Source organism: Podarcis melisellensis (assembly GCF_964234715.1).
Source record: "Podarcis melisellensis genome assembly, chromosome: 2".
Taxonomy (NCBI): domain Eukaryota; kingdom Metazoa; phylum Chordata; class Lepidosauria; order Squamata; family Lacertidae; genus Podarcis; species Podarcis melisellensis.
In genome coordinates, this window is record NC_138529.1 from 54,505,743 (window position 1) to 54,614,577 (window position 108,835).

Here is a 108,835-nt window from a genome sequence, read left to right on the forward strand (position 1 = left end):
TTGCACCCTGGTGCCGCATCTGCTAAAGATGGCCCTGCTTCTCCTTTTGATGTAAACCACTGTGTAAGTGACTAATCTGGTCCCATAAGAAAAAGCCTCACAGAAACCTCTTCAACAGATCTTCCTTTTGTAGTAGTGAAGACAGGGCTTATTTTAAAAACAATTCTCCCTGTCTGCATCTTCCATCTCCCAAACTGAATTGTATCTGATTTCCAAACCCTGAATTCTGATTTTCTTAATTGCTTTTAGAGATGAGTGCCACATCTCTGGTCTTGCTCACTTGAAAATTATAAGGACAGTAAGTATCCAGAAAAGATTAGTGCATGATCTTGCATAGCCTCTAACACTCAATCATAGTGCATAATAGGTCTTTCTTTGCTATTATTGCAAGAAAGGAGAATGGTTATGACATGAGTATTGAAGGAACATCAGTGCCAACTTCTGCCCTGCCTAACAGAGTCATCTGCACACACAAACACAACCCATCATACGGAAGGGGGTTTAGCCAAACCTGCCTGGCTTAGCTGGTGAGGAGCACTGCAAATGTACCTCCTCAAATGGAAGCCACTGCTGGTGGCATCCCCACTGGAAATGGAGAGGGTGAGAGCAGAGCTGGCTCCTGAGCCAGCCCTCCTCTCATCATGTGACAGCAACAGGCCCAATCATCACTGAACCAGCCTGGAATCTGACACAGCAAGGAGTGTCGTTGCCCCCCCCCCCCCGCCACACCCCACCTTTCACCCTGGCTGGTGTGAGCAGTGGTGCTGAGGTGCAGACAGTGGCTTTGCCCATGCTGGTTTGGATTGCAGCAAGTCCAGGAAAGTGAAGTGTCCTGTAGTATCAAAAGAAAACCATTCACAGCCATTGGAATGTAGCCTAAGGTTTACTTGCGGGTACAAAAATTAAGTGGAGAGAAAAATACCCTCTTCATTTATGTGAACAAGTGAATGTTATTACATTATACATTTATTTATACCCTGCCTTTCTCCCTGACAGGGACTCAGGCAGCTTGAACATGGTAACAGGTTATATACTCTGTGATATCTGGCCTGTTTTTTGGTGTTCATCTTCAAGTCTGGAGGAGAGGAGAGGTTTGGTAGGATTCATCCATTACTAGTGGATGAGCACTTTTAGGGGTTTTGTTTTATTGTGTTTTTATTCAGTGCATTTTGGTTTTGAATATGAAGGTGTTTTGGTTTTCATGGATTTGTAAGTGCTTTGAGACATCTTCTTGTGAGAAGATTGATGAACAGTATAAATAACTCTCTTACATTCAAAGTAGATTTTGTATTTGACAAAACGGTATCTAATCTCATCTTCAAAGGGGAAGACGTGAACAAGCTCACAGTGTATGGCTCTCATCTCTCAACTGGACAAAGGATTAGGCCAGGCCAGGCCTGCTTTGTTAGGATATTAATACCAGCTTGCTCTTAATCTGCTTGCTTAGGATTTGCTAGTTTTGTGATTGTACTGGAAAGGTATTGGTTTTATTTTAAATTTTGCCACTGCGTTGTAACACCACTTTATTATTTTTTAAAGTGTGGAGTGACATAAAAACAACATTTAAATGCTTATATTTGAGGCACTCCAAGCAGCAGCAAAGAAGATGCTGATCACAATATCTATTGCTTGATTAAATGTTTTTGCTTCCCCCCAAGTTACCACTTGGGCTGGCTCTGGAAAGAAAGCCGTTTGAGACCCAGATGGAAACAGGCCTCCCATGCAGTCTTCATGAAGTGCTTCCCCACCCCAACACCTGTGGGACCTATAACAGGCATATTGTTCAGCACAAACTTATTGTGATCAGAATAGTAGGATGGGCATTCCTATGAGCCCACAGAACTTTTGAATACTTGGTGCAACATAGTGGCTAACAATAAGTGGAGTTGTGCGACTGTTGCAAATAAGTCAACAAATGGGAACGCCCTTGACTGAAAACTTCCAATCGCTCTCAAAGGCTGCCCTCTTATTCCAAATGAGCCCCCTTTAATTCATTGGGGCTTCCTTCAGGGGCGGACTTTGGCAATCTTTGATAATATGGTGCCCTGAGAGACCCCAAAATATGGCACCCCCAAAATGGATCTTCTCAATTTTGCACCCCCTCAGCTCAGCACCTGGTGCAGGGGAGTGATAAATCCAGTGTTGCTTTCTTCCTAGGAAACATCATATGTTTTGCGCTCCAAGTGACCCTCCAAGATGATTTGGTTCTCCACTTTCCACCAGTCTCAGCCAACATGGCCAATGCTGATGGGAGCCGTGATTTAACAAGATCTAAAGGACATCTGGTTGGAGTGGATGGTGTTGGGGTTATAGACAAGCCACTCTTCGCCTCCCAGCAAGGTAGAGAAAGGAGCATAATATTTTATGCGTCTCTTTCTTTATTGCCTCTGTAGCCCACCTTTTCTTCCAAGGAGCTCAAGGCGGCGTACATTATTAGTAGTATTGTTTATTGAATATATATACCTATACCGGGGGGGGGGTCTCATGCTTCCCGCTCTCCCCGTGCTACCCCAACAACAATCCTGTGAGGTAGGTTAGGCGGCAGCGATCTCTGCGCTGATACCTGGGAAGCGCTTGGAAGCAAAGCTCTCTCTCGACGCTGCGCAGCTTCTCTCCAGCCTCGCCGAATTCCGCCCGAAAAACGCAGCGACCCAATCAAGCCCCGGACTACAACTCCCGGCATCCTTCTCCGGACCGCGCACGCCGGGCAGCTGCGGTTCGCCGCCGCCGCCGCCTTCCCCCTTGCCACTCGCGGGGCGTTCTCCTGCCGGACGGGCTGGGCGTCGAGGCTCCGTGGGACGAGCGGGCTCCCCGGTTCCGCCAGCTCCTCGCCGCCCCGCGGCGCCCCGGGCGAGGGCGGCGTCCCGCGTCCTCCCCAGCCGGAGAAGGGAGAGTTTCCAGGAAGTGGCCATATTGGATTCATTCAGTTGCCTCAGCCCAGGGAGGAGGAGCAGGAGGAGAGGAGCAGGTTCCCGGCAAGACGGCTTCCTAGAGCCCCAGGAGCAGGAACCCCTTCGCCCTTCGGCCCCCGGATCTCCCTGCCATGGCTGCCACGGAGCTGGAGCGCTTCTCTGTGAGTAGCAGCCGCAGCCGCAGCCGCAGCAGCAGCCTGGTCTCTAGCCAGGAGGGCAGGGGCGCCGCGCGCACGCCGCTCCCTCCAAGAGCTTAGAGACCCCGGCTGGCGGGGGCTGCGCCGTGGGAAAGGGTTCGCCGTGGGGGAGTTTAGGGACGGGACTCCGGGCCGCGCGGGGGCTGCCTGTCTGAATTGGGCTGAGCTTGGGGCATCAGGGATCTCCCGGGAAAGGGAGTCGCCGCCTTCTGCAGAAGAGGCTGCGCGTCTCGGCGCACTCTCCAGCAGGCAGGCGTGTTGTCACTTACCCGATTGCCAGCCCCGCCACGAAACACGCGTTTGGCGCGCGCGCGGGGGGGGGCTTGTGCCTTTCTGCCAGGATAGATGGCGATGGTGGGACTGGAGTGGGGGCGACCTGTAGTCCTCAGTGAGCGCGACTCTGGGAACGTGGGGGCTAAGGCTGCGTTTCCCACCCCGCCGAATTCAGTGGGGCTTATTTCTGGGTAGGGTTGCAGCCTCCCGGGGGGGGGGATCCTCCATGGGTTTTGTACAGCTGCACCAGGCGCCAAGGCTGCCGCCGCCGCCGCGTTTTAATACATGTGGCCTGCACCCAAGGAGTGGACTGTCGTAGGTAGTCGGATAAGACCCACCAGCCGAATTTCTCCTTCCGAGTTGTCGGGGATCTTCCCATTCCGATGGACTTTTTGCCCTGCCCTGCAGTATTTGTTTGGGCTCTGCGGCAGGAGATGGGCAGCTGGCCTTCAGGAATGGAAACAGCAGCTACAGTTCAAAAAAGCGTCCTTGCAGCTGGATCCTGTGCGTGTCTGCATGGACTCGACTCCCACTGCTCACCTCTGAGCAAGTCGCACTGAAAACAAGGGCTGTTTCTTGTGGATGTTGTGTGCAGGATCTCAAAGAGATGAGCCTCTTTCATTCCGAACCAGCTGTCGCCCAAAGGGGATTCTTCTCGGTGCATTTAATCTTAATGGAGTGGGAAACCTTTGGCCCTCCAGATATGCTTTTTAAAAAACAAAAAACCCTGCTATGGTGGCTCATGATCAGGGCTCATGGGAGTTGGAGTCAGGAGGACCACAGGTTCCCTGTCCTTAATTTAATAATTCCTGGGCGGGGAAGTTAGATGCTCAGCAGAAGTATTACCCACATAGTTGGCTGCCAATATATTGCTGCGGTTACTTACGCAACTCGAAACTTGCAGTGCATAACAGAGAGAAGCAAAAGTGAGCTTTTCTGTTTGCTAGTGGCTTTTACTCTGTGTTAGAAACTGGGAGAGAAAAGCTAGGAGCCAAATGGCTTCTGGGTTGTGGACGCCAAAACAGAACGTCTAGTTGCCGTTCAGCAACACTTTTTATTTATTATTGTATAAGCACGAACTAATATGCAATTCACATAAGTGACATATTGTTAATATCACATTTCTAACATAAATTACTAATGCACGTTTAATTTGGTGCTTACAATAAAAATACTGGTACATATTTCAGTTTTCAAAACACACTACTGTACTCTTAACATATTGTCTGTCCTTAACATATACTTTGGGGCTTCAGGGCACATACATTTCAGTAATCCTTGAGTGTCAGCCAGGTGCAAAAAAATGGCACCCAGACTTTTTGAGCTGCTCGCAAATGGAGAATCTTTATGCGTGAAATGCACCTGGCTCCCTGCTAATTTCGAACCCTGCTTTTACTCCAGTCATGATGAGCAGCTGTAATTATGAGCCCGAACCTACCATTTCTACTGAGGCTAAATAGTGTCTTCGAATTGACATAAGTTGATTATAGAAATGTGAAGTGTCTGTTGGAAGTCCCATATGTGATTTTGACACTGCACATATATATATATCACATTATCTTGGACGTGAGAGTATGCAAACACAGTTCAGCTAATAGTCCAACCCTCTATCAGCCTTGAATTCCTCAAGTCTGTGATATGCATTCGCGCAACATGCATGAATGAAATTTCATGTTCATTATGCATTTAACCATTCTGTGCTGTCTCTTTCAGACACTTTTTATCTAGCTCTGTGAAAGAATGAGAGATCTCCTTTCCCATAAAACCCTGGGATATACTAGTTTTATGTATGCCTTAGTATGCTTACTAAAACAAACAACATTTTTTTCTTTCAGAATAATTTCTTTTTTGAAGGCTGATTGTCAAACCTCTGTGTGTGCCATTATCCTGTCTAGAACACAGCCAATGTTTTGTTTGAGTTGCCAGATGTCTCTGGCCATTGCAAATCCTTAATTGTGTAAATGTTGGCATCTAAACAAGACAGAAGCCAAGGAATGGCTTTCTAAGCCAACACTGTGGGTGTCTCTGAATGGCAACATCATTTAAATGCACATTTATGAGGCACAAACTAAGACTGTGCCTTGTAGTGTGTTTGAAATGTCAGATGGAAAGTTTGGGAAGTGTTTTGTATATTTATGTTGGGTCTGCAGGAACCTCCTGTTAAGAAGAAATGAAACAATTACAAAATGTACAGCTGCTCTTATATATACATTGTGTACATATAACTGTATACATTGTATAATCTCATTGCACTCTATGAAAGGCACAGGTTAGTTAAAACGATCTGATACTGCCTTGCATCTATGGGTTTCTAACTGCTCATTTGAACAATTATATTGTTTCCTTCCTGGCTTTTAGCTTGTGCTAATTCACACAAGCATTTTCTCTGGCCTTCTGGAGGTTTATTTATTGTGTTGCAGCCTATGGCGAAAGTCAAGTGGAACTCTGCGTTATGAAAGGAACCAACTCAGGGTTGGCTAACTCCTGCACTGGGATTTTCTGAAGATGCAAATTCTTTAAATGAATGCAGGGTAATATTCAGAGGTGTATTTCTGCTGGCATAGCAGCCAACCCATTAGCCGGAACCCTTGTTAATAGGGTTGTCAGTGGAACATTCAAAACCGATGGATGGTGTGCGGCGACATTTGCATGTGCAAAATATATGGGGCAACTGCGGCTGTTCTATATGACAGTTGAGCTTGTGCACTGCTGCTGGCACTGTTAAGGGTTAAGTTTGTTAGGAGTTTCTGGGAATTGTAACTCTGTGAAGGGCAAACTCCTGTGCCCAGAAATCTTTGAGGGCAAGAATGTGCTTTAAAGGTACGGTGTGTACACAGCCTGATAGTTGATGCCTCATAGGGGGAAATCAAAAAGGGGGGAGAGGCATTGTAATGGGTGCTAGAGTGAAATTTATTTATTTATTTATTTATTACACATCTATACTGCCCTTCATCGGAGGATCACAGGGTGGGTTATATAATGTAAAAACACAAAAATACACAACATAGTAACAAACAGAAACCATAAAACCACGCATGCACACACAGTTTAAAAGACCATAGGTTGTTTAATTAACCAAAGGCCTGAGAGAACAGGAATGTTTTTGCCTGGTGCCTAAAGATATGTCACAAAAGCGCCCGGCGAGCCTCCCTGGGGAGAGCACTCCGCATGTGGAATGATGGAAATTGTGTTCATACCCAAGAGACAAACACTCCAGTCCAGTAAGCTGAGCTAAATGGTGGTGCCTATAAATGCCAGAGGACAAGAGGTATATCGGGATCTTCCGTGGAGTTTTAGTGTGGGGGCAAATCAAAGTGGGGGAGTTGAGATTAAAGCAAGGGCACAGTTAATGTGATGCGTAAAGCAGCCTGAATCAACAGGGCTTGCAGCATTTCCTCCTGAATGGAAAGCTCTTCCATGTGGGGGGGGGGGAGGAGTATCATGTGATGATCACATGTCCGCTTCACTGATTGCATTCACACATGTACGGAAACTGTACTTGCCCATGTGTGTGCAATGAAATGCACGTGTACATACCACACTGTTGGTTGCAGTCTGCATGCAGTTCGCAAAAGAGAGAGTTTGAAACAGTCCACAGAGGAGGACAATCCACAGTGAGAATGAAAGCATGCAGTTATGCGCAGGAGCATAAACTGCCGTTCTTGGGTACATCATGGCAGGAGGGCAAAACTTGATACTGGAACAGGCACTGTGGGATTAATGGGATTTCCTCTGTCTATGCACACAGCCAAATTGCGCATCTTGAAGTGCCTGCAACGTGGACCCCCTCCCCAGTCCATCATAACGATGGAATTTCACTAGTTATAGCATAAATGCCAAATAATTGTAATGGCAATTTTTTTGAGGGGAGGAATAACTTAAAAGTTCTGCTGTTTGTTGTTAGTGTTGAAAGCACATCCATATAGGCATTGATACAATGGGAATAAAAATAAACCGAGTTGAGGCTTTTGCTAAAACAGCAAGCTCAAGTCATTTGTATTCCCTTCCAGCGCCAGTGCCTTGAAACCTTGCCAGAAACTTGCTCTCAGTGGTTACTTGTGTTTCTATTGAGAGTAATTAGCTTGGAGGAAAATTGTTCCCGTGATAATGTTTGAACCACTCAGAATGCAAAACAAAGCGCAAAAGTAAGCGCTGCTCAGGTTTTTGCTTTTGTGTGGTGTCAAGAAATCGAAAACGTTGTTTCTATTAGGTGAATGGTGCAGGTAGTATATGCTGTATACAGTAATTGCTACCAGAAGCCAAGCTGGATGGGATTTGTGTAGGTTTAAAGCTGCCATTGGCGGTGTTCAAAAGCTTATATGTTACTGTAGAGTTATTCAGGAGGAATTACAGTGATGACCAACACCTTTCATTTTCATGTATCGGGACTAGCTTAACTTCCCAAGCTCAAGTTGTCGTAGTTTGAGCTAACATAATATATAGAAATTCTTTTCTCTCCATGGTTTGAGTGCATCCCTCCTGTAACATCTCCTCCTTCCCTTCTCAGATCTCTGAACAAAAATGTTGAGCATTCTGCATTAGTTTCAAGCCCTTATGCAGTTCTGGCTATGGGGAGAAAGTAACACATGAAATGAACTGGGCTGTGACCCATTTATCTGAGTGCTGCACAATCTATCCTTGGAAAACATTTTTTTGATTCAAAACTGCGTGTCTGGTGATACTGGATTCAGCAACCTGGCTTCCACTCCCACCCCCCTCCATTACTTTTTCCAAGGACCAATACTAGTTTGAACATCAAGCGCCATTCCCCTGTACCTTAGGAAGGCCCTCTGTCAAGCAAGAGGAGCTTGGTGTTTAGTTATTATGAAATATATTGTGGGAATTGTTCTGCATGTTGAAAATTAAATTTAAAATATTGTTCAAAACGGTTTGTTTTTCACTATCATAAATTTTGGGTTTGTTTGTGTAAGACAATGGAATGTGAATACTGTACCACCCCCACCCCCTGCCAGCCCCAGTTGTTATGTAAGATTTTGCAGGAGCATCAGTGTGTTCTGTCTGCCTGTGACCTTAATGATGGCCTCTGGAAGGGCAGATCAATCCTAATTTAATTAGAGATGTAGCCAAACTGAACATCCATCCCTGCACAACCATGAAGCTTGCTAGGTGGCCCTGAGCAAGTCACGATCTCTCAACTTAATCCATACTACAGGCTTTTGTTGAGAGGATAAAATATAAATCTCTGCCCAATAGTGGCACAGACATGGATTCTTTAGTTTTGTTACATTCTCAGGGCTGATAACCGATATCTGCTGGGTAACTTGGTGCCCCTGAAGATATACAATATACACTAAATGAAATCTAAGGCTGCATTCCTGTGCATACTTGGAAGCAAGGTCTAAGGACCTCCATGGAAGTCAATAGAAAGTTAGCATCCATACATACAGTTTGGCTGCCCATTGCGTTGGCCAACTTTGATTTAGGTGCTGAATCACTTTCCTATCCTGTGATGCCAAAAGGGAGGGCAAAGAGTTGATTTGGTGCTCATAAAACATGGTTGAATAGCTACTTCACAACTGCACACCTGCTCTGACCCTACGGGAATTACAGTGCAAGCCTACATTTCTATACAGAAGTAAGCTCCATTGAATTCAGTGGGACTTGCTCTAAGTTAAGTGTGTGTAGGACTGCAGACTTAGGATTTCACATTTTGAATGTTTTCATCTTCATTGCAATAGCTGGTTTAAAACTCTGTCTAGCTCTGAAACCAGGTAACCATAGTTTCCCAGTCTGGATGGAATGAGAAGGTATGGTTAGTTGAAAACTTCCCAGCTTACTGCAGTGTATGCCAAGGAGTGAAAAGGTGGCAAAATGACAGAGAGCATGAGCAAAGGGCTTGTGCATATATTGCCTTGTTTAAGCTGAGAAATGATTGTCAGAACCAGGCCATTATGTTACTTCTATGGGGGAGTTCTGAGCTTCCTTTTTAAATACCAGTAGTGATCATTGAATCCAAAGCTGTGGTTGGAATAACATTTGATTCTCAATACTTCCAGCACTCTCACAGAAACCCTGCATGACCTAAAAGCCAATGTCATATGGAATCCTGATGAATAAGGACTCCATCTCACACAAACACCCAGTAGTTAAGGTCTCATTATTAAGCCATTATTCATGGTTGCAGAACTGGAAGTGTGGAATGCATCTATTAAACATAATTGTAATTTAAGTGTGATATGAAGAGTGTATCTCTGCTGCTTCTCTGCAACTCATCTTGGTCCCTTTCTCCTTACAGCTTGATGGGAGCAACTTGGAGCATATTTTTTTCCCCTTGAGCCAGCAGCTTGTGTTTAAGCTCTGCCCTGAAGGGCTATAGTTGGGCTTCGGGATATTTAGCGACCCTTCTGAGCACGTGTGATGCGCCTTCTTGGTGCTTCTTTCATAGTTCACATTGGGGATTTTGTTCTGGGTTTGTGTGTTCTGGGTTGTTCACTTTGAGATGGCTATATTGTGTGCCTGATGCCCTTAATACACACAACAGATGTTCGTTGAATTGGACACCCTTATGAAGCATGTCACTCTTCCTTGTCAACTGTTGACATTTCTAAACCTTTGTCCCACATTAGATTGTATGGGTTTGGGGTTTGTTTTTCATTTTTCTTTGGGAAGCTGCCTTCACTTCCCACACTATGTTTAAAACAAGCCAGCCCCTCTCCTCTCTCTAACCCCCTCACCACCACGTTGCTAAATGCAAAGTGCGATGGAAGGAACTATTATAAGAAGCTGACAACTGATGTGGCACAATCTGGGGAGCTGGGCTTGTTCTGCTGGGCTCCCCCTCCCCCCTGTGCTAATGGTTTTATGCTTCACCCTCAGCTGCTGAGGTTTGATGTAAAGCTCTTGAGATGATAGGGTGTTCTTGGCAAATAAAGGAGTTAGAAAAACATTTCAGAAATGTTACCAATAGCTGAGGCAACAGTGTGAGAAGAGGTCATGTGTCTCTCTCTCTCATTTCATAACAGACCACAACTGTGAAATGTTCTGTGGAGGACTGCTGTGGGAAAGTTGATGGCTGTGATTTCCCTTTTGAATTGAAGCCTTGGAGCTGGCTTGGGATGCTTCCTACCTCACAAAAGGATATAGGGCAAATAATTCCTTTGCGGGAAAGGGAGTTGAGCCAGAGCTGTGTTCTTAGATTTCCCACCACCACCACCGTGGAATTGGGATGACATGAGCCTCCCTAGATATTCTCTAGGAAAGGTGCCATATGTCATGTCCCCAAAGTGCCTGTTCTCCAATCACCATCCAGCTAATTTAATTTGTTGGGCCGACAGCTTTCCTGAATGGATCTGCATGCATAGGCTGGTCCCTTAGCCAGATTAAAATCCATGGTTGCTGGGACCCTGTACTTCTCCTACAAAGGGTACAGGTCTTGTCTTGTCTCTGATGCCCCTTAGTGCATCCTCCCAAGGGCAGCATGAGGGCAGGGATGGGGTTGTGTTGGCAGGGACAGATGGGAATTGTAGATCATGGTATCTGGGTATCACTAGGATGGTGAAGGCTGTTCTACCCTCTTCTTGAGCAGGGAGTTGGAGCACAGACATGGATCATCCCTACAGTTGCACAGCACTTTCCAGGTTGTCATCATCATAATCATTTATTATTTGTACCCCGCCCATCTGGCTGGGTTTCCCCAGCCACTCTGGCCGGCTTCAAACAAAGATTAAAAATACATTAAAATGTCACACATTAAAAGCTTCCCTAAACAGGGCTGCCTTCAGATGTCTTCTAAAAGTCTGGTAGTTGTTTTTCTCTTTGACATCTGGTGGGAGGGCGTTCCACAGGGTGGATGCCACTACTGAGAAGGTCCTCTGCCTGGTTCCCTGTAGCTTTGCTTCTCACAGTGAGGGAACCACCAGAAGGCCCTTGGCGCTGGACCTCAGTGTCTGGGCAGAATGATGGGGATGGAGATGCTCCTTGAGGTATACCGGCCCGAGGCCGTTTAGGGCTTTAAAGGTCAGCACCAGCACTTTGAATTGTGCTCGGAAATGTACTGGGAGCCAATGTAGGTCTTTCAGGACCAATGTTATATGGTCTTGGCAGCCGCTCCCAGTCCTAGAACCTTAGAACTGCAGTGTGACTGATGCAATGCAGCTTGCAAGCCCTTTCAACTGCTCCTTTCCTATCTCTAAACTTAGGGTGGGGAGAAGAGAGATGAGACTGGCACGCATCATGTTTACCACTGCATGAGTGAATTTATGGATTCATGGCCCCTTTTTTCCGCTGCTTGGCCCTCCGGATTTAAGGCACTCATCACCTACATCTGAATAACTATGTTTTATTTAATTTATTCATTTAATATATTTATATCCAAGGTGTGTTAACTCCAAAGATTTTTCAGAACTGCTTATGAAACAGACATTGAGATTAAAAGGGAAAACGCCAGAATATCAGCAACACAGGTAGTTATTAAATCCACATTAGCCATGTTCAGGGCGGCTTACTGCTAAGGAACTTGGTATATGATTGCAGCCTTAGCCTACATAATTGATACAGAGTACATACAGAACCTTTGTCTTAGGCTGCAACAGGAGATATTTATTTATATTCTAGTGCAGACTTGTCTAAACCTGTGCCTGGGAGAGAACTTGAGTGAACAGGAGATGAAGGGCAGGACCACTCTTCCGCATTTGCACCAGTGATAAGTGGATAGTTTAGTCTTGGACCCGAGTCCCCACTTGAACACAGTGCTTACCTTGGGCTGCTGCTTTTCTCCGACCTGCCCTACAGTTCTGCATGGATAAACCCTCTCTCACCTTGAATGTCTTGGAATGGTGGGCCTTGCGCAAAAATGTCTAAATTTCCAAGGATTTGTCTTAAGAGTTTTGAATGAACAACTGCTTAAGGATTTGAAGTATTTAGATTTCAAATGTGTATCCTTGTGTTATTCTGTTGCTGAAGAGCTTTGAGACTGGTGGCGAAGGGTGCTTTTAGCTCCTCTGAAAGTGCGGCTGAGCAGGGGCTTGCTAACAGAACTGACTGTGGCCTTTCGTTTTCCAAACCAGACGCTGTTTATCTTTTCCAGCATGTACTCATTTGGGGAATGGAATTCTTGTTCTGCTGAAATCATGAACTTTCTCATCCTTAAGGTCATTCTGGAGGAAATGTCTTTCATTTTTTTGTTTCATGGTTTCCCTCTGTTTTTTTGCTGACTTCTCCAAGGTCCAACTTACGTTTGCAGGAGTGTGTTCTGTGCAGCAGTGATAAGAGGCCCAGTTAATTTGGTATAACCGTGTCTGGCCTATGCCACTTGAGGCCGTAGATGGGAGGGCCCCCAGATTTCTCCGCTCCTCCAAATAAAAACAAAAACAAATCTCTGAACATGACAGGGGGAATAGTGCTGGTATAACCTTCTTCCTTGTACGGTATTTTTCGAAGAACTGTAAAAAGATAAGTAAATAAATAAAGAGCCTGCCTGCTGAAGTGGCCCAGGTCCAAGACAGGTTTACCACTTTAGTGAGAACTAGACCAGAGCAAACCCTAATTTTGTTCCCTTGTGCTCTCGCAACATTAGGCTGCCTTGTATAAATACAGCAACAGATTGGAAAAACCTGATTAAGTGCAACATTCTTTCACTTTGTGTAGGGTGGGGGAGCATCATTCCTGAAGCCTTACCCATCTATACAAATACTTGGATGGCTATTCTTGCAGTGTGCACACATTGACGGGGGTTAGAGTTTTGACCTGATCTGTTTATCTTTGGCTTATTTGCCTGGTCTAGAGAAGGGAAGATGTACCATAACTCTGATCTATAGATGTCTGTCAGGTTTTACCATGAATGCTTTTAGAAAACATTGGAGAGGATTCTGGGGGGGGGGGCAGTGTAGAGATATTTGACTGCTGTAATAATGTGATTCAGGCAAGAGAACTTCTAGAGATATTACTTAGCACCTCTTGCAATTTGTGCTAGGGGGAACAAAGGCCAGGGTTAAAAGAGACCTGCATAAATGTCAATATATACACACAGGGAGTTTCATATTTCCCCTGCTCCCATTTAATTCCTCTGCACTGTGTTGCTGTTCTCCTCTGGAGGGGTTTCCCTGGCACCTTCTTGAGGATCACATGGGGCTGTAGTGAGAAGGGGGGCACAAAAAACTTCTACATGAACAAAATCCCATGCATAGCCTTTTAGATCCCATTAAAACTCTCCTCCCCAAATTTGGAGGAACTTGGAGTCTATCCTTTGTTTAGGTACGGAAAATATTATAATGCAAAATTCCAAAGGGTTTTTTAACTACTTAAGGCATAATGTAATCCAAGCATGGCCAGTTAGAAATATGAGTTTGTATTTTGGTGTTGTATTGATGTGTACAATACTGTCCTCTTCTTTTATAGTCAAATACAAGTGTGTTTTTTTACTTTGCATTCATGCCTGCTATTGAAATTAAAAGCTCACCAAATGTCCTGTTTGTCAGTGTGGGAAAGAGAGAGCAGCTCTCTGCTGTCATGAATGGGATGGGCAACTGGGTGAGCATGTGTTTCTGGACTGAGCAGCTATTTCTTTCACAACGTAAGTTTTTAATACCTTGATCATCCTTCAGCTATGCTTAGCAATGAAGAAGTTGGAGATTGAGCAATCCAGCACATACCTAAGCAAAGATAAGTGACATATTGTTTGCTTTTTAAGGTGAGTCCAGAAACAGCATTTAGATAAAGAGGCTCAAATGTAAGATCAGCTTGCTTGGTAAGAGCCCCAGCCCATTGAATTGCCTTCCATAAATATGCTGGGACTGTTGAGGAGAAGCCGTTTTTGCCTTCCAGAGAACCCCATTTTGTCAGCATCAGAGAAGTGCTTCTAAAAGCTCTTGCTTTGCTGAGCAGAAGCAAAGATTTTCCTCTGAATGTTTGCTGTTCTAATGGGTACAGCAGAATATGAGGATGGGTTTTTTGTTTTTGATCCCTTAAAGGAAAATGAAACAGCAAAGTAATGGGTTGGAACTTGTGAGCTTGGTGTATCAACAAAGAGGTTGATTATCTTCACATTCCTAGTGAACTTTTTGCAACATTCAGTGTGCATTTAAAACACATGACTTCCCCCAAGGAATTGTGGGAATGGGAGTTTTTTCCTCACAGAACATAGTTACCAGCATCCTTAACAAGCTACATCCCAGGATTCTTTGGTGAAAACCAACTAATCCAGAATGCGGCAGCTAGACTGGTGACTGGGAGCGGCCGCCGAGACCATATAACACCGGTCTTGAAAGACCTACATTGGCTCCCAGTATGTTTCCGAGCACAATTCAAAGTGTTGGTGCTGACCTTTAAAGCCCTAAATGGCCTTGGTCCAGTATACCTGAAGGAGCGTCTCCACCCCCATCATTCTGCCCGGACGCTGAGGTCCAGCGCCGAGGGTCTTCTGGCGGTTCCCTCATTGCGAGAAGCAAAGCTACAGGGAACCAGGCAGAGGGCCTTCTCGGTAGTGGCGCCCACCCTGTGGAACGCCCTTCCAGCAGATGTCAAAGCGATAAACAACTACCTGACATTCAGAAGACATCTTAAGGCAGCCCTGTTCAGGGAAGTTTTTAACGTGTGATATTTTATTGTATTTTTGGTTTTTATGGAAGCCGCCCAGAGTGGCTGGGGAGGCCCAGCCAGATGGGCGGGGTATAAATAATAAATTATTATTATTATTATTATTATTATTATTATTATTATTATTATTATTATTATTATTGTTATTATTATTATTATTATTATGTGCTTTAAATGTGCCTCAAGTGTGCTTAAAAAGTGTGGTGTGGATCTGCCCACAGATGCCTGTAGTTAAAGGTACAAGAGGAGTATGAAATTTCTGTTGATACATTGACTGGAGAAGGGTGGTGGGAGAATCAGATAAGTCAATAAACATCCTACTCTGAAGTGGTTTACCTAGAGGGAGACCTTGGTCTTTCACTTTTCAGTGGCACATCCTGAGAGGCCAAAAGTCGTCTCCCCCGGCGTCACTCCTTCCTTTCTGCTCATTTCACTACATCATAGTCATGGCACCCTGCAGCGCCCCCTAGGCTCAGTACCCAGTACGGCGGAACCAGTCACGCTGCCCAAAACCCACCTCTGGTTTACCCATTTGGAAAGTTGTACAGTTTGTTACAGAAGCTTGAGACAAAGCTTGAAAGGTTTGGTTGCTGTGCACTCCAGATCAACAGAAGCAGCATCCCAACAAAGTTGTTCGGAAGATTCTCCCTCCTTCATTCCTGGTCTGCATTCTGGGATTGTACTGCAGCTTGCAAATGAAGGAGCTGAAGAGAATGTTACCCTTCCTGTGTGTCCCCCCCCCATCTGCTCAAGTTGGCTACGAGTGTTGCTTAGCACAGATGCAGTCTGGGTTTTGGATGCTTGAAAGCGTTTGTTCCTGAATGGTGAATGAACTGATTCTTAAACAGCTTCATCATCATCACCAAATGGCTGATACCTACTTAGTTTCTGACAACAAGAGTTCTGCTGTACAAAATGAATGGAACTTTGGATTTCACTGAACAAGCTGCTGTAATAACTTTAGAGGGCCATTGAACGGCCTACCAATATAAAGGTCACATTTGACAATTCATTGTGGGCCAGAGGACCAGAGCTAATTAGCATACATAGCTGCATGTAATTAATATAAACCATTGCCTCTAGGCCACCCAAATTCCTCAGTAGCTGCATGCAACAGTCCTTCTTATGAGATATATTTCTGCTCTGCTTACCCACACCCTGCTTTGTGAAACAGTTCTCAAACTATTCTTCCTCCCCACCACCCCCTCTCTCTCTCTCTCTCTCTCTCTCTCTCTCTCTCTCTCTCTCTCTCTGTGTGTGTGTGTGTGTGTCTCTGTTTCTGTCTCTCAACTCCTGGCTTGGATTATGATGTGACTGCTTAACCAGTGACAATATCTTTTGCCCAATTACTGTACAAAATACCCAATTTATCCTAATCCTGTACTCTTTTTTTTATCAGGGTCTGTATTATCCCACTGAGCCACAGGATGGGATAGTTTGCTAAGCTGTTAAAACCTTTCATTCAGGAAGCAAAGAAGTCCTATTTAAATCAATGCCATTCCTTTGGAACAGAATCAGAGTGTTTTGAGGCATGTGCCACAGAAGGAAATGCAGAATGACTGAAGTAGTTTCTCTCCTGCTTTGCAGATGTTGTGGGACTGGAGGAGATCCTTAATTTCCCACTGAGCATATAGTTTTTCCAGTGCCTTAGTCCAATGTCTGGAAGTGGTGCTCAGACTCTTTGCTCATAGGCGCAGTCTTTGCAGCCTTTTTTCATATTGAAAGGCAGAAACAGGCTTCCCCCCTTGTGTCCTTAGCTGGTATGACAGAAGCCTTTCCCCTTTGTAGGCGCTCAGGCAACTGTGCATGAGGTTTGTTCTGAAAAATATTTATAATGCAAACCTGGTGGTATATTAAGGTAGGGGTTGGCACACAACAGATTGGGATCTACTGGTGTATTTCCAGGGGGTTGCATTAGATCAGCAAGGGTTTTTCCTTACTCCCAGCTGTTCAAACATTAGCAACAACTAAACAATTCCCCTCCATCTAAATTAGGCTGTTGAAAGTAGAAAAATAACCAGGAATAGATATTTGTGTGAAAGGACTGTGCCCTCAGTTCAGTTCAGTTCTGATATTGAAAACAAATTTCCTACGCTTGGAATGCTAAGTCAGAGGCACCCTGTTTTTTAAAAAAATTAACCATGTGGCTTTTGCTGGTAGTTCTAATAGAAAAAAAAGTTGATTTGACAACCATGAAGGCCTCCTACCCCTGCATAAAGGCATTCTTGACACCTCTATAAAAGCTTGACAACAGTAAATGCACTTGCTTCACAATCAGTTCTGAACATCATATATTTAATGATGCCGGCAGGTTTCTTAAAATAAAAAATTGTGTGTGTTGCACATGCTCACCCCAATGTAGCCTAGCAAGTCCATGATTCTTGAGTAGGGCCAAGGCAACCCACCCTTCCTCCACGAGTTCCCTCACCTCATGAACTGGGGGGGGGGCAGTGGAAGCAGCCTTTCTGCTGCTGTAGCAAGCCTTTCAGTTCAAGAACTACTGTATATCATACCCTGTTTTTGAGACTGTATTCTGATGGGTCCTTGATTGCACTCTGCTGAAAGTACAGTCGTACCTTGGATCCCGAAGGCCTTGCGAGGCGGATGTTTTGGCTCCCGTACGCCGCAAACCTAGAAGTGGGTGTTCCGGTTTGCGAACGTTCTTTGGAACCCGAATGTCCGAAGCGGCTTCCACAGCTTTCCATTGGCTGCAGGAGCTTGCTGCAGCCAATCAGAAGCCGCACCTTGGTTTCCAAATGTTTTGGAAGTCAGACGGACTTCTGGAACGGATTCCATTTGACTTCCGAGGTACCACTGTATGTTTCATTTTTATTTATTTATTAAATTTATAAACCACCCTTCACCCAAAGGCCGCAGAGCAGTTTACAACATAAAAATGCAAATAGAAAACACAAAATACATAATATAATAGCAAAAAACCCAAATAGCCTAATAGCTCCCCCTCCCACAAACATATTTAAAAGACCATAGATTGTTTAACCAGCCAAAGGCTTGCTTGAAGAGGAACATTTTCCCCTGGTACCATGGACGGGAGATGCCTCCCCCTTCAAAACTGAGGATATGAGAATGTGGCTATAGAGCATGCAAGTTCAGCTGTAATAGAAGACATGTCACAATGCTCTAGATCTCGGGACTGCAGCCTGCCCTGACAATTCATGCCAAGAGTTTAGTGGTCTGAATATTCTGACCTGCAGCTGTGCTCTAATTGGGCACCCTGGGTGACATTAACCGAGTCACAGATTTCCCTACCAGTAAAGTAATCAATGGATCCTATAGAGTGCCCTATATCTCAGAAATAGTTACAGTAGGCCAACAAGCCTAGCTGTTCTTTATAAAAATGAATGAACATCACACTGTGTGGAATGTTCCATCTTCGCAAGTGTATCAGCTTGCCAGCAGAACAATGTCTCCCCCTCTCCTGCACGCTGCTCTGGGGTTCTCCTGACCCCCAAGGATGGCCCAATACATCTGGGCACCAGGGACAAACCAGAAAATGGTGCCTCCTGCCAGAGAAGAAGAAGGAGTGAAGATTTCCATCAGGAACAAGGGGGAGAGTGAAGACCAACATCGGGAACAAATGAAGGAATCAAATCAACCTTACCTGGTGGTTGAAGTGGGAATCAAAATCTCTCATGGTGCTGGGGGGAAAGAGCCCTCTCTGAATCACACTGGGCAGGTGGAGACCCCAGAGGGCAGCCCCTGCCATTTCCTGCCCAGGCATGGGAAGAGACCAGCAGTGCCTCCTGTCACTATAGATGTGGCATTGGATGTGCTGCTGAGGAGGTGGCAGATCTGACCTCCAAGGAGCACATTGCACCTGGCAATGCATTCCTTGAAGGCTGGATCCTCTGCCCCAATGGATCCTGCTGCCTGAGGCAGTAGCCTCACTTTGCCTCATGGGTGTGCTGGCCCTGTCTGATGCACACCCCTGGCTCCTTTTGACCATTCAGAACCTATGCCACATGGGCAGGTAACTAGTGTGAACACCTGGCCAGGAGTTTGGAAGACCCAAGACACCCTCTGAGGCAGAAATAGGCAGTTGATAGAAATGGCAAGCAGGATTCCCCAAATTTTCCTGCCAGGAAGAACCTTTCCTGTGGATTCTGGAGATGATGATTTCACTCAAGGGAAATGGAGGCACGAGGAACCAGTCTTTTTCTTCACATTGACAACATGGGCATGTGGCAGTTTCCTGTGTGTTAGGCATAAAGCTTTGCCTAGAGAGCTTGCTTACTTGCTCTGGCACACCTTTTTAGAATTAAAGGCCCTACATGGGGTCAAATGAGAGGACACTTAAATGTCAGCTGTTGTTATTGTTGTTGTCGTTTCGTCGTGTCCGACGCTTCGTGACCCCATGGACCAGAGCATGCCAGGCACTCCTGTCTTCCACTGCCTCCAGCAGTTTGGTCAAACTCATATTTGTAGCTTTGAGAACACTGTCCAGCCATCTCGTCCTCTGTTGCTCCCTTCTCCTTGTGCCCTCCATCTTTCCCAACATCAGGTTCTTTTACAGGGAGTCTTCTCTTCTCTTCTCATGAGGTGGCCAAAGTATTGGAGTTTCAGCTTCAGGATTTGTCCTTCTAGTAGGAGACTAGATTTTTATTGGGCAGTGAGTAAAAGGCTGGAGAATCAAGGGCTTAATAACTAAAGGCTCTTTAGAGCACAATCAACAAACTAATTAGGTGGGTCTGGTCTTGCTGAGGCAGCACATCTAAAGTAGCTTATAAACAAAAGGCCAGTCAGCTGATTATAGTCTTAGTAAAGATTCAAACACATTTCTCCCTTTTGTGTGGTTTAGTTCCTTTGTGCAGTGTGTCAAAGACTATCATTTTCAGTTCCAAGCCCTCCTTGATTAGTTCATGTGCTGCAGCATTTCAGATATGTTGTCTTGTTTTTTTCCTGCCCAAGGTGTGTAAGGTTTGTCTATCTTATTTATTTGTTTCATTTGTATCCTGCCTTTCCACCAAATGGTGCTCAAGGCTGCTAACAGCAGTGGCAAATGTTGCAAGTATTGTGTTTCTTGGTATCCACCATAGGAGTCAACTCCTGGGGTCTGATGTCCCTTCGCCCTGCCTCCCATTGAAATATTTGAAGGGGCCGACACACACACACCCCAGAGTTGATGGGCTCTGGCATTCAAATGGTGTTCGTGTGCTGGGTCTTGTGATTGATTATAGTGACAGACTGTTCCTGACTCATCCTAAGAGATGTCCATGCAAGAACTGGAGTGGGGTTTCTATTGCCAGATGTGACTGGCTCTCCCACGTGCAGGAGTTGATCCACCTGAATAAGTCTGTGGATTGCTGGACCAAGGCCATTGATTGAGCTTTTATTGACAACTGATTCTTCTGTTCTTTCTACTTCAGTCACAAGAATTGTTTGTTTGGAATAGGATGGAAAACTACAACAGTAAGGCCACCGTTGACTTTCTCGGTGGTTTTACAGTATTAATTTTTGAGAAATGGGCTGAGTAATGCAGTCTCCTTTTTGGCTGCTACTCAGAAGCAACTGTGAACATATTAGAAGAGGAGGGGAAGCATAAAATAACTCCCAAAGCACATATTATCTTTTCATCTTCCCGTTTTTGGATTGTCTTGGTTTTGCGATTTGGCTTGTCTGAGACAGAGCTTTCTTATAAACTCATAATACTGATTCTGGCTGTTGCCTAGGAACATGTCTCTGGTCTTTCGGGGCATTCATATTCTAATCATAGCTCTCTGGCAAAACCTTGTTTACTTCCTTTCCAGGCAGTGTCAATGACACAGCCTTCAAAGGTTTTGGTTTTATGTTTATAACTTGTCTTTCATTTATGCTTTAGAGAGGGTGGGTGTGAGGAACATATCAGCCCTAGGCAATTTTCATTAAGAATACAGACTGCCAGCTGAAGTGATTGGATAGTCCTTAATTCACATTTTGTATTTCGATAGCAAAAGCAGGCTTGTAATAAGTCACTCACCTGGCTTCCTTTGGTGAGGAGGAACAGACTTCAGATGACCGTGAAGAGAAGCTTCTGTAAAATGGAAAAGATCTAGTTCTTTTCTCCCCACCTCCAGCACAAATGAATTAAGGGCCAAACTAAGTTCCTAGGAAGCTGTCTTGTATCCAGTCGGACTACTAGCCTATCCAGCTCAGTACTGTATGCACTGAATGGAAATAGCTCCCTAGGGTTTCAGACAGGGAGCCTTTACCTGGAGAGGCCAGGGATTGAACCTGGGACCTTTTGCATGCAAAGCTGATGCTCTACCACTGAGCTACATGGCACAAGCATGTGATAGTGCATTTTTAAAAAGTTATTATTTTGTACATCTCAGCTTTCTTCCCTTTTAGAGCACTGGGTAGCTAATGACACACTGTCAATAAAAGCAGCATAAAGCAGAACATAAATTATAATGGCTAACTTACAAAAAGACAGTAGCAATACATATCTATAGAATACATCAGCTGCTGAAGAGGAGTAAAATTGTGACTGCAGCATATAGGAAGGAGGATTTAATTTTTTTTCCTGTGTGTTGCAGTCCGGCTAAAAACCTCTGCCACCATCCTTCCATCCCTCAAGCTGAAATTGGCCTTGGAACAGAAACTTCCAATCGTGCCAGCAGTGAGTTTTGAGTGTGTGGCTTACATCAGGGCGGTTGTGGTTGGGGAATGGTTAGACACCCCCTTGCTGTGCAATATTTTCTCCCTGCCTGATGTCATTTTCTTGCTCTCCCCTCTCCATCCCCTCCTTGAGATTTAAAGATATCTTTTTTTAAATGATACTGTAGTCAGCGGTGTCTAAACTTTTCTCAAAGAGGGCCAGATTTGCTGAAAGTTATTGACCTTTTTTAAAGGATTGAAGTTGTTGAGCTTTTTTTAAGGATTTTACCCCAGAAATAAACTTCCACAACTAACTGGATTAGGCCCCTGAAACAGACTTTGGACAGGCCTGCCTTAGATGTTCACATTCATTTAATATTTGAGCCTACCATACGTATGTGGAGCAGGTTTTCAGGCTACCCAGTTTTTCTGGGCTAGTAACCTTTGTGAACACACTTGCACTGTGCATCAGCCCCACTTGCCATGTATTCGCTGAACCCCTATATTATGTCCACTAAGTCATGCTGGCCACATGACCCGGAAGCTGTATGCCGGCTCCCTCGGCCAATAAAGTGAGATGAGCGCTGCAACCCCAGAGTCAGCCATGATATTATGTCCACACAAAGAAATCCTATGTACAAGTGTGTGTGCACATACCCATTGGCCCAGGATCCGTCTTCACATTGAAGAGCTCTGCTTAGGGAGAAGGGAGCTTAACTGCAACTTCCAGCTTGGGTGGCGTGCTAAGTGATACCATAACGTGGCTTACTGTGTTACACAAACAGGGAGTCCTGAAGTGATTTACTGGAACAGCATCATACAAAATATACAGCTTTGAGTGATGGCTTCAATTTCTGCTGACAAATGCAGTAGGTGTAGATGAGTTTTTAAAATGTTGATGGTGATAGTGGAGTAAACTGTTGTGGTCAGCCAGGGCTGTCTTAAGCATATGTGGCGCTGGGGTGCAAAGATCCACTCGGCGCCCCCCCCAGTTGCCCAGTCCCAGGTGCGTAGGAGGGCGGAGCCGGCTGCCTACCTCAGCGTCTCACTGGCTTGGTCACCCCCGAACTCACGGCACAGAGCCGCCTGCACAGAAGAGCCCGCTGCAGCGCTCTGACTGACGAGCGGGCTCTTCCCCGGTCTCTTGGGCCCCGGACTCTAGGCCTGACGCCCCTGAGAGCCCAGCGCCCAGGTGTCCTTCATTCCTAGCGCCTATGGGAAAGACGGCCCTGTGGTCAGGATATTTCTCTATCCTGAAATCCTGTCTGGAGACTCTTTGTGCTGTTCTTCATTTGGTGGTGGAAAAGGGAGCGGGAGCACAAATGTCTATCAATATGTTCCGTAAAAAAAGATGAGATCATTTCAGAAAGAGAGCTTGAATAGCAGAGTTCTGTCACAGCCAAGAAAGTTGTTTTTGGTGTTTCTTCTCTTGCCTTTTAAAATAAAGGGAGTGTGTGCTTAGTCTTTTGAAAGAGGACATTAAAATGCTTGAGCTGATCTTAAGTTGAACAACAAGTTAATCTTTTGTTTAGTAATCTTGGAGAGAAGTCTCAAGGCTTCAAGTCCTCCACTGGAATAAAATTTAAAATTGGCAGCCAGTGAAGGTTTTCATAAACACTTAGCTTCTGTAGACTGTTCTGCCTGATGGAACATCAAGACAGGATTTATGCGGGTGGGAACGGAGAAACTCAATCCAGAAGCATCAGTGTTTGTACATTTCCTACTCTCAGTTAACCTCCATATAGTTTTGAGGGATTAGAAGCCTTCCTCAGTTTTCACATAAGTAGACCCACAGGGTAGTCCTTCTGGGACAGTTCTACAAACTGTTACCTGTGGAGCTACCAAACCACTGCGATCCTGATAATAAAATTATCATTAAATGAAAGGTGTTTGTAGAGAAGTGGGTAGACAACTTTTAAAATAATAGATGAGGGAAGTTCCTCTTTTGACTTCAGAGGGGAGTTGAAGTTCAACAACATCTGGAAGGCCACCCCTGGTTTAATGTTACAGATAACGCCTGTGTTGATTCAGAGGACAAGAACTCAAACATGTACAATCGGGGTTACCAACTGGGTGCCTGCAACTTCTTTGCTAATGCGACAGTATGTGGAGATTTGTTTTGGGGTGAGGAACCCATTTCATCCCATTTTTTATAGTGCAAAAAAAAATCTGACTTTTGTGAAAGATCTGGAATGGATATACTTGATATTTTCAGTAGTGTGGCATGGGTACAAACGCCATCTCACTTTTTGTGGAGTAGGGATGGTTTAGGTGACGGTCTCTTTCAAGGCCACTTCTCTTTGACCAGAGAAGGCAGATAGCGACAGCAGCAGAGAGTCAAAGTACTGCCCAGGATAGCGATCCTTATCCTCAGACAAAATTTCCTCACGGTAGCCAGGTTCACTATAGCTCAGGCAGACATATAGGTCCTCTTCTAATCCTCTATTCTCCCTCCAGATCAGTACTCCAAAATACTAGGCATTAAATAAATAGCATCTGCCCTCATGCACATGCTTATAACTCCATTTACTGGCTGGAGGAGCGCAAGGTGGTGTTAGGGGTGTGACCTACAGCCATGGAACTTTTCTCAACTTGGTCATTACCTGCCTTTGGTGTAGAAAGGAAAACCTCACCCTCTAATAGTGACATATAAGCAAAGGTGCAGAGAGTCAGCTACCAAACCCACTCTTTAAACCACCGGCTCAAACAGTAACTATCCCACTATAAATGGAAAGTGTGGAAAGACCCCCAAGATACTAACGTAACAAGAAAACCTGGTGTGGTTGCAGATGGCGAGGTGAGTGATGTGCAGCCCCCACCACCTTCGCCCACCCCTTCAGGAGTGCGGGTGAACAAAGCTGCTTATGGCAGATTCAAAGGAAACAGATCAAGGGCTCCCAAAGCTGCTCCCCTTGGCTAACACGATTTAGATGCAGGAGACTTTAGAAAATGAAAGGATTAAGAAGTAATAAATAAAACATGCGAATTTGCCTCTTCCCTCCCCCGCCACTCCTTTGCACAGTGAAAGCCGCCGGATCCAATTGTGTGTTGGTTTTCCTTTTGAAACGGCTTCACAGTTGAAGCCTCCTGTCTCTTTAAGACGATTCCTTGTTAGATCAGGGAGAGTTTCTCTCTCTCCTCTCCCCCCCCTTCTTTTTCTGATGCTTGACTATAATTACCAGTATGTCTGGAATGTGGCATATAAAAACATAATAAACCTCTGTGTGGGCAGTGCTAGGATTGCTTCTGTGACTAGGGAGTCTGCTTGGCTTCAAGGGAAATGGTAGTGTGTTTATGGCTTTTATATTCTTCACCCAGTCTCCAGTTTCTGCTAACTTCCTTTTAGAAAACCCCTGCTAAATAATAGCATTCTCTTTTTCTCCCCCCCTGCAGAATGAAGAGAAACGGAATCTCGCTCTGGGAGGCCATGTTGGATTTGACAGTCTTCCTGATCAGCTTGTCAGCAAATCTGTAGCGCAAGGCTTCAGCTTCAACATCCTCTGTGTGGGTGAGTAAAGTGTGCACTGCAAACGAGAAAAGCACTTGGACAAAAACAACACGTAGAAGAAACCAACTTGTTAGAAGCCTGGGGGAGCCGGTTGCTTAGTGGAGGAACACGTGCTCTGTATGCACACAAGGTCCCAGGCTCAATCCCTGGTGTCTCCAGTTAAAAGGGTCAGGAGAGATCTCAGCCTCATCTACTCTGACAGTAGCTCTCCTAGGCTAGATGGACAAAGAATTTGACCTGGTGTTTTTCAGGCACTGTTTTCAAACCACAGCCTTCTGCCCATGGTGGCAGGTGCCCATTGGGACTGGACTGGTGGGGTTGAAAGCAGGGAGCCCTAGCAGTAGGTGGAGTCAGAGCCAATGACAGGCTGAGCTACCCTTCTTCCTGGTCTGGTCGTAAGTAAGCAGGCAGGCAGGCAGGGGCTGAATGAGGGCAGGCTGAGTTTGGTGGGTCGCTTCCCCATTGCCTTAATAGAGCAGTCCCAACACCTTATACCATGGCTGATGCGCAGAGCTGAATCTCACAAATTTGAGATATAATGTACTTTGTTGAGGCAAGGCTAAAACTACTAATACGATTTCAACACCATTCACCCTTTTTTCTTTTTAGTGGGGTAAGGGCTTTGCTTGCTTTCTATATGAATGGGTTTCATGTGATATTGATGAAGGCCATGACTTATACATTGCTTTCACAACTGTGAAAAAGTCACGTTAAGTAGCTGGATTTTCAAGTAGCTTGCATTTCTAATGGCTGGACCTGCTCCTACGAGATTCAACCATTTGTTAGAATAAAACTCGGTGAATACAGGATTGGGTGGCCTGCACCATATGTTGTTGCTGAAGCTGCTGGCTTGCTTACTTGCCTTCTCCTCCATAGTTTGATAGAGTTGTCTCCCCTATCTTATGACTTTCACAGGGAGCATTAAAGTTACGGTGGTTAGATTGGAATCGGATAGGAATAATTTGCTTCTGGCAATGATAATTGGGGCCTTTGATCTTTGTTTTAATTTTTGAAACATGCATATGATTGCTGGGGAACAGGTTTTGGTCTCCAGAAGGCGACCTACAAGGCCAAATTCTTGCTTTTCTTTTTGCAGATTTAGTTGCAGCAAAAATTCCATAAATGCTTATTGTGCTAATTATAATTTTTCCCAGTCCAATCTGGCAAGTATTGGAAAATACTTTTAAATACTTTGTTCTATGTGCTCATGGTTTCTGCTTAGTAAAATAGCTCAGGAGAGAGTTTAATATACTCCAGGTCTCTGCTGAGAGCTATAGGTGTGTACAAAAACTTCTGTGTGATTTTGTCGCACTCATTGGTATATTTCCCCTTCCCCTTGTTTTTCACATCACATCTTTCTAATCAGCTAAGTTATTTAACCAGGGAAGCATCATTTATTTTCTGTACTAGAACAAATGGGGAGTAAATGATCATAATTGTGGTGGGACTTAAAGAAACAGAGCGATGGAATTGGGATATTTGACCATGACCTTGATATTTGACCTAGATTTTAAGAAAACCCCCAATAATGCTGAATTCCTTTCTCTGTTCTCCATTCACCGCAGATTAATGTAACAAAATAAAGATGATCGATGTTGATTCTGACAGGAAGACTAAGCATATACTGTAGTTGCGTAGGCAGCAGTATGGGCAAGCAGGAAGGATTAAGGTTAAAGGCCATAAATCAAAAGAAATATATAAAGACCCTTTCTGTGACTTGGAATGTCTTGATAGAATCTCAGTTACTAATGGGACTGGGCCAGCCTCGAAAGCTTTCTGTTAACTCATGTTTCAAAATATACCCACACTTCATTGCCTCTCTGACAAAACAGCTCCACTATTTCACAAGCTTGGGTAGCCGCCAGCCATAGCCAGGAGCAAGTATTCCCTGATTCACTTCCCATTTGCTCTGCCAGCTCTCCTTGCAACATGTCCTTGCATCATACACCAGCCCAGGGGTTTCTGGTGCTCTGCCATCTGTCAAATATCCAGACTAGATTGAAATTATTACACTATTCCACACTGATTCATGATCTCTCAAGGGGAGTTTGCCCATAATTAGAACATTGGAAGTTTCCTATAGGGTTGCGGAGAGATCGTGTTGACATTCTGTAAACCTTTCCCTTATTAGTCTTCACATCTCGCTGCTCTTTTCAGTCTTATGTCTGGAAAAGCAATGCTAGCCCGTGGCTGCTTAGCAGCACAGAGGATCGAACTGAAAAGAAAGTGGCATGTTTATAGAAAGGATATTGCCTCATGCTATTAATACTGCCTTTTGCTCCTAAAACAAAAGGAAGTGGGTGGGAGGTGGGAGACACCATCTGTGTTTTAACAGAGATTCAGGAGTTGCACATACTGAAGGTTTGTTTTGTTTGTTAGAAGCCTTTGGGGAGAAAGCTGTAGACAAATCAAAGGGTCTTTATTGCGAACTCCCTGAAATCCATTTGTTCTGAAATCATGAGAAATATTTAGCGGGGGGGAAAGACAATGATGCATCTCCTTATTTCTGGAATTTCTCAGGTGAAACTGGCATTGGGAAGTCAACGTTGATGAACACTCTCTTCAATACAACATTTGAGACTGAAGAAGCCAGTCACTATGAGCACGCTGTTCGCTTGCGGCCACGGACTTACGACTTGCAGGAAAGCAACGTCCACCTGAAATTAACCATTGTAGATGCTGTGGGGTTTGGGGATCAGATCAATAAAGATGAAAGGCAAGTCACTTTCCAATTTGGTGCAGAAAAGCCTGCAGTGCTTTGACGTGTAAAGGAATGTAATGTCTTGGGAATATGCTGGGCCTCACATGAGAGTGGCCATGCATAATGTGATCAGCTGCTTTGGGCGGCCTTCGCCAACCTGGTTCCCTCAAGATGTTTTAGACTACAACTCCCATCAACCTCAGCCAGCACAGTCATTTTGGACTGCAAATCCCATCACTCGCTGGGGCCAATGGGAGTTGCGGCCCACAACATCTGGAGGGCACCAGGTTAACAATGGGCAGCTTAGGACACAATGATTTACTCAGCTTACAGTTGGGCTTGGTAGGACATTATGTACATACTGAATGTTGACCCTGAACCTCTGGCCTTTGGACATACCGGCTGTATTGATTATTGATTACTCAACTCGGTGGGTTACACCGAGGTTGACACTTGAGGTGCTGTTCCTCTCTTCCATTAACTGCTTCTGCCTATCCTCCCATTGCGCTAAACAGTAAGCTAATTGGTTCTTAAGTTTTGCCCTGACTCATTTGCAAAATGGCGGCTGCTGTGCCTCCTCCAGAGTGAGGGAAATAACAATTTGGAGGAAGGAATCCTAGGTCCATAATGGTACTGAGCATCAACAGGAGAGGGCCTTTCAGTCATGCTTGTGGGCTTCCCAGAAGCATCTGGTTGTTCACTGTGGGAAACAGGATGCTGAACTAGACGGACCTTTTAACCTGCTCCAACAGGGCTGCTCTTCTCTTCTGGGGCAGATGATAAACAACCAGTGCTTTCTCTGTTCCTTTGTGACCCTATCACTTTGCATGTAGCCCCCACCCTTCTCTGGCTTCCATTCTTAGAAACAAGTAGATGAGGACAGTTGATGTCTGAGTAAAAGATGCATAATGTAATGCAGACTTGGACCCCCCTCCCATGCTCTTTTTCTTCTCCCACACTTTTTTTTAAAACCCCGATAATCTTTTTTAGGCTGTGTAACGGAAAACACTTGTTTAAAACTTCAACGTTTTAGTTTATAAGGATCAAATCTCTTACCGATTTTTTACTTTTCAGGGCAGCTCGTGGTTTTCCTCAGCCATGAGGAAAACTAGTTGCAAAAAATAAATAAATACCCACCAGTTAGGACCTTATGGTGAAGGGTGGGTAATGAATTGAGTAAATGCCTCTCAAATATTTATTGTATTATACATTAATTATGTATTTCTTAGTTATATTTGTATCCTGACCTTCATCCGGGGAGTGTGGAACAGTATTTTAGCCTTGCAACCACTCTGTACGGTTGGTTCAGCTGACAGATGGTGACTAACCCAACTAACTCTGTGAACTCCGTAAATGAGCTGCCATTGGATGCTCACTTGACATATGAACAGTGTGAACATCCTTGGTTATAACTCAAGTGTGTAGTGAGTAACTGTGGTTTCATGTTATCACTTCTGCTTTATAACAAAATTATCAAGTTCAGCTCATCAGCATAACACCCCTCCCCCCAGAAGTGCTTTTGGCCTTATTTCCAGTTTCACTTCTTGTGTGTGCACCACCTTCTGCCTAATTTTAGCTTTACCTCATGAGGTAACCTGTCATCAGTTAGCACTAAAAGTTTTTAACATCTCTTGCACTGAATTCTTATCAAAGCTTGGCAGATGGAGGAGATTTGGCCATTTCTTTCACAGCATCCTTGAAAGTACCCAGTCATCCTTTGTTAACTTTAGCATTCAGGTTGCTAATGGAATTCGTTTTTAGTTACAGGCCGATAGTAGATTACATTGACACGCAGTTTGAAAACTACTTACAAGAAGAGCTCAAAATCCGGCGTTCCCTTTTTAATTATCATGATACAAGAATCCATGTCTGCCTTTATTTCATCACTCCAACTGGTCACTCGCTGAAGTCCTTGGATCTGGTAACCATGAAAAAGCTGGATAGTAAGGTATGTGCTTTACCTCACACGTCCTACGAGCATTGACTTTCAATTAAGTACAAGCTTTGGTTGGCACCTTCAACCACCAATCACTGTATAATTTAATTTATTTGCTTCAGTTTTCTGTACGCCACTTAGAGATTGTTTTACAATATTAATAGGCATAGAAATTGTCTAAATCAGTAAATATAAATGTTTATTCACTTCTTCTGCCAAGGAGGTAAAAGACTCCCTGTTCTCAGCAGTTGCCTCAGACACTATCCTTCCCACTTCATTACACTCATTCTAGGCCACTTCAGCGTTATAAAATTTGTTGTTGTGAATGTCTCTCTTTGAGCAATCCAGAGTGCATCAACAGTGCTGAGATATGCATGGATTGGGGAAATAGGTTTGGGGAAGGAAATCCTGTAGGCTTATGGAATTTACGTATCACTGTTCTGATTAAAGTAAGACAGCCTTGACTATTGTGTGTGGGAAACAACTTAACAGAAGTTATAAGAAGATGGTCAATGCCGTAAATCAGTTTGTGTTAACGGCAGTTGTTCTGATGCAGTAGTCATTGGGATGCATTGTTCTGGTGAGTTCAATAAGGCAGCAACCATTTGTGGCTGTAGCCAGATGTAGACCATCTTAGCAATGCTGATAATTGCTTCCATGCAGCATGTGCTCAGCCAGCCAACTCTCCTCCTAGCTGATGACTAGGTGTGTGATGTTCAAAGTGAAAAAGCAAGTCTTCTGAAGTCCATGCTGTGAGGAGAGCTTGAGGCAGAGGGCAAAGGTTATTCACGTGAAAGGATTCATGTTCAAAACAAAAAAGTTCACATTTTTATTGGGTGACCTTTTTAACTTTAAGAACGTAAAACATTTTAAATGACCAAATGATATACTTTGCTAAGGATTAATTGGAACACCGCATCTGCTGAGGAATAGAGATGAGTCACTTATATATTTCAGCTCCATCAGCTTGACTCCTGAGCTTCATATGCTGAGCTTTGCCCACTACTTTTGTGTGTTGCTGTTTGGAGGCTATACTATATCCCCACCCCACCCCCCAGCAACCACTTCTGACACTGGCAGAATCCTTAATCTTGCATGCATAGATATTTAATCAGATTCATATGTGTATAATGCTCAATGCATATGTAATAGAAAGAGAGAGAGAGAGAGAGAGAGAGAGAGAGAGAGAGAGAGAGAGAGAGAATCAATCCCAAGTAAACATTAAGGTCTGGTTGATAGCTCCAGTTTAGTCTTTGTTGGCATATGAAGTGAGTATTTTAAGATATCAAGATTGTGTGCTTCCATTACAGAACTTTGTCATGTTTTGCTCTGTTTCATTACGGCTCACAGGAAGTTCTTTACAGGGACATAAATATTAATATAATAATAAACAGTAAGTTTCTGGTGGCCAGAGAGGTATCATAATTTTTCAGAATGGAGTGCCTTGGTAAAGAAAATGTTATGATTAAGTGTAATCTGAACCTCAGAACCCAGGTCTGTGGGATACGTAGGAAATAATGCTCTTAATTTCCAACTTGCTCTTTGTCCCTTTCCGAGAGCTGCTCCTGATTCAGATGTGGCTTGGATACTACATTGGCTTGAGATCAAACATCTGCTTAGCAAAGATGTAGGCATCTGAACTGGCTATGCATTGATGGGGAGGGGGGCAGCTGTTCAACAACTCTGCAGTGTCAGCATGGTGATGTCAGACACTGGGTAGACTGTCTGGGTTTCCTGTGATATTAATGTATCTGGTTCATCCAAATGACTTCACCAGGCTTTTCCAGGGTGGAGGATCATTCTCCGAAGTTCTCTCTCCCATCATGCACTGGGGTGCAGCTGAAGTCATAACCAAAGGATCTGTTGCCTACTTTATCTGATTACTTCCAGACAGCCAAAAATGGTCTTCAAAGCTGAATTACTACATTAAATAATAGATGGCTGAGATTGCACCATGTCTAGCCGTTCATATCTCGACGCTCACAAGTTAAAAGTATCCAACCCTATCTCATTTACCACTTTATCTTAACTCAGCATACATTTTGGCGCAGTAAAATACAGCTCTGTTTTGGAAAACCACCTGTTTCTAAAAGGGCTTTTATGATACATGTATGTTTTATTATGTTGGCTTCAATATTTAGCATGCTGATGTTGCATATCTTTAATCTCGCTCCATGCTTGTTCTTTCCTGGTGGTGGCTTCACCTGATAATTCAGAAGAGAGATTCTGGCTTTGTTTCCAGCTCTGGAAATGGAGTGAAGGTCAAGAAGATGCAATTTTGGATGCAGTTTTGCGAGTACAGATTGATTACCTGTGGGGATATTTTAAGAGAAATCCCAAGATAATGAAAAGTTGTCCAGCTTGCTGTATAATTCACAATATAGTGATGGGAGATGGTGGCTGGGCTCCAAAGAACTGAGTGGGCTTGTACAATTGGCTTGGGTCAGCCAAGTGGCATATTTTACTCTTTTCAGCAGCTGACTCTCAAGCTAGATCACAAACTGCTTTTACAACTCTTTCTTTTCCAAAGCAGTTTGCACTGAAGGTGTGAGAGAAGCTGCTGTTTAAGGAAAAACAAGCCTAAAGCCTCCTTTGGGTGAACAGACTAGTTTTGCAGTTATTTTAATCCAGGCCAGCTGGATTAAAAGACAACTGTCTTTTCGATGACCCTGACAGTGCTTTGTTGCAGCAAAAGAGCAGTAAGCCATGCCACCTGCCAATTCAATGCAAATAGAATTTGTGGGAATTTTGTTCTGTAGGCAGACATGGAAAAGCCATTGTCACTCAAGTACCTGTGTGTTGGTGGGCCACCAGGTATTCAACTTTAAGCTCAATTTCCCTGAAGTTGCCTGGCTTGCTTTTTCATGCTGCTTTTTTAGAGCGTGCTTCTCTGTTCTTTTTGGAACACATCCATGCTCTCCCCCCCCCATAAATTCACCTTTTTTAAAAAATCAGCACCTCTGCATTTCTTCAAGCTAATTGCTGGAATCAGTGAATGCATGGTTTAGCAATTAGGTTTAAGAAATAACAACATTTTAATTGGCTGCCAGCTGCTTATAAATTCCATTTGTTCACAAAGCCTGCCAGGAAATTAAAGCAAGGGGAGGCTTAGATCTAAAGCACAACATGCTGTTTTCCAACAGTAGCATCCAATACCTACAACCTGTGTAGTCTTACCTGAGGCAGGGAGCTCCCAGAGTTGCACCCAAGAGGTTCAAGGGGCTGCCATGGAATGGAAGTATTATTCACACACATCGTGTGTTTTCTGTTTGTATGGAGGGGGTTATGAATCCCAGCCAAAATCTCTTTTCATTTGCCTCTTGAAAGCAAACTACTGTTATCAGACAGGATTAGAGCAGATCAAAGTAGATCTCTGCTTTACTTTATACCCATGGTACAGTCTTGTTCATCCAGATGTTTTGGACTACAACTCCAAGCTAGTTGACTTACTGCAAGGCCTCAGAAAAAAATAGATTTTTTGTGTGATAGAAAGTCAATTTTTTGACACTGGTTACGGTTAATTGTATCACATTGACTTCACTCAGAATAGTTCTCCCCCCTTGCTTTAATGTAAATTTCCTTGGATATCTGAATGCAAGAGAATACACTGTGGCCAAGGGTGGCTAAATGCTCAATGCTTGAGTGGCAACACTTGCTAGTTCAACTGTTTGATGTGACAGACTTGCATTCACAATGCTAAGCAACATTCTGCTCTCAGCCGGTGCTCCAGGCAGCTTGTATTCCGCTAACTTTTACTCAAGAGTAGACCTATTGAAATTAATGAACAGAGCTAACTTAATTTCAACTATACACACTACTAGGAGGTTTTAAAAACATTCTGGGTGAATTGGTGGCAACGGGATATTAAAGAAGAGCAGAGACCTAATTTAATGTGCTTATACAAGTGAGGTTGGGGGAGCCCAGTATCCCTAACACAGTGCAATTAATGACAGGCCTCCAAAACTCTTTCGGGGGGTAAATACTTCCATTGGTTTTATTTCTTTTGCAGGTGAACATTATCCCTATAATTGCCAAAGCTGACACCATTTCCAAGAGCGAGTTGCACAAGTTTAAGATTAAGATCATGAGCGAACTGGTTAGCAATGGAGTCCAGATCTATCAGTTCCCCACGGATGATGATGCTGTGGCTGAGATTAACTCTGTGATGAATGTGAGTAATGTGCTTACTGCAACAAGTTTTTACAGTTTTGTATTGATAGCAGTGACATATCCAAACTGAAGATTGTGTGAACTGGTAGACTATTTGTAGTAGTGCTTTGGTGCTATTCCTCCCATTTCTCAGTGGAGCACTCCTTGTTGTATAAGGAAGCAGTGGGGTCTTGTTGGGTTGGCTATTGCGATGGCGCGATGGCCCTTTTTCTCCTGGCGCTGTTGGGGCGCACACACTTAAAAATAGAGTGCGCCCACCTCACAGAACACCACTTCCACAAATTCCCTCAAACTACCTCAGATTATCTTGTGGGGGACTTGCGTGAGGTAGAACGTAATAATTAGGAGTCTCAGGCAGGATTTGTTCAAATAAACAATAACAATTTTATTTAACAAGGAAGTTTATGACACGAGTGGATAAAACTTAAGATACTTCTGTTTACACTGTTATTTTACTTCAAGGTTTTCTCAGTTGTTTCACACTTAATATTTTGGTTCGTAACTTAATACTTTGGTTCTTAACTTAATACTTTGGTTCTTAACTTAATACTTTGGTTCTTAACAAGGTGGTACTTTCTGTCAGTTACACACCCCTTAGACAACCCTACTCCTGAGGTACTCCAAGTAATAGACCCAAGGTTTCACTGGTTTGGGAGTCTTCTCTTACTAAAAGAATCTCTCCCCTCCTGACTGGAATGAGACCTAAGTAATTTGTCTCTTTACAGCCTCTACTTTTCCTGTCTCAGCCTCCCAGTTAATTCCTGGCCTAATTACTCGTACACACACTTTCCTTCACACTAAGCTCAGAGACTCCTTTCTTTAGCTTGTGATATTTTCCTCAGAGTGGATGCTTCTACCCAGAACCAACTCTCACTCCCTCTCTTCCTGCCTCTCCTCCCACTCTCAATCCCAACCTACTCCAAAACCTCCTCCCTCTCTCCAAATCCTCTCCTTTTCAATTCCCTACCCTGAACGGCCAATCAGAGGCTGTCATACATTAACCCTTTTTTGGTATGGGGAAAAGAAAAAGAAAATACTTGGGGACCCAACCTGCCCTTGCAAAAAGAAACTTTTTTGTCACAGCTATCATCATATACAATAAATACTCATGGGTATTACCAAAATTACTTAGTACTTTCCCATTAAATAGAATGCTAAAATGTGGTACACAAATAGTCCTACACCAACCCAGTTACATGAACTGGACACTCTTTTTAAAATGCCTCTTGCTTAAGCTTGCACTATGGTCAACTTCAAAACAGCAGACAGTGCCAGACAGAGAAGAGATATGGAACATCCCTTTCACACTCCTCTTTGAAATTGGGAGTGAATTTGCAATGCTATCTCTAAACATACTGTGTATGTGACAGGATCTACAAGTTGCCTCTTCCCATACCTGACTAAGCTGTGGATTGTAGAAGCTGAGTGAGTAGGAATACCAGACGTCCAGAGTACCTTCCTTCCTTCCTTCCTTCCTTCCTTCCTTCCTTCCTTCCTTCCTTCCTTTCTTTCTTTCTTTCTTTCTTTCTTTCTTTCTTTCACCTTGAGTTGCATCCATATAAAGACCCTGTTGGGTAGATCAATATGATTACTCTTATATCTCAGATATAAGAGGTCATTGAGGCAAAACCTGTTGCTTGGGCAGTAGCTTGCCTACAGTTATTTAATGGTAAGGATTCACCCCGTGAGTCCCATCTGTGGAAGCCCTGAGCAAGCAACGTGATAGTATACATCTGAGCAATGAAGAGTCAGGTGGGATATGGAATATATAATCTACCCAAAAGCATTCTTTTTGGCAAAGGTTGTTCGTGGAGAAAGGGACTGTGTGAAATCTTCAGTTCTTGGTTTATAGTTGAAAATGCTAGGGTCCCCCCCCCCCTTTGTCTTGTTTTAGTGTAACAGCAGAAGATTTTTCAGAATAAGTTTCTTTCTGCTGTCAGCAAAAATGCCAATACCACAGATGTGGGAAATGTGATTCTGTGCTAGGAGTTGAACTGAGGCTGAGGGCGCAAATGACATTTTATATTTTGCACTGAATTCCATGGTTATGTGTCATTTTAGGCTCATCTGCCGTTTGCTGTTGTAGGAAGCACAGAAGAGGTAAAGGTTGGAAATAAAATGGTGAGGGCTCGCCAATATCCTTGGGGTGTGGTACAAGGTAAGTCGGAAGCCAAGCCTCTTGACAGTGTTGTGTAAACTTTCCTTGATTGTTTCCTGCTCTTGTAGCTGTATGGGCTGTAGTCATCATTATTCGTACTCGGAGTAAAGCATTGAAATGAATGGACATGACTAATGGACCATTAATTCCAGTAGACCTACCCAGAGTATGACTAGCCCAATGGGTTTACTAACTTTCAGTTTTATGCCAAAGTCAGCTTGCCCTCAGCTCCAGGAAATGTCACAGTCCTCTTTCATAAGGAACATTCCTGTCATGTCACCTTTAGATGACAATTAGTTTTTTTTTCCTACTTGTGCTTGGCACCATCTAATTTTTAGCACCTGGCAGTTTATTTTGATGGCTGTTCTCTGTTTTCATTGCTAGGCTGGTATTTTATTGTGTCATTATACATTTTTTATTTTTACTGATTATTTGTCAGTTGCAGTATCTGTGGAAATGTTCCCAAGGGGATGGGGGGGCTTTAAAAGCACACACACAAAAAATATGCATGCTGATCTGGCAAGGCTCTGTGGTGTTTTATTTTACATTTGTTTTTGTAAGCTGATTTTCCAACAACAAAGTTGAGCTGAAAATTGTTCCCAAAGATAGCAAAGTGTATTAAAAACGGATGCTGTTGCTATTTTTCCATTTATTAATTGCTTCCTATGAAGAATCCCAAAGTGATTTTACCATACAATTAATACATTTATAAAACCATTGCATATATACATTAAAAATAAATTATATATAAATACAAAAACAATTAAACAATACTTCAGGTGATCTATTAATATAAATCAAAAGCAGATAGTAATAATGCAATAAATACATCAATACACAATTAAAATACAGTTGAATACAAGGATACAAAAACACCCTCATGGTCGCCACAAATTCATGCTACATGCTCACTAAGCTGCTCCTTAAACCAAGGCTTTCAAGCATAGTGGCACCAGTAGTTTTAGAAGACTGTTCCTGATTAAATTAGACAGGCTCTTAAAATTCTGGTGTTTATCTGTTAAAAACATTTTTGTTTCATCAGGTATTTTTAGAAAGTTTATTCAGTTCTCTGTTGGTTCTGTATTTTTTATTTTATGATATTTTGATGATTTTATATTACTTTTTTGGTGTGTACCACCACAATATTTTCGTTAGAAGCTAGTGGTATATAAATACCATAATAAAGAAATGAAAAACATTTTTTTAAAAAACCGGTTTCACTCAAATAAGTACCAGACACAATCATTTCCTGCTTCCAAATAAACAAGCCTAAAACAATAAATCACCATAACAATAATATGGATGATATCCTGCATTCCATATTTATTTATACAGAGGCAGCAATCCGAAATGCAATTGCTAAAGAGTAAGCCCCTTTTGTACCCAAGGGTTATCTCTGAGTAAATTTTGCATAGGATTGCTAATCGGACAGCACGAAGCTGTCCTTCTCTTAACAGAGGAAACACTCCTTCAATTCTGCTTAGAATGTTACACCAACAAAGGAAACCCCCAGGAATTTGGGTCAAGTTGGTGTGTATAAACCATTGGTAGGCAAACTTAGGCCTGGGGGCCGGATCCAGCCCAATCACCTTCTAAATCCGGCCTGCGGACGGTCTCGGAATCAGCGTGTTTTTACATGAGTAGAATGTGTCCTTTTATTTAAAATGCATCTCTGGGTTATTTGTGGGTCATAGGAATTTGTTCATTCCCCCCCCCCAAAAAAATATAGTCCGGCCCCCCACAAGGTCTGAGGAACAGTGGACCAGCCCCTTGCTGAAAAAGTTTGCTGACCCCTGGTATAAATCATTCATTTTTTTCACAATGGCTATGCTCCTTCTCTTCATTTGCTCAGTTGAGAATGAAAGCCACTGTGACTTTGTAAAGCTGCGAGAGATGCTGATCCGTGTCAACATGGAAGATCTGCGGGAGCAAACTCACACTCGCCACTACGAGCTTTACAGGCGGTGTAAGCTAGAAGAAATGGGCTTCAAAGATACTGATCCTGACAGCCAGCCATTCAGGTGAGAGAGCATCATCCTCTCCATTCTTGCTTTCCGCTGGAATACCTGCACAGGTGTGTAAAGGCTGCAAGTTCTGTCAGAATCTGGGGCACTCTCGTAAGCAGGATGACAGTAATGTGTCATGTCCTTACTGCCTCACTGCCTCCCTCTTTGACACATGCATGCGCAACACATGTACGTAGCTGCTTATTGTCTTCTGTTGTTTTTCATCACCTTTTAACGTCTAAGTGATTTGAGGTTTGTGTGTCTTTTGTGTCTTAACCAGCCTTCAAGAAACCTATGAGACCAAGAGAAAAGAATTCCTCTGTGAGTTGCAGAAGAAAGAGGAAGAAATGAGGCAAATGTTTGTGAACAAGGTCAAGGAAACAGAGTTGGAACTGAAAGAAAAGGAGAGAGAAGTGAGTGGCAGAGAATGGAATCTGGGCCACAGATTCATATGGCCATAAGTAATGGGTGGTGGGTGGGGGTGAGTGTGAGTGTGTATACCTATGACACTACAATTGCAATATTCCAACACTGAGAAGCAAAGAAAATGAGAACTTCCTTGCTGGATCCAACAGAGGCCTGTCAAATCCAGCATTCTGTCTCCATTGATAAGAGCAGCCAGATCCTTCTGGGAGTATTAAAGGGACATTCATCCTGTGGGGAATTCATTAGAGGGTTAGGATTGCTCCCTAATTTGTTTAATCCACTTTTAAAGGCCATCTAATCTATTGCTGTTGACTACCTTGTGGTAGTATATACCTTACTTTTTGTGTGTGAGAAACTACTGCCAGTTTATTTCATAGGCTGGCTCAAACTTTTATTTTATATGAAGGTTGTGGAGGAAAGTCTTAAAACTTCTGAATTGTTGTATTTGAATTTATTAAGATAAAGGTTTATTGCTCCAGGGCTTTCAGTATCTAAAACCTAGATGAAACAATCCCAAAAAGACTGCATCCATGTCATACCTCCAGCATTATCTTACCCTAGCTATGAGCTGCTTCATTTTTTGTAAAAGAAACCTTTCAACTACAGTGGCACCTCGTGTTACGTACCATCCCCCTAACGAATGCTGTGAGTTATGCGCTGCACTAACCTGGAAGTAGATGCCCCTTGTTGCGACCTTTACCCCGGGATGCGAGCGGAAGTTGCGCTCCGGCGGCACAGCAGCAGTGGGAGGCGCCATTAGAGAAAGCGCGCCTCATGTTATGAGCAGTTTGCTGTTACAAACGGACCTCCAGAACGGATTAAGTACGTAACACGAGGCCCCACTGTAATCATGAAGGCATGTTGCTATCCTTCAGGAGCGCAGGGGACTAATCTGACACATGAAGGTCAGGCAAGTGGGTGCCAAATAATTGTAAACCTTTGTTCTTCAGCTGGAACTAAGGGCTAGGCCATATATTAATGGAGGAATTGCTGTTTTCACTATAGTGGTCCCTCCACTGATGTCTGTGGAAAGAACCTGCACAAGTCAGGCTGATTATTCTTCCCATGGTGGTATGCAGGTGTATTGAGAAGCAGAATTAGTCCCACATGGATCCATTACGTAGATGTTAATCAGAGCAGTGCTGGATCCAGAAGGGACACCTGTGTTTCTCATTAGGGTTTAACTCTGCCCTCTGTGGTGACCTGTAGGACACACTTGCTTGGATGGGAGTACCCTGCTGTAGGTAAGGATTGGGTTCTACTTCCTGCTAGTGGAGGCAGCGCTGACTGGGTTTTTTACTCCCCTCCTTTGGCCAGCTGCATGAGAAGTTTGAACATCTAAAAAGAATGCATCAGGAAGAGAAGAGGAAAGTGGAGGAGAAGAGAAGAGAGCTGGAGGAGGAGATGAACGCCTTCAACAGGAGGAAAGTGGCAGTTGAAACCCTGCAGTGTCAGTCTCTGCAAGCCACTTCACAGCAGCCACTGAAGAAAGACAAAGACAAGAAAAAGTAAGCAGTTTGACATGAAAGTCACTTTGTTTCCATCCTTTCCCAAGACATTCACACCCAAGTCAAGTCATCTAAAAATATTGCAACGGATGAGTTATTATTATTATTATTTTAAAAAGTAGTGGGAAGGAATGAGGAGGGGCTCAAGATGTGGTTTAGACAATTTCCAGAATTATAAAGAAGCCCCAATTTCCCATTCTAACAGAATAAGCCAAGGAAATGTTGTATAAATTTTAGCCGTAGTTTTGCAACCATACCAGAGATTTGAGGAGGGAAAAGACCTCCATCTTAGACTAATGAAGATTGATCCAGTAAATGCTGCTTCTGGCCCCAGGATAGTCTTGTCACTTTTTCTTGAAGTGCATTAGCAATGAAAACAAGCATAAAACAATTTCATACAAAAACAAGTTCACACACACACACACACACACACACACACACACACATATACACATATACACACAACTAGTATTAATTCTTTGTCTACTGGCCACCATGAAAGGGAAATAAGAGAGTTCTATATAAATAGATCAGTATTGTTTTATGTAGTGTTGACATTAAGCATTCTTGTTCCATGGGATCTTGAAATGCAGTTGATTTCATTTTGGGTTAGAGTAGGTTCTGTTCTCCATGTAGGTCTACTCATTATATTGGACAAATTTAATGTTCAGGCTGCATATTGTGTCATACCTCCGCATGAACGTGTGCAGTTGCCTTGATACAGAGTCAGACCATTAGCCAATCCAGCCCATTATGCTGAGAAGCAGTGGCTGCCCAGAGTCTCAGGCAGAGATCTTTCCTACACTGCTGTGTGAGATCCTGCTAACTGATAAAACTGGGAGCCTTCCCTGAGGCAAAGCATATTCTGTACCACTGAGTCATGTTTCATCCCTCCAGATAAACTGGTACATGGGACCCTAGCAATTACCATGTTGGAGCAGATCAAAGGACTTCTAGTCAAACAGGGGCCAGCCATGTTTCTGGGAAGTTTAGAAAAGAGCATATTGTGGAGATACCACTTTTGATCTTTGTCTCCAGTGTCTGTTAACTGGCGGACTAAAACAGGACTTCCGTATTCAAAATATATTTGTTGTATCTCATTGTAAAGCTGTCTAAGCCAGTGACCACACTGCATCTTGTGATACTGAATTCCACAAACGAGTTTTCAATATCCGAATAAGCACATTTTTGTTTTGAATCAGCTGCTAAAAGTGTTTCTCCGATGTACTCTTCCGGCAGGTTATCACCTCTTTATAGCTGCTACTCGTAGTTGAGCCAGCTGCAGTACAAAATGGGGATAAACAGGGATAAAAACCATACTACTACTTTGCTACACCTGGTATTTTATACTTATTAAAATATTGAAGTTCATGGAGGTCCAGGCCTTGTTTTTGGTAACCATGCATCATAATGATAATGAAGGTGAGAATACAAGGCAAGGATTAGCTCAGTTCAAGTTTTAATTTAAGTACAGTTTCCTGCTACCTGTGCGAGATTGTTTGAAGACCATGAAATCCCTCCACTGCAAATTAATAATTTTCCTGCTTAGAATGTACTGAAACTTCTGTGGCATATTTATTTTTCTTCTTCTTGCTAATACTTCTTTTTCTTGCTAATACTATGGAGGACGCCTGCCTCTCATCTTTAGCATCTCTTCTACTTGATCTAGGATCCAAGAGCTATAGCTTGTTTTATGAGATATACTCTGATTCACGTCCGACGGTTTTCAGTGATCTGCTGTAATGCAGTCTTTGTTTCAAAGTATTTCCATGTGTGATACGGTTGCATGTCCAGCCTTTGAGATTAAAGGTGCCCTTTACTTAAAAAGGCGAGGATAACGCTGAAACATCTTCCTCAACCTATGCTTGCCTATGAATACTTGCCAGCATTCATATGCATACCTGGCCAACCAGCTGTAGATGTTGTGCGTATCTTCTCCTTCTGGTCCATTCAAGGACTAGTACGACAGTTTTGATGCTTTGTTAACTCTAGAGAATGTAACATGCATTCTAGTCTCTGCTGTGGTCTGTAGCTTCCCCAGACCTCTGCCCCTGGTTTTTCTACCCTCAGTTCAGTCAGAGGCAACTCACCTGTTCAGGTATTCAGAACCACACAGCAATAAGCCTGTGAGGGAAGAGAGCAGGACTGTCACACTGTGCTGGTTCCTCCTGCCCCACACCGCCACCACTTCCCAATGCTGTCTGTGCATGTTTGCTGCGGGTTCTGGCTCACAGGTAAAGCCCACGTGTCCATCAGGCTCCTGCATTGCAGACATGCCCCCAACACAGAGACAGAATTGGAGAGAGGCTAGCATGGATGTAGAGGCAGGGCAAGGGTGCGCAGTCCTATTTTTCTTCACCGTGCAATTATAGTCATGGTTGTGAAGGCCTTTGTAGACCTGAAGTTGCTTAGCGCATACGTTGATATCCTCATGCTGTTGTTAGAGGTCAGGGTCCCAGACGATGCTCAGCTCATGCTAGCTGCCAGCTTTTCCAGATTCTTATTCCCAAGAGTGGGCTCACGTGTTACCTTTGTAGCATGAAAGCCACTTCTGCTTGGACCCAGGGCACTGCCAGATTAGTGACATCTGTAAAGAAGGAACTTGCCTGTGTTAGGATCATGGTGGGGATCCTTCTTTCCTACTGTTGTCAGGAAGTGGTGGTGACATCACTCTACCATGTGAATGAATCCTCCAATGATAATATTGTCATTGGACAATATAATCCGCCTTGGATCCGTGATCTCTGTTAGTTGCTTATTACTGCCCAGATCCAATGCACGCAGCTTGGGCCCTAGGAGTAATAATGCAGGTTTTATAAGAGATTTTTAATGATCTGTGTAATACAAGAACTGTTGTCCTTGCAGTTACAGTGTAAAAGAGAGGAATGGATGACATTCTGCAAGTGGCATATAGTGTACCAGAGCTGAGGAGGGTGCAAAAAATGGTGTAGGCAAGGTTGAGGGGGGAAACTCGCCTGAAGCAAGTTGATGTGAACTTGACAGCCAATGACTTTCTGAGCTAATGTGTGTTACAAAATTCTAGCAAGTTGCTTTGCCTCAGAATGTTAGTAGTTTTGCATTAACTATTTAACTTCAAGGAAAGAACCCTAGTGTTTTTATGTGATTTATATTCTTTATCTTTTTTTAAAAAAACGATATGCTTCTGTGACTAAGCTACAGAACTGATCAACAACTACATAGTCTCAGATGATGTAATATTTGCTGTGTAATACACAGTGCAATCTATTTTTTCCATGCATACTTACCCTAGGTAAGTGGATGGTGGCGATTGTAAGATAAATTGCCCATCTCTTACTAGTAGTTCAAACTAAAATGTCTAGCACAAGTTGTAGTAAAGTTACAGAATTGGGCTGTAAGATTGCTGTAGGGGCTTCTGTCTCATATACAAGTGGCTTCTTTGTTCTTTACTCATGCTAAATTTCAGCCTCTTGTCTTCCATGAATTAAGAATGTTGGTGATGATTTGTGCTTGTGTTAAGCTTAATATGATGTCGTATCCTCTTGACAGATGCCTGGTTATCCTGATTAGTTCTATCTAACATTACTAGTGCCTATTTCTTTTTCTTTTTTAAAAAAATTCAGCAGTTTTGGTGAACAGTCTATTTATATTTCTGTATGAATCTTATGGAGCAGCACTGTAACTATCCTATTTAGCATGAGCAAGATGACTTACAATATGATGAGCTAAAGTGAGTCACAATAGCCTGTCTAGAACACCAGTGTCAGCCACCGCCAATCCAGGATCTTGAACAGACCCAAGTCCTTCTAACAGAGATCTTAAAAACAGAAATGCCTAAGACTGAACTAGATGACTCATAAGTTTAAAACCTGTGGTCTGTTATTCAGGTAAACTGATTAATCTTCTCTCTAGTGCAATTAATTAGATTTTTTTGTTTTGTCTTTTTTTAAAAAGTAAGGCGAGAATGATTTGATTTTGATCATGGAGTGGTCTGGTTTACATAGAACATTAAACCATGGTTTAATGTTATGTGGCCAAACCTTCGCAAGCCCAAGCAAAGAGTCAGACTCACTCACATCACTTTCCTCCTTCTCCAGCCAGGAGTGTGACTTCTGCTGAGCTTAGTTTAACTTGCAAATTAACTCAGCTTAGCATTACATATGTACCAGCAATCCTGGTTGGAAACTAGTAATGGTTAGTGAAACAAGCCAGCTTCATAATCCATAGTTTGAGGTTGGCTTGTTTGGAAACTAACCATGGATTGATTTAAACCAGGATACCGGGTTCATGTGTAATGCTAAGCCAATATTTTCTGGAATCGAAACTACACTCAGCAGAAGTTCTGTTGGCTGCACAACAGAGGAAGGGAAGAGAATACTTGCCTGATGAATATTTGCACAGGCTTGGGGAGGCTTATTCACACAACACTAGACCTTGGTTTAGTGTGGCATGTAAGTCCCAAAGGATCACATTGCGTTTTTGCCACTAACATTGTGTTTGATATTGCTTTACGTTTTCGTTATGTTTGATTTTCTATCGTTTAATTTTTGCTTTTTATGTTTTCGTTTCAGTTGATCTCACACACAGACTTGTATGCCAGGAGCGGACTCTGTGCATTCATATGTTTTAGTTGCTTGCTTTCCCACCTTGTGAATCCTTCTGTCATACCATTGTGCAAGTGAAACAGCATGAAAGACAAATTGACCATCTGGTGCGTTTTTCAGTGACTGGATTGTGACTATGCAGGATGTTAACGTTTTTAAGAAAACATTTGCCTTGTCTTTGCAGATTCCCTGTGGAAAATACTCGTATTGCTCGTTCTGAAATGTCAGGGGTTTAATTTGTTTTAAACCCAATGAATTACTATCTATTTATAAAATGGCCCTAACTATATCTAATACATTTTTAAAAATGCTATCTTGATGAAAGAGTTCCGTATAAAAGTTTCTGTTGGGAACCTGTTTATTTTCATTTTTCAAATTTATTTTAGGTTAAATATCACCAATATTTTATTTTTAACAAAAATTGCAAACTGAATGCATTACGAGTTTGAAGTGACACTTTAAATTTATTATTTGAAGAAAGCAGTTTCTACTTCATAACGTGCACACTAGTGTGCAGTTTAAATAAGACAAACATCTTGTATATTGTTCTGCTATTTATATTATGTTGCTGAAGTGCAACTCCTTATTAAACAGTAGTTCCTTTTCTTTCACTAGTATATGCTCCTGTCTGAGTAGATGTTCATCCTCAAACTTATTATTTTTAATAAGAAATAAAATAAATTGCAACTCCATAATCAAAAGTAGAACCTAGAAAATTGCAGTTAATGTTTATAAATCATTCTCTGCATCCATCTCCACTCTGGATGCTACTTCTGCCTTTAATGCTGCTCCCATTTTTTAAACCTGTTGATTTTGACTATCCTAAAATGTCTGTAAAAAAACCCAAGATTTGGATATTTCAGTAGCTGGAAGGAGATGTTCTCCTTTTTATGGTGGCGGTGAAACAATCAGTAAAAATGGCTATGATAGAAAGAATTCCCTGTACTTCTTGAACTGAAGGCAGCTATCAATTAAAGTAATCCTGCAAACACCTAGATGTGAATATTTTTAAGGCAATGTCTTTGTGCAGATTTACATTCTTTAGCCAAGCTCACGCACATGAGTTGACCAAATCCAAAAAAGCCCCTTTAGACTCTTTAGACAAAATTAAGACGGCTCCTTAACATGATTTGCTTTTCCAAATGTATCATGCCTTTTTGCCACATGCTTTGTGGAAGGATGCATTTGAGACAAGGCCTTGTGAAATGACTGCAACTTTTAAGGGCATCTCAGCCTGCCCGACAGGCAACCCTGAGATCCAGCAGGGTTGCCTGCTGTGAGTGGGGATGCAAATATATGTTGGACACCTTCATGAATTAAAAGTGAAAATGGCAAAGTTCCATGTCCAGCAGATCTCCCTGTAGTGAGGAAAAATGAGTTGCATGGCCCACTTAACACTAATTGGGCTGCAGGGCAACGATTTCTCAGGTCATCTATGAACTTCCACAATGTTGTTGAACATCACATTTTATTCTTTTCCATAAGCTTTGGTGAGAAAACCCATATTCACGGCTAGCTGTAAGAGCTTGTTTGTGTAGAGAAGTACAGATGGGAGGATGGAAGACTTACTAAGGCTTGTGTACACACTCCTGTTTCCTCTGCATTCAGTGGGCTCCCACCACTGGTTTGGGAAGCCATGGATGACAAAGTTAGCTGCAGCCTGTAGCTCCTTGTGGAAGACTGCATTTTTATTTCTGCCCACCCCAGCCCCCCCAAGCCAGCTTCAATCTGAGCTGAGAACTGCTCATTGGGTAAAAGTATCCCTTTCCTGTCTCCAACCTCAGGTGGGAACATTCAGGTAGGAACAGTATACCAAGCCATGCTGATGTGTACAACAGCATGCAAATGCAGTTTTGAAACACAGTGAAAAAGAACAACCACCTTGCGTTTTAAGCCAATACAGTAATGTGTACACAGCCTCAGAGTCTCCTGCCAGTTCTTTTCGCTGTATTGTGCAAACCTGGGATGCACCTGTCACCCACAGGGAGACATGGACAAGCCAGGGGTCACACAGTTCCCCACTACCATCTCCCCCTGTCTCTGTGTAATGTTAAGTGACAGTTCACATCTCTTTTTTGCTATGGTATTAATTTAACCTTCCACTTCAGTTCTCTTGAGTGCTGTAGCATAGCCCGTTTTTAATTTTTAAAAGAGCAAAAGGCATCTTTTCTTGCTTGTCTCAAAGTAGCATTTAACTATAGTCCGGGTCTAAGGTTCCTCATCTTTTCCCACAGAAGCCCATTACACATACTCAGATACTGAAACCCTGTCTTTTGTTTGTTTGGTTGTTTGTTTTTCTCTTAAAAGGACAATGTCTGAATATATTGAAAAATATGTTACAGTATTACTTGATAATTGTAAAAAAAACCTCATGAAAAAATTATACTGGTACTGTTTAATAGCAGACCCACCTAATGGTGGTATAGTGGATAGTTAACCATTTTTTAGGCGTTTGTAGTAATCTGAATTTAATAAATAAAAAGGCTGTGCCTCTATTAAGCTAAATATATTTTCTAAAATATTAGCTTTCAAAATAGTAGGGAAGGGGGAATAGTTGTGCACAAGATCAAATATGCTGCATTATGTACACAGTGACAATCCTGACACATGATCGGTTAAAGTTGCAAAAGCAAACCATGCTTGTGTGAAAAACAAGATTTCACATGAGCCTGGAAATTAATTAATATGAACAAGGCTGCAGGGTTGTGGAATAAAGGTGTGGTTTTTAAAATCAGATATGCAAACTAATATAGCATGGTAAGTTTTCCAGCAGTTGCATAAGGCAGCAAGATCATCTATGCAAATATTTTCTTTCTGATTGGCTTTCTGGCAATCACTTTGTTTCAGCCCTATTTGAAAGTTTATGAAAAAGTGGTAGCAATAATGAAAAGATAAAACATGTAGACACATGGCCATAATGGCAATATATTTCTGATGAAGACATTCAGAATGTATGTAACAATATATTAAATACAATTATATATATAATATGTATGTATGTTTGTGTGTTTGTACCTTTATGTTGTGCTGACCATTTTGTCATTTTTAGTGAAATACTGGCCTCAACGTTTGCTGGCCTCAGTCTCTTTGTTAAACTTTCTGCAATAGTCTTCCTCAGTAGAAACCAGTATCATTTTTCTCAGCTGGGATAGTACTTGACTTTGCATTTTTTGTATGAGACCAAATTGCATATAGTAGGTTCTATATGTTACTTCTTATTTAATAAGTTCCTGGTTATTACAATGTGACACTAATCTTAAATTAATTCTTAAAACTAAGCTTGAAGATTCACCTCTTATGTGTGAGGTAAGAGAAACAGGAAGACAACAATCTGTTCAAATCTCTCCGTTCTGTATGTAGTTTGACGAATGGAAAGACCACTTTCCAGTGAACATGCATATTTTTCTGTTTTCAAGCTTGCATATTTTAGATGACTATTCATTTTGTAGTTTGCATATTTTGATTGGAGCAAAGCAGTTATTTCCACCTGGAAGATCGTACTGAATGAAACTTACAAGGAGGCAACAGGAAAACCTATGGAACTGATTTCATGAATTGCTAACATGTCACTCTCATTTTTGTTTTACAAGTTTTTTTAAGCTTTCACTTTTTCAGTTTCCTTTGTACTTTCTTTTTATTAAATGTTACATTTTATTTTGAGTTCTGGTCTTTTTATTTTGATATATATATTCCTTTCAACCTATATCAATTAGATCAGTATAATGGGGGGGGGAATAATTTAAGAAATCCAATTTGCATGTAAAGCTCTGCTCTATCATCTCCTTAAGCTGATGGGATGAAACCATAATTTCCACTGATCTCGGTGGGTCCAGACCATTTTACATACACAAACACTTGGAATTAGGGTTTGTCTGGGTTTTTAAATAGTTGCATTGGGTGATATTACAGACTTATATATCATTTTGCTCCTAAGGGTGGAGCAAGTTCACACATTTGTTACCCTGCTCTGGTATACATCAAAGGCTATCTTGCTCTTTACAGAATTGTCAAGATGGCACAGCATAATGCTATAAGGCCAAACTTGCTCAAAAGAAACACGAGGCTTCACTTCTGGTCAAATCTAAGGGAGATTATGTTTGGCTTGGACATGAGGCAAAGTGCCTAATGTGCATGGCGTGTGCAAGGAATAATCTGGTTAGAAGTTTAAGGAAGTTGCATTGTCATGTATTATCAGCATTGACTTCCCATGATAATAGTTCTAACTCTGAATTATGGAATGTATTGGCAACATAAAGGTGCCAAGGTAGAGAATCTGAAGAGGCCTTTCCTTTACAGGTAAAAGGAACTAAAGTAGTAGAATTTCAAATTTGCAGTTGTTGGGGCAGAACAAGTAAGGGTGCTTGCATGAAATCTGCTTCTTCACAATGAGCCAGCTAATAAAAATGTGACCAACAGGGGATGAAAATACTGTACCTGGAAACTAGGGAATCCAACATATAGTCCACCAGATGGTGTTTCCTTCTTTCACTTTAAAAGGGCCTGAGCTGTACGCAGGGCAGGCCCACTCAAATGGATGCTGAGTAGTGACAATCTGTTTTCTATCAAGTGCTTCAAGTTATAGTGGGAGATGCATGCACTTTGTACAGGTCCAAGAGATTTCACACTTCATTCACAACACCTGAAAAATACATCTCTAGAACAGGCATAGAAGTTTTCTTAAGTAATGTCTTTTTACAATGATAGCATGAGTAACTGAACTTTGAATGGCTTCTGAAGCATCACAGTTGCTACAGGTATTGCAATTCAGTATAAGGAATACACATTTGGGGGGTGGGGAAGAAAGGGCAAGCATGTTAACTTTGCCCCCTCCTCAACCATGAAGGAGGATGGTGTGAAGCAGGTTCCCTTCCGTATCCGTGGCAGCTTCCTGCGTGTGTAGGAACCTTGATCTCATAGGGTTCCAAAATGCACAGTGCGCCTCCCCACACTTGTCACCTTTTGCTTATTTTTACAATGTAATGTCTCAAGAGTTTAGCTATGGGGCTTGCCTTCTTAAGTCTTACCATGGTGTCTTAAATATTGGAGTGACTTTCGCATGGCTTGATCTTCTTTTAAGAGGCAGGAACATCTTGAGGCGAATGAGGACAAAAACACGCAGAAAGGTCAAATAGTTGGTTACAGTCTGATAAAGTTATCCATCAGGCCATGGATCCTTCCATCTTTAATGGAAACAGTAAAAGCAAATTAAGAGTTTTGCATATAGACTTTGTATGTGTAGTTAGGCGAGGAGAAATAAATGAGCCAGTTGGCTTCTTTTGGAATCTCCTTATGCTATATTCCAACGAGTGACAAGAACTGGGGGAAGGGCAGATGAGCAATAAGCTTCGCAGGTTGAAACCAGATCATGGCCAAATGTGTCCATCAAGGGTTCAACAGAGTTGCTCAAGGCTGCTTCCAGATTTGGGGGGCAAAGTGCATTCTGATATCATGCCTATTATACTGATGAACCCCTCAGGCTTTCTTGGCTGTGGTGGCGGCGGTAGTGACAGTAGCAGCAGCTGCCATTTTAATTTCCCAGAGTGCCCAGTGCTGTATCATGTTGGGAAATTAAAATGGAGGCTTACACACCTAGCTGCCTGATGGGGCACTGACAGCCCAGAGGCTGACCTAGGATTCCGGGTGGCAATATTGATCCGCAAGCTTTATTTAGGTTCTTTAGTTGTATTTGCTGTCTGTCCTCTTCTTTCTTTTTAAGTCTGTTTGAATCATTGGGAGCAGGTTACTTATGAAAGTATTTTTTTGCATTTGAAAGTTGCTAAGTGTGGGATGCAGTATGGCTTAGCTGTTGCTGTACTATCAAACTTCAATATATCTAGCTGCGTACACTTTTCTTTTATATTTTATCTGTCTAGAATGATAGTGACTACATATCTCTCTTAAAAGTTCAGCAGCAGGGTTAAATAGCCTTCTTCTTTAAACAAGACGGTAGAAATTTCCATGCATATAACTGGACTTCTGTATTTCCTTGAGTTGCAACCATGTGGTTTCATGCTATACACTTGATGTAACTGAGTGAACCTGCAAGCTAAACACTGATTCTCTCTTGTTCTTTCTGTAGCTTCTTTAGTCTTCCCAGTTCGCGCTCCATAACATCAGGAAGATATGTAAATTAGAAGATTTATTAAGGCCAAAACACCTCATGCAGAAGAAATTTAATTGGTGCTTCTACTTTTTTTATGCTTGCAATGTATTGCACAGAAGAGATTCCAAAGCGAGAAGTGATTTGGACAACATTGCCTTGACCAGGTTTCTTGATTAAGTAGACCTCTGATAATTCAACCATAAATTGTTAATTCCAGCTAAATGCATGGCATGCACTAAAACCAAAGAACTAATCTTCTTACATGATGGGTGAAAGAACCCCAAACAAAAGTTTTCCAGTGGCAGACTGAACACACTTGGCATGTGTTCAGCATGAAATAGATGCTGCTTTAAACTGCCGTTGTAAATGGGAGCTTGATATGTTTGTCTATAAATTTGGCTTTGGGTCTGTAAAGTAACAGTGTGTCCTAATTATGCTTCATAGACAAAAGTCCCACTCCTTATAACTTCCTTTTGTGGGACTAATAATAACAGCCCAATGTATTTCAAATTGGGGCTTAAAATACCAAATTTTAACTATCCCTAACCTTCCCGTGGAATTTTAGAATCTTTTAGCGCTAACTATTTTGCAGAGGTTTCCCCTATATAAAATGTATTGTCAAGGTATTTTCTATGGAAGGAAAGTCACTCACTAGTTTCCTAAAAGGTGCCTAATTTGATAGAGGGAGGCTCCTCCTTGACCCATTTTCTTCTCCCTCCTTACTTCTGTATTTACATCTGTTTATTGTTACAGGAAATGGCTGGGGTGCCCCCCAATCTTTTCCTATCTGCAAATAATAAATTGAACTGGATTCTGAAACCATTTTAAAAGGACAACTGATTGGGGAGGGGAAGAGGAGCCAGGAAGCATGTGGAAAGGGATTGCCATAGTGGAACTGAGAGGGTTGTGTTGTTGCCCATGCTCTCCTTTTAGCAAACAGGGTTTATTTTGTAAATCAAAGGCCTAAATTCCTGCCCTGTTCAGAGATAAGATCTAAAAAGACAAGTACAACATCTAGGAAGCAAAATAATGTTAAACATTCCATTAACAAGCTGTTACTTGGCTATCTCATTGTGTTAAGACAGAAAGCTATGTGGATAGGGACCGAAATGGGCTTTGGTGCATTTTGTAATTTATTTATATTTTTAGCAAAATAAGTGAAACCCATAAATAAAATCGACAAGTATTGGAAAGGCAAAATGTGAGAACAATTGCTGTAAAGTTGGTGCTCTAAAGTATTCCTAAAATGCAGCAGTTTGCTCAATTTTCTCCAAATTTAGCAGTTCTCTGGGGGGTCATTCACAGCGTGAACTGGCCACTCTTCCCCATTCTTCCTGACTACGGGTGGGAGTTCCCACCAGTAATTCCATAGAGAAATTCCTGTTAATGGCCAACAGCACCCAGTGTCTCAATAGCTGCTTACTTTCTTAATCTCAGCCACCTTTCTTGGTATCGCCCCAAAATGTCGGAGAGATGCAAGCTCTATGACTGTATAGCAACTGTTTCCAGAGTTTCCTGTGCCCTTAGATCTTGATGAGCACAAATTCAAGGGGAGATGTTGTTTTGTGTCGTGAAGGCTACGAGTAAGGCACCAGAAGATGGAGGCAGTAGCTGCTGCAGTGTTTTACAAATAAGAAACAGCCTGAATTCTGTTAGGTAGGTGACAGAAAGTGGTGTAAACATGGGGTGCATAGCTCTGGTTGTTTCTCCCGGCCCAGGCTGGTGCTTCAAGAGGGTATTTTTGCAAAACCCTACTGCTCATGCTGATCAGGCAGGACAGGGGAACGTGTCTCTTTGCAGTGCCAGCTTCCAGTCTAGCAAGACCAAGAGGCCCAGATCAGTTCTGTTGCCCTCACTTGACAGCAGCACTGTCCCCACAGGATCCTGCACTGGGCCGCCCTCAATTTTGCCAGAGATGCTAACCCAAGTGCAATTTTGGGAAGCACACTGGTGCTCATTGACGGGGCTCCCCCAAGGAACAGCAGAGCTCCTCAGGCCGGAGCCCCAATGTAGGGCCACCTCCACTCCATCTGAACAAGTTCCATAACGGCGGATCAGGATCAGGGGTTGCTCTCCCCATAACTCAGTTGGTAGAGCACAAGACTCTTAATACCATGTGTTTGAGTCCCATGTTAGGCAAAAATAAATCCTGCATTGCAAGGGGTTGGACTAGATGACCCTTGGGGTCCCTTCCAACTCCACGAATATACTGCATATATTCCTATTATATAGTATTCCCATTATTTAATACAGTAAATATAAACAATCAACAGAGTTCAGTACCATTGCCATTCTATGATCAGACTGAAAGAAACTGCAGAGATGTGATTCCGGGAAAGAAGAAAAAACACAGAAACAATATTTCAAGTACATTTTTATATAACGAAAAGGGAGGGGTCACCCACATTAAAAACAAAAAAAAAATTTTTTTTCTATATTAAAAATATAAACAGTCATGTCACAGTTTGTGATCAAAGAAAAGGACAGTGCTTTTGGTCCCATAAAAAGAAAAGAAAGACCAAGGACGTTTTGTTCCAAGCTTTCCCTGAATAACTAGACTAGAGAAACTCCAACCGATTTTGCAGTTTAACATGCTGCATAATTAAATTCCTCGGTTCTTAGCTTATTTCCTATGTATCGGCACCACTCCTATGCTGCCATGCTGGCAAGGTACTGCTTTAGAGTTCTTAAGCACTAAGCATAACATTCACAGTTTGGAGGGTTTTTTTGGTAGCTTTCATGTGCTTTCCTGACGTATTCCAACACTTGCTGCAATGCACACCTGCCAGGTGTGTTTCAGGGCCTCTTCACACAACCATCAGCCATGTGGAAAAGTTTCTGAGAAAGCCACAGGAAAAGTTTCTGAGAGAGCCGTGTGAGCAAGCTGAATGGAAGCAGGCACACTGTGGCAGAAACACGGACTGCTAACATAATGCAGATTTTGTCTCTTGAGCAGCTGCAGTGTTGTACCCACATCCATCTGGTGATAGGTTGGGAAGCAGAATATCACCTGTGGTTTTCCCATAGCTACTGTGTTCCACAGCAGCTGTGCAAAAGATCCCTTATTCACATTCGATCTTCACATTGATGTGACTTTTTGCTGAGTCTTTAAAAAGACTTTATGCATATATTGCACTATTGATCCTTCTGTCCCTTGCCATTAGGTAGGGAGCACCTCAGCAAGCACACTTTGGGGGGCCATGAGCAGAGAGAGCAAAAATAGTCAATAATGAAGCTGACTGTGACATTTTTACTATGTGCGAAGGGGAATCATTTGGTGCCAAAGTGTGTGTCTGGGGCCATCTTCACCTACACATCATTCTTTAAAGGTAGGCCCAATGCGGTTGCACAAACGGCTTTTAAGGATTTGGGGCTAAGACATTTAAGGGCTGCCCCTCTTAATGCGTTTAACTTGAGAAACAGTTTTTCCAAAATGCTAAAGACAATTGGCATAAGCACATGCACATGTGATAAATGCACCTCTGCTGCAGCATTGATCAGGTGTGGGATTCTTGCTGCAGAGTTATTTATTGATTGTTACGCCAAGTGGGACCAGGGACAGACTGCTCATCTAGCAATACTGGACCTGCAGTAAGTATCTGTACCTATTCCCTTCTCTCTCCTTTCAACTGCTTGCTGCAGACTAGAGCTGCCAATGTGACATTGATCTACAGTCTCCTTGTGGTATCCAATCACAATTGAACTATTTTTGCTCCACTGTACCCTTCAGCATTATAGAATCTGAGCCTATTTCTGTGCACAGCTCAGCACTGTGCTATTGTACATCTTCCTGCTGAAACAAGGCTTTGAGCTTTCATAGACAGGGCTCTGTATGCTTTTTAACATTAAAGAAACATGCTCAATATGAATGCCGCATCAAGAAAAGCTAAAATCTGTGAGACACTTGAAAATGAAGCGTTATCACGGCTTATTTTGCACAACTTACTTCTGCTTTTGTGGGAGGGCAATAGGCGATCCAGCTGCCTGAAATCCTCCTCTGCATCACTAGAAAGCCTGCTTAGCTTCTGAGGAAATTTGTGTTCAGATTCCCACTTAGAGTTAGTGGCCTTGGGTTGCAACATTCTCTCAGCCTAACCTATAGGATTGTCCCAAGTATAAAAACAGAAAGAACTATGTGGGCTGCTTTGAGCTCTCTGAACGAAGCACAGGATAACTGATTTTATCATTAAAAGACAGGGAAGATATCTGTATAAATAAAAATCTAATAGAACTACAGTGGTACCTCTACTTACGTTCACCACTGGTTACGTATCCTTCGGGAGACGTACGCGGCAAACCTGGAAGTATTTTTCTGGGTTTCACCGCATGCACAGAAGCAATCTGGTCTACCGCCAAACGTGCATGCACAGAAGCGGTCCCTCCAGTTGCAGAAACCTTGGGATCCGACTGGAGCTCCGAAACAGATCCCATCCGCAACCGGAGGTACCACTGTATTGTCTATATCAGTCCTGAACTACATGGCCCATCAAACCAAATACAGATCACCAGAGATGGTGTCCCTCCACAACAACAACAATTTTAATTGCCTGCCAGTGACTATAATTGTAAAAGCAATGAGAACTATTTGGTAAGCTACAATACATGGCTGGGGGTACTATGTGCAACTGTGTGAGTCACAAGTTGTGTGGGCATATTTTATGTCCTTTCATAGGGCTAGAAACTTATTTTAATTTTTTTAATGAAAAAGATTCTGGGATGGTGAATTCTATGGCATAATTGTGGAAATGTGGCTATAGCATCTGTTATGTACTGAGGTTCTCACCCTGGGCCAGCAGGGGGATACTGTAGATAGTTTTCACTCAGGTCCACATATGCAAATAAGGGATTGAAAGTGATGTTCAGTGATTGGATAGTTACAGAAATTTGTTACAGTTGTGTTCTAGTTGTGGGTGAATATATCAGACGACACAGCGATTCTTCAACAGTTCTTGTTTATTCACAGGCCAGAACAGATCTGAACTGAAGGGTTCAGCCAGCCTGCTTATATAGAGCTCCACTACAACGCAACTGTAACAAATTTCTGTAACTATCCAATCACTGAACGTCACTTTCAATCCCTTATTTGCATATGTGGACCTGAGTGAAAACTATCTACAGTATCCCCCTGCTGGCCCAGGGTGAGAACCTCAGTACATAACACCATCCTTCTCCAATGCTATGTGCAGAAATGATTGCCCCCCCCCTTCCCATAGATATGATAAGAGTGCCAGAAGCCAACATTTTGTTGCTCATCCAACCTCATTAGCAAGCGTATTTCACCTGCACCAACACAGGCCTGCCCATTTAGGAATAAGGCACCAAGTACTGGAGGACTTCACAATTATCTACCCAGATGAACTTTGCATGATGCTTGCAGTATTCATTCAGAGCTGGATTGCATGACCAGATACAGCTTCAGCTGAGCATGTCATTGTAAAATAAACCTAATACAGGATGGTGATGGTGTGTATACTAATGGTTAGCTCACTTGAATTTGAGCTGCCAGCCCTGACAACTGGAAAGGGAAGCTTGCTCCATACATAGTTTTAAAAATGAATAATTTTAAATGCTGCCCCCCTTCCCTTTTTGCGAAATGTGACCCTTGAATAGCTTTCCTGCAATCTCTCTAAGGACAACTTCCTATGAACTTGTCGAAAAGACCTCATGGCAAAGAAGCCAGAGACACAGTGTGAAGAAAAGTTCCAATGTTTTAAGAATTGTTCCATAGTCCAGTAGGGTTGAAATCTGATGAGCACTCCAGTTGTCTTTGATTTCAGAGTCAGTCAGCAGGGAGAAAAGTTTCAATTGTTCAGCAAGGGTAAACTCTTCTTGTAGCACAATTTCACTAAGGTTGAAGCCCAGCTCACACACCTTCATCCAAGTGGTGTTCTATTTTATCAACGCAGGGAAAATGTCTTCATGCCGGCCCCTATCTAAGCTTAGTCTGAGCCTAGCTGCATGTCATTAGTCTACTCATCCCTACAACTAATTTTCAGGACTCATTCACGGCTCAGTAATGACGTACAATAGATTAGCTTGTGCAGGGGACCACAATTAGTGTCTGAATAAAAACAAACTATCCTACTGTGTACACAGAAGAAAGAAGAACCTAGGAAGCTCCCACTCCTTCCTGGAATAAGGCTTGATCTGTATTTCTAAGCATAGCACATAGCCCAGTCTGCTGAATGCTGATCCCTGAAGTTGTGTATTTCAGCTGCTTGTAGATCAGGGTTTTTTGTGTGGTTTTGTTTTTAGTTTTCAGTCTCTCTTAGTGTGGCCATATCAAAACAAAGGTAAGAGCTGTTTGACAGTGGAGCGGTCTCCCTTGGGAGGTTGTGGACTCTCTTTCCTTGGAGGTTTTTAAAGCAGAGGTTGGGTGGCCATCAGTCATGGATGCTTTGGCTGAGATTCCTGCATTCCCTTGTTGGGGTCCCTTCCAACTCTATGGAAAAAGGCATGCAGGGTTGCAGAAAGCATTTTAAAAGGGAGAGAGTTAAAGGTTTCAAAAATAGGCAGTGCTTCTTATTAACAGCTCTACTAACCTTTGGAACGAACTGGTCCCATGGTGCTACACAGAAATCAGTCAATCTGAGGAACAGGCTGTAATGGTGGACAAGTGTTGTTGCTTTCTTCTTGCCTCTGATTATCACTGCCACCCATACTGCTGGTCTGCCCAGCTTCTGGGATCTCATCTTCACTGTACAGGTATTTGAATCCATCATAGAATTCATCAGGCTGCATGTCATCTTCATGGGTTTTGGCTCTGAGAAGTATGAAAGCTGGTGGGCCTGGCCAGCTCCCTCTGGCTCCTGAGTTAATCTGTGGTGTTTGCTTCACTGTGGAATAACAGCAGGGTAACCTTTTGTCCGAGTGAGTTTGGATGTTTTGGTTTGCAGGGTTGAATATATAAACAGTATTGGATGGTTGGAAGCCCAGGAGGTGCTGATCAACAAGCTCTTTACAGTGGATGAATTGGGTGCTGTCGATCTGTAATGCAATATATAACACAACTGTTTTTTTTCTCAACTTCTGAAATTATTAGCTGTCATCAATTTTCAGTTCCAGTATCTCCAGCTGTACTAAACTAATGAAGTCAAAGTCTATTTCAGGGGATATGCATAACATGTACTAGTTTCCGTTGCATATAGCAAATGTGGAGTCTGTGTATATCCTGGCTGGGTTCAAACACAACAAAAAACTATAATTTGTTTTGTTGTCAGCCTAACACAAACCATGGCTTGTTTGGTGCCCATAAACCAGGATCTGAAGCTTCAGTTTGAAGCTGGTTTGCAAACCATAGCTGCATTAACTGTGGCTTGCTGTTTCTGAATTCACAGGCCATTGACAAAAGCACAAAGAGCCATTGCTCTAGGCTGATGCACCACAGACTGAAGTGCACTTATGAAGCAAGTCCTGAGCAGATGGGAAAACAAACGCAGACAAGCTGCTCAAAACCACTCTTTGCTCAAACTATAGTGGAAGTTCAGCCATTGATTAATGCTGTGTTTGAACCCAGTATGCGACTTACTGCTGCACAGGAACCTACCAAATGGCATTGTGCCAGTGGAGAAAAAGAGTCACATGGTAACTCCACTCAGATCATTGAAATTCAACTCTTGCACAGAAATATCCCCTAATACTTACTATAGAGCTTGGAGGGGGCAGGGAGAAGTTGCTATGGCAGAAAAGCCAGAGTTACACCTGGTCTCTCCCCTAAAGATTAGTACGGTAGGACAAGGAACTGGAGAGTAAAGCAAGGCTCAAAGTTCTACGCTGTACTGTTCCTCTCCTACCCCAAGGTGGTTTTATAGTGCTTTCATTCAGAACACTTGGGACTACTCTGCCCCCCTTCTTCACAGCAGGATTGCATTGGTGCCTAGTGCCAAACCTAATTACTCTTGAATTCTCTAGGTCCTCATTTAGAGCTTGGCTTGGGGAACTGGAGATAATAATAATAATGATGATTTTATTATTTATATGCCACTCATTTGACTGGGTTGCCCCAGCCACTCTGGAAAGCTTCCAACAAAGTATTAGAACCTCAAACATTTTTTAAAAACCTACATGTACAGGGCTGGCTTCAGATGTCTTCCAAAAGTCAGACAGATGTTTATTTCTTTGACATCTGGTGAGAGGGCATTCCACAAGGCAGGCACCGCTACTGAGAAGGCCCTCTGCCTGGTTCCCTGTAACCTCACTTCTTGCAATGCGGGAACCACCAGAAGGCCCTCGGATCTGGATCTCACTATCTGGGCTGAACGACAGGGGTAGAGACGCTCCTTCAGGTATAATGGGCCAACCAACATGAGGCCATGAGAGTTTTTAAAGTTTGGGGTGTGACAAATTGTCAGAATGAAAACAGTGGTGGTGCTCTATTGTTTAGAATAGAGCATCTCTTGAAAGTGTGACCCAAATTAAGCACATTGCATAACCCAATAATGGACTTGGAATGGCTGCCCTTCATGCGGACCCTAACTTTCATTACACTAACATGGAATTTTGCATCCAGCGGTGGAAAAAATGCATCCTAACAAAAGACACACCAGCACTCCTGAGAAGTACATGAAAAAACGTACATTAAATGGCTTTAAAGTATTTGTGAAGTTTTTCCATTTTTCCTTTTTCAGTCTTTGTGCTGGCCTCAGGTTTGTGCCGCAGAGGCAGTTTGACTCCTACCTGTGCTTTTTTTAGCAGATCAGTAATTACAGGAAACCAGTCAGGAGTCAGCCTCTCCAACTCTAAGGTGATGATCACCAAAGCCAATGTGGAGCCCTTAAACTGCAATACTTGGTGGCATGCCATACAGTGCTGTAGCTGCTTGGTCAAGAATGCGGCATGGCGGGAAGGATTCCTCTGAGGCAGCCCATTTAGTAGATGGGGCCACTTGGACATCACCATGGCATGGAACTGGAGAGAAGAGAAAACATTTATATCACACACACACACATATATATATTTAAGCACACACGCACATTTATTTATATTTATTTATATATATACACGTATATATATATATATATAAAAAACAGAACTGAGGTCAACTGTGAACTTTGTACGTTTTCATATGTCATTGACCAGAAGTGCAAACTAATCCTTATTCATGGCAGGAAACCTCTTATAAAGTTTTGTTATTATTTTTTTGTCCTGCTGTTACCATTTGTGTCGTATTTGCCAAATATTGAAATGTTGAAGCTTCTACTGAATGTAACTTAATTCTGAATTCGTTGCATTGTTCGCAATTGTCAATTCAGAAGGTTTTGACTTCTCGTTTGTATAACTGAGTAACGGTGATAATTCAAGCCAGCAAACAGGAGAGAGAGAGAGAGAGAGAGAGAGAACAACTGATGATGCTTGGAAGCAGAACTGATACAATCTCATCATCCTGGTTCTGATCAGACATTTCCCCCCAACCAATCCTAATGCCAGGATGACCCAGGAATCCACCCTTTGCTATAAAGCAGGGATGGGGACTCTGCAGCTCTCCGGATACTGCTGGACTGTAACTCCTGTCACTTCTGACCACTGGCCAGGTTGGATGGGGTTGATGGGAGCTGGGGTCCAGCCACATTAAGAGAGTCACAGGTCACCCACCCATGCTGTGAAGAGATGAACTCTGAGAGACATTATCACACGACTTTTGCCTTACTATAGCACATGGTAACTTCTTAACGGGGAGTTTTCTTCCGGAAAACGTTTAGCAAATAAGATGTGACTTAAGTGCCAGATCAGAATGATCTAATTTGCCTAAAAATGAGGGTCAAAGTTTTTATGCAGGGTGAGGAGTAAAGAAAAGCTGATCTGAGATGCCCCATTTGTGAAATGTAGCAAAAACTCTGAAAGCTTTTTATGTACAGTATTGAGAGTGCAGATAGTTAGAAATATTTTTGCAGTGTATATTTAAAACAAACGGAACAAATCTCTAGTGGTACAGTATGAGCTCTTTTTAAAAGTCAATTATTAGTTGTCCTTTCAAAATGGGAGTCTACATTGTTTGTAAATAAAACTTATGGAATAGTTGGGTGTTCAAATGATATTTCAATATCTTGAACAGTAATTCACTTCAAAAGATTTGCAGATAGTTAAGAATGAGTGGTCTGCGAGGCTAACTAGAAGGGAATGTATGTGAACCATTGCTGTTTTCTAGTCTTATTTGGTAAAAACAACAACCCTAGTTTAGCCTTTTGCAAAAAAGAAAAAGAAAAAATGTCTAGTGCTTACAATGTTTAAGAAATCGATTGATGTTGCTGTGTAAAGATCCCAGTGAAGTTTATTGAGTATAATTCTTTCCATTCTCACAATCTCAGCTGGAGAACATTTACAACCACTCTGCACTGCAAGCTTCTTTACCGATGGTATTATCTGTTTTAAAACAAAAGGAAAAATAATAATAATAAAAGAAGCCCAAATTCCTATGAAATTTTGTATGGTGTGGTGTGTGCACTACTATCACATAAATGAAATGCAGCCTACTCAACTATCCTCTTTGGGGTAAAAACCAAGAGGTCCTTGAAATAATCCCAATAATCATTACAGCACCATGTTCTCAGATTTTAATAAAAGTAATTCCCCACCCTTGTGAATTCCCTTATGTATGTATAAGACTAATTCCACTGGTCATGCATCTTGAGGATGTATGAAAACAACTTGCCTTCAACTTTTTTTGTGTTCTGAAACAATGGCTGGATTCTCCGAGGTTTTTTCCCCTTGCGATTTGGCTATCTTTATTGCATATTTACCTTCACTTCTAGAGTACTAACCTTAAAGCCAGAGAGGGGGACTTCTGCAGGCCAAGGGCCACATTGATCCACGGTCAACTCTCTGAGGTCCACATGTCAAAGTAGGTGAGGATGAAGTGTACAGTGAATGTGCCCTCGCTTTTTAAAAAGGACCATGCTTGGGGTAGGGTGGGGGTGTCTTGAGCAAGTCACACAAAAAACTTTTGACACTCCAGAATCACAGTAAGAGACCTGCCTGAGTAATCAGTAATTTTATAATATGTATAAATACATAAATATAAGGGTTTGGGATTGTTAATGAACATATTTTTGAAGGATCTTGGGAGGCACAAAAACACTTTGGTATTACAGTAGAGTATCCACTCTGTTTAAAAAAATGTTGTTGTTTTTTAATTTCCTTTGGTTTTTTTTAAAAAGGACAAATTTTGGGGTGGGGAGGGGCAAAAATACCTCTTGGGGCCTGTGGGTAACAGATTAACCATCCCTGGATTAAAGTTAAGTTTGTGACACCAACCCTAAAACATACACTGAATGAAGGCCTTGCTAAAGTTCATTATGGACATTTCTGAGGAAGTTTACTCCTGAGCTTTAAGTATCAGATCTTGTTCAATAACAGAGGCCTAATTGTATTCTAGCATCTACAGTGACTTTGTACACATAGCATAAAATCAGGCCACTAGTACACAGTTTTTCAAGGATTCTTTGAGAAAGGAAACAATTATTATTTAGAGCCAGTTTAACTAAACAACAGAATTTATAAGAACTTTTTGACACAATCAACAATCTAGTGCTCAAAGCAGAGTTCAGGATTCTTCAGCATATCCAATGCAGAAATGCCACTTTATTTATGCAATGTATTTATATCCCACCTACTCTCAAGTTGGGATCCAAGGTGGCTTCCAACATTTTAAAAGCTTAATTATAAAATACAGAGCAATAAAAATGAACTAGTTAAAAAGAATAATCAAAATTCATTACAAGACATTAAAAACCAGCAATTAAAAGGTAGCCCAGTGATAACCTTCATCTGCATCAAGGGCTCTGCCACACTTCTTTATGCCCCATGCCTAGAAAGTACAGGTCCAAGCAGTTTTCTGTTTGCGCCACAATTTCTAAGCATGGGTCCTTTGCCCTGCTGCTTCCCCCTGGAAAACCCACTGTTTAGTGACAAATTGGACCAAACCAGATTGCCATGTGTTCCAATTTAAAGATCAGGTTTTCCTGGGGTAAGCAGTGAGGCAAACAGAAATAAGCACTTTGAAAACTAAGGCCTGTATGAATAGGAAGGTCTCAGCTTGACGGTGGAAGGATAACAAAGAAGGAGCCAATCTAACCTCTCTTGGGAGCGAATTCCACAAAACAGGTGCAGTCACAAAAAAGGCTCTGTCTCATGTCACCACCAACCATGTTTCTGATGTTGATGGGACTAAGGGAAGGTGCTCATTTTAGCACCTGAGCAGGTTTCTATAGGGAAATGCAATCTTTCAGGTAGCATGGACCCAAGCCTTCAATTGCAACTTGGTGCACTGTTTGCAAGCTTTTCCAGGATACCATGTGGCCATCGAAGCATGGATCGGTATGATTTCATCGGCAACCACCATGCATCAATAGATGCAGCATAGCAATGAGACAGGCAACTGAAAAACGGAGAGTGTATGATCCAAGCAGACTAAGGCAAGTCTGAGAGTGACTTACCTAGATGTTCTACTGTAGTTTTGCTGCCAAACATCCAACAATGTCACTGTAACCTGATACATTGAAATAAGCATTCATAATGGGTTTAAAACTGACAGGTAGCCTATTGGGACAGACAGGCTCCCTCGGACACAGGTTGCCCATAGACTTTCACAGTGGCTCGAGCCATTCCAACTACACACATCCATTAAAAAGGGTGTGTGTCTGTGAAGATCCTGTACATGTCACTTTAATGGAAGACAAATCCTTCTCTTAGGTTGCCACATTTAAAACATACACACCTCATCTTCTTCATTGATTTTTGCTGCAAGAACCAAGCAAGCTGTTGCAATGCATTGGAGGTATTTTAACTGTGCCTGAAAGAGAAGGGTAGTAGTTTAAAGAAAAAGAATGGAGGAAAAATACCCAACTGGATACACACACACACAGATATATTCATGCTTCTGAGTTGCCTCACTGTGGTGCACCAAGCAGTAAGAGGAGTTTATCTGAGTAACTGGAACATGGCAATTTAGCAGCAGTACTCTTCAAAGATATACAGTGGTACCTCGTTTTGTGACCGCCCTGTTTAGGGTCCTTTTTGTCCAATGTCAGCGGCAAACCTGGAAGTACCGGAACGGGTTACTTCCAGGTTTTGCTGCACGTACAGAAGCACTAAATCGTGCTTCACGCATGCGCAGAGCACTGCTTTGTCGAGCGTCCTTTTCGTCAAGCATCTTGGGCTCTGGAACAGATCCCAGACGCAAAAGGAGGTACGATTGTATATGGTCTATGATGAAATCACTTCAAGTAATTAATACAAGACAGAAAGGGCCTGGCATGAAATGTTTAACAGCCACTGCTTTTTTAAATATCAGAATTAGGACAGGGAAGCGAGATCAGTGTTATTCATGCAGAATGTACCTATTCCATATATTCCCTTTATTTACATTTTAATCAAAGCACTTGGATGTGTTTCTGCCCTAGCTCATGCTAACACTGATGGAGAAGCTCAGATCACACTTGGAGCTGTGGTATACAAACAGCTTACAATTTAAAGCAGCCTTCATGGGGTACCAATAGGACTGCACTGCACATCTGGATCCAGCTCTCTAATATTAGATGAGTGCATGCTGCAGCCCAGCGAAATCCCCATTATGTTTTCCACTGATAATAAAAGAAATAGGGTGAGGTTGAAGCTCTTTACCTTCACTGATGCCAACAACCGATTAAAAAAGCTGACAGCCAGAGCAAACGTTTCGGAGCAAAACTGGAAGAGCAAACTCGATTCCCTGATCCACAAAACAGCTTTCTCATAATAAAATGGAGATATGTCTGTGCCCTAAAATGGAATAATGGGGTTGGTTAAAACAAACACAATAATTTTGGATCTGCTGAAGTTTAAAGAACATAACTGAGAGCGAGGCTAGAAATATATTCCAAAAAAATTTAGGCACACATAACAGAGATTTTGCTTTAGCTTTTCATTGCTCACTGTAATCAGGATTGGTTATTAATGTCTAGATGGAAGAGTTTTTGTTAAAGACAAACAGTCTCCTACCCAAGTGTAAGAGGGTGGTTCACAGGTGCAACTACTGAACATGAGAACAGAGCTCTTTGTTTTTACCCAGGCACAGTCTTTTTACTTGTTTGGAAGGATTCTGTTGCTAAGTAAAAATCACTAAATGTATCCCAGAGTACAAAATGCCCATCTGTATAATACAAAGTGCATGGTGGTAGACTGTATGGGTGCATGTGATGGGACTGGTGCCCTACCCACTAGAGCAAACCAATTTATATTCATTTTATTTGAAGGAATTATAATCAATTTTTGAGGAACTCTTCTTTATCTCCCTACCCCACTCAAACTGACTAAATAAGGTTGCCAATCTAAGGAAATTACTGGTCAAAGGTTGAAAAATGCATGCCACGTGGCTCTCCAACTTCATGAACCACAGTTCTTTTCTATGAAGTGCATACCTTCAGTGCGAAACCATGGAAGACTGGCACCTTCCAAGTCTCTTTCTCTCTTGCTAGAGCATGCTCCATTGCCAAGGCAAGTTTCTGGCTCTCTGGAGGTCCTGTGCACTTCATAGCGGTTACTGAAGAGACCGGCTTCCTGGTGAGGAACCACTACCTTACAACCAGAAAACAAAATAAAACTATTACTATTATTTCTTACAGAACTACATGGGTCTGCACGTAGACTATATAAGTTGAGGCTCTAAAACCATTTTGCCAAGTACCTGTACATTACAGGTGTGTTTTGATGACCAAACTCTTGGCAGGCAGAAAATATTATCTAGACAGGTCACTATATCTACTAGACATGGTGACTAATAATTCTGGCTAGTTCTAACCTCAAATGCAATGTGTCATGATTAAGCAACTGAACAGACGGCTACTCTTTTGTTTTTTGTTTTAATCACCTTCTGTTCTGGCTTCTTTTTTTAACCTTCTTTTTTCATGCTTCCTGGATGAAGCCTATCCTTGGTGGGGACCAAAGAATGTGATACACCCACTATAAGGAAGGCACTTTAAATTACTTCACATGAAACTATTTCCAGGTGTCAAGCTGTGTGCATTTAGCAGCTCACACTCCAAAATGGACCATTTCCTCTATGTGTCAACACAAAGCCACTCCCACAAATAGGGGTGGTGACATGGAGAAAAGTGCTCTGTTCACACAGGGAGCTGTGGCAAATAAAGAGCTCGCCATTTAAAGCAGCATTCATGGGGTATCAATCATAATGTCTACTGGCTCAGGCACACAGGGAAACACAGCCAACTAACACACTTTTCCATTGCACATGGAGAACTTCAAATCTCTTCTTTGGTTAGGGAGACCCACGACTTATGTACCGGTATTCTACAATTTATATCTCGCACCTTCAACACTAGCATGATCCCAGAGCGGATTACAGAAATGTAATAAAAGCAATAAATAAGGCAATACTTAAAACAGAAAAAGCATACAAAAACTAAAAGCGGACTCATTTTGTGAGCCCTTGCCATAGAGGCAAATAATTTGTTCTTAAAAAACAAACAAACAAAAACCCTGCACAAACTAAATCTTTAGAGAATGTTTTTTAGGATTATGTATATGAAGCACTACAGAAGAAAATTAATTCTCATGGGTGTGAACAAAAAGTGCCTGTGAACTTGTGCTTCTCTATAACTTTGATTTCAGCACATTTGTTTTTACATGTGCACACACATATAAAGTGACATGCATTCCCATGGCCAACCACACCCCAATCTTGCATGCCAATTTGAGAACTGGCCAGAATGGTAAACATGGTTCAGTGGAAATGTCAGACATCTCAGAAAAGTGGCATCTCAGAATGAATGGCATGGTGCTAATCAAGATTGGACAATACATTTGAATGACACGTGTCTGGCGCACACAAAATTATGGATGTACATTCAAACTTGCAAAGAACAAAAAATGAAAAGATGACAAAGGAGGCTAAGTGTACAAAATCATGTTGGATGTCTCACTCAAAGTGATCTAGCAGGTGTCCTGGATGGGTGAGAAGTGTGTTTAATTATCTGATCATGCCACATCTTCTGGGGTTTTTTTCTCCTCCCCTTGTGAAATTCTAATGTATGTACGCAGGGGGCACTTTTTCCTATTAAATTCTAAACCAACAAGATCCTTCACACAGCAGGATAATGAGAGATCAGATGATGTCGCACATGTCAGGACTCCCTTCAAAACAACAGCTCTGCAACTTTTTGTCTAGACAGATGAAAACGGACAAACAATCAGTGATTACGTCACACACAGAGTCACATGCCCTATGGTACCCTACCTGACCTTGCAAGTTCTGGATCAGGAGACAACAGAGACAAGGTATGTTTCCCCTTCCCTCGAAAGATAGAAGAGGAAAGGGCTGGTGAGGGTGTCCACAGGAGAAAGGCCTGCGGGCAGCTAAAGCAATGGGATGAAGCATTATGAATGGCACAGACTCATATGAGAATGGACTGGAGTCCATTTGTACAACACTGCATTTACAGTGCCAGAGGATCCTTGTGACTATTTGATTGAGGTGTGACTAGAAATTATGTTAACTGATAGAGAGGTTGTTGCGCTCCTGACCAGACTTCTCAACAATGGAGAGCTTCCAATTTTCCAGTTAGAATCCCCCTTCAGACCTTCATGCCAAATGCACTAAAGCAAGGGGTGGAATGGGATGGGATGAGATGGAGTTGCTCACATGCTCATCCCTTCAACCTCTACACAAATAATTGTGCAACAGGATTTTCCACTCTCTCCTCATGTACCCCCAACTTTTGGGACAAGATTTGGGGACAGTGCATGGCACACATATGGGGCATGGAGGAATTACATTGCATATGTGGAAATCATACTGCTTGCACAACCGTTTCGCTGTCACCAAAATGAGTTCTAATAATTGTTAGGGCTTAAGCCCTGTTCTGTGAAAACAAACAACCCTGTATTTTTGCCCAAGGGGTATTTTATATGCATTTCTCTTCACTGGATTACTTGCAGGCTCAAACTGTGGATGGAGCAGGGGCACAAATGCAATCCCTAGTGTGGGGCAGGAAAATTTATAGTGCTTCATTCACTTTCTAAGCCACTCTAATTGGCATTGGAAAGTTTTTCGGGGGGGGGATCCCTATAATCACAGGCAAACCCCATCCCCAACACCTCTGTGCATTTCGTGTGAACACCTGTAGTGAATTTGTAATCATGTTCATTTGAACACACTTCTAAATCCTCCCACATCCTCCCAGTTGAGTGGTTCCAAGAGTTCAACAGAACATGCTTAGAAACCCTATTCAGACCTTCACACTGGGGACAAGGCTTGCATCGGCCCCCATTCACATTTTGAGCCCTGCAATGTTCAGCTGAATGCCTGAACATGGCTTAAATTGCCAGGTTTTGTACTGCACCTCTCTCCTACTGTACAATCAGTACAGTACGATTTTATGTTGCTGTTTTAGATGGTGATGTTTTAATGTGCGTCCCCCTCCTAGATTTATTGTAAACTTAATTTCATTTAAGCTGGCCGGATGACTTCGTTGAAGGGTACGGGATGAATATCCTCAAAAGATAATCCCATCTGAGTGCGCCACTGCAAAAAGTTTGCACTTCTCATAACTTAGAAACCTTTGTTTACAAATACGGATGCGTTTCCTAAGTAAAAGAAAGGCCACAAACTGTGGTTCTCCTCCATGTAGCACTGACATCGGGGACATCCTGTCTAAAACCTCAAAAAACAGCCTTATACAACAGGGAGAGAAGAGACAGGAAAACAAAAAAGGCAGGAAAACAGACGGCTGATAACCACACGACTGGCCTCCTTCCGTTTGCACGGAAGGAAACAAAACAGACGACGCTCGGATCACATGACTGGCTGGCACTTTAAAACAAAACACACACAAAAGTGCCCAGCTTTCGGAAAGCAAAACTCCAGGCGACCGAAAGTCAAGGGAAGAGATCGACATGGCTAGAGGCGCCTACCAGAGTGCCAGCCCCAGATCGGGACTTGGGGGAGGGGGCACATCTGTCGGTCTCCAGAGAACGAGCCTCCTCCTTCCCCTCCCTTCTGGTCCGATGGGCTCTTACCTCTCTGCCCGGGGCTCTGCCCTTGGCGCTGGGGGCGCTTCTCTCATGCTGTTCGGCTCCGCGTCGCAAGCAAAGGCTCGATCCGATGGGAAGAGGAGGAGGACGAGACGCCTCCTCCGACCATAGTTGCGGCTGGTGAAGTTAATGGGCCCTGCTAAGTTCCAGAAGTCCGGGTGGAAGGAGCAGCGTCCTCCTGCTTCTAAACCCAGGGTGGAAAATAATAATACAATAATAATAAAGCAGCTTTAAAATATATGTTTTGGCTCGCCGTTGCGCCGCCTTTTGCAAGGCTCCCCTCTCCGAAAGCGCAACAAAACGGCTGGGAGAGTCCTTTCTTGGTGGGCGGATTCAAACCGCGGCAGGCTCCGCCTCTGGGCTTGGGGGTTGCTCACAGCGACAGCGCCTTTCCCCCGGATGGGTCTTGTGCGGGGTGGATGGGGAGAACTGGCTCAGGACGTGACGCCGTGCATGAACCTCCAAGGTGGGGGCGGGTGGGGATCACTGGGCCAGGCGGATTCAACCCGCGTGCGCCTCCTGGCTGACTCTGGAGCAGGATCACCAGCAACAGCTGAGCGTCGGCTCCTCTGCTGCCCCAGCCTCTGGGGGGATCGCTGGCCCGCCCCCAACAGTAACAATATGGCCTTTGTTTGGACTGTTCTTGGAAGAGAAAACTCCCAGGGATCTCTCCTCTAGGAAGAAGGGGGGAAAGGCAAGCAGTCTGGCACATTCTTCTCCCTCTCTCATGAGACTAGAACTCAGGGCTAAGCAAAAGCACCATGAACAAAAGTACTGTACTTCTTTACAGAGGGAATTGGTTCCCCACAAAATCCACCGACTTGCAGGGTTTTAAAAGAAGATAAGTTCATGGAGGGCAATGGAGATGTTCTACCTCCCCTGGTGGAGGCAGAGTGCCTCTGGATGTTAGTTGCTGGGAACCGAAGTAGGGAAAGCACTCTTGTGCTCAGGTCCTTATTGCAGGCTTCTCTGGGGCATCTGGGCTGGCCAGTGTGAGAACAGGATGCTGGACGAGATGGATCTTTGGCCTGATTTAGCAGGACACTTCCTAGGTTCTTAAGCAAATCACTATGAAAATTCATTGGAATGGCATACTTGCCCAAGCCCAAGACTGAGTTCTTATTCATACTGCAATTCTGGTGGCGAGATAGGAATCCTTTCTATAGGCAAAACAATTAAATGTATAGTGTAGATGGTGTCTACTATTGTGTCAATAACAAAAAAATTCATACTTTTTTGGGGGGGGTCCCCAAAGTGTTCCCAGAAAAATAATCAAATCATATATAAAGAAAATGCAAATCTTGAGAAAATTTGGTAGATTTCCGTTTAAAGGGTGAGAGATAAAGTAGTTTTACAGTAGTAATCATCTTAATAGCTAAAGTAACTTAAGTGCATAAGCAGAGTGCTGCTGAATTGGACCAAATGCCTATTAAGTCCAGCATTCTGTTCTGACAGTGGCCAATCTTGGGAAGCCCCAAGCAGAACATGAGTGCAGAACGTCTAGTGTAGACCACTAGGAGTCTTAAAGGGGTAGCAGGTGTTTGTTTGACATAATCAGGTCTCACCAAAATGGCCCCACATATTTGGCCAAGCTATTTCTGCTGGAAGTATGTTCTTTGAGCATGTGAAGATTCTTGTTCCAAACGCAAATAACAAGATGGGGCATGAGACCTGCATGAAGAATCTTTGTTAGACAATTTGTGAATTTGTCAAGTAGCACTCTACCTGGATCCATAGCAATGGGTTGCAGCGCTTAAGGCCATCACATATGCAAGAACATTCTCACGCTCCAACAGTGGCACTCAGTAGAAAGTGCTGAAATGGAGCATTCCAGAAGCAGGGAAGGTGAGAGATTGCATTAGATCCTGACTAAACGGGTCTCACTGCCATGGCAGTGCATTTGCAATAATATGTGAGGGGGGGGGGAGGTATTGTTTTTGTTTGTTATTATGCTGTATGTTCTTTTATTGTAAACCACCCCGTGATCTTCAAATGAATTATTATTAATAATAATAACAACTGCATGATGGCATCTGGCCCAGCCTCCACACCAATTCCGTCCTGGCTCAGCAATCTCGCTGCAGTGGGTGACCCCACCACTCCACAAAGCCATGCTGGTGGAAGGAAGTCTGGATTGCAGTCTGAGTTCTCACAAGTTATGTGGCAATGGGTGCAACTTTCACTGACGTCATGCATTTAGCATGTTGTGTGCAACCAGGACCCACTGTTCAGACTCTGTTTGGGAGTGTGAAACCTGGGTGAGGGTGCGAGTTTTGGAAGGCAACTGTTGTAGGTAGATTAAACATACACACACAAAATGAAGGGGGTTTCCTCTCAGTGGTAGCAGGACACATGCACTGCAGGAAGGTTCAATCACAGGCATCTCCAGGTATGACTGTGAAAGACCCTGGAGAGCTGCGAATCTGTGCAACAGACTGCTAGCTTGAATGTTTGAGACCCAACAACGTGACCCGAGCGCATCCACACATTCTCCTCCCCGACGCCCCTTTTTCTCCTGGTCTCCCGCGTACTGCGCCGCCGCCGCCGCTCTGCCTTCCTTTCCTCCCATTGGCTCCATTCCCACTCCAATAGCCGCCGGCCGCCGGAGGGACCGCTTCCTTATTGGCTGACAGGCCTCTGCATGACGCAGGCTGAGGACCGGAGGCGGGGAGGAGCGGGGAAGGGTGGGCTGCTCCCGCTGTCATCCAGTCGGCGCAGGCGCACTGGGGCCGGCTATTGTGTTAACCATTATTGTAGCGAAGCGGACGGGCTGCTGCCGGCCTCCTGTTCCCTCAACGCCCCGCAGTCCCGGGCCGGAGCCCCTCCAGCCCCGCTGAGTCCAGCGCAGGCAGGCAGGCAGGCAAGATGCCGGTGAGAGACCGCGCTCCCCCTTTCCCTTCCCCGGCGCCTCGGCCCCTTCCCCGCCCTCCCTGCTTCCCTGCGCGCTGCGGGTCCGTTGCTAGGGGCGGCGCTGGCGGAGAGCGAGGCTGGGCGCCGGCGGGTGAAGGGCCGGGAGGGCGGCGGGCTGCAGGGCTTCTGCGGGGGGCGGGCGGTTCTGCAGGCTTATGGGCCGGGGGCGGCGGCTTCGCATGCATTAAACGTGTAGTTGTTGCTGCTGCTGCTGTTAATAATGTGTACCTTACAGGAGTCAATAACATCTACCTCACCTATTCTATTATTATCTACCTTATGTGTAATATCTACCTTACAGCGGATTTTTTAAAAAGAAAAAGCCACCTACAGAACCGATTGGAAAATTCGCAGTAAAAGCATGTGGGCTGTTGTGAATATTACATATGTATGTGTGTTTGTGTATACATGCATACATATACAGTGCTTTTTTCTGGGGGGACCAGGGGGACACATACCCCTAAACATTTTGTGAACCTTTGTACTTTTGCCCATTTACTGTATTTATTTTCCCCGATGTGAACTATGAAATGGGGATTTTCTTGAATCAAAATGATAGTACCCCTAAACGTTTTTTAAAGAAAAAAAGCACTGTACACACACAAATATATATATATATATATATATATATATATATATATATATATATGCAGGTTTTGGTGTCCTCGGGTGTCTTCCCGTGTAAAAGTTGGGGTGTCTAGGCGACGTTTCGACGAGGTCTCACTCGTCATCTTCAGGCTGGTGCTTTCGGCTTCTTGTTACTGGAACAGAGCAGGATCTCAGTGTTTGAGTTCCTATAAATACTGTTGAGGGGGTGTGGTGTATAGCCTCCAATGTTCTGGGCAGAGAGGAAGTTCCCAGGCTAGTGTGCCTTTTCTTCTTTTGTTCCTTAATTACTTGAGGGATATCTTGAGTGATTTCTTGAGTGATATCCTGAGTACCACTTAGGTGGGTCATTAGGTGTGGATTAGTTGCTAAAGTCTTTGTGTCTTGACCTCTTGAACTTTGTGAAGAGTTTTTCTGAGAAGATGGCTGTACTGCACTTAGTTGTGCTCTGGCTTGGCTTCGTGTATAGGGGCGAGCTGTGGTTTTGTGGCCTGTGTCAGCCAGATCTGTGTAGGGATTGCAGGGGGGTGCAGCATCCGGAGGTGCCACCATGGTTTGGCTACTGGATGGTGTCTGTAATTTATCTGTGGAGAGGGTCTGGGTTTGGGTCTGGTGTGGTTGATTGGTGATGGCGTTCTGTGTGCCTCTGGATCTGGTGTCAGTTTTTGTGGGGAGGGCTAATTTCCAGATGTCTGGCAAGCGGGATGTGTCGTCACGCTTGTTCATGTTGTGAGGGTGTTTCTCTATCTCGATGGCTTCCATGATTATTCTCTTGTGGTGATGTTCCATGTTAAAGAGCAATTTGGAATCTGCAAAATTAATTTCGTGTCCTGTTTCTTTCATGTGTTGGAAAAGAGAGGAAGTTTTTTCTTCTTTTTTGACGGCATTCTTGTGTTCTGCGATACGTGCATTTATTCGTCTGTTTGTTTGTCCAATGTACGTGGCTGGGCAGACTTTGCAGGGTATTTCAGATCCAGAGGCACACAGAACGCCATCACCAATCAACCACACCAGACCCAAACCCAGACCCTCTCCACAGATAAATTACAGACACCATCCAGTAGCCAAACCATGGTGGCACCTCCGGATGCTGCACCCCCCTGCAATCCCTACACAGATCTGGCTGACACAGGCCACAAAACCACAGCTCGCCCCTATACACGAAGCCAAGCCAGAGCACAACTAAGTGCAGTACAGCCATCTTCTCAGAAAAACTCTTCACAAAGTTCAAGAGGTCAAGACACAAAGACTTTAGCAACTAATCCACACCTAATGACCCACCTAAGTGGTACTCAGGATATCACTCAAGAAATCACTCAAGATATCCCTCAAGTAATTAAGGAACAAAAGAAGAAAAGGCACACTAGCCTGGGAACTTCCTCTCTGCCCAGAACATTGGAGGCTATACACCACACCCCCTCAACAGTATTTATAGGAACTCAAACACTGAGATCCTGCTCTGTTCCAGTAACAAGAAGCCGAAAGCACCAGCCTGAAGATGACGAGTGAGACCTCGTCGAAACGTCGCCTAGACACCCCAACTTTTACACGGGAAGACACCCGAGGACACCAAAACCTGCATTCCTGTACCCGTGAAAATCTACGAAAGCATATATATATATATATATATACACACTTAGGTGCTGCTAACGCAGCCATTTGACTTCACATCATTGATGTCTCTCAAGACAGATGGATGCCAACCATATATGTATGTATGTATACTGTTCATTGGGCCTGGGTCCTGAAGGCAGTTCTCAAAAGTGAGATTCCTGCAGTATGAAGCCGAAAATCCAGAATGAAATCATCATGTGATTACTTGTTGTGATGCTGTGGATAGATGTACCTCACTGAGCAGGGCCTTTCCTGAAGGCAGTTTTCAAAACAAGGTTTTTGCAGATTGTGGCCATGTTTAAATATGCAATAAAATCATGTGATTATTTGTTGTGATGTTGTGGACATATGCCATACTGGACAGGGACCCTTGAAAGGCAGCTTTCAAAATGAAATCCACAATAAAATTGTGTGATGTCATATGGTGATCACAGTCAATGCCTTCATCCTTAAGGCAGAGCAAGTTTTGGTATTTACTACTGTGTGCATTGGTGACTGTTATCCTGTGTTGAATTAAGCCCTGACTCAGTTTTGTATGTTGGGGAAGTCTGTGGAATAAGTGTTTTCTGGGAAATGTGATTGCAAAAATAAAAGTAAAATATATTTAAAAGATGATCCCAGAAATCAAATTTAGCCTGTAAAAGTCATTGAAATCTCCTCAGGTTGACTTAGTATGGCTTATGTTAATTTTGCTTGCATTAGAATATCATGCCTTATACCTACATCAGTGCTGTGAACTTTCACTGAGGCTGTTCATTTACTTTTTTTGAAGCAAAACCAACATTTTTTCCTGTTGTTACAGATGTCACAATGTATGTGTAGTTGAACTTACCGCTGAGTCAGAGCCTTTTAATGCATTCTGTTGTGTCTAAGTAAAAGCCTTTTGATGTGTTTGTGATTTCCTTGCTGTGAAGTCATATGCATCCTCTGTAAAGTGGTAGCAACTTTATTAAACGTGTATGCTGTTCTACAGCAAGACTTCCTAGGCAATTGAGCGTGAAAGTCTAGACATCAGAGTTGTCTCAAAATTGGTTAAACTGTGGCTCTCTAGGTGTTGCTGGCTTTTAATCCCCCACCATCCAATGGGGGTTATCACCATCCTAACAATGGTGACTGAATTTGATGTGAATTGTATTTAGCAACATTTGGGTGGAGTGTAGGTTTCGACTGCTGATAAGTAGGAGTGGTCAAAGGGTTTACGAATGCACACACACACACACACACACACACACACACAGAATTTTGCAGGACCCTCCCAGATGGCACCCACCAAAGTGGATGCAAGCACATAGGTAAATATTAAGGAGCGGATGAAAAACGTTCCCAAAAGCTGCTATTGCTTTTCATAGAAGAACCATTTGCCTGTGCCTTTGCTCAGATTTATGATTCTGAGATATGTAATATAGAGAACCAGGCCTTTGGCTGGTTGACATCTGATGGCCTTTTGAAAGGGGAAATTATTGGTTGGTCTTCATTTTTGTTTTTATTATGTATTTTGTGTCTTTTATATTGTAATTTTTTGTTGTGAGCCACCTGAGATCTACAGGTATAGTGTGGTATACAATTAATAATAATTTAAACAATACATCTTTGTTGAGGATGACATGGAGGCTAAGGCTTCAGTCTTCACTTACCTGGGAGTAAACCCTATTGAATCAATAGGACTGACTTCTAAGTAGATATGGTTAGGATTGTGCTGTTGGTGCTTAAATTGCCCGTATACTGTACCACCTTGTGTAAATGCATCTCTTAGCCTGCAACACTCCTTTCAATTCTACAATTCTATCTAGTCCAACCACTAAGCTTGCTGCAAGAAATCCAGAACTAGGTCATCCCCAGCAAGTTGCTGTTCAGCCTCTTGCTTGAAAACCTTCATCAAGCAAGACCCCAACCCTATTCTGGGTAATTGGTGCTAATGTCATATTGTTCAAGCAGTTCTGCTAGTGTTCAACTATTAGCCCCTTTGAGCTAGTGTCTGTGGCAGCAGATAACAAGTCTTTGCCCTCGTCTGTGTGATAGCCCTTCAGTTTTTTGAAGAGTATATAGTCCCCATCAGTTTTTCTTTTCTGGGCTAAATATACTCAGTTCCTTCAGTCTTTCCTCATAAGACCATCTTTGTTCTTCAGTCTTTCCTTCTGACCATCTTTGTTGCCTTGCTTTGAACCCATATTTCAGTTTGTGCCCTTCTTTAAGCATAGCACCCAGAACTGGACATGGTACAGTATTCCAAATGATGTTCGACCAATTAATGGAGTTTAAAATCACATTTGCCTTGTTTGCAGCTACATTACACTACTGACTCATGTTTAATTTGTAACCAGCTACAGTCCTGAGATCATTTTCACCTGAACTGCTGCCAGCGCAAATATCTTTCATCCGAGACCTGCGTATTCATTTTTTTAATTTTCTTTTCACTTTTGCATAAATGCAGAACTTCACAGTTTTATTTTGTTAGCTTTTTGTTTTAAATTGTTTTGTTTTACAAACATGCATATCAAAGAATATTGATACTGACAATGTTCTTTCAGTGCATGGTATTTATAATACGGTTCACCTAGAACAAAACATCTCAGTGTAAATCTTTTACTTGGCAAATATAACACATTTAAATATGGTGTAAACCCTTTTGAAATTTGGGGGTTTTACAAAAAAATCTGCAGTGCAGTTTGACTTACTTTTGAAGCATGTATGCTGCAATCCAAAGAGATATTGGTGCTCCAATATTCTGACGTCACCCTCTTTTTTTAGTCTGTTGATGTTTTCTTTCTCTTTGGAGAATCTGGGGAAACATCTTTGAACTCAGGGAAGTTTGGGAAAGGGCCTATAGTCCCGCTCACCATGGCAAGTACACTAAGTTCCAGCCTTCCCCCTAACTTAGCTGGAAATGATCCCTAACGTTGTGCTTTGAAGGTGCTTGGAAGTTTTTGGAGATACAGTGCAATTGCGCAACAAGTGTGGGAATGATGATCCTCTGCCTCAATTCAAAGGTTGGGACAAAGGTTCAGGCCCTGATCTTGGAGCACTGAAACAAGCCCCAGACCAGGAGAGGGATGAATAATTTCTTCCAGTGGTACAGGGTACCTCTTAATCTGCTGGGTAAATGCAGAGGTAATCCCTGCTCCCTCCCCTGCCTTTTTTTTTTTTAAATCTTATATCTCGAAAATAAAAGTCTCCAAGCATCTACAATAAATTTAAGCAAAGGTCAGTTTTTCAGTTTCTTGTAGACCTTTCTCCAAGCTTAGAGCTGATACGGGAAGCATGGGAGAGCCTTTGAAGGTGTGGTGAAGTCAGGGTCAAGTCCTTTCCTCACAACCACTTTGGGTACGGGGCAGAGGCAACCACAAATTTTGAGCAGGTACCAAGGCACACAAAAAAGTTGAATGGCCTTGAATTTGAGGGTTCAGTGTAACAGTATGCTGTTTCTCTGCCATCAGAAGTAGTTGTTATCTAGTAGGTGGTGATTACAGATCACTTCTTTGCTTTACAGCTTTGCTTCTTTCATGAATTATAATTGATTATTTTCTTTCTTTATGTAGATTAACAAATCTGAGAAGTCGGACAATTCTGATAATGTTAAGGTTGTTGTTCGCTGCCGGCCTTTCAATGAACGGGAAAAAGCAATGTGTTACAAGATGGCAGTTAATGTCGACGAAATGCGAGGCACTATTACTGTCCATAAAACAGATTCTTCCAATGAACCTCCCAAGACATTTACATTTGATACCGTTTTTGGACCAGAGAGCAAACAACTTGATGTTTATAATTTAACGGCAAGGCCAATTATTGACTCTGTTCTAGAAGGTTATAATGGTAAGTGCTTCTTTGTTGCATAAAAATGATGGTATGAGCTGACCCTTGCTTTATTAAGAATTGCAAATATCCCGTGTTGTTTGCACCTACTGTTCTGCTTAATTACAGTACGCCAACTGTTCATAAAGTGTTCTGTTTCTGAAAAGTGCCTCTGTTTTTCTAATTGCTAACATAATCATCAACAATATTTTACTGTGATTAAGGCCTGTTCACACACTTACATAATATTCATCCTTCTGCATTATAATCTCCCAAATCCTCTTAGAATCATATCTGGTCCCCATCAGACAACATGTAGATTTCCTCTCCTTGTTGCAGAGGCAACTTTTGTTTAGAGAAATAGTTGTGTCCAGGGATAGCCAACATGGTACCTTCCAGATACAGTCATGAAACACAGGTCCTAGCTTTGTCCAATAAGCCATAGTTTAAACGAAACTACTAATATTCCCACAGCTGCATTAAAGGAAGAGATGGGCAAGGTCAAAGTTTAGCAACCTCATTGACATAGCACTGAACCATAGTTTAGCATTGTGTCCATGCCAGGACACGACACCATCCCTGACTTTTCACTTGCTGTTTCCCCAATTCCTGTTATAGGCCTGTTCTCACATTATGTATATATGTATGTATGTATGTATGTATGTATGTATGAATTTAGATACATATACTCAAGTCCCCCGCCACCTTTTGGTGCGTAAGTTGCATTCATATAGAAACCTTGAAGTTTTGTTTTGTTTTTAAGGCAAGAGAGAGAGACCTAATTATGGGACCATGCACCCTTCATAGTAAATGGGGAAGGCGTGTATTTTGCACTTAGTACTGTAATGTGTATCCTGCTATGACAAGAAAGGTGAATTTTGGGCCTGTGTTAGAATTAGAGGAGGGTGTTACTGAACTTGTACATGGAGGCTGCTAGCTAATACTGCTGAGAAAAAATCCATTACAAATCAATTTTAAAGGGTTTCCCCTTCTGTGCTTGTCCTAGTGATACATGCTTTCTTCCACAGTCTAGTGAAACTGACCAGAGGTAATGTTAAATTTCAATCCTCAATTTAAATGAAATATGAAGAGATGGTTTAGTGAAGGCAAAACTTAGGAGGTGGGAGTGTGTTAGGTTCGCTGTGGCTGGTGCACATCGTGCTAAGCTAAACCATGATTATTATTATTTCATACCCAACCATTGCTCTTTACATTGTATTGTCTTAATAGTGCTGGTGGTGTCCAAGAAAGGATTAACAACTTCTCTGCCCTATATTGCAGGCACGATTTTTGCTTATGGACAAACCGGAACGGGAAAAACATTTACTATGGAAGGTGTCCGGGCTGTTCCGGAACTCAGGGGGATCATTCCAAATTCTTTTGCTCATATTTTTGGCCACATTGCAAAGGCAGAAGGTGATACAAGGTAAATCACTTAATTGCTTTCCTCACCCCCAAACCCTAAAACACCAGTGCTGGGTGAAGCCAATGGCCAAAATAATCCAGAAACCTGTTTCAGCACATTCTCAGCTCAATGCTACTTGGAAGCCCACAATCAGGGCAGTCTGTTGCATTTCCCCTTCATCTGGTGTTTAGAGTGTTAGGTTAGACTGAGGTTTGGATTACTTGTGAACATGGAGGTTGCGGTTTAGCAATTTGTGCTATTATGTCTACCCAAAACCATCCTCCGTGAATTTGTCTGATTTCCTACTAAAGCCACTGGCCATGATCACATCCTGTGGCAGTTAATTTCACAGAAAAATATGCTTTGTGTGTGCTGGATCTACTGTGTCTCAGTTTCATTACATGGTCAACATGGTCACATTCTAATGTGAGGATGATTATTTTCTCTCTCTGTGACATCATTGTTTTGTAATCTTGCATCATGTTCCCACTTTGGCTGCCTCCTTTCCCCCAAAGTCAAAAGTCAAAAATGCTTTCACATTTTCTTACAGGAAACATGCTCCAACCTCCTGATTGAAATAAGATCCCTTCATTATTAGTTTTACATCAGTCTGGTGTTTTGTATATTTGCTTGTAAGATCAAATTAATTCTGGATATGTTCTTTTTTCTGGGTGCATTAAACTTCAGGTTTTTGGTCAGAGTCTCTTACTTGGAAATCTACAATGAGGAAGTGCGAGACCTGCTGGGGAAGGATCAGACACAGAGGCTGGAGGTGAGCACCAATAACTTTTAAACTAGTGAGCAATGGGAATAGTATAACAAAATTACTAATGGGCAAATACAAAGTGTTGTATCCAAATGTCACTCCACTCATCAGAAAACTCTTCACCCCAGCAACAGCTTCTGTGAATGAAAGAGCGAAGGGAATTATGTTTTGCAAATTCACACTTTCTTCTTCACCCTCTCATGGTGTTCCAAAAATTTCTTAACCCTCTGGAATTTATTTGGTGAAAAGTAAGTGAAAATTGCCTCCCCCCCCCCTCCACCTTCCATTCACAGAAGCTTCCACTCAGAGTCTCTTCTGTGAGCGGAGGGACACAGGGCAGTATTTCTTTAAAGGCTGTTTTTAGGCGCTTTCCCAAAATGACTGCCTGATTTGTCTTATAGGTTAAAGAACGACCTGATGTGGGAGTCTATATCAAAGATCTTTCAGCTTATGTTGTAAACAATGCGGATGACATGGACAGAATTATGACACTTGGTCACAAAAACCGTAAGTTGCGCATAGCTGTTCTTGCCTCCGTTATGTGTGATTGACACATTATGTCTCTGAGGTGGGCAGAGTGCTCTTGTGGAAAAGAAGAGACATGCCAGCCAATTTAGGAAAATACACAATACCTGAATGGAAGTTGGACGCCGACCGCTCGGGGGTCGCATAACTAGTTAGCATGCCAGAATTTCCATAACGAATGAGACTCTGGCATGCTAACTAGTTATGCGACTAGTTATCCAACTTCTTAGAGGGACAAGTGTTGTTCAGCCATCTGAGATTAAGCAATACCTGAATGGGTAATTGAAACCTTTAAAAATTATGTATTTGCTGCATGTGGTTGGCTGGTAACCAGCTGAAAGAAATCTAAGCTGCGTAATACCAATTAAATTTCACTAAAGTTCCTGATGTTTCCAGCTGGCTTATTTTTCTGCATTACCTATGCAAAAAATGCTTGCAGGCTGAAGACAACTGGGATGCAGATTCTTGATACTTGAGTTGTTAAAAAATAAATATCATTGAGCTCTCAAAGTGAGAACTAAATCTAAATGAATTTCTGTCTTCCCCTATGACTGTATGTGCAGCTGAATCAAAAGCTGTAAATTTGGAGCACCAGAAAACATTGCTGCTGTTCACCCTCGGCAGTGTTTTCTTTGACTGTCACAGCTAATGTGATAAACGGATGCATTATAGATGTGTATTTGTTTTTAGCAATAAGAAGCTGTGATTATTATGCATTAATTTGATAAATAAGGGCCAAAGACAACATGTGTGCCTTGGTGTTATAGTTTTTGAAACAATAATCTGTGCAAAGTGTTGCAGTTGCTCTGGTAGTGTCAGAACAGTGTTATTTCAATTTGGGTGCTGTTATTTCATATGCTATTATTGTTATGCATCTTTGTGCATTTGTATTGTAAACTGCCCTGTGAATGAATGAAGGGCAGTATTGAAATTTTTTTTTTTTTTAATGGAATTGTTAATGTAAGCCTTTACTTATACATAGGTTCTGTTGGTGCCACTAATATGAATGAGCACAGTTCCCGTTCCCATGCTATCTTTACAATTACAATTGAGTGCAGTGAGAAGGGTGTTGATGGGAATATACATGTGCGCATGGGCAAACTGCACTTAGTAGACCTTGCGGTAAGTTGCTACATTCATTCCTTGCGGAGAAATTGTTGCATGCATTTCTGATGCAGCTGTCTTGGGCTATCTTAACACGAGGGCTGAGATACCATCACAGGCATCACAAGAGACCCTTCTTTCAGAGCCATCTTGTGCGGGTACTCAAAAGCAAGTGTCTCTGTGTTAAGTGGTGCTTACTCACAAAGGATTGCTGGCTCAAAGCATTGGGACAACCTGGGCAAATTCACCCAAGCTCAGTTGCAAGGAAGAAGAAGACCATAACTTTGCAGGAACAGTCTTAAAAGCTTTTACTGTGTAACTATCATTAAAATCGTGGAGGATGAGATTCTGTGGCATGCTTTCTTCTGGGAATTGATTCTTGGTTTGTTGGGAAAATGTAGTAGGTTCCCTTAGATCAGTTGAAACGTCTGTGTCCTAGCTGGACTTTTTCTGCCTACCAGTGTTTAATACAGTGTTTGTTCCTGAAAATCCTCAAATAAAAAAACAGTATATCTGGATCTTTATTTGCCTTTTAGCTTGTGTGCCTTTTATAACCCACAGCAATCATTATCTGCCCCTCTGGCTCTGCAATAATGAGGGCTAAAAATGTTTTATTTAATAAAAATGATCCCACTGTTCCCTCTTCCTGCAGTGCAGTAGCTTCTCTACATATGTAATACTTCTTTTTCTTCTTGTTTTCAAGAAGACCCCAAGGCATTGCTTGTAGCAGTTGTTATTTTAGGGATGTCATCTGCCCTGGGGTTCCTTGCAGTGTTTCTGGGGTGTATGAACTTCTTGATTAACTGAAGCTTCCCCTGGCAACCCCATCCTTTACTTTTGCTTTGCAGTGTTCTGTGCTCTCGTTTGCAGAAAATGCTTGTGCTGGAATTTTCCATCCCTTCTAAATTTCTCCCCTCTCTTTTTCAAGGGATCAGAGAGGCAAGCAAAAACTGGAGCCACTGGGCAACGACTGAAGGAAGCTACCAAAATCAACCTTTCCCTCTCTACCCTTGGGAATGTCATTTCTGCATTAGTGGATGGAAAGAGCACTCACGTGCCTTACCGGAACTCTAAACTGACTCGACTGCTACAGGATTCCCTTGGAGGCAACTCTAAAACTATGATGGTAATGACGAGAATGTCACATTCAGTTCCATAATGCTCTAGTGAGCCGAGGCAACAGCTTGTTGTAATAGCTGCTATTGCTACTTCTCCTTTATGCTCCTTCCCAAGGAGTTTCCACACAGCCCTTTCTCCCTGCTTCCCATTTTGTCCTCACTTAGCAGTGATTTCAGTTGGGCAGCTTGTACAATATGCCACACCAGCCCTTAATGGGAATTTTTAAAAGTATGTGTTTGTTTTGCTGCAAAATTGTGTGTGGGATTCAGTTAAGTTGTTGTATACATGGAACAATGTCCGCTAGTACAGCTGGACCCCCCCCCCCGTCCTTATGTGCTCCCATATGCCTTAAATCTACTCTGGCTCAGGTTTGGGGGGCATGTGGGGGAAGGAAAGGGAGAAGGAAGGTCTTGTTGCACAAGTAAACCTCTGTCTGCATGCGTACCCCACTTAGCGCTACCTTGAATTCCACCCTCTATTTATAAGTAATATATACAATATGGGGTATGAATATAAAGTTTTAGCTTTCCATGTTTAGGGTTTGGGTTAGCATAATTCTTGAAAGCATGATAAAGCAGGCAAATGCATACAGAAACATTTTTTTTAGCCTGGTGTGTTTAGTATAATGTAGGAAGTGTTACCAATTGGTGAAGCAGACACGAACCACATCGATAAATAACTTTATAGATTTCTGTGCATTAAAGGAAAGGTGCTAGTTCAGGCAGTACAGCATGAAACTCTTAATCTCAAGATCATGGGTTTGAGCCCCACATTGGCAAAAGATTCCTGCATTGCAGGGGGTTGGACTAGATTCTGTGATTCTATGGAGCCACCTCTTTATATATTAGGCTTCCTAACTGGAGTGCCCCCTGTATAAGTTCAGGACAAACCCGGGCACAGGAATTTGTGAACCAAGTAGGGGTCTCTAACAGCCGGACAACAGACATTTGGCCTTCTGTTATGCTTTGGGCTGAGATCTGTAGAGCAGCCCCATGGCCAACAGATGACAAAACTTTACCCTAAATGTGATCACCGTGCTGTGCAGTCTGTAGAATTGACTTTGTTTTTCTTCAAGCTGTAGTTTTCTAAGTTCTTGCTTCCACCCAGCTTTTTGTACATAGCTTTATTCTTCTTTCTTAGTGTGCAAACATTGGTCCAGCAGACTACAATTATGACGAGACTATCAGCACTCTGCGATATGCCAACCGTGCCAAGAACATCAAGAATAAGGCTAGAATTAATGAAGATCCAAAGGATGCTTTGCTTCGCCAATTTCAAAAAGAAATTGAAGAACTTAAGAAAAAGTTGGAGGAAGGTAACCTGCCAACACTTTTCCACCAGTCCTTTTTCAATAGAGATGACAAGCAGGTAGTAGAAATAGCACTGAGTGTCCAAATTACCTTAATAACTTTTCAAATGGCAGAGAAATTCTGATTGTTAAAATGCTTAAAGGTTTTGAACCTGTCCTCAAAGGAGAGGAGTGGGGAACCTTTGGCCCTCCAGGTGTGGCTGAACTACAACTCCCATCTGCCCTAGCGAGCATGGACAATGGCCAGGGGTGATGGGAATTGTAGTTTGGCAACGTGGAGGGCCAAAGGTTCCCCACACCTGCTGTGGGGTGTACAGAATGACACCCCCTTTAATTCTCACAACCTTTTGAGGTGGGTTAGTGAGAGTGAGCAACTGACCCGAAAGTCATTGTATTAGAACCCAAATATTCCCAAATCTAAGTCAAGTACTTGAACCACTACATCATACTTGCTCTGAACTTCAAATTAGTGCTTAATTCCTTTCAGTAAAATATTACATCTGCCCACTAGATGGTACCTGGAGCTAAGAGTAGATTGCCGGTTACTTGTTTTTCTTTGTTTAGGCTTGCCTGCAACTAGTGTTTCACTTATTTAAGAAAATTTATATGCTGCTTGATTGTAAATAGAACCTATAAGTGGTTTGCACACAAAAAGCACAATAAAACTGTTAATAAAAAGTGTTTAAAAAGTATTTTTTATAATTAAAATTGACAGTTAAGCTAAAAGCAGATTAAAACACATGTCAACTATTACATGTCTGGATACATTTGCCTAAACAAATATACTTTTAGCAGGCACTAAAAATAATAATACAGAGGTTCCCAAACTGGTCTACAGCCAACTAGTAGTCTATGAGTTTCATTCAAGTGGTCTAGTGAGCAGTAGCTGAAAATGTAGCGCACAAAACATACTGATTTCTAATTATATTTTTATTGCTTCTCTTATATTGTATTTTATATTTTATTAGTTGTTCTATGAAATTCTAATTGTAATACAATAAGAAACAATGTAAGAAATAAAAAGCAATAGAAATCACACAGCATCTAGCACAGCTCAATACAATTGCTACAATAGGTAAAAAAATCATTAAGTGGCTTGCCAAGATTCTTTGATATTTACACGTGGGCCACCCAGAGGAAAAGTCTGGAAACTACTGGCGCACAGCAGAAGAACCTGCCTGATGTCAAAGGATACAGCAAAATCAATTTGATAAAGACCAGGCCCACATCCAGCTGCTAATGGTAGTCTGTTCGGTCTGCCAGGCTTCCTTGCAGTCCGATTTTCTAGGAAGGGTGGGAAAGGAAATTGGACGGAACTAGGGTGAGTTTTAAATTAAGATAATGAAGTGTATGGGTGCCTCGCTGATGCAACAATAAGCTGTAGATGAGCACTGACTGAAGAGTGTCTGTTTCTTGGATAAGCCACTAAAAACACACAATAATACTATAGGGGAAGAGATCTCTGGCTCTGAGACGAGTGGCTCTGAAGATGATGATGAAGACGATGATGGGGAGATTGGAGAAGATGGAGAAAAGCGGAAGAAGCGAAGAGGTAAGGTGCTGAAAAAATAGCCGCAGTTCACCTTTTAATTATCTGTATTTTGCTGTAATTATCATGGCTCTTTTAGAAGTGTTGGAATTGCTTACTTAAAAGATAAATGCTGTTTCCACTTGCCCAACACACTTGTGCTAGTTTTCTTGAATAACATGGCTCTTAAGTGACAGTATGTTCATAGTTCAGGAATCCACAGGTATTTGAGTTCTTGGTTGATTTTTTCCTCTGCGATTGTAACAGGGAGGGTGCATAGGTAGTCAGATAATCTGGGTTGTATGAAATGCTATAAACTGTCAAGGATTTTGCATATCAAGGTGGTCACTGTCTTGTCTCAATACTTTGGTGTACTTAGTACAGGCTTTTTTATTTTAGGATATACACTTGACTCTTGAAAATACTACTGGAAAGCAAGTTCCACTGAAATAAGTGGAACTTGCTTCAACCAACATGTTAGTGCCTGGATTTTGATTGTGTAGCTGGAGAGATCTAGCTGTTAACCTATTTGATGTTCAGTTGCCAAGGAGTTTGCTGTATGGGCCTCTCTGTGTTTATGGCATGCTCATTCCTGAGAAAAAACCTTGCCACATCTTCAGATCTGTTGTATCCTCCTGTAATCTTCCTTTTGGGAATGAGGGAGCAGTGGTGACGGGTCTTTTAATCATTTCTTTCTAAAGACAGTTGCCTTATACTGAGAGACCCATTGGGCCATCTAGCTCAGCATTGTGTGCACTGATTTGCAACAGCTCTCCAGGGTGTGACTGAGGTCTATCCCAGGCCTCCTTGAACATGCTAGGAATTGTACCAGGAACCACTGGCATGCAAAGAAGATGCTCTGCTGTTTTCTCTGTAAATAGAAATCCATATATTTTATCCATAACAACATAACCTAAACAACATAATCACATTCCTGCATTTGAAAAATAAATAGGTGTCTGCTCTGTTGACATTTCTTCAGTGGGTTTCTGTCTGTCTTCTGTTTAGATTGGTGTGTGTTTTTGTGCAACTAGTGTTCATTTATGGGTCTGAAAAGCTAGTATTGCTAGATGGTCTGTCTGATCTGTGTTCTCATTCTGAAACAGTGGGTATTTAATAAAAATCCTGACAATTTCCTTGATCACAGTGAAGAGGAGCAGGCTTATTTATGGTCATGCTGCCTCCAGATTTGTTCCGGTTTCAGAGCAGTGTACAGGCTTGTTGCAAGATCTCTGATCCCATTCAGTTCTGAGCGGAAGAGTCACTCTCATTTAGTAATAACAACTGCTGGCTTTATTCTTACCCAAGCTGATTTCTTATTGTCGGGCAGCTAAGATGAAACTAAGATGTTTCTGAGGGTGAAGCTACCTGCCGATGTCATCATAACAGTAATTTTGAAGCTAGTTTTTCAAAAACTGCTTCATTGCCCATCCATCACCGTGTTCCACTCAACTGCCAGAGTTTTGTGGGAACAAAGAGGTTCTAAAGTAAGTGATGGTGCTGTTTGAACCAAATTAAGCACACAGCTTACTAGCTATCCCTGTGCACGTGAAAACATGCACAGCTATTCATTAGTTTTGTGACAGGGATTGGCATGGGGAAGATGGATGTGAGGCTCAAAATAATGGTCCGAAGAAGGAAATTATCTAACCTGTTGGATGGGATATGGTGCCTATTGCATTCTTTCACATTCTCATGAGATGTAATTCAGAAGTGCAGTCCCCCTCTACATGCTCAATTCTTGACTTGAGGTTAAATGTAAATCTTGGCTGCATCCCTTTGAGCCATAGACCATGGGGTGCTACCATTCAGATGTCTTTGTTCCAATGTTAAAGGTCCTTTTCCTTCTTCCAGATTGCGTCCTTGTTCAGTTTCCCATTTATCCATTGCTAGTCACAGTTAATAAGTGACCCAACACCGAAACTGTTTTATTGAAAAACACCACATTGACTGCTAGAAGAAGTGAGAGAGGCACACTTTACCCGAAACCAAGGCAACTGTCAATTGCCTCAGTTGATTATTATTATTTATCTAAGCCACAAAGATGACTTGGGTCAATCAGTCATGTGCAACACTGCAGCTGTACACAGGAAGACGATGAAAATGGGATTGTGCAGCATGAAACCAGTCTCTCTGAGCTTCTTGACCTTTAGAGCTAATGCTTAGCATGTGTTTCTTTCATCTTGTTTCTTCTTCCTTGGGTTTTCCATGGGGCCTGCTTCTCTGTTTTCCAGGCAGTAGCAGCAGCAGTAGTTCAGACTCTACATGCTCTGTCATAGAGAAACCTCTGGATAAATCCTTCACTAGTGAGTGGGAGCTCTTTGGTCATCCAGTGAAGTTTTGGCCTTTCCATAACCTTTGCACTCTTTGTTTTGATGCTGCATTTTGCTCCCTGTCCACAACATTGGTTTTGTTCAGAGTGAAATGTGGATTCTTCCCCACCCACCTACCCAAGTTAAAGCATGCTTTTTATTCCCCTTTGCTGCTGCAAAGTTCTTGTGGAGGGTAGTGGTGGGGAGAGAAGTGTTTGAGATTAATCTTTGGCTAAATAGCCGAGGACCGCAAGAATGCATGTTAGTACTGGTCATATAAGGTGGCAGGAAATGAGTGGATTTTTTGGCATTGGGTGATGTTCTCTAAAATCATAGCTTTATACTGATATACAGTCGTATATATTTCAGTAGGATGTTAACAATCTTTCTCTAGATATATATATATTGGAAAGGTTGCTAAGCAAGTGTGCATAGTTCTGTAATCTTCCAGAAAACTGGCTGAAACTCTTTTATCGCTAAAGAAGGAAAAACTTCACACTCCTTTCCTGGGCCAAAAAGCTCTGCTTGCGCAGAGGCCACTTCCCATCAGCTTCTACAATATGTGTTGGCATTTCTCCTTCTGCACATCAGGAGTGACTGGGAAATCCCTCCACCTGTGGGACTTACTGTGTATCTTGGAGCTGCTAAGTTGCAGCATTTAACTGTTGTGGGTAGACATGTCAATTTTGGTACTGATGAGGTAGAGCAAGGTTCAAGGGGGTTTTATTAGGCACTTTTCATTAACAGTTGGAAACAAATGAGCTGCATCTTCTGCTTCTAACCACTGCTCTTAATCACAACGGGATGTTCTCATTTGAAGAACACTTTCGGTCCGCAAAATAACCTTGAGCTTGAAAGAGGAGCGTGTGGCATAGATTGGGCTTTCAGGTTTTAACAAAAACTATTCTTCCCGTTCTGTGACTTCTTTTCCCCTTTACTGTTCTTTGCATGTTGCATGTTTTCATTGCATTTGTTCCTTCTCCCCCAATGCTACTACTTCTCTTTGATGGCACCAGCTAAAATTTGCCACTTTGCCTCTGTGGAAGCACCTGAGTTTCTAGAAACAAAACTATGCAACTCCCAGCTGAAATTAACATTGAAATCTTATGAACTCTCCTACATGTGTGATTGGTCATGTGAGATGCAACAGCCGATTGGCAATTTGCTCAAATGCCAAGTAAGCTTAACTGGACATCTATGGCAATTGGCTACGTCAACATGCTCTGGTTTTAACTGAGGGTAGTAGATCACCCTCTTGGATGTTTCTTAGAGCATGATCTTTGTGAGAGGCTTGCGGCTTGAACAGCAGAATTTAGCATAATATTGTTGAGAGAAACAATGTTATCCTCCAATGTACTGAAGATTAATAATACTCTTCAGTATAACTTGGGGCAGCGATGATCATATTTAATCTTGCATTTTGGAGTTTTAATTTGCTGGGGTTTTTTTGTCTATGGAAGCATATTTTGATGAATGCTTTTACTTAAGATCTTGTTTCTTTTTTTCTTTTTGTAAAACAAATCAAGCCAATAATGTGTTTCTTTTTTCCCTCCCCACCCACTTCCTTTGTGCGTGTGCTGCCTCTCTGCGATTTGTTTGCCTCTTCCTCTTAAAATGCAAGATCAATCAGGTTGGTGTGTTTGATTTGCACTCCATCTAATACAGTTGAAACTGCTTAATATTTTGTTAAGAATGCCTAGCTTTTTCTCTCAGACCTCCATTCAAGATGCCCCCCAGATATCTTAGACAGTGTTAACGGATCCAATGAAGTTCTACACTGAACTGTCACCACTTGAGCAAAGCTTTTCTGTGTGTGACATTATCCAAATGTAGCTGTGGGAAAGAGCAAGGGTAGTCTAAGGGATTTCCCCTTACAGCAGCAATACAACTGTTGCTCCTTTTCAAGATATAATCAGTCTAGATGTATCCAGATAGCCTAAGATGTGGGGGCAAGAGAGGGGAGAGCAAAATGGGGCAAACAAAGTAATGATTCTTTCCCCCCACCCTTCTTTTTCTTCCCTCAAATCGCAGTGCAAAGAGTTTTCTTTTGGTTTTGCAAACCTGCTTTTAGCTTTTGTACCCCTTCTGTCACGTTAATTTTGTTCCTTCATACATATATCTTTTATTTTTCTGTTATTCTGACTATATACATTCTAATTATTAGTTTTAAAGTGCTGGCTTCTTTAGGTACATGTGGCTGTTGTGTGTCTTTTAAAGTAACTTCCAAATTGATTGAGTTACAGAAAACATTCTGCAATTAATTTGATATACAACTGTCCTTTTCTAAATCAGCAATTTATTCCCTATGTTACAATTCTTCATTCCAATCACTGATTCTCAGCAGATGATTGTTATGATAATTATTTGGGGTTTTTAAAATCACTCACGCCTCTAAATAAATTAGAATTCTGCTATATGGCTGGAGGACATTTTTGAGGGCAAATGCTCCAGGGGTGACTATATTAGCAAATATTTTGATAAAAATTTCAGCTCCTAGTAAATAATTAAAAAACAATCACTAAGATGGAGCAGGGCTATCACCAGAGTGTTGTTCTTTCTCTCTCTTACAGTTGTGCATTCCTGTAGCTTCTGAGTTAATAGTAGCAGCCGTAGGCTCTTTAATTCTTGTTATAACAACTAATCTAATTTTTTTAATGATAATTCATATATTGGGACTATGTACGTATGTATGTATGTATGTATGTATGTATTTATATGCTTGATTTATTTAAACCTGCACTTGGCTCTCCTGAAAGGAAAGAAGAAAGTTTCTCCTGACAAGATGATAGAGATGCAAGCGAAGATTGATGAAGAAAGGAAGGCTCTTGAAACAAAGCTTGATATGGAAGAGGAAGAAAGAAACAAGGCCCGGGCAGAGCTGGAGAAGCGGGAGAAAGACCTGCTTAAAGCACAGTGAGCAATGCTGAAACTGGAATAGAATCATGTTTGCCGTTTGTATAGAATTACATGGTTGTAAGCCTGTGAAGCAAATCGGTATGATTGTCGGGCTCAGGCTGAGAGAAAGTGGCCTGCCTAAGGCTCCATTGTGATTTTATGGCAGGAGTGACATTCAAATCCAGGACTTCCTGCTTCATAGCTAGTCTCTTAGGTGGCACAGCTCATTGGTGATAAGGGCATGTTGAGATTTGGTTTGAGATGTGGTTGGGGGCATTTCAAGTGCATTTGGGATCTTGGCAAGGTCCCCAAAGTGGGAGGATTTGAACTGTACGTATACACACACACACACAGACACTGCTTGCTTGGCAAGGTATAGAAGTTAACTTATGAAGCATCTTGCTCACAGTGGCAATAGACCAGGCATGGCCAAACATGGCCCTCCAGATGTTTTGGGACTACAACTCCCATCATCCCTAGCTAACGGGACCACTGGTGAGGGATGATGGGAATTGTAGTCCCAAAACATCTGGAGGGCCGATTTTGGCCATACCTGCAATAGACCCTGCCTTGCAACAGCTCATTGACACTTTGGGCATGCGTACTTTATCATGCACTCTAAAAACACCCCTTCTTTGGGAGACTTGCGCACTCCAGAGACCCCAAATGTAACTGGAATGCTCATGCATACACCCCACACATACAGTTGCATTTTTCATATCCCTCTTTTGTTATTGTTCACAGGCTAAAGAAAGCTTTCTCTCTTCCTCTCCATCCCACCCTCTACAGACTTTCAGGCCTTGCATTCCAAACATGCATTCCTTGCCTACATGCAGTTCTCCAATATGTACAACTTCCCCCGCACCACAAATATACTGCGGGGCTGTTCAGATGTTAGTCTGTACCAAGGAGAGTTGACGGGGTTTAATAAAGCCTCTGTTGTCTAATGATCTCCCCTGCCCCCCCCCCACAGTTTGCACAGTTCTACAGAAGATGCTAAATAAATAAAGAGAACTGGGAGTGGGGACAAGATCTAGAACCTTCTGTCTTGCCCTCTTTGCAAACATCTTGAGAGCACAGCAGGACAGCAAACTAACAGAGATTTTTGAGAGAACAGGGTGAGACTGTCTCCTTCTAGCAGCCCCTAGTGGATTGAAAAGTAGGCCCTGTTCAGCCCAGCTAAATTTAAGCAAGCACTAGGGAACAGGCTTAAGTCTTCCTACAGTGGCTGCTTGTTTTCTTACATTTATTTATTAGATTTAAAGGAAACTGTTTGGGATTTCGGGCATGCAGTGTGTGGGCCCCTCAGCTGAAGTTGGAGATCTGTATGTAGCTTATAATCGTTACGATTCCCCCTCCCTTCCTGTTTTTATCCAGGCAAGAACATCAGTCTCTGCTGGAGAAGTTGTCAGCCTTGGAAAAGAAAGTGATCGTGGGAGGCGTGGACTTACTGGCAAAAGCAGAGGAGCAGGAGAAGCTTCTAGAAGAATCCAACATGGAGCTGGAAGAGCGTAGGAAAAGAGCAGAGCAGCTGCGGAGGGAGCTTGAAGAGAAAGAGGTTGGATTTTGCTGCCCTGTTCAATTGCTGTGTTTTGAAAAGGCATTCACAGTACTTTTCTTTACCTGCATGTTGTGCATGTGCAGGCAAGACGAAGGCACATTTGAAATGAGAGGCAGGAGATGGTATCTCCGTTTGTAGAACATGGTGATCCCTGAAAGATTAGATACCTTCCGCTTTAGTGTGCTATCACACTTGCTCAAGATATGTGTTTCTGTTTGGTGTCTGAAAGATTCCTGACCATGTTGAGGGAATAAGCTTGTCCAGATTATAAATGATTAGAGAGAATTTGGCTCTAGGCCAGGGGAAGCTTTTCCCTCTACACACCCTGGCTGTAGAACTGGGCCCAGAAACTAAAATGTGCAGGAGCAGCTCAGCATGCATCACTGCAAGAACTTCAGTAGGTAGCAGAGGCACTTGAGTGGGAGCCGCGGAAATGGCGTCAGAGCTTTACAAAGGGGAAAAAAAGAATAGTAGGTTAACTTCCATAAAGGCTGTCCCAGTGAAGGGAAGGATAGAGAGGAATGGGAGTAAGAGAACAGCAAGCTGAAAGAAGGATACTTCAGACTTTGCAGGGCTTGAGGAGGTAGAAGCTGGAAACCTGGCAATAAAGAAAGAGTGACACCTTTTTCTCTCCTTGGCTGCTTAAACATCCTATGGTCTTTTAAATGGGTTTGTGGGAGGTGGTTATTTCTTTGTTTTTGTTATGCATTTTGTGTTCTCATTTTGTATTTTTATGCTGTAAACTGCTCTATGATGAAGAGCAGCATACAAATTTAATAAATAATGATAACAAATTGCCAGTAGAGACTTTTGAAACAAAGTGATGGTGTGGGGACAAAATGGAGGTGAGGTGGTGCTGTGAGGCAGCCGTTTACATAGGATTCCTACATACACTTGTTAAGTGAATCATCCCCCAAAGCCAGGACTGAATAGCACCCTCCCACCAGCACATCAGTTTGGACAATTCTGGCTAACTTGTGGCTTTTTTAATAATTTGCAAACAGCAAGAGCGTTTGGACATTGAGGAAAAGTACACCAGCCTTCAGGAGGAAGCACAAGGGAAGACCAAGAAGCTGAAAAAAGTCTGGACAATGCTAATGGCAGCCAAGTCAGAGGTCAGTGTCATAAAGTGTCATAAAGATATGAACATGCAAATGGCCCTTGACTCTTGTACAAAGAAAAGGTGGTGTTGCTCATGTTGGGAGTAAGAAAGAACCACAGAAGGAAATAGCATGGAGTGTGTGAGAGTCATATGGCTGTTCCAGAGTATTTGGTTATTTACGTAAGTGAACACATATACTGTTAGTATATGCTAACAATGCACACATATACAGGGTCATCAGTGTGCAGTGTGCCTTCCTTGCCAGGTGAGATGAGGTTGGTGGCAACAGGGGGGTGGGGGGCTTCTTAGTGGTTATGTCTCATCTGTGAAATGCTTTTCCCTGACTGGTACAAGAGTTACCACCCATCTTTTTGTTTTAGTAAGTAAAGAAGTAAAACTTTTTTCTTCTCTCGGGTTTTTGATGGTTTCATTGACTTATTTAATGTTTTGTTAGCTTTTAATTGTTTTTATAAGTCTTATGCTATTACATTGATTTTATTTCAGTTTATTCTTCTTCTGCTTAAGTTTTATTATCCTCTGAGTGCCCCTTTAGTGAAAGTGCGCAGCACAACAAAATGCTCTGCTATTTGTAAGCCTCAATAATCGATAGCTTATAAAAATGGCACCTGTTGAGCTAATAACTTGAAACTTGGCATACATGATCTGCCTGATGAGGTCTGGGAATGAGCTGAATTTCAAATTGATTCACTAAAAATTTCCACAGGAAAGCCAGCTTAAGCAAGCTGAAGATGAACCCTTTTTACTGCTATGTTTATTATACCAGTATATCATATGTTTGTTTTTTTCCAATTTTGATTAAAACTACTGGTGGACTTTATTCAGACTTGTTAAAGAAGATGCACTTTCATTGGTTTGGTGAAGTTCTGAGAAGCAGTTCAAAAGTTGTTTTTTTTTTAAGCCTGTGGCAGTAACTAAATATTGAAGTGAAAATTTACCAGGGCTTCAGTGTTTGCTAAGGGAGCCACCTGGTGGATAATGTAAGCAATGCCTGTTTCTCTAGCTATGGGATATACAGTAGTACCTCCTGTTGCGGACGGGATCTGTTCCGGAACTGCCGTCAGATCCCGAGGTTTCCGCAACCGGAGGAACCGCTTCTGCGCATGCGTGTGTGGCAAAACACTTCCAGATTTGTCACTTTCGCAACCCGAAGTTTACATTACCCGAGGGTAACGTAAGCCAAGGTGCTACTGTAACAGAATGGTGCAATGGTTAGGTAAGAGATTGTCAATCTTTTCAGGCTTCTAGACACATTTTGAAAATGAGAAACTGTTGTGGGGGGGTCACAATGCACAACCATGTGTGTACATCCCCCCTTGCCCCACTCAACACTGCAGCACCCTCCTACACACACTGACACAAATGTGCATACACCTCTAAGGATGGCAAAGGGTGCTAGAAGAGGGTCCCTCTGCATAGTTCCTTCTCAAATTTTCTCTAGCAATACAGTAAGCTTGGATGCTTCATAAGACCATATGAGACCCAGACAACATGGGACATCTTCGTTGGTCCCTTCATCCTCCCAATCTGGCATTAGGCCTGAAAGACCAAGGAAGTGAGCCCTATTTCTGTTGATTTTGAAGAACAACCATTTACAGAGCACATCTGTTAAGACATCAGCATAAGCCTCCACGCTTGGGTCAATATGAAAGAGCCTTAGTGCTGGTGCTAAACTGGCATGCTTTTTGTTGATCAAGTCATGCCTGTTGGCTTCATTGTTTTCCTTATTCTTCTGTGAGCTAATTTGAATGTCCTTTTAATTGAAAGTGGCTAAGAAATAAATAAAAAGTAGGTTTCCTTAACTTCCCTAATTTTCATTTGCTGGAATTACCATCCATCAAATGGTTAGAATAGGAAGAAAGAATAATGGAGAAGATGAAAACAAATTAATGCTGGGTTGGGGCCTGTTCGTTTTTAAAACCACCAGATGGAAGGGGCTTTGACAGGTAGAAGTTCATTCTCTTAGAATGAACTGAGCATGAAAACACTCTTTAAGTATGATGCCAGGTTTGGCATGGGATGATCACGATTATCTTTACACCACAAGCTTTATGTGTCTGGTTGAATAGTCCATTTCTTAGGGGGTGATCCTGGTTGTCGCTTCCTGATGGCTTGCTTTATAATTGCTATTCCTAGATGGCAGATTTGCAACAAGAACATCAGAGAGAAATTGAAGGCTTATTGGAGAACATTCGACAGCTCAGCAGGGAGCTTCGTCTTCAAATGCTTATCATTGACAACTTTATACCTCAGGATTATCAGGTACAATAATTGAAGGAGCCCTGTATTTGTTTTGAGAGATTCAGCAATAATGACCCCGGAAGCGGCCTTTTTCACCCTCGGGACCAGTTGTTACGTTAACAGAAGCTGTATACTTGCACCTCCCTTAGCATAGTTTCCCAAGCTGCCCTTGTTGTGTCTGAATCTCAGACAGGGCCGGCTTACCCATAGGTGCTAGGGGTGCCAAGCACCCGGGCGCCAGGCTCTTGGGGGCATCAGGCCAAGAGTCCAGGGCCGAGATTTGGAGTCCGGGGATTGAAGAGCCAAGCCAGTCAACAGCCACTGCCGAGCGGAGCAGAGCTCTTCTGAGCGCCACAAGCTTTTATGCTGCAGGCGCTGAGGCAGCTGGCCATCTACACCCTCCTGCGTGCCTGGGATTGGCGGGCTGTTGAGGGGCCTGCCCAGTGCACGCACGCTGCTCACATGAGGTGCACAGCTTCCCTCCTAAGCCTCTGTTGGGAGTGCTCTCCTCCCTCCGTCTGCAGTGGGGCACTGGGCAGTTTTTTGCACACCAGCGCCGCATATGCTAAAGACGGCCCTGATCTCAGAGGTCATGCACCTGTGTTACTTTCCCCCCTTTTCTTCTGATTTTTCTTTCAAGGAAATGATAGAAAACTACGTTCACTGGAATGAAGATATTGGAGAATGGCAGCTGGTACGTAAGCACAGCTGCAATGCATGGGAACAGTGATGTGAAACCCAGTGGTGGTCAACAAGGTGGTGGCAGCACATACCTAGTCACCTGTCACTGCATCTGTTGGTGTGGCTTACTGGGATGTGGAAGGACAGCAAGGTCCGTACAGTGCTAAACCACAGGCACAGCTACTCAGGGCTTCCATCAGTGCATTTGCACTGCACCAACTTCATTCCTCTCCAGTAAGCCTCAGCAGCGCTGGTGATGGGAGGTCAGGTAAGCTCCATTGCCCTGCCAGCTACTACCAGGGCAACATTAGGACAGCCTTGATCTTTTATGTTATACCCCCTTTATTATCAGGACTTTCCATATTGTGTTGCTAGGCACAAAAGCAGTAACCTACCTGTGTCAGTTTCTCATTATCCAGTTTAGAATACGTGGTCCACTCTTTCCATTAGATGGAATATCTGTGTCTTACATCCGCTTGTGGAATGCTTTTGCCAGGGAAGCTCACCTGGCGCCTTCGTTACGTATCTTTAGGCACCAGGCAAAAACTCTTCTCTTCTCCCAGGCCTTTCCAATCTATGGCCTATTTAAACAAATTATATGTGTGGGGTGGGTGTTTTTATATTGTAAAGGCCCTGTGAACCTCAGATGAAGGGTGGTATAAAAATGTAATTAATAAAATCAAATGAATAAGCACCCGAGCCCTGTCAACACTGACTTCACTGATTTTGGTGCATGGCCAGGATTGCACCCTTAAAATTCTTCTGGGCATATTGAGGACAAAACCTGCCTCTTTTCAAATTGCTGAGATTGCCCTCCTTGCAACAAAGGAAGCAAAAGACCTCCCAGCAGTGTGGTTACTTGGTACAATATCTAATTTCCTTCCTTATCTTCTTTTTTTTTTCTTTTAAGAAATGTGTGGCATATACCGGAAATAATATGAGAAAACAGACTCCCGTGCCAGATAAAAAGGAAAAAGATGTAAGTGATCCTTTGCAAATGTAGGCTGCTGCAGTCCACACTTTTCCAGCTTTCTACACTTGCATTTTTTGTATAATTTCCTTCAGCTTTGATGCTATACTTTGGTATGACCCACAAATGTCTACTCACAGTGTCTGTTTTACCCCTCATCAGCCCTTTGAGGTGGACCTTTCCCATGTATATCTAGCTTATACAGAAGAAAGCCTGAGACAGTCTTTGCTGAAACTAGAGAGACCAAGGACTTCCAAAGGCCGATCAAGACCCAAAACTGGCAGAAGGTAAGGACTGTGTGGCGATCACACAGGCTCCCCAGATGTTTGACTGTCTATTGATCCCTGTGCCACCACTGTGATTGCTTCCCTGCTGCCACCAATCCGTTTCTCTCGGGTATACATGGAGTCCAGACAATTGTTAACATTAAACCAAATAAACAAGTTTATTTTATAAGCATTAACAAGTTTATGGTTTCAGATAATTTTTCTTGTCAATTTCTTATTCTTAGTTTCAATACCGGCCTATACCTTCCTATTACCTCTAACTGATTATCCCAACTGTCTATCTGACTCCTCTTAACAGATTCTCTCACTCTCTCACATCAAACTATCCCAACCCACAGACTTATCCTCCCTCTCTCTTCTCTAACACCCGACTGACCTCTTAACAACACTAACTCTCTCTCTAACTCCTCCCCTTGGATTCCCACTTGCCAATCACTTCATACTCATTTAACCCTTTCCTTATGACCCAGCATGATGTCACCTAGGAGGGCAAATGCCACAGACTGCTATAGGATATTGTGTTTTGCACCATCTTGAAACTTTGTCCTCACCCCCATTCTGTTCAATGCCAAATAAAAACTCAATGAATGCCCATGCTGCATGTCTGAAGCTGTCCTAAAATTGCAAAATTGAGGGTGTCCTTGCTGTGTGCATACCAGGGCCAAAGGATTCAGTTTGTGTATGTTGTCAACATTCACTCTGCTTGGGGAACCAGGGAAAGATTATAGAAGTGAAATAAATAAAAGTAGCTCTCAAATGGAATGTGGTTGCAATTAGGAAAATTGAAGCCACTGGCCACCCACAAGTTTACAAGTGAGCAAGAATCTTTTCTCTCCCAAGAGGATATATTTTTAGCCCAGGGCAGTACTGAACTTAAAGCTGTATTTAGGGACATTGCTTCCCTAAAAGTATATTAGATTAATCTACAGCAAATTATACTCCCTGCCCCCCCCAAACGCTTTCCTCTCCCTGCTCTTGAATCCATGGTTGCTATTGATTACGACACAATTTAGACATGTTTAACATGTTTTAAGCATTTTTAAAAACATGTCAGTGTAAGCACCTTTTAAAGTTTCATTGTGACCATGTGCTTACCTTAAATGGGGGCATCTTAGCTTCCTCCTGAAATCAGCCTGGTTTCTAGATTTTGTTGTCTGTTATGTGCACTTTGATTTGACAGCATTAATTTCTCTCTTCATATAACTTTCCTTCTCCTCTCCAAACAGAAAACGTTCTGCCAAATCAGGCGCTGTGATCGAGTCGTTGCTCCAGTAGACTCTGACAGTGGTGGGACTGCAATAAAGATTAGCGTGTGGCTTAATACTTGGCCCAAATATGCAGATTCTCGTTTCTGGAGATCGCAGAAGAGTTTTGATGTTTGGTTGACACAGAAGTAGCTACAAAGGGCTACACTTGTGTCTTGGAGACAAGAAGAAATACATTTGTTTCCCTTGATTTGCTTTTACGTCATCTGTTACATGTATATTATGTTCAATCTAAACTAGATTGTGACTGTAAATTTGTCAATGTTACTAATCCTGCTTCGGGCATTATGCAGGTGAAGCTGCTGAGGATATATGGTGTGTTTAAAATGAACTGAATTGACTGGAAAAGGTTTTGTGTGTGACTGAATTTTAACCAGAATAGCCCTGTTGTGAGTAGATAACCAGGATTCCACATCCTGATAGGCCTGTTTTGCTTCCATTTGCCTCTTGTGTTGTTCTGCCTTTGCGCCACTGCAGACTTATTCTGGTAGCTGCAAGTTCTTGGGATGCTCTGAATCCCCTTCTGTTTTAAGTATCCCCTACCACATATGTGCAAATAACTTACTAATTTCTTCAGCATGTACTTCATGTGCATATACTTTTCTCCATATTGTTATACAAAGATGGACTGTTGTAGACCTTAGGTGGTGATGGGACGTGTTTTGGTTTAGAGGGTAAAGACTGAGAAATCTGAAGTTGCAGCATGCATTCTACATCAAGTGCCCACTGCACTTGCCTCAGTTACTAACACTACTCTTTCTCCCTACCTGACGCCATTTCTAGTCTGAGTGGACACTGTCATCTCTCACTCTTTTTACTGTTGAATCTTTCATCCCCCTTAAATTAGGTTGTGATTACTTTCAGTGAGAACAGTTGCTGATGGATAGCTGTGGCAGACTGAACTGAAAAATGAAATCCTGTGACATTATTATAGAAGGGGCTCTCATAAATAGTCTTAAATGTAGTATCGTGAACAAAACATGCTAGGTTTTTCTTGCATTCGTGAACCTGAATCATCTGGCCACACTGGTTTTTGGTTAAAGCAGCTGAGTCTGGGAACGTTTTAGAAAGCCACCTTGGGCTTCATCCCTTCAGTGATTCAGTGGAGGAACAATAAATGTTGTGAAAAATGTCATGAACTGCTCCATTGCCAATTACCAAGTGATGATTTACAGGTTGTTTACGCAATGGTAGTGTCAGCAGGTTGGTGCATTCTTACCCTCTCTTTAGTTGTACAGTGGTACCTCGTTTAGGGTCCATTTTGTCCACGGCAAACCCGGAAGTACCGGAACAGGTTACTTCTGGGTTTGCCGCACGCGCAGAAGTGCTAAATTGCGCTTCATGCATGCACAGAGTGGCGCTTTGTCAAGCGTCCCTTTCGTCAAGCATCCGGGGCTCCAGAACAGATCCTGGACACAAAAGGAGGTACGACTGTACTTGTTTTGAGTTTAAAAGAAGTTTTTCCTTGTTCATCATTCCAGATATTTAGTTGGCACTAGGTTATTTTTCCAATCTCTTATTTATGAAGTGGTGCCACTACCACACACAATATTATGTGTTAATATTGTTTCTTTTGTAACTAAGTATATTGTATGACAACTGCTGGAGATATCTGTTACTGTATGTATTTTGTAAGTCTTTAAATTAAACATGACACTAACTGTGCGACTTGTATTCTGAAAAATGTGTTGGTTGTTGTGAAATACTCCGATGCTCAAAATAATAATAATAATTTGTCATAACAGGATTTGCGATTGGACACTCTTGAGACTTACTGATTTTGCTAAATTGCTATAGGCTGTATTGCTCACACACACATGAAAACTACTGACAATTTCAGCTAAATGTCAGCTGTAGGAAAAAATTTAGTATGAATATGGAACGCAAACTTGGATTAAAAAAAATGGAAATGGGGAAAGACGAGTTTTTTGTTCATAGTTTGGTTCAACCCACTTATATAGGCATAAGGATTGGAGCTGATTTGATTCTTTTTGTACATAATGTATTCCTAACTCTCTGATGGATTAGGAATAGATCAGTGGTTTCATTTCTAATCCATACATTGTTGTAATGGTCATTGCCAAAGGAAGGAATCTCCACCCAAATTCTCACCTGTCTGATAGCCCACACGTAAGTGACTCCACAATTGTGGTGTTATCAGAAGACACAAATTGGGCATGCAAATTGTGTCTGAAATGCAGTGTGATTGCATCATCTAATGAAGAAATGTGATAGTTACAATCAACCAATTGGAACACCAATGCATATATTGACCTTTGATTACTACTGAAACATTTGTCTTTCTCTTGACTAGCTTTAGTTTTGGAGATTTAAAATTCCTGCTTGTCAAGAGGTAGGCAAATTTCAAATGTTGTCCCTTAAAAGTAAGGTTTAGGAGGATCCTGGCAGACTTGACTCTTCAGTTTTTAAAATAACATTTTGTCGTAGTTGTGGGCACTGCTTTTATATAGGTTGGGCCAGTTCTTTAGTCTTAAAATGCTAACAAATCTAAAATAGAACACAGGTTTTGTTTTGTTTTTCTCAAAAGTGGCATTCCAGGTTAGACACAGCCTTAGGACCATTTTGAACGAAGGAGCAAGAGACTCTTAACAGGAGCTTCAGTGAAAGTTCACAGCACCACAGTTCAGTGCTTCATAGTTCTTTGTTGACTCACGCAATGCAAGTCCAACCTTGGTTGTACACACACAGATGCCTCTCCAGCAGAGCAATCATCTTAATTTAGGAAATCTGGCCCAAAGCCTTTTAATTTTTTCCTTAGTTTCAGTTTCTGCATGGGTTTTGTGGAGTCGTTTTCTTTAATGACTTAACCGGTTCCTGGACTACAAGAATAGAAGATGTCTCGCTCCATGCCTTTGGAATTAGTTACCCTGTGTTCTTTACCATTCTAGCAACTGCTTATTAGTCCATGCCATCAAGTCTGTATATAAGGGCGTAAATACCTGATGTAAAATTGGTCCCTATTTATTGTTTTGCTAACTTTTTTGAGAGTTAAAATTTCTGGTTGCATTGTGTACAAAGTGTGTTCCTTATGTTGTATATAGTGACACAGTGTCTTGACATTGAGCATGTTGATGCCTAGAAATAAAAGAATTGGATTCCCAATATATTTTTGCAGTCTCTCTCTCTGCCAATTCACACATCACAGTGAGCCATAGCTAATATCTTACAATGAATGAACAGAATGCTGTCATTTCACTCCTCCCCTAGCAAGAGTGGAAGCAACACGTTTTGGTTTAGCATTATATCCAAATTGGGTATTGTGGTCTGGAAGCCAAAAACAAACCTTTGATTCAGAGAATAATGATGATGATGATGATGATGTATTATTTATATGCCACCCATCTGATTGGGTTGTGATTTTGTTGAGGTTTTAAATTCATCAGTTTTGTGGGGAAATGCTTCAGTAGATAAACACATATAGGATGGTAGGCTCTCCCAACTTAAGAATGGAAAGCGAAATGCTGGTGGACAACAAAAGAGGTTTAAAGATGCCTCAAGGCAAATCTTTACAAATATAGTATGAGCACTGACAACTGGGAAACACTGGCCTGCAAGCGCTCCAATTGGAGAACAGCATTTACCTAAGATGTCATGGGCTTTGAAGAAACATGAATCCACAGTCACGGACTCACTGTTAAGACCGTTTTCATGGAAGACAATCTCACTCTATGAGTGATTGCCAAAGAGAAGAGCGATATACCATATACATGGGGGGAAGGTACAAAAAGCAGGGGAACTACCCCTTAGTGAAAGGCAGCTTCTTAAGGATTGTGCTTTGCTGGGAAGGAACAAGGTGGTAGTGATCGACACATTCACAGTAACCCATTAATCGCACATCTACATCAGCACAACCGGATGCCTTCATCTGTCCCAGCTGCAACAATGCGTGTCTCTCCTATATCAGTTTCTACAGCCACAGCAGGTGCTGTGACTCCAATGATTTGATGTTACCCCCAAAGTCACTTCCAGATGGATGTGATCTTCCCAGGACCTGCTGAGAAAGGGCAGGTGATGAATTTATTATTATTATTATTATTATTATTATTATTATTATTATTATTATTAAACCAAATTACTCTATTTCTATCTTTTCTCCTTTATTCTTATATATTGGATTACCTGACTTAATGGTATGTATTTGTGTGCCTGTTTTATAGTAAGCCACTTTGAGGGTTTGGTCAGACATAAATGATGATTTAGAAAATTTAAACACAAAGATATAATCAGTATGGATTTCTCTCATGCTAATATTGCTTTTTCATCTCTACAATAAAAAGCAAAAACTGGAATAAGTGTGTGCATGAACCATATGAGGTTTAGTATTTCTGTTTCTGTCATAGAAATGAAAATGGCCAAACGTGGAGAAGCAGAGATGCAGACTATGATTTGGGACACAAATAGGGGTAAAGGTATCTGTCATTTTATTTCTTGTTTGATCTTGGTGTTATCAAGAAAAAGGGTTAAGGGGTAGAAGTGCCACTTCAGAAAGGGGGAGAGATAACAGATTTTTATCACCGTGACGGTACCAAAACTACTAACACGAAGCAGAGGAAATGGTTATGATTATGTGAGTGGAGCAAATTCATAGGAACCATTGGAGAGGCATTCTCAGAATTTGCACCAAACTGCAGTGGGGGTGTAGCAGCCCTGTCAAAGGAAGAATTGAAGAATCATTTGCTAGATTACAGGGGGTGGAAAATCAAAGAAAAGATGAATTCATTCCAAAATGGTATTTCATTATTCAGCAACATAGCATAACTCCACAACCACTGTGGTGAAAGGACGGAAGAGGCATAAAGGAGAAGAGAACAGTGCCAGAACACAAATGAGGAAAAATACTAATAATAAGGGGGGGGGGCAAAGCCTCAAAACAATGCTGAGGTGTGAAGTACTATGTGCGCCCCATTTCTCTGAACAATGAGACTTAGGCCTCATCCACACTGTCATTCAATTAGGATAGGGAGATAATAATAATAATAATAATAATAATAATAATAATAATAATAATAATAAATTTATTATTTATACCCCGCCCATCTGGCTGGGTTTCCCCAGCCACTCTGGGTGGCTCCCAACATAATATTAAAAAGAGGTTAAAACATTAAAAGCTTCCTGTACCTCCATTAATTCACCACTGTCCATATGACGTTCCCCTTCAGTCGCTGCCTTCCCATACTCTGCCTTCCCTCAATGTAGATTTTCTCAATCAGGGATACTCTGTAAAGGGGAAATTAGGAGAAAATTGGGATTGAGCAAGGGGAAAGTGTAGGAAGGCAGAGATTTGGAGAACATCATATGGACAATGGAGAATTACGGTAATGGAGGTACAGGAAGCTTTGTAACCACATTGAACAACAGCAGGAATGAACCATCAAACTATTCCTCTGAAATGTGGTTTATTTACAAAAGTACAAGTAGATTGTAAGTAAAGGTAAAGGACCCCTGGATGGTTAAGTCCAGTCAAAGGCGACTATGGGATTGCGGCGCTCATCTAAGGCCAAGGGAGCTGGCGTTTGTTCAAAGACAGCTTTCCGGGTCATGTGGCCAATATGACTAAACCGCTTCTGGCGCAATGGAACAACGTGATGGAAACCAAAGCACATAGAAACACCGTTTACCGTTCTGCCGCAGCAGTACCTATTTATCTACTTGCACCGGTGTGCTTTCAAACTGCTAGGTTGGCAGGAGCAGGGACAGAGCAACAGGGGCTCACCACCATCGTGTGGATTCAAACCACTGACCTTAACACTCAGCGTTACCAGAGGATAGGTACATTGGAGAATTCTGATGAAAACGGGACCAGAAATTGCTAATGTTCACACATTCATCCAACATCCAGAATGGAATGGAAATCATTCTGGATTATGTACTATTCCCCCTCCATTTGCATTGCATTTCCTTGGCAATGAAATGAATGGGGTGCAATAATGTAATTCAATTTTAATTTATGTGATATACGTAGGTTATATAGTTTCACCACAGCAGATGGCAGAATAAATAATGTAGGTTTTGGTGGGAGTCAAACTGCAGCATAATGGAAACTGTGTTGCATGAATACAGGGCAGAATGGAAAACGACATTATATCCCAGGGGTGATGGAAATCTTTCATCCCAGGGGTGATCATGAAATCACTCTCTAAGAGTTAAAGAGATGCATCTACCATCTATCCTGGACCATTTACAGTAATTTCCCTTTTCAAAAGAAAAAAGAGGGGAAGAGATGTTAGGTCTTGCTTGGCCAATGGAAGCCACATTCCATCCTCAACACATTTCATTTTACACCTTCTGCAGGTATAAGCAAATGTAACTTCTTGGAGTGCTTCATTCTTGACTCATGCCAGTTGAAGTAGTCCAACACAGGATCAGACCATACATCCACAAACAGTTTTTAGAAGCCAGCCAGGGCACCAGTGAGGTTAACTGAATAATGCCTTTTGCGGACATTGTCGTATGCCCGGTCTCCAATCAGAGGGAAGATTGTAAGCATGTTGTGTGACTCTGTTGCCTTCTTCATGGGCAGTGGTTGTGTTTGCAGCTAGCATCTGAAGAAGCCTATAGAAGTTTGATGTTTACCTATTTCATAAAAATATATATACTGTTCGATTGTAGAAAGGCAATCAAAGCAGCTTACACTGATTGTTCGTTGCAATCAATCACCTACAGAGGACATTTAGACAGGCACCTACAATCCTGATAGTTTGCCACCTGCTGAAAACAGATTTGTTTCACCAAGCGTGTTCAGAGAATTAATTTGATTTCATGTTGGTCATTCGTTCCTTAACTTATGATGTCAGAGTTGTATGATATTTTAATGATTTTATTGTACAACACCTTGATAGTTCTTTAAAATAAACTGGAAGTTTTTATAATTTTTTAAAATAATTAAAATAAATTAATATTCTCTGTGCGGAAGGCATTATTTCACTTTGTTGGTTCTTTTGAGATAATTAGTGTGGTTGCTGGAGATGCTCTTGATTCAGAGGGTTGAACTATAGAGAATGTTTCTTTTGGAGTGTTTTGGAGTGTTTTGGAGTGTTTTGAATGTCAAATATTAAAAAGGAAAGAGAATTTCTGAATCAATGTAATTTTAAGCCCTGAATTTAGCGGTTTTATAGATGCTCCCCTTTTAACAGGCAATGTTTTACTTCTGTTGTGAAAGTGAAACACATAATTAAGATTTCTCCCCCTATACTCCCACCCCCCAAATTTAATACTTTACAATTGCTTCTATATTCCTGACATGGCAGCTCCAGGTGGGCACCCCAGGTGCTATGTCTAGCAGGTCTGGGAATGTGGTTCCGTTTCTGTAAAGGCCTGTCAGGCTGGGGGGTGGGGGAGAGAGTTTACAAGTGCCGCCCACATTTTTATCGAGTATTTTCTTTTTCTTTAGAACAGCTCTCTTCTATATGCTTCTAATTCTTCAGAATACGTTCATCCTGAGTGTTTTTAAAATCCTCAGCTTGGCTCATGCCATGTTACCAAGGAAGGAGGAAGCCGAACATTCAACTAACTCTCTTTCGTCATTCACTTAGCAGTTGTTACAGCTATTGTCACATTTCCCCACTAAAAATAATTATTTTTTTCAGCATTTACCCTGACATCACTAGAGGTATGCAATGCCTTTTAATTGGCGTAGGAATGTTGAGAGGCTGGAGGCTGACAGTAACTGTGATTCTATTCTGAGCTAAAAATCACTATTTAATCCACACAATGTCATTGTGGTTACTGGTAGCTTCCAGTTTTCATCATCCAACCACAGTCTAGACCCAGAAGACAACAGAAGGAATAAGAGTAAAGTTATTAACTGACTTTTTTAACTGTTCTTGGTTTCAACATCGATTTATGCATATAATATAACAGGAACTCGGCATAGATTTTTGGAAATTATTTTATTGATTTTTCTTGGTAAATCTGTACACAGATTGCTTGGGTTTGGGGGTGGGTAGGTGGGGGATATTTATTTATTTCAACATTAAGTAGTGCCAGCGATTAACTCAAACTCAGGCCAGCTCACAAATAATAATAAAAATTGCAACAAAATATTGTAAACTAAGCAGTACTTATGTATTCCTACCCTGCCTTTTACATCATAGCATCCAACTGAAGGGAACCCAACTGCAGTATGTTTCAATGGGGACAAGTTAAGAGATGTTTCTAGAGTTATTTATTTTATTTTATTTTTATTTTCTTTAATTCATTCATTCATTTGGCATATTAGTCACTTGTTACCTGAAGGCAGGGGTCGTCAACATTTTTGGACCAAAGGGCACATTTCAAATTATGAAGGTGCCAGCCACAGAATGGCTGCTGGGTGTTTCTGTGATATATCAGAAAATGGCTGTGGAGAGGCGGACATGTCATAACACAAAAATTATAGAGAGTACAATCATGGTAAAGCTGTTCCATAACTGTACAGTGGTACCCCAGGTTAAGTACTTAATTCGTTCCGGAGGTCCGTTCTTAACCTGAAACTGTTCTTAACCGGAAGCACCACTTCAGCTAATGGGGCCTCCTGCTGCTGCTGCGCCGCCGGAGCATGATTTCTGTTCTTATCCTGAAGCAAAGTTCTTAACCTAAAACACTATCTCTGGGTTAGTGGAGTCTGTAACCTGAAGCATATGTAACCTGAAGCATATGTAACCCGAGGTACCACTGTATTTCCATACAAGAAAATTCTTAACCTGTTGAATTTCTGCCTGTCGTATTGCTGTCAAAGGTACAAAACCCAGCTTCCCCCAATAGTAACCATAAAGCAAAGCCTAGGCTGCCATTCTGTACCAAATTAGCTAGGAGTAAGGCCCTTTAAGCATAAAGACTTACCGTTAACTCTGAATAGGCATGTATACCATTGAGTAGAATTCGTTGTCACGCTTTCTCAATCATGCTGTCTGTGCAAGTATTCCAGCATGTTAGATGGAACAACACCCCTCTGGGGTTCTTCAGATTCCCCAAAGCTCATTTTGTGTGTTACAGGGAACAGAGAGGGGGGAGAGGGGGGGGAACCCATTTCACAAGCAGAAGTCCTTGTGCAGGGCTTCTAATCTAGACTTAGGAATGAGCAGTGAGGTGGTGAAGTTCACTGATGATACAGACAGAGTGTGAGACGCTCCAAAAAAACCTCTCCAAGCTGAGTTAATAGAGGTGAAATTGTGAGTGCAGTTCAATATAGTGCAAAATGATGCATGTTGTGATAAAAGATAATAATAATAATCACCACATATACGCTCATGGGATCTGAACTATTTGTGATGGACCAGGAAGGAAACCTTGGAATCATAGTGGATAGTTCAATAAAGATGTCAACCCAATGTGTGACGGCCGAGAAAAAGGCAAATTCCATGCTACGGATCATTAGGAAAGGATCATTGAAATAAAACTACCACTATCATAATGCCATTCTCCAAACCTATGGTATGACTTCATTTGGAATACCGTGTACCGTTTTTGAGGTAGCTTCACCACAAAAAGGATACTGTAGAGTTGGAAAAGTTTCAGAAAAGGGCAACCCATCAAGGTGATGGAGCGGCTCCTTTATGAAGAAACCTTGCAGTATTCGGGACTTTTTAGTTTAGAGAAAATATAAGCAAGAGGTGACACGGCAGATATTCATAAAATTAAGCATGCCTTGTAGAAAAGTTTTTATGCCTCTGTTGCAACACTAGAACTCATGGGCCTCCAAAGAAGCTGAATGTTCTAAGATACAAGGCAGATAAAGAAAGCACTTCTTAGTCTATGGAACTTCCACAGGAGACAGTGAGGGCCACCAAGTTGGGATGGCTTTAAAAGAGTATTAGGCAAATTCATGAAGAGGGCTATCAAAAGTTACTAGCTATGATGACTATGCTCTGTCTCTACAGTTGGAGGCACTAAGGCTTCTGAATATCCTACAAGAATCATCTGAAGCTCTTCTTTGTGCGCCCTGGACACAATGCTGACCTGCGCCTCCATGAACAGCTGAGAGTTCAAAATGGCCCCCAGGCTGCACACCTGGTCCTTTAGGGCCACAGTTACCCCATTCAGAACCAGGGAGTCATCCACACCTGCCTGCCCCCTGTCCCCCAGAAACAGAACTTCTGTCTTGTCGGGATGTGACCTCAATCCGTTAACCACCCTCCAAACACCTCCAGACACTCACACAGGACGCTCACCGCCTCC

At 42.4% G+C, this 108,835-nt stretch overlaps 3 protein-coding genes across 9 annotated transcripts; 2 read left to right on the forward strand and 1 right to left on the reverse strand.

The window, feature by feature from the left end:
- Positions 1-2,754: 2,754 nt before the first annotated feature.
- SEPTIN8 (septin 8) lies at positions 2,755-51,508 on the forward strand (the record flags this gene model as incomplete). Of its 4 annotated transcripts, none has more annotated exons than XM_081894055.1 (10): positions 2,755-3,073; positions 24,926-25,040; positions 27,561-27,756; positions 29,503-29,689; positions 33,687-33,848; positions 35,909-36,005; positions 37,858-38,026; positions 38,292-38,424; positions 39,755-39,945; positions 50,608-51,508. In XM_081894055.1, the coding sequence occupies exons 1-10, from the start codon at positions 3,044-3,046 to the stop codon at positions 50,660-50,662; spliced, it is 1,335 nt and encodes a 444-aa protein (XP_081750181.1). In that variant the 5' UTR covers positions 2,755-3,043. The 4 variants fall into 4 exon arrangements, with proteins under 4 accessions (XP_081750181.1, XP_081750182.1, XP_081750184.1 ...); XM_081894056.1 differs by lacking the exon at positions 50,608-51,508 and adding an exon at positions 41,185-44,484; XM_081894057.1 differs by lacking the exon at positions 50,608-51,508 and adding an exon at positions 44,496-48,188 and having other exon boundaries at positions 2,756-3,073.
- Positions 51,509-52,992: 1,484 nt separating this feature from the next.
- On the reverse strand, positions 52,993-69,080 carry CCNI2 (cyclin I family member 2). Of its 3 annotated transcripts, none has more exons than XM_081894169.1 (7): positions 68,638-69,075; positions 65,022-65,174; positions 64,249-64,383; positions 63,344-63,418; positions 60,850-60,990; positions 59,308-59,538; positions 52,993-57,618 (listed from the first exon to the last, which is right to left on the reverse strand). In XM_081894169.1, the coding sequence occupies exons 2-7, from the start codon at positions 65,133-65,135 to the stop codon at positions 57,211-57,213; spliced, it is 1,104 nt and encodes a 367-aa protein (XP_081750295.1). In that variant the 5' UTR covers positions 65,136-65,174; positions 68,638-69,075; the 3' UTR covers positions 52,993-57,210. The 3 variants fall into 3 exon arrangements, with proteins under 3 accessions (XP_081750295.1, XP_081750294.1, XP_081750296.1); XM_081894168.1 differs by having other exon boundaries at positions 65,022-65,178; positions 68,638-69,073; XM_081894170.1 differs by lacking the exon at positions 60,850-60,990 and having other exon boundaries at positions 65,022-65,178; positions 68,638-69,080.
- A 2,276-nt stretch (positions 69,081-71,356) lies between these two features.
- Positions 71,357-98,849, forward strand: KIF3A (kinesin family member 3A). Of its 2 annotated transcripts, XM_081893563.1 has the most exons (18): positions 71,357-71,523; positions 77,319-77,592; positions 78,853-78,997; positions 79,664-79,748; positions 80,144-80,249; positions 81,250-81,389; positions 82,300-82,497; positions 83,631-83,805; positions 85,250-85,351; positions 87,562-87,633; positions 90,396-90,552; positions 91,912-92,092; positions 93,100-93,210; positions 95,352-95,477; positions 96,097-96,150; positions 97,048-97,116; positions 97,270-97,394; positions 98,621-98,849. In XM_081893563.1, exons 1-18 carry the CDS (start codon positions 71,518-71,520, stop codon positions 98,667-98,669), a joined length of 2,175 nt encoding a protein of 724 aa, XP_081749689.1. In that variant the 5' UTR covers positions 71,357-71,517; the 3' UTR covers positions 98,670-98,849. The 2 variants fall into 2 exon arrangements, with proteins under 2 accessions (XP_081749689.1, XP_081749688.1); XM_081893562.1 differs by lacking the exon at positions 87,562-87,633 and having other exon boundaries at positions 71,358-71,523.
- The last annotated feature ends 9,986 nt before the right edge of the window (positions 98,850-108,835 follow it).

What these genes read in the sequence shown, in the direction of transcription:
- KIF3A (XM_081893563.1), top strand. An exon ending in TCTGGATAAATCCTTCACTA is followed by an intron (nt 87,634 to 90,395) that starts GTGAGTGGGAGC and finishes CTCTCCTGAAAG; the next exon opens with GAAAGAAGAAAGTTTCTCCT. An exon ending in TTATACCTCAGGATTATCAG is followed by an intron (nt 95,478 to 96,096) that starts GTACAATAATTG and finishes TTTTCTTTCAAG; the next exon opens with GAAATGATAGAAAACTACGT.
- CCNI2 (XM_081894169.1), bottom strand. Translation starts at nt 65,135, where the DNA reads ATGAAGTGCACAGGACCTCCAGAGAGCCAGAAACTTGCCTTGGCAATG. An exon ending in GGTTGTTGGCATCAGTGAAG is followed by an intron (nt 63,419 to 64,248) that starts GTAAAGAGCTTC and finishes CTTCTCTTTCAG; the next exon opens with GCACAGTTAAAATACCTCCA. An exon ending in CAATCGATTTCTTAAACATT is followed by an intron (nt 59,539 to 60,849) that starts GTAAGCACTAGA and finishes TCTTCTCTCCAG; the next exon opens with TTCCATGCCATGGTGATGTC.